The 143420-nt window shown below is 48.1% G+C and overlaps 1 protein-coding gene and 1 non-coding gene across 3 annotated transcripts; both read right to left on the bottom strand.

Annotated features, from left to right (window-relative positions):
- Positions 1 to 31817: 31817 nt before the first annotated feature.
- LOC127206752 (small nucleolar RNA U13) lies at positions 31818 to 31920 on the bottom strand. The gene has a single exon (XR_007832849.1). It is a non-coding gene; the product is annotated as a small nucleolar RNA U13 (small nucleolar RNA).
- Positions 31921 to 57346: 25426 nt separating this feature from the next.
- On the bottom strand, positions 57347 to 117379 carry Syt6 (synaptotagmin 6). 2 transcript variants are annotated; one of them, XR_007832800.1, is made up of 8 exons: positions 117116 to 117379; positions 106467 to 106815; positions 104451 to 105009; positions 70094 to 70214; positions 64758 to 64929; positions 63570 to 63720; positions 59928 to 59995; positions 57347 to 57664 (listed from the first exon to the last, which is right to left on the bottom strand). XR_007832800.1 is itself a non-coding variant. In XM_051165870.1 (7 exons), the coding sequence occupies exons 1-7, from the start codon at positions 117276 to 117278 to the stop codon at positions 57593 to 57595; spliced, it is 1587 nt and encodes a 528-aa protein (XP_051021827.1). In that variant the 5' UTR covers positions 117279 to 117379; the 3' UTR covers positions 57347 to 57592. The 2 variants fall into 2 exon arrangements, 1 of the variants encoding a protein (XP_051021827.1); XM_051165870.1 differs by lacking the exon at positions 59928 to 59995.
- Between the last annotated feature and the right edge of the window lie 26041 nt (positions 117380 to 143420).

The following is a 143420-nucleotide window of genomic DNA, read 5'->3' as shown; positions in this document are numbered from 1 at the left end:
TTGGGGATCACGTAGAACTGAAATCCCTTGAGTTTCCTTGCTCAGCAGCTCTGATTTCAAGTCAGACTCTGTGATATCCATATAACCATCGCTAGGAGTCTCATATCTGTCTTCTTCTTTTGAGGATGCTAAGGGCACTAAGACTTTTGGGGTTGTGAAGAACTGAACCTGGTAACATGTGGCCTACAGACAGGGCTCTGTAGATGGTATCTTGTTTCTGCATTAGTGTTCCATTTCTGTTACAAAGTATCTATCGGTGCTAGTTCTTAAGACAACAAATGTCAGTTGCCTTTCCACAGCCTCCCATGCAACTTTCCTGAGGGTCATGGTCAGTTACTGTCCCAGGCAAGCTGACCCCAGCCTATCAGTTTACACTGAGCACGCCTCCACAGTGTCTCTTCTCTCTATCAGCACCTTCAGAATGTCATTAGACAGACTATAGTGTATGTCTTCCTAACTCCAAAAGTCTCTCCACCTTGAAAAGAATATTCAGATAGCTTTCTTTAAATGTGTAAGCCTTCCTTTTTCTTTTATGTGTATTCATGTTTTGACTGCATGCGTGTCTGTGTACCATGTTCTTGCAGTGCACAGAGGCCAGAAGAAGGTGTCAGGTCTCCTGGGACTGGAGTTACAAATGGTCGTGAGCCACCGTGTGGGTGCTGGGAATGGAACCAGGGTCCACTGTAAGAGCAGTCACAGCTTTTAACCATCTCTGAGCCATCTCACCAGCTCCAACATTCCTATATTCATACAAGAGCTGCTGTTCAAAATGCTCACTCGTCCTCACTTCCGGGGGACGTCTGTGTGAGTCATCTGTATTCTAGCCTGGTATCCGAGGAGATGATGCTCCTTCTGGCTCTTTTAAAGTTTGGGCACACAATCAATTCCGTTCACACAACAAACCAAGAACCCTGGACAACAACAACAACAAAAAAGTGCAGAAGTTTAATGGTGAAATTAATCTTAAAGTAAAGTTAATCAACACATGATCATCTTTGTGCTACATGGTGATTAGCTGCAAATGAAAGCTATTTGCGTAAATGAAAATAACCGGTAATATTTTGTATAATCAAGCTAAGCACTTGCAGAGACTTCTAGGGGTGACAGCAATTCTGAGAGTGGGAGGGTAGCCCAATTATCACTGCCAGTGTCCCCAGATTGCTTGCGGAAAGGGTTGGCCAGAGTCCCCCAGATGCTTGCTACAGAACACCTTGTGGTTGTGAGTGCGGTAGCCCATTTTCTCCCTCTTTCACGTCCATTTCTTTTTCTGGACTTTCCTTCTGCCAGCTGTTATTATTATTGTCACCACTATATCTTAGGCTCAATTCGGCCTGCCTCAGGACCGCTCTCTCAGTGTTCGGTGTCTGAGAGTAAGTATTAGGACCTAGGGGTTTGGAGACCCCTAGCTCGGGCATTCAGAACAACAACAGCGACAAGTCTAATCTGGAAAACTGGCTTAAGAATCCATCAGACATACCTTGTAAGTGATGTTTCCTAGGGTTGGAGAGTTGGCTAAGGCAGGAAGAGTACTTACTGCTCTTGCTAAGAACCCAGGTTTGGTTCCCCGAGGTTTACAACTGCCTGTAATTTCAGTTCCAGAGTATCCAATGTCTCTGGCCTCCAGAGACACCCCCACACAGGTGGTGCACATAAACTCACACAGACACACACCAAATAGACATAAAAAGAAAAAAACCCTTTAAATATACTTTTCAGATAAAATTAATAAATAAAGAGCCACCCACCTTCCAGGCACTTTTAACATTTAACAAGGTTAGAGATAGGGGAACAGATGAGCAATTATGCAGAATGAAAAAAAATGGCTGAAAGCAGGGCTGGAGAGACCGAGTGCTGAGAGGTTAAGAGTGCTCGCTGCTCTTGAGGAGGACCAGAGTTCAGTGCTTATCACCCATGCCATGTGTTTCATAGCTGTTTGCAAGCCCAGCTCCAAGGGATCTGACACCGTCTTGTGGGCTCTGTGGGCACCTGCACGTATGTGGGCACTTGCGCATGCATACACACAGTCAAATAAATAAAAAAATAATTTCTTTTAAGTGGTTGTATAGCCAGCATGGTGGTGATACTTTGGGGGGAGTGCTGCCTAGTCCTCAGTAAGCCTTGCATGAGGACCCTCTCTGTCTGGTCTATGTAGGCACTGTGGAGGCGGCTTCACGTTTGTTTACCCAGCAGTGGGGTGGATTGTGAGTCGATCTGTGCTCAGCGTCTTCTTCCTCCACGCAGAACTGTGATTCATGGAGAGCGAGAGCCTGTGGGGTCTTAGGAATGAGGGCATTTGAAACTTGGATCGCTGAAACTGCCGAGAGAGGTGGAGATGGGAGTCTGCGCTACATTTCTCATCACTCTCACCAAACACTGTTGGGGTCCAGGTGAGCTGCTGAAGAAAGACCCCAGACTCAGTATGCAAAGCAAAGAGCATTTATTCTGCAAAGATTTCCAGCATGCAGGGATCACCACCTTCACAAAATGGTAATCCTGAAGTGAGCTTGCAGGCTTAATTTAGAGGCAGCTAGGGAATTTCCAAGGTGTTTAGGAAATCTTTACAGAGATTGGTTGGCAATAGTCTAGGGGATACAGAGGCACTCAGGATTGGCCCAGCGCTTAGGGACTTTCCGGGGTAGTTACTAAGTCATTGTTTTTGGCTCAGGACAGGTGTCAGGGTAGGAGCTGATCGGCTTCCTGAGATTTATGGTTTTGCCAAGAATTGAAGTTTCATTTTCAAAGAAACTGAAACTCAGGCCCAGTCAGCCTGATACTGAATCTGAAGTCTTTGATGGAGTCAGGCTGGCTTATAAAAAATATATCCTCCTCAACACCTGAGACGCAACGCCAGGCATTGAGGAGTTGTTTTGTCTCACAGTTTGAGGATACAGCTCAGTATGACTGGACAGGCGTTGCAGCAGGGGTGTGTTTTCTTTGCCTCCTTGGACCAGAAAACAGAGACCAGACAGGAAGCTGGACCTGGCTACAAACTATGAAGGCCTGCCTCCAGTTGTCTGCCCGTCCACTCCCTGGTGATTCTCCACCTCCTAAAGGTTCCATAGCCATCCATCCATCACCATCTTCTGGGGACCAAACATCCAAACATGAGAATGAGGGGAACATGTAACATCTGAACCCGTAAAAGAGCTGAGGTGGACTCTAGAGTGTCAGGCAGGGAAGGGATGGGTTGGCTGGGCTCCTGGTGGACTCCAGCTCAGGTCTGGAACTTCCCTGAGAGCACATTTCCCCCCTAATCCTCTGAATGATGAGATAGTCTTGATCTATACAGTTCATTTCTCTACATTGTATAAGCCAAATGGGAGAGGGGAGAGAGAGAGAGAGAGAGAGAGAGAGAGAGAGAGAGAGAGAGAGAGAGAGAGAGAGAGAGGACCCTGACCAAAAATGCACAGAAAGGTAGATTGTTTTCCCAATACCTTTTGTAAAACAAAGAAGAATTTGAGTAGTTTTTCTGAGAGATACTTTTGCCCCAAATTAATACTGTTGCTTCTAAGAGGTGAATATCAAGTTTCGTTAACCTTCTGTAGACCATTTCCCCTCCTTTAGTATTTGGAATAATTAGGCCCAAATGAGAGTGGGTGTGAAGAATAGGGCAGAGGTTTAAACCCCATGTAATATTGGTTTTAGAATAGCAGCACCCATGTCCAGGACCCACCTAAGGCTTGGCTTCTCTCAGCTCACTCTTTCCTGTGGACTCTTGAAAGGCCTCAGGAAACCTGCTTCCATGGACCCTGTTGGCTGGGCCTGTACTGCTTGCCCAGTGGCTTTTGAGTTACAGACAGAGCTTTCAAAGTCAGTGGTCCTGGGCAGGCAAGTGGCTTAGAAGATAAAGGCACTCAATGACAAGCCTAATGATCTGAGTTCGATTCCTGGGTCTCGCGTGGTGAAGGGAGAGGACTATTCCTGCAAGTTGTCTTCCGACCTTCACTCAAGTGTCTCCTCCAATCAATCAATCAACCAATCATCAATCAATGTAATACGAATGTTTAAAGTCAATGGTCGAGCAAAACAGAGTGCTGGTCCAATGAAGAAATCAATTGAAAAACAAAAAACAAAACAACAAACCAACTTCCATTTATTACAAAGGATATTATGCATCTGCAAATAACAACAGAGACTTAGTTTAAAAAAAAATGGTCCTTGGTTTTTTTTCTTTGTCTCCTGTGGCAGAAAAGCTCATTTTCCTCTGCAGTTTGCGGTGGTAAGAGATGGCAAATGGCTGGCAAGGGGCTTCAAATGTGTTCTCTGTGTTGGAAGTAATTAAAAATCCAGAAAGCATTTACGTCTCTGAGCTTAGTTGGCCAGGCAGGTCCCAAATTCGAGGCAGGTCAAGGCTTCATGTACGCGGAGGATGACCATGCTTGCTGAGTGGAGACGACCTCTGTGGAAAGGAAACTGGGGTATGTGTATATTTCTGAGTCTTTTCTATGTATCTGTTTCTGAATGTAAACTCCTTGAATTGAATCACCAGATAATTTTATATCCAAGAAGAGCAGAAACAGTAGAAGAAAGATCTCTCTGTGCAGCTGTGGTGGGTTGAATAATTGTGGCCCCCATAGTCTCATGTGTTTGACTGCTTGGCTGGCCCATAGGGAGTGAGTGACACTATTAGGAGGAGTGGCCTTGTTAGAGTAGAGGTGGCCTTGCTGGAGGAAGTGTGTCACCGCGGAGGCAGGCTTTGAGATCACCTATGCTCAAGCTGTGCCCAGTGTGCCACAAAGACTCCTGCTGCCTGCTGACCCAGGTGTAGAACTCTCAGGCCCTGCTGCAGCGCCGTGTCTTCTTGCCTGCACACCGCCATGCTTCCCGCCATGATGACAGTGAACTCAACCTCGGAAACTGTGAGCCAGCCTCAACGAAATGTTTCCTTTATAAGTTGCTGTGGTCGTGGTGTCTCTTCACAGCAATGAAACCCTAACTCAGACAGCAGCAGCCGATAAGCATTTGATGAATACCCACTCGGGCCTCAGTGACCAACAAGGAGCAGCAGCAGATGGAAGAAAATCATCAAAGGTGCAGGATCCTGCTGGGAACCTCAAGGTTTCCTTCTTGCCAGGCAACCTTTATAATGCACCTGTGGAATCAAAGTGCAATCTGGGCATTAGAGTAGTGATGAGCCAGGATGGAAAAGACTCCTGTCGTTGTGGAAGGACAGGAAAGATAAGCCAAAAAGGAAGTTTGTAGAAACATGCTAATTCTTCAGAGAATGAGGGAGATAAAACCAGGTAATGGGGGCTGGAGAGGTGGCTCAGAGGTTAAGAGCACTAATTGCTCTTCCAGAGGTCTTGAGTTCAATTCCCAGCAACCACATGGTGGCTTGCAACCATCTATAATGTGATCTGATGCCCTCTTCTGGCCTGCAGGTGTACATGTAGCAGAGCACTGTATTAATAATAAATAAAATCTTAAAAAAAAAAAAAAAAAACACCCAGATAACAGAATAGACTGGAGCTAGAAAATAGAGTTTAAATATGGGGAAGCATGAGAGGAGGCAGCTATAGGAGGCTCTGGATAGGACAAATTTTTCATATCAAGGGCCCAAGGGATGTTGGAGGACTACAGAAGTGGCTGACTGTGAGGGTAGGCCAGGGAGACTCATGGACCATGGAAAAAGTTGTTTCTTTCTCTTGTTCTTTCTCTCTTCTTCCTTTCCTCCCTCCCTTCTTCCTCCTTCCCTCCCTCTCTTTCTTTCTTTCTTTCTTTCTTTCTTTCTTTCTTTCTTCTTTTTTTCTTTCTTCTTCTTTTCTTCTTTCTTTCTTTCGTTCTTTTCTTTCTTTCTTTCTCTTTCTTTCTTTTTCTTTTTTTTTTCTTCTTTCTTTCTTTTTTCTTTTCTTTTCTTCTTTTCTTTCTTTCTTTCTTTCTTTCTTTCTTTTTCTTTCTGTCTTTCTTTTTCTTTTTCTTCTTTCTTCTCTTTCTTCTTTCTTTCTTTCTTTCTTTCTTTCGAGACAGGATCTTATGTGGCCCAAGCCAGTCTCAAACTCCATATGTAACTGAGCTTGGCCTTGAACCTGTAAACCTTCTGCCTTCCAAGTATTGGGATTATAGGTGTGTATCTCCATGTCCAGTTTTATGCTGTGCTGGAGACTGAATCCACAGCCTGTACGTGTAAGCAAGCCTTTTACCAGCTGAGCAACGTCATGCCCTAACGGTTGGTTTTACTCAAAGTGTGATGATGAGCCTTTGGGAGGTTCAGGCAGGAAGAGTTCATAGACCCCTGAGCTCAGAGTAGGGGACACTGGAGGCTGGGGCCAGGGTAGTGGCAATGGAGACTGTGAGGCATCCTTGGATTTAATATACAGCCCAGGGTTCAGGATTTGACAGAGGAAAGGAGTCAAAGCAAGGATGACTTGAGTCAATACAGAGAGCCACCGACTACGGCTGGAGAGACGGGGGAAGAAAATGTTCTAGTGATCAACTGAAGAAGACAGCTAGAAGGGAAAAATGAAGATTATGGTTTTGGACATACTGTATCTGAGGCACCTTACAGTTTTGACAAACATGTCACAATCACGCCAAATGAAACAGCAAGTCTAGGAAGTGTGGAGCCCACAGAGGCTCCAAATAGCCAATTCCCTTCACACTGAGAGATCCTTATAACAGAATTCTAACTTTTAAAGTTTAAGTCCACCCTTGACTTGGTTGTTGTGGGCATATTCGTATATCCTCACTTGTTCAATGTGGCTAAAATATTGGTGACATCCCAAGATTTCGACAAAGATGGAGTGAGCGGTGCTCAGGTACATAACATAGCCCCTGGTCCTTAGTAAGCATTTGAGTATGTACTCGCTATTGGTGGCTGTATTCATTTCCTGAGTCTGCTGTAACAACCTGCTGCCAACTGGGTGGTCCCTTGGTGCCTCATACTTCCTGCTGGGAAACCAGACATCACAGCGGGGCTGTGTTCCTCCTGCAGCAGGACTCCCTCTGCCTCTTCCAGCCTTTGGAGCTTGGTAGCAACTCTGAAATTCCTGGGCTCCGAGCTGCATCCCTCAGGTCATGCGCCTGTAGACACATAGCTCTGTGCCTTTGGCCTCACGCAGTATTCCATCTCTGTCCACCTTTCCCCTTTTTATCAAGACTCTGATACTTAGTTTAATTATTTTCTGTTATTTATCTCACGGTGACAGGATGCATTAATTAATTTTCTCACTGATGGTAATAAAATACCTGACAAAAGCAAGGGGAGGGAGAAAGGCTCTAATTTGGAATAGAGTCTGACAGCGCGGTCCACCACTGTGAGGAAATCAGGGAGTGGGAACAGGACGTGGCTGGCCACGCTGAATCCACAGTCATAAAGGGAAGATTGCTGGTGCTCATGACTTTTCCTGATCTTTTTACTAGCTCTGGGTCTTAGCTCATGAGGTGACGCCACCCATTTCCCCGTTCTCAGTGACTCCTCCCTCCTCAGCAAGCCTCTCTAGAAGTGCCCTCACTGACAGGTGCCTGGAATTCTAAGTCCAGTCAAAGTGACAATAAATAGCCATAAAATAAGGTTTCACTTAGTGTCCCGGCTTGGCCTTGAACTCATTATGTAGCACAGGCTGGCCTCAAACCTACAGAAATATGCCTGCTTCTGCCTCCCAGGTGCTGGGATTACAACTGTGTTACCAGACCCAGCCAAGACACCAGTTATTTTAGATTAAAGACTGATGCTACTCCAATATGGCCATATAACCTTGTCTTAACCAGTCAGATTGTATTCCCAAATGGGATCACAGTCAGAAATAGTGGAATTAGGAAAAAGAGGCACTGTCTCCTGTATCTTGGTAGAACAAAATTATCTACTGTTGGTCTTTTAGATTTGAGTGGCAGTTTTTTCCCCCTCTGATAATGGACGTGTGTTTGGCAGTTAAATTTTTTTTTAAGGGTTGATATGATTTGTTTATATTTAGAATCATGAGATTTTAAAAAAGTGAATCTAAAGTGACCAGGAATAATTTAGTTCAATTCTCATATTTCATGGTTGAGGAGACTGAAGCCTAGAATTGTAATGCGATTTGGCAGTGGGCACATATCTGGATAGTGGCCAGTCCAAGTCTAGAAACATTGTTTTGTTTGTTTGTTTTTGGTGTGTGTGTGTGTGTGTGTGTGTGTGTGTGTGTGTCTGTCTGTCTGTCTGTCTGTCTGTCTGTCTGTTTGTCCTTCTATCCCTTCACTGATGAGGATGTAAACTCCAGGCCTTTGGAGCTCTACCTAAGTTCTCTACCATGGATCTATTGTCCCTGAAGCCTTAGGAAAATCTGTCTTTTCAGATAACGATTCCCAATTAGACTGGCTTGATCCTGCAGTTGAATAGAAACTACATGTCATTCCCTTCACCGATACTGGCTTATGTCTCCTCTCCTAAGTATGTCCCCAGCCCATGGCCAACTGCGTCTTCAAGAGAATAACATCAGCTGTGAAGATGCAGGAGTCAGCAGAGAAAAAGGATGCATGGATACTTCCCCCTTCTCATCTGGTTCCAGAGCACCTGTCTTTACTTCCTATTTGATTCTGGAAAGGTTCTGTAGCCATGAGTGAGGCCAACCCCTACAAAACCTGGAAACGGATGTGATGGGCCACCCCAGTGCCATCTGTGGTTCCTGTAACCCCGGGGGCGGCATTGGACTCATTCCTTAAAGAGGAATTCTAGTTCAGCAACCTAGGCCAAGGTCAGGAATTCTAGAGTAAGCTGACAGCATAACTGCTGAATAGAAGTGCCTAAGGCAGGAAGGCATGAGCTAGCTCATAGTGTGAGACCATCAGAGGCAGGCAGCTCAGGGCTTGCCCTGCTTGGATGTGCAACCAGTAGTTTCTCCAGAACTGGCTTCGCCTATGGTCATAAAATGGTTGCATTTGTGTTTACTTTGTTTTTTTGTTTTGGACAAATGCCTTGTCTTCTGGGGGCCTTGCTGTCTCTCAAAAACCTTCCCTTCCAGTGCCACTCAGTTATTAAACACAGTAAATTGCTCGGCCAGGTCTCTGTGTGTAAATCAACCGATGCAGAGCCTGTGCTCCAAAATACATTTTCTTTTAAAATCAGGCTCTCATACTCCAGGCCACTCTTGACCAGCTCTAATGAGCTCACAGTTAGTCAGGAGGCAGCTAAGGGCAGTCTCTAGGCTCCAGGATTCACTGGTTACGCATCTGTTTCATGCCGCAGAAAGGCTTTTGGGGGGACTTCCCTCTGCTCCTGTCTCATCCTCAATGCCCATGGGGTGTTCCTGTGTGGCTCTGGATAGTGTGGCCTATTGCTTTTTCTAGAAAACTGTGAGAACAAACTATTTTTTTTCCAATGATAACTATAGTTGAATAATAATAATAAAGCCAATGTTTTTAAAACAATGCAAACCCATGAATGGACACATAGCAAGCTAAGTCTGAATTCGGAGGACACTGGGCTGATGGTACCTGAGATAGCGGGTAAACAACTACATTTCTGTCCTAAGCCCAAAAGACTACAAGTTAGAGAAAAGAGGAAAAACTGAATAAAAGTAATCAAGGAAGGCTTTCTGGGGTGCCTGGGCTCCAAGCTGAGAGTCCTACTTGGACCCCGTGTGTGGCTCAAATGAGTTGGACCGTGAGAGGGATGAAAAACAGGTGTGCTTGGTGTGAAGAGAGTGGTTGACTTGGCCAGAGAAATTTATTTGGTTCTTGTAATCATTTGCCTTGGGAATGGAAGCAGACAGACATCTCATCAAATGAACCAACCTGGCTGTGTGGAGCAGTCGGATCCCTCCCCTCTTAGAAGTCTTGGTTGCAGAAACGAGACGCTGTGACAAGAACACTGGATCATAAGATCTATTTCTGCCTCCTGCTAGTGACTCACTGGATGACTCAAGGTGAATCTACCAATCTCCGAGTCCCGCCCCCATCCATGGGGAACAGAGCACATCAGCGTTTCCCAGCAGGCAAGGTCAGCTGTCTGCAGGAGCTGGGCAAAGACCACTAGCCTGTCTTCTCTGTAGCTCATCTCCTCCCGGGCCTTCCTGGCTCATCCTCTCTTCCCATTCCCCAGCTTCCTCCACCTCTCGCTTTTTCCTTTCCCAAATAGCATTGCTTCTAAGTAACCCAGACACGTGTCCTGGGATGGCTCGGCAAACTCTACAGGCTCTCCCTGATCTTGGCGCATGCGCGCGGGATTGGGGGGTGGGGTGGGGGGAGTAGGAAGCCCATGGTTGCTTGCTATTAACAACTCGGTTTGCAGGATAAATAATGTGAACCTGAGTGCTGGCCCCTGTGGGCTAGGGCAAATTTCCATTTTGTAGCGGGTCAGCTTCCAAGGCATTGGGGCTTTGAATGTTAATAGGCGCTTCTCTCCAGGCACCCTTCTCCTGTTCTTTACAACAGGGGCATTAGGCCTGGTGGGACTCCGCATTAGAGTCCTACGGAGAAACGATTGCTTTCCTCATTGTTTTCCTTACAAATTAGTTTTCTGGATTTAACGGCTCTGGTTGCTGAGCAGACTGAGGAAATTGGGGCGGATGGTGGGGTGGGGTGAGCTGAAGAGCCCATTACGGGCACTTGGTTATTAGTTGCTCTTGGAACTATGGGGTTTGAGATTTAGGCAGAATTATTTCTCGCCAGAGTTCGGAGAGACGGTGAAGTGATGTGGGGGTTGAGCTTTCTCTTTCCCTGGAAGGAATTTTGTTTGTTGTGACTGCATGTTCAAAAAAAATTTTTTTTCTTTAAGAGAACTTGTCGTGTCACAATATAATAGACTGCAAAGTTTCTCAACGGGATGTGGGTGTGTGTTGTATTGCTCAGTTGTGGGAAGATCTTATTATAGTCAGGCCTGGGGACTGAGCATTGCCTTGAAGATGGCTTCATTAATGCCACACAGCATAAAAGAGAAAACAAAACAACAAGAAGGGGAAAACCCAAACCTAGGATGCCCTGGTAGAGAAATGTTGCCTCGGGGACATTCTAGGTGGGTAGAGAGGAGGAAAAGATGCAACTACAGTTCCAGGAGACCAAGGCTGGGCTAAGGCTGGGCACTGGAGGAGGCCACCGGGTCTGTGAGGTAGATGGCAGGAGCTGGTAACTTGGCTGATTCATCTTTGGGTTTAGGGGGTGTTAGTCATCATCTATCTCTGCAGTGAGCTGAGACAAAACAGCCTTTCAGGCTGGTAAACAGGGCTGAGTGGGAGTTGCCACAAGGGGCCGAGCTTCGAACTAGGAAGATGGAAGTGGATGGTGGAATGTGCAGCAAGAAAAACAGCTATTAGTAAAGGAGAAATTGAAGAGCAGGGAATTTATGCCAAGGGAGCGGTGTCATTAGGCTCCTGATTCGGGTGAAAGCCTTTTTGGGCTAAGGGGGTGATATTTTGCAGTAAAAACTGAGCTAATAAGGATGTGATTGTCCCTGTAGCAGAAGACTGGGATAATTTCCCAAAGAGTACGATCAAGGCTGTGTTAATAGGAATACTATGTATCCCTTCTCTATCCCGTACCACAGTCTCTGGAAGGAAATTGGTCGTTGTTGTAGCCAGAGGTGTTTGCTTTCAGATCATCCAAGGAAAAGCAGACTGTAGGGAAACAATTCCCTATGCCCTTCCCTCAATAAATAGGAGTTGTCCTCAGCTGAGAGAACCCAGTGCTAAGAACACCTCACACACGTTCACCAAGGAGAGAAAATGGGTAAGTCTCACTCCATGGCTAATCTTCATTATCAACTTGTTTGGATTTAGGATTACCATGGACACAGGCCTCTGAGTGTGTCCATGACAGCGTTTCCAGAAAGGTTAAACTGAAGAGAGAAGACCTTCCTTGAATATGAGAATAGTCATCCTGTTGGCTGGGGGCTCAGAGTGAGCAAAAAGGAGAAAGTGAACAGAGTACCATCATTCATTTTTCTCTGCGTCCTGACGATGTAATACGACCAAGTGCCTCACACACCTACTGACACGCTATTCCCACCATGAAGACTGTATCTCCTTATACCATAAGGCAAAATAAACTCTTCCCAAAGTTGCTTTGGTCATGGTATTTTTGTTCCTTTTTAGTTTTTTGAGACAGGGTTTCTCTGTGTAAAAGCTCTGGATGTCCTGAAACTCGATCTATAGTCTAGGCTGGCCTTGAACTCATGGAGATCCATCTGCCTCTGCCTCCCAAGTGCTGGGATTAAAGGCGTGCACCACCACCACTTGGCCTTGGTCATGGTATTTTATCATAACAGTAGGAAAGTACCTACTACACCAACAGCGGAAAGGCTTCAAGGAAGACGTAGAGGGGATGAAGTGAGACAAAGAGAAAAGTTGGAGAATGAGGGATGCTCACTTGGTCCTTAAGTTGGTGTCTGGTGTTTTGGTCACAGTGACGCAAAAAGTAACTACTAACACCATGGGAGGTGAATAGCAGCCCAACTGTGGGATTTTGAATGAGAATGGTCCTCATAGACTCATACGGTTTGTGGAACCATTTGGAAGGGATGAAGAGGCATGGTCTTGTTAGAGGAGGCGTCCCACTGGGGACAGGCTTCGAGGTTTCAAAAGCTCATGCTGTTCCCAGCTAGCTTTCTCTACCTGGTCTTTGTGGATCAAGATGTGAGCTCTGAGCTCTTCCTGCTGCCATGTTTTTGCTCTGCTACTACGGACTCTAACCCTCTAAAACAGTAAGGTCAATTAAATGCTTTCTTTTATAAGTTGCTTTGGTCATAGTGTTTTATCATGGCAATAGGAAAGTACCTAATACCTAATATACCAGCAGAGGAAAGGCTTTGATGGAAGATGATGTGGACGGGATGGCCTGAGACAAAGAGAATGAGTGATGCTGACTTGTTCCTTATCTTCCTTTACGTGCAAATACAATAGCTGTCATTTATTTAAGGACCTACTCTATTCTAAGTTCCTTTACACTGATGTTCTCATTTAACCCTCACAATAATATTGAGAAAACACTAGAGGATTAAAAAGTTCTCTGAGTTCTGAGACATGGTAGCAAATACTTATAATCCTAACACTTGGGAGGCTGAGACATGTTTAAGGCCAACCTGGGATACCAAGTGAGTTTTCTATCTAAAAAAAAAAAAAAAAGTTGCTATGACTTGCCCAAGGTCATTCCACTGGTCACTGGTGGACCCCAGCCTTACCTCAGGTAGTGACTCTAGAATGCAGGCCTCCACCCGTACACACATGGTTCTAGCAAACAGAGTGGTAGCATGAGTTGAAGTTCTCTGAAGACTACAGTGAGAGTTGTGGTTGCTTTTAAAAACACAGAAATGTGTCGTGTGAATATGTTTTTGTTTCAGTCTTAGGTGTGGGCTATGAGGTTGCTTCAGAAAGGCCACAGCAGTTGACTGTGATTTGCCTTGTTCTCTGGCAGGGGCATGATGATTTTGCCCCCTGGGGACTCTTCAGAGGGTATACAATGCCAGAGCCCTGAGAGGCTGGGTGGGTGCTGCTCCTGCTGTTCCTGCTGTTGCTGTTTGTTGCTTGCTTTTTGCTGGTTGGAGCTATCCTGATGATAAAGATCAAACTTTCCCCAAGGAGCTCAGTGTACCTCATCAGCAGGAAGTAGTCTAATGAGATTGACGACCCCTTCCCCTCTATCCTTCTTTGTCTCCTACTTAGTGTTGGGGGGTTGGAAGGGATAGGGGTGGTGTAGGGAGGTCAGAAAAAGAACCAAGTAAAGTAGTCAAAGGACTGATTACAGAAGACAATGTATCTCTATTAAAGATCTGGTGGACTGCTTAACTTTGGACTTGACCTTGGAGACCACTGTGGCTGTGGAGAGATGAAATGCTATAGGTTCAAGCCAAAATTATCTTAGACTATCTTAGGGCCTCTTATAGCCAGTTACTTTAACTTTTGCATCTGACCTATCATTTTCGTGACTGATATATACCTTTCTTAGAATGTATTATGAAGCTTAACCTCCACGACGCCCGAAGCCAACGGTGCTGCGTGATAACATCTGAAGCCCAGACCGGAATGCTACGGTTTTGTAACTAGATTTTTATGGAAAAAGCCTAAGCTCCAGCATCCTCAAAATGCTGACTGGGCCACTCATCCTCACATAAGCTTATTAAAGAGGTGACTAATGGTACAAAGTGGGGAGAAGAGATTTAGTCAATGTGGGTGCACTGGGATGTGGAACAGACCGAGGGGGGTCTAGCGACACAAACTCTGGGCTTAAGTAGAGAGAAAAAAATTAGGGTAAAGATCAAAAGATCTGCATCACTAAAGAGTCCTGGTTGAGGTGTCATCTACCTGACCATTGCCTCTGTTGTGGATGTGTGAGGTGGTCCTGAGGTTGTCATCACCATCGTTGTTTGATGGGAGCAACCTGTTCTCATGAACATCCTACTTCTGCTCCAGGCTGCTGCCTCCTCGGCATGGAGAATTGTCCCCGTGTGGGTGTAGTAGCTGTTCTGGGAATCCAAGGTGTCACTCAAGACAAAAAGTTCAGGACAATGACTTATCTCTGTGTTTTCTGCCAAAGTAAAGGAGGCAGACAGACACAAAACCAAGACGTTGGTGTAAGATGTTTGTCCTGCTTTAGTTAGTGTTGTCAGCCAGGGCCACACTGTTTTGTACAACTCTTCCATTTCTGTTGATCTGTGACAATCCCAGAAATGAAAGTAATTTGATTCTTAGAACCGAGCAACTTGTTTCTGCCCTCCCCACCCTATTAGCCCCTTGTAATTGCTGGCCAGGAAATGTGTTAGTCTACCACCTGACATTCTTAAACTCACCATTTCCTGGTTACCCCTAGCAATGACCAACATGCCCCAAAAGGGAAACTTTTCAATCTCCTTTCTGCCCTCCTCTCTAAAGCCTGTTAACTGGGGCCTCTACTCTGTCACAGGGGCCTGGTCTCTCCTAAGCGGTCCCACCATGCTGTGTCTGCCTGTCTGTCAGTGCAGTTAACAAGTCTTCTAATTAATCTTTTACCCAAAGAGACAGCCTGCCCCAGTGCCCCCTTTGAGTCCCAAACCCAGAACCTTTCAAACTTGTCAGCCTGAGTGAGGAGGCAATGCTTTAGAGCAAAAGCAGTTTCTTTTCTTTGTTTTGTTTTGTTTTCGAGACAGGGTTTCTCTGTGTAGCCTTGGCTGTCCTAGACTTGCTTTGTAGACCAGGCTGGCCTTGAACTCACAGCGATCCGCCTGCCTCTGCCTCCCCTCCGAGTGCTGGGATTAAAGGCATGCGCCACCATGCCCGGCTCAAAAGCAGTTTCTAAATGCTATCAGTTTTGGATATGAAGTATCCCTCCCCATCCCCCTACCCCAAAGACTCCTGAGTTGGGGGCTTAGCTGCCAGCTGTTGGGTTTGCGGGGAAGAAATTGGATCTTGAGGGCTCTGACCTAGTCAACGGCTGGTTTCTGTGTAAATATTCTGTTGGTATTATTAGAAGGTAGGAGAAAGATGCGGCGGGGGGGGGGGGCATGGGCTGATCCCAGGAAGGAGATCACTGGGGGGATGCCATGGAAAGATATGTCTCTTTGCTTTCTGCATGCTGGGTAGAGAACAGCTCTTCTTGCCTAAGCCCTGCTGCTACCATGGTGTTTCTCCTCCTCCTCATGCCTGAAGCCTGCCAGCTAGCCACTGCCTGAAATGTCTGTATCTGATATTGCCCCCACTAAGTTGCTTAGGCCGGGTATTTTATAACAATGACAAGATGGTAACGCGGAGAGATACCTCCGATTTGCTGCCACCAGCTTACCTGATGCCCCTGCTCCACAAGTGGGAAGCGTAGCTACCGATTTGTCACTTTCTCTCGTCCCGTGTTAAAGTTCACATAACTTCTTCTATGTGACTTCCATGTGTGCTCCTGGACCATCATCATCCCTCATTATTTGGCTTAGAATAAACTGTTTCCTTATTTGTTCTGAAGTAGGATCTTTATCAGAGCACTGGAAATTGAACACGCTTTGCGTATGCTGGGCAAACACTGTACCAACGTGCTATACCCCTAGTCCCTGAGTTTTTATTTGGGGTCAACAGTAGTCACAACCTTCAGGCCTCTGGGTCTTTCTAGCTTTGGATTTCTCTGGTGAAGGACTGTTTCACCTGCTATTAGAGGTGGGACCATATAGAGAGCAGTTGTAAAGAGCAGTCAAACTGTTAGGAAAGGGGCGTGGCCAAACTCAGTGGTCATCTTGCACATCTGGAGGACGGGTCATGTAGAGAAGGATGAAGAAAACAGCCGTTGGTCTCCTGTTCTTTGAGGATCTGAAGGAAAGAGGGTGCTGGCACATGCGTTGCTGGGGTTACTGATGATTGTGGTGCTGAGGTGCCCCGTTTCTAGACCTAACAAGATTCAGCTCTGACGGTGGTCCAGGACAGCAAAGGTCACAGACGAATTGAGCCCTTTAGCACTCTTCTGTCCGCTAAGTTGGAATTCTCTAAGCAATGGTATGCTTCAGGAGACTAGGGCCAAGGTAGGCCTCCCGGAGAACTACCATGGACACAAAGGACCTCCGTTCCTTCGTTCAGTCACTCACCAACCAGATAATGTTCACTCTGCCAGTACTGTGAGCCAAACACAATATGAATACAGAGCCTAGGTTAGATCTTCAATGTTTTAACAGTATGGATAGACCAGAGACATCCAGCTCTGTGGGCTGGCTAACCTGGGCCAGAACTCCTGGAAAAGGTACTATCCAAGCTGACCTCTGCAAGTCAGTAGATATGAAGCCTGGCGAGGTGTGAGCAGACAGAGAAGGTTTCCAGGTAGAGGAAGCAGCATGGGTGAAGACCCACAAGGGAGCGACAACATGGTAGGCCTGGCTCTCCCTGCTGACTGAAAGCCGGTGTCAGGCTGTGTCACAGGAAGCCTTGTGAGCTTTGTGTAGATGTGTGGACTTTGGGAAAAGGTGGAGTCATTGAAGGGTCTCAAGAACAGGAACAACACGACCGGACTACAGACTTCAGCCACTCTGGCTGGCATGTGGAAGGCTGGTAGAGGGCTACTGAAGTTTCTAAGAAAGAAAGAACATTTCTTGGGCCCATTCTTGGGCTCCCTGTTTGGAGCCAGGACTTGGACTTCCTGCCACTATCCCTGGGTCTGGGTACAACCTAGAAGTGCCAGTGTGGCCAGGAGTGTAAAGGAGACTAGCTCAGCAGACTGGGGTACCACACACCTGTAATCCCAGCACATGGGAGGCTGACACAGGAAGGTTGGGCATTCAAGGTCAGTCTGGGCTGTATGGGGAGATCGGGCCTCAAAAATCAGAACAGTAACAACAAAAACCAGACAGTTTATAAGTCAAGGCGGTTCTAGAAGAGGCTAGAAATTCTACCAGATGTCAGAGATTCAAGCAGATGTCTCTGGGTAAGGCCTCAGGACCTCAGGCACATCCAGCTGTCGGCAGGCATCTGAAGTGAGGTCAGAGACGTAGAACCAGGTCATGGTGTTTTCACGAATCCCCATTTCTGCTGTTTTGCCACTTCTTGCCATTTTAAAAATTCCTTTAGATTTGTCATTTTAACCCTCCTTTGCATCTGTTTTCTGTGGGGATTAGCAATATGACCTTTTAAAAATGCAAAGGGCGGTTATTCTTTTTTGATGAGATTGATATGGGGAAAGATGCAGGGATGGTGTCTATGTCATATTTGGTAGAAGGACGTTTGTGGAGGAGGGGTTGTACAGACGTGGTTTATCTGGAGAAAGTAAAATAAATCAATATGCTTACTATTTGTTTGTTTCTTTTTTTTTTTTTTTTTAACGCAGGTCTTACTGTGTGGTCACAGCTGGACTGGAACTCACTATATAGACCAGGCTGGCTTAGAACTCACAGAAATCCACCTGCCTTCCAAGTGCCAGGAGTAAAGGTATGTAAGTCCACATCTGGCTTACAACTTCTTTTAGACTATTCCTTTCAAAAGATGCCATGTAATTTTTGTCCCCTCATATATAGGCTAGGTTGAACAGCACATTGCTCATGACCTTCTAGAATATGATGAAACTGGCAGTGTGTGAGCACTGAGGAGAGGGTATGAACTACATTTCTCACTCACTTTCCTCAGGTGATTTGCTCAAGGGAAGCCAGCTGCCATTTGTTAGGCTGCTCAACTAGTTTGAGAGACACAAGCAGACAGTAACCCACTTGCCACATGCACAGGAGGAGGCAGTGCCTCCCTGTCCAGCCTTCAGGGCCAGTCAGGACCTGGCCTTCAGGTTTTCTAGCTGAGAAGCCCAGAGATTTGTCTAAAATTATGACCCAGGGAAATTGTCTTAAGTTTGTTGGTCATAGGGTGGTTTGTTCCACAATAAAAGAGAACTAATTCAGAGATGGAGTTGTACGAAAGTTGACTGAAAGTTGAATTGAAGTGGGGACCTTTAATTTCCTAATAGAGGACCTTCCCATTTAAGAACGTCAGCTGTTTATTCATCCATCCACCCATCTACCTATCCATCCATCCATCCATTCATCCACCCACCCACCCACCCACCCACCCATCCACCCATCCACCCACCCATCTACCTATCCATCCATCCATCCATCCATCCATTCATCCACCCATCCACCCACCCATCCACTCATCTACCCACCCACCCATCCACCCATCTACCTATCCATCCATCCATCCATCCACCCATCCACCCACCCATCCACCCATCCACCCACCCACCCACCCATTCATCCACCTACCCACCCATCCACCCACCCATCTACCTATCCATCCATCCACCCACCCACCCACCCATATACTCACTTACCCATCCCCTATCCATTCATCCATCTATCTACCCATTCATCCACACACTCTCCATCCATCCATCCATCCATCCATCCATCCATCCATCAAGTCCTATATAAGTTCTGTGAGAACAAGGATTCTACTGCCCACTCCTTTTTCCCCTCTTCTGTTTTCTTCTCAATGTTTTGAGAAAGGGCTCTCCCCCACCCCCACGCTGGGTCCTGCCTCTGCTTGTTTAGCTCTGGAATCACAGGCACATCTCTCACACTTGATTTTCCTTATTTGTGTTTATGTCTCCAACACCAAGCACATAATGAGCACTCAATATATAATTGTTAAATAGACAATAATTGATTGTCTCTTAGAATCAGGGCATTAGATGAGAATGCCGGCAGTTTGAAGTCTGCTATAGTAGACGTGGGTACCATAGAGGTCAAGGCTATTTAGGATGCTGCAGTCAAAAAAGGTCTGTTGGGCCGGGTGTGGTGGTGCACGCCTTTAATCCCAGCACTCGGGAGGCAGAGGCAGGCAGATTGCTGTGAGTTCGAGGCCAGCCTTGTCTACAAAATGAGTCTAGGACAGCCAGGGCTACACAGGGAAACCCTGTCTCGAAAAATCAAAACAAACAAACAAACAAACAAACAAAAACAAAAAACAAAAAAAAAAAACAAAAAAAAACAAAAACAGAAAAGGTCTGTTGTGTGAGCTGGGGGTGTTCTTAAATTTGAGGCAGACTCTCACTGTGTAGTCCAGGCTGACTTCAGACTCATAGAAACCCTTTTATCTCAGCCTCCCAAGAGCTAGGAATATAGGTATGTGGCCCCACACCCAGCTTTGAGCAAGGTTTTCCAATTGCCTAGGTTGCTGAGGGGAGCTTTCATGAGAACAGGTGGCCTATGTGGAGTCTGACAGAGCTCTGGGTGCCTGGAACCCTAACTTAGACTCTTTTATCTGGTGGGGGGTAGGGCTGCTGAGAGGGACACATGTAAGACAGCCTCATGCCCCGGCCTCAGGAGCAGCTGGCACAGCCTTGTCAGGGTGGTTCCGGCTCTGATTTAAGGGAATGCAGTCTGTCTTTAGCTGCCCCCATTCCACCTGCCAGTAGTGGCTCACTCTCATCCTCACTCATTTTTCTCCAGCTTGCCTTTTTCATTTTTGTTATTCATTGTCTTTGTCTGGTTAACACAGGTCCACCCCTTAATACTCAGTGGACGAATCATTTCTTTTATGATGCATGCCTCTGATCAGGCTGCCCGCTGGCCCACTTTACCCTGGCCCACCTTTCCTTTTCATCCTGCCAGGTTTGATGCTTGCTACCAATAAACTCATTCTCCTGGGCTTTCATGGTTCACATTTCCCAGAGAAAGAACGTGATCTCTAATAAGCTCTTGGTCAGCATCTGTTGGGGGTCATGGAAGTCCTTGTGCAAACAGATGAGCACCGAGGGAGCTGGAATGTTAAACACACAGACTTGTTCCAGTATGATTAATAGCCCAGTGACATTTTTACTCTCTGTATGGCCAAGACCACACTGGACCCTTCCCTAAACCCTTATCTTGAGTTTGCCAACCTATAGAACCTACCTTTATGGAAGATGTCACATGTATTTTTATAAAGAGTTTCGATGTAGTCATAAGCTTTATTACGTACCGGAGATTGAGTTAATTATCTCCAGCAAAGTTTTCACTAAGCTGTGCTGTGCTTAACTACGCCTCAAATGAACTACTCAAGGTCAGACTCTCACAGTTTGAACCGATACTAGCTACTGAGTCATGTTGAACCGAGCTACCTTCTTGCTTTCCTCGGATAGTTGCTCTGCTGGCTGTTGGTGGTTGCAGAGATCCCCACAAGCAACCAAAAAGTCTGATTGCCCTTGGGCCAACCTTGATCCAAGCAGTAGTGGCACTGGGAGGTGGGCATGGACGTAAAGACAGAAAGAGCCTCTGCAGCACAGCTGAATGGCAGGGCCAGCTCCCTACGGATCTAGGGCAAGACGTTTTCGTTCTCTCTGTGCTGCTTTCCAGAGTAACATAGCCAAGGTGATTTAGAAACAGAGGAGTCTATTTGGATCCTGCTTTTGGAGACTTCAAAGTCCCAGACTGAGGGGCTGCATTTGATGAAGAATTTTAGGTTGTGTTATAGCAGAAAGAAACAAGTGAGCAGTGTGTGTGTGTGTGTGTGTGTGTGTGTGTGTGTATGTGTGTGTGTGTGTGTGTGAGAGAGAGAGAGAGAGAGAGAGAGAGAGAGAGAGAACTGAGCTCACTGAGTTATTGAATTCACTCTTAGGATAACTAAGTCCTGTGACAGTGGCATTAATCCATTCCTGTGCCATCAAGAGCTGATCACCTTTTTTTTTTTTTTTTTTTTTTTTTTGGTTTTTCGAGACAGGGTTTCTCTGTGTAGCCTTGGCTGTCCTGGACTCACTCTGTAGACCAGGCTGGCCTCGAACTCACAGCGATCCACCTGCTTCTGCCTCCCGAGTGCTGGGATTAAAGGCGTGCGCCACCACGCCCGGCTCTGATCACCTCTTATAACAATACAATACTGTTTTATATTAGAGAGTAACTTTCCAGCTAACAGCTTTGGCAGGGAGCGGGGAAATGTTCCAACCATAGCAGACAAGAAACAACAGCCTGAAGGTTTGGGGGTTTGTAGCGGAGAAGCTTTTGGTGACCAAACCACATCTCTTCTACCTCTGCTGCCAGCTGCTGCCATGCTGGAATGTTCTGACGATGCTCAAGCTCAGCACCCAAGAGCTTCTGCACCAAGTACATCCTTCCCGCTGCCTCAACAAAGCTGCAGGAAATGCTCATTTGGGGGTCGGGAGGTTGATCGATGTACTCTGGGGGGCAGCTCTGTGCAGGGGAGAAGCTGCAGCTGGTAGGTAAATGCCTTTTCGGTGAGAAGTTTGAGAAATGACCCACAAGCTTCTCCTGGCATCGATGCCTCTAATGTCTGCACTGGCGGTGTCCCCATTACACCGCCACCTCTCCTCGTCTCTTCCTGTCCCCTCCCTCCTCCGTTCTGGATAACCTGGTGGACAGTGTTGCATTAGAGGCCTAATCTGAGACTGTTCTTAGGGGAACCCATCTGAGATTTATCCTGAAGGCAATAAGGAACACTTGCAGCACTTTTCCCTCTTCTGATAATATGCCTCGATAAACTCTATGCAGTCTTCTGGGCAGAGAGGACATAAGCACAGTAGGTCACAGTGCTCCGACTTAAGGAGCTTATAGCCTCCCCCTCTCTGGTAAGCGGTTCTGGTGTTTGTATTTTCGTTATCTCCTTTGGCCCTCTCAGCAACCTTTGCAGAGAACCAGTGCAAACATCATTATCCCCATCTTACAGGAAAAGCAAGAGGAGACAGAGGCAGCCAACATGGTCTACAAGGTCACACAGCCAGTGGCCTCTTAAGCAATTAAAATCTTTAGCCGAGTATATGAATTATCTTCGTTACTCAGAAAAAGAAATGTTAAAAGCAACACATTCGCAATAACTTAATTATGCGCTTGCCTTGGTGCTTCTTTTTCTATGCGTTCTCTGTTTCTCCTTAACTTTCCAAATATTGTACTGGCTTTTAATCAGTGCTATATAATTTCTTCCGAGAAACTAGGTCAATGTACAATGTGTTAACACAGCTTTCCTTTCCCAGTTTAAACAAAATTTTAGTAAAATTTCATTTCATAAGAAGGTAAAAAAAACAAAACAAAAAAAAAAAAAAAAAAAAAAAAAAAACACCCTTTGAGCGCTATTGCATAATTTGAAGCAGTGTGCCACATTTACACGTACATTTTAGATGACCAGGAAAGTGCAGGGAGCCTGGAAGGGCAGAAGTCTACCTTCTCCCTGTAGGTGGTTCTAACCTCTTCTGTGGCTTTAAATAACACCCTATGCTTGGTGACTCACACATTTCCATCGGTGGCCTCAACTTCTCTTCTGAACTTCTGACTGGCATATCCAGCCTGTCACTGACATCTCTACAACATTCAGCCGTCTCACAGGCACTTCTATAGGATGACTCTCAAACACATGTTCAGAGTGGAACTCTGCCTTCCCACCATCACTACCAACCCCCCAAATATTTTTCCCCCAGCGTTTCTTCTACTTGGTGAGTGGCACCAGCACACCGAGGTGTTCAAGCTATGTAGACTTGGGAACTGTCCTCGCTGCCTTCTCTCTCATCATCACTTTCCATTCCATTACCAAGGCTGAGAGCTTGCATTTTGAATCTGCTACCTACCCCCAATACTGGCCACCTCTCCAGTGAAGCCATTATCAGCTCTTGACTGGGCTGTGTCCTCCCAACAGATCTCTTTTCCTCCTTTCACCCTTGCTTTCTGTGGAGTGGAGGGAAACGTCTCTTCCACTGTCTCTGTTGTCCCTATTAGAGGCACCACTGAGTGGACAGCCCTGGTTGCTCTCGGTGAGATTTGAGGGAGTGTTGCGCATAGCTTATCTACTTGCCTTTTATCTCAGCCGGCTGCTAAATCATTTAGAAAGAGCCGACCACCCTTCTGCAGTGTTTTAAGAGAAAGAAAACCTGTCCTCATCACCAGGTGGCCTCTGTTCCTGGGATAAAGCATTGGCCCAAAGCAGTTGGGGGAGAAAGGCTTTATTTGGATTACAGATCATAGTACGTCCTGGAGACACTGAAGCAAATTGTTCTTTGGAGTAAGAGACTTACTAGAAGAGCTTTTGGCTCCATAGACAGACAGACAGACAGAGAGATAGCAACATGATGGAGTCTGTGAGGAGAGTTAGGTCCCTGTAGCCGCGTGAAGCTCCCTTTGAGGGGAAGGGAAGAGATTCTGTACTGCATGGTTAGCTGTGTTACTTTAGCTCTGAAAATCAAATTGCGGCAGTTTCAGAAATTCTTACAGTTCAACCAAAAATGGAGGAACCTCACAAAATGATTTTGGCCTGGCTAACACTGAGTACAGCTGGCCACTCTTTTATAGTCTCTGCAGACAGCAAAACGCCTCACACTCCTCTCTATCCACTCACCCCACTTGCTCCCTACTATCTTTGCAGGGTCCTCCCACCCCTTGCTCTGTCTTCACTCCCATATCATATGTAGGTGACATAGTAAGTACATGAACCACTGACACTCGCCTGTTATCATTATCAGGTGCGCTGGACTGTGCATAACTGTCTGTACTATACTTGTATGTGACTGAAGCACAGCGGTGAGTTTACACCACAGATGCACGAGTGGTGGGTTGAACTATGGCATCGCAAAGTCACTGTGTGTGTAAAAGGTCTTAGAGTCAGGCTGGAGAGTGACCTTTAGATGGGTTGTTGGGGTAAGGGGTTTAGTAGAAGAGTTACTAACACCATAGACTTACAGACAGACAGACAGACAGACAGACAGACAGACAGACAGACAGAAAGCAGCATGGCAGGGGTTCTGAGGTGAGTTTTGGCTCTTGCACCAGAGAAGGATAATGTTCTGGGGACTCTTGAGAGAGGAACCGGGAATGTGGAGCAGGGAGCCCAGAAATAGGGTGTCTTCTCACAGCTTGGTGGGGGCCGGGGCCGGGGGAGGGCTTCTCAGCAGGACCTGCAGCCAGGCTTTCTGATTCCTGAGACAGGAGGCAAGGATGGGTGGGGAGCAGAATATGTGGCCACCAAGAGTCCTTTTGATGCACACTCATTTTTCCAGGTAAGAGATTCAGAAACCTGGAAAGAGATCCACAGAGAGTGCCCTCGAGAGGTGTCTGCCCATGCCTGTGGGAGGAAAGATCGCTGCCGGTGTTGTGGCCTGGGCACGAGTCTGGCCTGGGTTCTAACGCTCGGCGGTCAGAAGGAACGAACTGGTGGAATGAACGCATTTTAAAAGAGGATGTATCGATGTTGACTGGATGCATGTGAACAGAGAAGCTATCGATCGGCTTACATGATGGGGTCTGAATAGAATAATCCAATACTGGCTGTCCTCACACCAGGTAGGCTGAGAACCAGGATCAATAAGGCTGTCAGTAGTCCCAATCTGGTTTGAAGGCCCCGAGGGTTCCTGGAGAGTCACTGGTCTTCAGTTCATGTTGGAATCCCAACGTGGGTGCTGCTGTGAGCAAAGGAATGTAGCAGCAGCAGCAGCAGCAGCAGCAGCAGAGTAAATAAATGAACTGGCAGCGAGATGCAAAGGCAAGCAGGGAAGCTGGCTTTTCCCTGGGCCTCCGGCTACTCACTCTGCAGCAGTCACAAATCGTCTCTTTACTTGAAACAACCGGATCAAGAGATCTCTGTGCCCCGCAGCCTGTCTTTCAGTTGCTCCCGGATCTAAACAGATTGACAACTGAGATCAACAACTGCTCTGCACAATAAGACGTTTTCAGCCCCATTGTAACCTAATGGGCCCATCATCACGTGTATGTTCCTCATTAACTACGGCATTGTCATTAGCTGACTAATGAGGTGCCTGCAAAAGGGAAAGTCAGCGCAGATCTTCATGTTCAGGTATTTCCAGGGCCTCCTTCTAGAATAGAGGCCTTGGATTTTTCATTGTGACTCACTGAAGAATAGCAAAAACCTTGAAACCTTTCAATCACCCCAAATTTCAGAGGTGAAAAAAAATTCCATGTTACACGAATTATCACCATATTAATGCAACCATAAAGAGGGATATATATTCTTATCTGTATTAGTGGAGCAGGCTGATCCTTCTCTGAAACATAATGGTTTCAAAGTCTAATTATTAACAAATTGTAGACCCCAAAGATCACTATACAAGACACTCATAGCAAATTAAACTGAAAATTATAAAGGTAAATAAACATAAAACCAAACTTACAGTGATTTATAGTGAATGTAAACTTTAATTGAAGGGCAATGCCATTAACCTAGCAAAGGCCACCGTTGATTCAAAACAACACTGTTTGAAGCACTGACAATCATCTGCCATTACCCAAAACTGTAGGGGTTCCAGCTACCTGTGAGCCTGCACCCAGGGAGAGTGCCACCTCATCACCAGCTGTGGCACTTAGCAGAATACCAAATTAGAGTTCTTAGGGGACTCTTACAATAATCATTTTCCGTTGAATATTCTAACTTTTAGTAACCCTAGTGATGATTTATCCAGTTAAATGAAAACAGCTCTTCTGGCATATAAAGTGCATGGCACAGACATAAAGACCATTTGCATATAGAATGTTCACATACACACTTGCATTTAGGGAGGGGCAGATCCTCTCCCCCACGGTGCAAATCTCTGCTCCGGAAAAGGTTCACAAACGTGTGTTAGAATGGGATAGCTCAATCTTTCTTGGCTCAAAATTTCAGATGTTCTGATGGCTTCAGCTTGAGCCACATGTCCACTTTGGGACAGCCGTCTGTCGGGGCTGAAGGGGGCCTCTGCCTGCCGGATGGCTCTGTGGGTGAGGCAGGCAACTCCTGGAAATGGGGGGATTCCACAGAGGATTGCTCCCACTAAAACAACAGCACATGCTGTATCAAGGTCACGCAACTCATACCTTGGAAATCCACAGAGAATTGTGATGTCTAGTTTTCTCTAGCCTCAGGGTAGCTGGCGGCAAAACCTAGATTCAGTTCACAACAAGACAACAATCTAAGCAACATCTGCGGGATACAGCTAGGCTTCCTGTGTAGAAGCACTTGCTTCCCCCTCCCTGCCTTCTGAGCTTGCCCTCCACTCACGCCCACTCATTTATTCTCTCTGAATCACGAGTCTGAGCTCTGGGTTTCTGGAGTCTCTGGGCGCCATCTTGGGTCACTAGTCCTAGTCATTACATGCATTTCTGAAGCTGGCAGCTAGAGAGGCTTATGGTCTGCTCTCTTCCAGGGTGGTCAGTTCCCTACATCACCCCCTGGCCGACTTCAGGGTGTTTCTGGCTGGGTGGTGGTGGTGGTCCTCTGATGTTTTCAGCTGGTTCCTGTGTCCTGGCTCTACTGTGTTTTTCTCCTTTGCTGTAGCTCCAGGAAGGGGCTGCAACTGAGAGGGCTAAGAAAGCTGACTAGACCCAAATGAATCTCAATGACCTTAGCACTACAGTATGTAGGATGGGACATGGTGTGTGTGTGTGTGTGTGTGTGTGTGTGTGTGTGTGTGTGTGTTATGTAGTTTGGTGTCTGGTACCTGCCTGTGTATATGCGGTATGTGTCGCATATGGTCTGTGTGTGGTATATATGCCATGCTGGGATATGTACATAGCATGTACATGTATAGTTTATGAAATGTTTGTTTGGTATGGTATGTGCATGTGTGGTGTATGGTATGTATGTGGTGTGTGTGATGTGTGTGTGATGTGTGGTATATGCCGTATATGGGCTTTATTTAACATACGACATATACATATGGTGTGTGTGGTGATTGTGTGTATATGGCATAGCATATGGTGTGTGCTTTATGTGTGTGATGTGTGATGGGTGTTTTCCTGCCCCTCTGTCTTTCTCACTTCATTTCCTTCCCTCACATCCTCTTTCGTATTAGTTACATTTCCTGTTGCCGTGATAAAATACCCTGACAAAAGCAACTTAAGGGAGAAAGGGCTTCTTTTGATTCACATTTGGAGGTCCAGTCGTTCATCGTGGTGAGGAAATCCTGGCAGCTGCTCATTAGACGGCACTGGGGGATGATGGATATTCCTGCTCCGCCCACTTTTTCCTACCTCAGGGAATGGTGCCACGCTCACAGCTGATGATTCTTCCCACGTTAACTGACCTGGTCAAGAGTCTGGAGCTCACCAAGTTGGTAGTTCAAGTGTCACAGCGTCTACTGTGGATGTCGCTTTCTTACTGTCCCGGTGCCCAAAGAGCTGCTGCTGGATACGTAAAGGGCAAGGGAAGGGGATTGTGGAGAGGGGGGTCTGTGCTTATGGAATATTTGCTATGTTCTCAACACTCTTTTCCTAAACGTCACAGCACTGGCCTCTAGAAGAATGTAAACAAGTGTTTGTTGGTTGCACTTTATGTGGCTTAGCTGTTTTCTAATAACTAGGTAACCCTACTTCTCCTATTTCACTGGTGAGAAGACTGAGTCTTAGAAACTCGGTGGCTGGCCTGAGGTCACACACTGGCAAGCGGCAGGCCATAGATACTGTGCCCCTCAGTCTGTCCTTTTAGCCAATCTCAGTTCTCCCCCTCTCAGGATAATAGCTTGGATTCAAAGATTAGTGTCTTTCGGAGAAATCTCATTTTAAATGTCAATAGCAGAATATTAACTTCTTTTTTCTTTTGCATCACTCTGTAACAATTTAATCTTTCCCCAGACAGATGGATACCTGGGACCAAGCATGGAAAAAGGTCAGATTCACTGCAAGGCAAGAGAGAAAAACACATTAATCATTTTTTTTCCAAATATTGCTCTTGTTATAATAATAACAAACATCAATAAAAACAAAAGAATTATACGGAAACATATACATTGGACTGTGATGGGGGAAACATATATAATGCTCAACTAATACTGATTTCTCCCCTGTTTTACAGTTTCTGAACTTAGGGCTTTGTACATACTAGATAACCACTCTAAGGCCGAGCCACAACCCAGCTACCCGTTTGGAAAAAGGAACCAAGCCACTTGATGTCCCCCCAGCTAGGCTGCTTCTGATGCGGGGCAGTTGAAGGTGTTGAGAAGCCTCTGGAACTGCTGGGGGAGGGGTCTCTTCTCATTAGGCTAATGTGAGCTATCTCCAAGGGTGATACCAAGTAAAACCCCCAAGGGATCTCTAAGTAAAAAGCAGCTTTTACTTGGTTCTGACCGGTTAAATGCTGAATTGAATTCCCAGAATCCCTGGGCACTCCCAGAATCAGCCTGCTGCTCCCTGAATCTGGCTTCCCCAGTGAGAAGAGGCTTTGGTGTGAGGCTCTGGCTGATGACTGGAAACTACAGAGCACGAGCCAGAGCCAGAGGGGAAAACATGGGGAGAAAACGATTCAAAGGCACATAGTAGGGAGAACGTTGCTTCCTGGCTACTTGGTTGTGTGTGATGTGAGAAGCAGTTGGATCCTGGAACAGTATCCAGAAGAAACAGAAAAGGCACTTATTAATTCCCACTCTTCCTTGGTCAGAGCTTTGTCCCTCCATAGTTACCTTTCCGGTATTTCCAGGTTTCCCCTGGTAAGGGTGGCAATGCTGAGGTGATCAAGGGTGTGTGTGTGTGTGTGTGTGTGTGTGTGTGTAGACTGTCTCAGCCAAGATAGGAGTGTCTACTGCTGAGGGCAGTATAAGGCCAAGAGAGTCTGAAGATACAGAAGAGGTGAGTACAAGCATTGGCTAGTTTTATGTCAACGTGACACAAGCTAGAGTCATCAGAGAGGAGGGCGGCCCAATTGAAAAAAAATGCCTCCATAGTATCTGGCTGTAAGTCGTTTTCTCAATTAGTAACCAATGGGGAGGGCTCAGTCTATTCTGGGCAGTGCCATCCCTTGGCTGGTGGTCCTGGGCTCTTTAAGAAAGCAGGCTGAACAAGCCACAGGAGAGCAAGCCAGTAAGCAACACAGCCTTCACAGCATCTGCCTCCGAGTTCCTGCCCTGGTTGAGTTCCTGTCACTGACTTACATTGACAATGAACAGTGATATGAGAGTTTAAGCCAAATAAACCCTTTCCTCCCCAACTTGCTTTGCCCATGGTGTTTCATTACAGTAATAATAACCCTAACTAAGACAGTATATAACAGTCACTTTGGTCATACTACAGGACAACCAACAATGTGAGTCGGTGGCTCATTTCAACCCTCAGGCCACTGGCTTCCTCTTTGAAAACAGAGGTCTGCAGAGATGGGGCAGTAAACTTGGTCCTTGGTCTCTAGGCCCGTCTTGGTTTTAATATTTTGTGTAGAAAAAAAGGACACAAAGAAGAAAAACCGAGTGTGGTGGCTGACTGGCAGGCAGGAGTTTCCCAGGGAAATTATGCCGTAGGAATCAGTGAAGAAGGTAAGGATGATATCAAAGGTATGGGAAGCATCTCAGGACACCAGGACAAGGAGAACCAAGTTTGAGTGGAACAGTAGGTGGCTGGGGATTGAGTGTCGGGGTTAGTGTGAAAATTTTTGAATATGTGTGATGCAAATGGGGACAAGAGAGTGGACTCTGCCCTCCCCCAGCTCTGCACCTAGCAAGCTGGGTGACCTTGGACACATCATCAGCCATCTCTGGAACGTAATTCTTTCTTTAAAAAGTGATGGAGGAACCAGGCCTCTTAAAGGCTAGGGTGTTTACTCCTCCTAGGATAGGTAAAAGCAAAGGCTCTCACCAGGTGGAATCATTGCCTGGCCATTGGGCCAGCCACGCCAGTGGATATAATCTTTTTTTCTTACAGAGCATGCACGGATGTGCTTACTGATGCAGCAGGTGGGTATTTGGCCCTAAGACCTGTGGTGAGATACCAGGAGTTTTAATAGACAGTAGAACTTTCTGTGGGAGCTATGCTAAGTAACAGCTGGCAGCAGAGAGATGAGTCTGTGCTTAGCTGAGGTCCATGGTCTGTGTTCTGTTCTGCTTGGAGGGGAACTTATTTTTAATTTGTTTTTTAAATGTTTTATTTCTAAGTTATGTGTATATGTTTACATCTGAGTTATCAGTCTGTGCACATGAGTACAGTGCTTGCAGAGGCCGGAAGAGGATGTTGGAGCAGCTGGGACTGGACTCACAGGTAGTTATGAGCTACCTGATGTGAGTGCTAGGACTTGAACTCAGGGTCCTCTGTAAGAGCACTTAACCACTGGGCCACCTCTCCAGGCCTTCCAGGTGGCCACGGTGGCAGGATGCTAATTGCCCATCGGGGACCCAAGCTCGGCTTCCACCGTTAGAAGTACGGTAAGAACTGAAATGTCTAGCCAGACACTGAAATATTTCAAATTTTCTCTACTTGGCTCCAAAAGACTAGATCTGGCTAAGACAATGGAATCAGGAATGGGGGCTGTGTCCTTTCAGCTGTGCATTCCTCTCCAGCAGCCTTGGAAAACACACGACACTGATGACGGCACTTGTGGTAAGACAGAAGGAACCTGGACGCTTGAGCCACTACTGGAGGAGGACAGCTTGGGAATGGTACTTTTGGGTTTTTCATGAATAAGAAATACAGTCTTGCGTTCACCTAATCTAATTGCAGGGTTGTTGTCATGACAACTTATCTAAGACAGCTATCCTAGGAACTTGCAATGCGTCTCAAAGCAGAAGGGCTGCTGTTGGAGGATCATGACTGGGAATCTAAGGACCAGTCCATTGATCAATCTTTATGGGATGCTAGACCTTCATTTTAGCTTTGGCGATACAGTGTTGAGGTGACAGAATCCATTCTTGTGAGGCTCGTGCGCCTGTAGACAGACAGCGAAGTACTGCTGTATAAAATCAAGACAGAACGTGCTTCTGGTTTCTACAGCCGGCTGGATGTCTGCTCAGGACGGTGATCTCTTCCATGGTAGTCCTGCCCATTTGTGGATGATGGCTGATTCTTTGACCACTTTAAATTGGCTGGAGAGATGGCTCAGTGGTTAAGAACACTTACCGCTCTTGCAGAGGACCCAAAGCTTGGATTCCACCACTCTCCAGTGACTCACAACTGACTATAATACCTGCTCCAGGGGATCTGATGCCCTTTTCCTGGGCACATGTATACACACACACACACACACCACACACACACACACACACACACACACACACACACACAAACACACACACCAAGAACCAGGTAAAGATTCGTGACCGTTTCCTTTGTAGATTTTTATACATGGTTTCCCAGCCTTGATATTTCACATTTATTTTTTCAGTATTTAGCTAAAGAGCTTCTAACATCCCATTACACCAGGAAGCAAACACATTAAGGAGAATGTAATTTCAGACTGTAATAAACTCCATGAAGAAATGGGAACAGGTGATGTGATGGGGGCTGGGCAGCCTGGGGGAGGAGGAGCTAATTTATAACATGTTGTCAGGGATGTTGTCTGTCTCCCATCAGGCACTTGGGAATGGAGCTGTGTCCATAAGATGTGGACAGGATAAAGCATTCTGGGCAGTTGGAAGGGGAAGTACAGACTCCTGGGTAAAACAGGTATGGATGGTCTGTGCTGAGTCAGCACAGTGATCAGCGAGGGTTGAGAGCCTTCGGAGGTCAGCAGGCAGGGATTAGGTGGGGGCTGGCAAGGGGAGTCTGTTGTGGGGTTGAAGCTCAGACTGTCCGGATATGATTTATATTTTTATTTCTTTCCTTTTTTATATGTCAGACAAGTACTGGCTGGTGTTTAACACAGTTTGAGAGAAGCCTATCTCTCACAGTGACGTGAAAACTCAATCACTGCTTCTATGAATCACAAAAAGGATTTGTTTATATTTCCAAGGGAACAATGACAGGAAAGCACAGGAGGAGGGCTGTTGCAGAATAAAAGAGCCTGAGGCACAGAACCAAGCACTGTATCCCATCTCATTTACATCCTTACAAAAATCGCTTTGGAACAAACCCTGGAAATCTGAATAGAGGTCAGTATTCAATAATATCATTATTTATTTTGTTAGGTGCAACGATATCATGAATTTTAGGCTAATGCCTGTAGAAGCTGGAGATACAATATGCAGAATTATTTATGAGTGATGAGTTATGATGTCTGAGGTTCTCTTTGACATATTCCACACACAAAAACCCAGTAATTAGGGTTTCAGATTCTCCCTAATACATATTTGAGGGCAGTTTTCTTTTTTGTATTTTCTTTTCTTTTTAATTGTGTGTGAGTGTGCGTGTATGCACTTGTGTGTTTGTGCATGTGTGTATGTTATGTGTGTGCACATGTGTATGTGCTATGTGTGCGTGTTGTGCTATGTGTGTGTTATGTGTATGTGATGTGCATGTGTGTTATATGTGTGCATGTGTGTGCACATATGTGCGTGTGTGATGCGTGTATGTGTGATGTGATGTGTGTGTGTGTGTGTGTGTGTGTGTGTGTGTGTGTGTGTGTGTGTTGGGTATGCATGCTCATGAATGCAGTGCCCATGGAATCCAGAATAAAGTGTCAGATTCACTGGATCTGGGTTTGCAGGCAGTTGTGAGTTGCCAGATGTTGGTGTTGGGAACTGAACTTGTGGCCTCTGTAAGAGCTGTACATGCTCCTAACTGTTGAACCATCTCTCCTGGCCAGAAGCAATCACTCTGAGAGCAGATGCTATGGAGAGGTCCTCTAAGTTCAGTTCCAATGCTTTTTGCCTGGTGATAGCAGCAGATCCCACAGCCTATGGGCTCAGGCCCCAACACTGCGCCCAGTGGAGGTGCCAGCTGCAAGCCTGGGCCTTTGGAACTTCTGATCAACTGGCTACAAATTGAGGTTTTTTGTTTTTTGTTTTTTTAAAGATTTATTTATTATTTATACTGTATTCTGCCCACATGTGTGCCTGCCTGCACAAGAAAGATCCAGATCTCATTACAGATGGTCACAAGCTTGGGACCTTTGGAAGAGCAGACAGTGCTCTTAACCTTGGAGCCATCTCTCCAGCCCCCAAACTGAGGTTCTTAGGACCCCCCCCTTTTTTTTAGGTTTGGCAAATTTTGTAGAGAGGCCCAAAGAACTCAGGGGAAGGCAGTTACCGTTTTATTGTAAAAAATATTTTAAAGGATCCAAATAAGTAACCAGTTGAAGAGACGCATGGGATGGAAGTCAAGAAGCACCTTGAGCACAGGAACTGACCCTGGAGTTGGGAAGGGCCGCGATCTCATCACCTAAATGAATTCCTGTTCATCTTCCTGCAAGCCTCCGTGTGTTCAGCCCAGGCCTGTTCTCCCAGGCCTGTCCTTTGGGGCTTACCAGAGATTTCACTGGATGTAGAACTGAAATAAGGCTGCCCATGTGGGAAGGCGACTGGAGCCAGAGAGACTGGAACTAATGCTAACAAACACAGTTGGGAACCTGGCAGGGACGTGTATTTCCAGAATCCTCTGAGCTTTTCTATGCAGCATTCCTCCCTCGGGGCTTAGGGTAGGGCCCCTTCTGAGATGAGCATCTCATGAAGCCCTGTTAGAGGATGCCTGTGCCTAACATCGGAGGTTAGAGGGGGAAAGGATGCTCTCTAGGTCACTTCTGGGTCCCAAACAACTTTCTAGACTGGAAAGGAAGAACTTTTTTTTTTTTTCATCTTTATTGCTCTGAACCCAGTTCAGACACTCAGGATGAGACACAAATTATTAGGCTCCAAGAGAAGCATACACTCTTTGCTCTAGTCATCCAGGAAAATAATAAGGGTTATGATGGGAGCTGCGAGCCAGGATCTGTGGTAGGAAATCCAAATGTGTGCATCATACTTATCACAAGGGCACAAGAGAGTAGGCACCAGCTGACTGACCGCTCTTGGCAGTAACCTAAAAGGGAAAGGGGTGAGCTGGAGACGGCCACCGTGACCGGCAGAGCTGGCAGAGCTTGCAGATCCAATATGAGGAACGTGACAGCAGTCCTGGCGAGACCAATGTGCAAGTGGCTTTGGGCACAAGGCTGAGGAACACAGGTCTTAAATTGACTCGCGGCTAGATCAATTATGCAAACACATGCTTGACTGTAGAACCACGATGTCAGCATTTGGGAAGCATTAATTCAGTCCTAAGGGTTGGACCCAGCAAAGGAACTTCAGCCTGCTTGAGATCTACCTACAGGCAAGGCTGTCTACTGGCGAGTCATTTGGTTTTTTTGGTGTTGCTATCTGGGCAACTGATAGTACAAATGGAGGTGTGTATCTGTCACCATGCACCTGCCAGTGGCTTGGGTTTCCTGGATATAACCTAATTTAATTAATCTTTTGGGTTTTTTTTTCTTCCATGAGGCTATCCACCCCACCATGTATGTAAAGCAGTTTTGTTATTAACATGCTCTGATTTCCTAGCACTAAAATAATAATAAAAACAACAACAGCAGTAGTGGTCTTATTGATTAAGAGGCTCGAAGTGGTGCCAGGAATCAGACAGCTGTGAGACGGACAGATCTCTCTCCTCACAGGCCGCCACTGTTTAATCCATTCTGAGTTTATTCTGTCATCCACCCTGACCCTCGGTTTCCTCTCTCTGCTTGGCCTACCTTGTCATGCTGTTCTCTAGAAAATCAGGTCACCCTGTACCTAACTTTTCCCTGGCCAATGATTTTTTAGCTGCTTACTGAGCCCGCTGTGTTGTGTCTAATCCTCAGGCCCAGCTATGCTTTCTGCCATTAGGAGCATTATAAATCACCACTTAAGGACCATAATACTTACGTTAATGGTTAGAACAAAAAAGTCACTCCCTCCCTTGTGTTCGAGTGGCAGTTACCAGCTCCTGGAACAGGCTCTCCACTGGCTTCTTAACAACTTTAGCATGTTCTGAGGCGGGGACTCAGATTTCACCACTCTCAGCACACCTTTCTGTAGAGCAGGCTTCTGTTTGTCCTTTCTCTACTGCCGGAGAAGGGACCTGCTTACCAACCATGGACTTTCCCAACAGGAACCAAACACAGTCACTTGCCAACAGATAAGACACTTAATATATTTAAAGCACATTTCCTTATAAGTGAATAAGAGTGCTGTTCCTTCTTTATTGTTTTTTTCCTTAACATTGTGCCAGGGTTGGATGACTTTGGGGGATGATCAAAAAATATACTATATTTTTTATCTTTCATAGAACTAAAGAAGGCTCTACACAGACACTAGCAGTCACTGTAATGACAAAGAAATATCTACATGGCACAGGTTATACATATATGTGTGCATGCATATATGCTTTCTTTTATAATACTGAATAGCATATGTATCAAGTATAATGATAAAAAGATACCTTTGTATGTCTCTCTCTCTCTCTGAGCCCAGGTTTGATGTAGCCCAAGGTGGTCTTGAACTTGGCATGTAGCTGATGATGACACTGAATTCCTAATCCTTCTTGCCTCTGTCTCCTTTGTGCTGGGGTGATAGACATGAGCCACCACATCCCACATCCCCCTAAGAAGTTGCTGAGACACACACAGGCAAATGAAAAGGCAATTGCAGTACAGAATGATGGGTACTATAATAGTAATAAGTCCTTTATGAGAACATGCAGAGCACATACTAATGAGATTGAGGATGGGCCAGGCATGATGGACAGGTGTGGGGCATGACGCATCTAAAGATGTGGAAAATGGGGATTCTGGGAGCTAAAAATCTATTTGGAAAGGGTCTCTCTAAGAGTGAAGTCAAACAGGAAGGCTGGAAAAACAGTCAGAAGGCACATTAAAGAGGGCTTGGAACATTGGAATGCTATCGAAAGGTTTTAAGCAGCAGAGGTGTGTGTGTGTCTGTGTGTGTGTGTGTGTGTGTGTGTGTGTGTGTGTGTGTGTGTGTGTGTGTGTTATAGGCAAGATTTGTCTGGATGCTGGCTGTATGGAAAATATCTGGAAGGAGAAAGATGAACTAAGAGAGATCAGTCAGAAGGCTGCCAAGGTAAACTAATCAAGAGTATAATTGCCTGATCCAAGATAGTGCTGGAGGGTTGCACAGAAGGAGATGGACGCAAGAGATATTTGGGAGGCAGAATCAATAAGACTTGATGCTTATTTAGATACAAGGGATGGAGTAGAAGAAACAGTGAAGGCCAAAGCACTCATCATGTTTGGAGAACCACAGTGTTGATGGTACCACCTACTGAGATCACAGTCATGGACAAAGAAGGCGGGCCAGGGAGTAGAGAGATGATCATTTCAGTTTCGGAGGTAACATGGTCTGGCGGACCTTAGATTCCGTGAGATGAAATAAATGCACACACGCGCACAGACAGATACTGAGCCGTCCTGCTACTTATATTTTATGATGAATTCTTGGATGCTCCTAATTCTGAAAAAAGGACAGAATTACAGACTTCATGGTGCTGACTAGACATGGGACAACTGCCAGAAGCAACAGCAACCAACGTGCTGGCTAACCAGTAATTTGTGTGGTCAGGTTCAAATAAATGAATGTCAACCAGTCTGCCTCTGGAGAGCTTCAACCAAGCTAGCTACCCAGGACTTCCAGCCGCATGTAGACTGTCTTTCAGGCTTGGGCTGTGGTAGCTCTCAGATGACGTGTAAATTGCTGAGAAGGCAGCAAGCTGCCACCCCCTATTGTTTCCCTAAAAGACTTGAAAAGAGCAGAAGACTGGAAGCCAAATCATCCCCTTTGAGTCTCTGAGAGAGAAAGACACATAGACAGACAGAGACTGGGAAAAAGGAGACACCTGGCTTTGTTCCGACTTTCAGTATCTGATTCCTTAAACCTGACTAAGTGTGCTTACACACATCTTCTTACGTATATTACTTGTTGAACCCTGTGACGGCTGTTCTTGGTCACCAACTTGGCTATGTCTGGAATTAACTAAAACCCACGAGGCTGGATACGCCTGTGGGGGAATTTTCCTTAATGAAGTCATCTGAAATGGGAAGACCCTCCTTTAATCCAGATCTGGGGCACACATTCTATTGGCAGCCTGTATAAAGGACTTGGAAGAAGGAAGCTCTTGCTCTTTGCCTGCTTGCTCTCACCCTTGCTAGCAAGTTCGTTCCTTCCCTGGCATTAGATTCTACTTCTTCAGGATTTTGGCACATACTGAAAACCAGCTGTGACATCCAGCCTCATGGACTGAACTGGATTCTTGGGACTTCTATTAGTAGACAGACATTTCTTTCTGGACTAGCTGAACCACAGCCTGGAGCCATTCTAATAAATCCCATAAATCATTATACCATGTATCAGTTATGTTTCTTAAAGAACCCAGACTAATAATTTTATATTTAATAATTAAGGCAGTAATATATAAGGTAATAAGGTACCAGATGCCAGGTATTATGTTATATGAGGTTTATTAAATGAGCATAGGAGAAGGAAAGGTGGGAGAGGCACCCCAGGGAGAGACAGGAAGAATGAGAAGAAGAGAGAGGAAGAGTAAGAGGGGTAAGAGAGAGAGCCACGTGATGGTTTGCTCCTTTATATGGCCCTGGGAAGGGCTACGCCCCTTGGGAGGTAAGCGATGACATCACAAATAGGCAGACTGAAGCAGAATCCTAAGAAATACAAATACTTAAATTTTTTTCGCTTTAGCTCTTTTGAGTATATGACCAGAATTCTCATTAGAACAGAAATTGTTGGGGGCTGAGAGATGGCTCAGCAGTTAAGAGCACTGGCTGCTCTCCCAGAGGACCTGAATTCAATTCTCAGCACCTATGTGGCTGCTCAAAACCATCTATAGTGCGATCTGATGCTGTCTTCTGTTGTGCAGACATATATGCAGACACACCCATATATAAAACATAAAAAATAAATAAAATTAAAAAAAAAAAAAAGAAGAACAGAAATTTGTATCAGAAGTGGGGCTTCAAGTGATAAAACCTTAAACTAAAACTAACCTATGGTGTCACTGGAATAACATATTACAGAACAGGAAGTTTATAGCCTGTGATTTTTTGGTGAAGAAATAAATAATAGACACATATGAGCCCTGGAAACCCAGGTCACATGCACAAGTAAACCCATGGGAAGCTGGATGACTGAACTGACAGAGAACACAGAAGACTGTTGCTTATGATGTTAGCTAAAGGCTAGCAGAAAAGAGATGGGTTCTCTCTGGAAGGCCTGTCGATCAGACAATAAGAAGGGCAGGGTGATTATATAATTTTGCTGCGAAGAGCCCATTTTGCCTGTAGCTTGCGCTCGCTGATTACTGGGATCCAAGTTCAGAAACTAATGGTCCTTGTTAACTGTGGCCTAGTCCTAATTTTCTGTCTCATTGAGTTTCTAGTGCCAACGCTAAATCCCTGATTGACAAAGATAGATATTCAGGCCATTGGGAAAGGGCTGTTGGGGAGAAGAAGTTGCTTGGACACAGCACCCCGAAAAGCTCCTCTGAGATATTTCTTATTCTGCATTCTTCCCCACAAAACAAGAAGACCCCTTTTCACTAGACGATGGATGAGAGGCCAAAGTCGAAGGGACATACTCCGTGCCTGTCAGCTACCTCTCATAAGGCGTCACCGTGTCAGACAAGGGAAGTCAGGTTGAAGGAGCTAATCCTACATTCTAAACAGCAGGAAATTTATGGGCATGATACTCGAAATTTATTTCGACTATTAAGAAGAACCAGTATCCCAAGGATGCTGTGCTTGTGGAGCTGGCCAAGGCTCTTACAGCGGTAGTATTTACTGTACACTTGAATCAAAACACTATGCTGTTGTTGTTTATTCCCGAAGAGCTTTTCCTCTCTCCTCCTCTGTTTCTCTCCTATGCAGACAACTGTTTTAAAATCTGCCTCCATGCTTTTGCAACTGTGCTGGATGCTAGGGGGGTATGGCCAAGGTTAAATTTATCATTTGCTTTACTAATTGAAGGCAAGAAATTGCAGAATCTCACAGAATAAAAGGGGAATGAGCCTGATTTGAATATTGTGATGGCTTCTTGATATTTACTGCCTCTCCAAGGAGAGCAGACTATACTTTCAAGTTGTCTTCTGTTGGGGAGAGGAGGTGTGGCTTGAAGTTATAAATGTGAGCAAGGAAGACAAAAAAAAAAAAAAAAAAAAGGCTGGGACAGAGGAGAGGAAAGGCTCTTATGCGTCAGGCAGGTGAGTGGCAGGTGAGTGAAGCTGACAGACGCATATTTTTTTTTGTCCCGTGGAGTGGTATTGGAAGGGATAAGGCTGTATCAGACAAACGCCTCCCTCTGTAGTGCCACAGCTACGGAATGTGAGATGGAGACCTTGTGCTGGGGGAGCCTACGTGCCTACAAATGAGCAGGCTCCTCCGAACATGCTCAAAATCAGAGCACGGAGGTCCAGGAGTCCAACCAGGGCTCTGGAGTTGGGTTCTAAAGCCTGGGAAGTTGGTGTGTAAGCTGAGGAGGGCGGTGGGGTACGGGATGAGAACAAGTCCTTGGAGCTGATGACTCCTGAGAGGAAGAGACACAGGCTTCTGCCTCGTGCCTAGTTTACTTGTCTGGTTCCCAGGTCTTCTGAGGTCCTTGAAGTTCACGGCCTTTCTTCTTCTTCTTAATATATATATATATATATATATATATATATATATATATATTTTTTTTTTTTAATTTTGCCTTTCTTCTTTCTTATACTTAAGCACAAGTAAAATAATAAACATAAACTGCAAGTTGAAGAAGGAGATGTAGACGTACATACATTTTTCAGAGCCATCCACATTTCCATGTACCTAAGACCCTGAGAGTGCAGGGAATCACATGAGAAACACGTCTTATTCTGGTCCTTATAAATGTCCCGTATTACGAAGTACATACAAGAAAGTAAACCCTTGCCTTTATTATCCTGTGGAGCCTTCTCAGCAGCTCTGGGAGGCGGCTGCTGCTCTAATTTTACAGATGAGCAAAGTGATGGAAAAGGGCGAAGTTACATTGCCTGGATCACATAGCCCACAGGAGCAACTGTAAAAAGCCTGGGGATGAGTCCCTCTTTCAGTTCCTTAGCAACAGAAAGGACTCAAAATTCACAGGACAGAGCTATATGCCCTGGACCAGAGTGTGGGAGAGCAGTTCTCTTAAAGCGAGTACCACTTGGTTGTCCCCAGCATTGGCATTACTTGACATTTGCAGAAATTTGGAAGAGAGCAAGTGAATGAAGGGATGTTTATAGCCAGCGTTTCTGACTTTCCCCCCTTCCCCAGCTCCATCCATTGTCACTAGCCTCACAGATCTCTGGCCTCTCGGGAGGAGACCCACTAATTGGAAGTGGGCAGTGGGTAAGGACATTAGGAAATAGCATTTTGTGGGGGAAATTTTCACATAGTCAAATCTTTTGAGAAACACTGAATTAAAGAAAAGGAGATATCTGTTCTTAATGCATTAATACAGGTCTCCTAGACCAGGGCAAGGATGCCCCAAGTGTACTTGACAACAGAACAGCTTTCAACTGTGGCAGTATCTTAAGCAGCAATGGAGAAGGAGAGAAAGACATTGTGGAGGTGGGAGGTGGGAGGTGGAAGGCACATTGGAACATCTCAAAGCTATCTCAAGGGCTTGCAACCACCCACTCTCCGTTCATGTGCAACTGACCTTGGCTGGAAATCTCAACAGGTAGGTGGGGATTTGTTTGCGTAGGTTGAATGTGTGGTACAAGCAATTGTGTTTGTGCAGCCATGCACCCACACACATAAGCACAATTGCTCGCAATCAGTTCAAAGGCATGGACCTGGTTGGTTTTTATTACTTGGTGGTTGAGGTTTTCCCGTCATCTAATATTTGCTCAGGTCTCTTTTGGGGGCTCGTGGCGGCTGTAGCTTGTTGCCATAGGTGGCGGGAGGGCCGTATTGTTCTTAAGCCTAAGGTCAGTTGAGAGGATATGTGTTCTGACTACGTATTCTCCCCCACATCTTCTACCCTACCTACAGAGGGTATGTCGGAAGAGCCTTGAACTTCTTTCAACTTGACACCCTCTGTTTATTTTTTGCACCCCTAATTACCCTTTCAACTTGCCCCGGTTTATTTTTAGAGGTTTCCCATCCACCTCATTAACATCTTGCAAAAGCTCCTGTCTCATATTTCTACCATTTATACCCTTCATTAAACACAGTGGCCTTTGTTATCTCGGAGCAGGGGCCTCGTTAGGATTTAAATGGGACGACGACGGGAAGCTGCTGCCTAGCCGATTTTCAGGCTTGTCTTTCCTTTCCTCCAATCCTTTTGTTTGCCTTGGAGTCTAGAGCCCTGTCTCCCAAGGGTTCTCTCTGTTCTCTGTTTGGTTGTTCTTTTTCGTAATCAAAGGCTGAACAGAAGGAAGAGGCTCTGGCTTCTGGCTGTTCTGCTTTTGTCTTGTTGATTTGGGGGTGGGGCTGGCCAGGCAGTCCTCTTTCCTCCTTTCCCACCAGGGGTTATAAGGAGAGAGGTTGGCTGGGATCCCTCCCCTGCCTCTCCCCACCCCACCCCACCCCCAGCCTTGGCAGTCAATGTGTGAACCGAGTGGTGATACTTAATTAAATGCACACCAGGACCCAGGTCCCTGAGCCGTACACCTGCTGGTCCTCCCACCTCATCAGGAAAACTCTGCCTAATTACCTTTTTCCGCTGGCCCAGTTTGTATTCAAGCCTTCTTAGTAGGACTGGCCAGAATACTGAAAGCATCCTTCATGAGAGGGACCATATCCCAGGGACCACCCAGCAGAGTGAGGGAGACAGGCCCTATGGGCCAGAAGCTGCACTTTCAGTATAGTGACACAGTGGCCAGAGCCAGGTTTTCTGAGAAAGGTTAGTCTGTGATGGAACCTGTAGTTTGACCAGAGCAGAGAAAGCCTGGTTAGCAATCTGTCCTTTCTGCAGGGGCCCAGTCTCTTTCGTGAGACTTGTGATGTCCCTGGCAAGAGATGAGCCTGCCATCTGTGCTGCTGGCTCAGGACTGATGGGCATGGATTGTAGGAGCTCAGGTCTGTGGTGGCAGGAGGAAGCAGTTAAGATCCGACTTCTCTGTGTTGGAACCTTAGCTTCTTTCACAGCCTGGAAAGTTCCCTACTTCTCTTCCTCCCATGTGTGGTAGGACGATACTGAAGGAGGTAGCTCATGGGGTGATGGCAGAGCGATTGTAGTAATGTACGAAAATGGCTGGGCAAGGTGCCTGGTACCTCATCATCACTCAATAGATGGCAGCTGGTGTGATTAGTGTTATTGGTAGAGAGTGGCCATCCTGGCTCTAAGTGGCTTCTGGAGACCATAAGAGCAATGCCAATACTTGGAGAATTGAATATGTCCCTGTGCTCTGTGCAAGGGGCAGGACAGTTTGGGCTTAGTATGATGCTGCTAATTTGGTCTGTGGGAGACGTCATCTAGGCACTCTTCCTTAGTTTAGCGAATAGACATTTGTTAGCACCTTCTCGTGTCAGACACTTCAGCATGGCAGTATGGAGACTTCAATTCCTAAGAAGCTCTCTGATAGGAGAGACCCTATCTAGATTTTACTCTAGAGAGAAGATGCAAGCATGAAACTCGGAGAGGGACAAAAGTGAGCTCTTAGTTTTGATCTCAAAAGTATAGCTCTCTGGGCAGACACAGGAAGGATATTTGAGCAAGAACATGCTCTTAATTCTTTTTCCTGTTCCTGTACCAAATATTCAAAACTTAGTACTTTATTATGAAAACTAATTTCTTCAGCTCCTGGTTCTGGGGGCTGGATGTCTCAAGATCAGGCAGCTGCGGCTGAGGAGGACCTTCTTTTGTGTTATAATCTGGCAGAAAAGCAGGGCAAAACGGGTGACGCCATTTTATCAAAACCCGCCCTTACTTAGTAAATGAGCCCACCGACGTGAGAGTGAGCTCACTCCTGTGAGAAAGACACTCCCTCCTTGTGACAGCATCTCTCAAAGGACCCACTTAACCACACGACCACAGTGGTCACCAAACCTCACGAAACATGAATATCAGAAAGGACAGTCCATTTTCAGCCATAGCAAATGTGAAAGATTGAGTCCTGATGGTCAAAGGCAGGATGGAAGAGTGTTCTAGAATGAGGCAACAGTTTTTAGTGAGCTCCTGGAGAAGTGGAAATGCATGGGCGTTTGGAAAAGGTAGCCTGAGTGAAGAGAGGAAGGAAGCACACAGGGCTTAAGGGTGCTGTGTGTACATGCCACAGGGGAGGCCTAAGAAAGACAATACTAGATGTTTCTTCCAGAGAGATCACCAACTAGGACTCTGTGGATATAGATGGACCATGAGTCCCAACACTCTACTACTGGGAAAATCCTGTCAACTTGCCCCTATAGATCTGACAGCTTAATTTCAATCGTTTAACACGGTGGTTCTCACCCCATGGGTTGCAACCCCTTTGGGGGTGGGGTCACAGGGGTCCCCTAAGACCATCAGAAAACACAGACATTTACATGGTGATTCATAACAGTAGCACAATTAAAATTATTGTAGTAGCAACGAAAATAATTTTGTGGTTTGGGGGTTCACCACAACATGAGGAACTGTATTAAAGGGCAGCAGCATCAGGAAGGTTGGGAACCATTGCTCTAACACACTGTACTTGTTATTAATCATAATTCTATCCATCATCATTGACTCCTATGTATGGAAAGCGCTAAGCAGGGGAGAAAGGAAGTAGTCAGTAGACTAGCAGAGATCAGCAGACCCCTTAATAAACCCTTGCCATGCCCAGGGCCAAAAGAAGAGGCCCTGAACCAAGGCATGGTGAGGTGTCCAGATGATGGAGACAAGTTTAGAACATTCTTTGGATACGATGCTTAGGCTATGGTGAGATGCTGGGCCGAGGAGGGGGTGAAGTGGAGCCAGAGGTGCTGGGCCTGGGGTTGAGAATATTGATGGTGCTACAAGCAATAGAAAGGAGACATGAAGTGATTGGTAGTCCATTACATAGGGCACTCTGGGTAAACTTCCTGCAGAATTGTGTGGAGTTCTCCAACAGAAAGCCGGAAGCTCAAGAAAGAGGTTGCTGCTTTGAGGCGACTCAAAATAGCTTCTCATGGGCCAAGAGGTGGTGGCTTAGCCAAACTCCCACCCTTAGACTCAGTGGCTAAAACTAGTGTCTGTCCAGGCCCTCTCTTTTGCTTTTACCTTCTGCACCTATCAGCCCCTCATTGTCTGACATCTGCTTCGTAAAATCCTCCTGGATTTGTCCTTTGGAGCCTGTGCAATGCTTGTTGGCTATGAGAAGGTGAGGGCTGATTGAAGGAGATGGGCAACTTGGAGAGCAGCCAAAGCCAAAAGGAGCTGCCAGGCTAGGGTAGCACTCCCCAACTTCCTCTTGTTCCTGTTTGTTCTCAGCCTGGGTTATAGACAGATGCTCTCAGTCATGACCAACTAACTGTCTGCCTCTGTTTTCAATCTGGAGACAGAAGTAGGGATGTGGTCGTGGAAAGCAGATGGCTCGCCCTGCTGTCACGGAGGCTGAGGTGGATAGCACTGATGAGACTAGGTAGTGACCTTCAGGGCCCAGGACAGAGCTGTACTCTAAGACTTAGGCCCCCCCCCCCCCCCGCCACTCCCGTGACTACCTTGCTGGGAAGAATTCACAGCATAGCACCATGGGAGCTGGGACTGGGTAACAGTCTTTTGGGGAATGAGCACTCACACTCAAGTCCAGCCTCTAATTCCGAGAGAAAATGTTTCTGGATGCATGTGCCTGGACTTCACCCTGCATTCAAATCAGTAGTCAGGAACTGAGATGCGGATTGTTAGACTCCAACACAGAACTGCTGCCTTGCAGTCTCTGGGCAGTGAGTTCCGTTTCTACCAAGCTTCCTGGTGGTTTAGTGCACATAAAAGTTTAAGCACTGCTGACAGACCAGCCCCTGGTTTCTGTAAAGCTAGGTACTTGACTTTTTGTCCCTTTGGTGGTAGCTGTCTCTCTCTAGCAGACTCTTCCATGACCTAGCTGTGCAGGGAGGCAGCAGGAAGGAGCCAGGTGAAGAGAGGGCTCTGATGGGATCCCTGGTAGAGGTCAAGTTTGGTGAGAAAGAAAATAGAATAGGTGTGATGATTTGGTGCAGCCTTCATCTGTGGAGGGGGGAGCAGTCCCTTCTGGGCTTCCCAGAGAGGCTGGAGTTAGGCCCCAAACTCTGAGTGGGCTTGGGTTTCTTGGGCAGGGAAAGACAAGTTCAATTATAGAGGGGTCACGGGCCTGAGAAACAAGCACAGAGACCCGCGGCATGCTTTGAATGGAAGATGAATACATGTCAGTTTCACAGAAGGCAAAGTCCTTGCTAATTTTTAAACCTGTCTGCAAACATTAACTATTCCGTTCTCTTCCTATGGGCAAAAGGAGAGTTGGTAAAGGTTCTTGGTTAGCAGAGAGGTATATGCCAAAGTCTTATGGTAGCTGAGCCACATCTATGCCACCCACCCAGCCCTCGAAGGGACTAGATTTCCCAGCTCCTGCATTGGCACCGAGAAAGGTGAGAGTGAGAGGTTAAAAGCCCAAGTAGGGGAGATTGCAGGAGTGATCCAGGAGGGCTAGGATAGCAAGGGAAGAATGGAACAGGACACAAAAGATTAAATAAACATGGCGCATGGAGACTGAGGGAGGCGAGTCAAGAGTTAAACCAAGGGACCATGCTGCAGGAGGGCACAGAGGGGAGGCCTGTCTGGGTACATTGGGATCAGGCTGCACCAGGACATCTTAGGGCCTTGCTTAAGGGGACTTGGGTACTCAGCCAGGATGTGGGTCAGTTCCCAATCAGGGTGTTCAGTGATGTAAAAGGGTCCAGGGAGAGGCTGAGGACTGGACCATGAGTGTGTGTGAGCTCCATGGGTTCTCGTGTGTGTGTGTGTGTGTGTGTGTGTGTGTGTGTGTGTGTGTGTGTGTGTGTGTGTGAGAGAGAGGGGGGGGGGGGAGGGGGAGAGAGAGAGAGCGCTGGGGTGATTGCAAAGATGGATCCCACACAGTCCCTCAGAACTCAAGGGGAGCAGTGCTTGGGGTTGCTTCCTGCAATGATTCTACAGGCTGGAAAGAAGGTGGTGCAGGGCATGTGTGTGTGTGTGTGTGTGTGTGTGTGTGTGTGTGTGTGTGTCTTTGTGTGTGTACTCATGTGGCTTGGGCCAACTCCCCAGTGAGTGCCTTTAGGAAGTGGAGCATCAGCGTATTTGGCTTTAGTTGCAGAGCTGGCGTAGACTCCCTGAACACCTGGATAGAAGCCCATGCGTGGAAGGGCGTGGCTGCTTCTCTGCATGTCACCGTGGACTCCCTGAGAAGCTGTGCTTGGCCAAGACTGAGCTGCTAAGTGGCCCGCAACGCCACAGCCCTTTGCTTCTCTGGCCAGAGAAGCTGCACGGAGTACCTGAGCTGGGGATGCTAGAGCTCCTCTGTCTGTCCAGGCCACTCCAACATACAGGCCGGCCAAACACCAGCCAGCTTTCTGTTTGGCCTAGCTGTTCCTCCCCACTACCTCAAGCAGCCCGCGAGGTCAGAGAGACTGGCTCTCGGCTGGGGTCCAACGTGAGAAGCTCACTTTTAGGGATAGGGATCGGGTGTCTGTGATGAAAACATTTTGGTATCAAACGTGTCTTTGCATTTTCCCCTAAAGTGAAAATCCAGCGGTTCCCTGCTTGGTCTCTGAAGCAGAATCTGGTATTTATAGGGACCAAACCAAGGGCCAGTCGGTTTCAGATGGGAATTCCTGAGCCCTGAGTTCTCTGGAGCAACCATTGCAAGGCTTTCTACCATCGGAGTTCAGCTAAGGTTTTCTCTTTCTTTGGAAAATGCAAAGCTTTGGTGGTGGTGGGGAGACAGAGACATAGAGAGACAGAGACACAGAGAGACAGACAAAGACAGATAGACAGACACAGACACAGACACACACACACACACACACACACACACAGAGAGAGAGAGAGAGAGAGAGAGAGAGACAGAGAGAAAGAGAGAGAGACAGAGACAGAGAAAGACAAAGATAGAGAGAGACAGAGAGAGCCCGCACCAAATGTGCCCATGCTTATGCACACAGAGGCCAGGAAAAGGCGCCATCTATCTTCCTCTGTGACTTATTGCCATTACTTTGAGGCAGAATCTCTCCCTAAAACTGGAACTTGAGTTCTTCAGCTAAGCCCCAGCAACCCTCCTGTCTCTACCTCCTATTCACACTGGGAGTTCAGGCTCAAGTGAGACCATGCTTGGCTTATTACCTGGACGCTGGCATCTGAACTCAGGTCCTCATGGTTGCACAGCGAATGCTCTTGGGCACAAAAAGCCCCATCTTGTCCTTCTCGGTGACCGTGTAAAAACACTGTGTACATTGTTATAGTTGAGGCCAAAAAGGTGGGTGAAGGGCTCGGAGAATGAATCCGTCAGGGACAATGCACAACTGCTCACTGGGCTCACGGGGTGACCGGGACATTGGATCTTTCCCTGCAGCTGGCAGGGCCCCCTGCTTCTGAAATTGTGTCTAAGCTAACACACCATGCAGAAGCCCAGCCTGGTGGTGGCTGTTCACACACAGCTGCAAGGAAAAAGGCATTGTGCGATAGCTGACATTTTAAAAGACACCTGGAATGAGTGAGATATCGACTGACAATTCATTAAATGTCACCACTTTTGTTTCTCCTTAATGCTCGGCACTTAAGTTATTCTAAATTAATTACACAGCCACTTGATTTATTCCTCGCATGCATGCATCCATCCTCCTGCCCCTCCCACCCCTCCTCAGCCTCAGAGCAGCACGGTGGGTGCCCTTTTCCCTTTGTTTTCAAGTTACCCAGTTGTGAAAGGTGAGTAGAGAGAGGCCTTCAAACACCTAGGAGGCTGGTGCTGGTGCTGAGGGGCAGTGTGTCCTCAGTAGGTCTGTTCCCCGTTGGTCACCCCCACCCCACAGAAACTCAGCTGAGCAGTGCACAGCTGCTGTCAAAACCTTCTCTTTACAAGGGATACAAGGGGAGCCACCAGAGAGGACTGTCATCTTAGTCCGTTTTCTGATGCTATAACAGAATGTCACAGACTGGAGAACTTATAAAAAAAAAGAGGTTTGGCTCACGGTCCTGGAAGCCAGGGAGCCTAAGAATTATGATGACGGTATCTGCTGGGCCATGTTGTGATGGAAGGGCACGTGACCACTTAGGGTGGAACAGAAAATCTAGCAGACCCACTTTTTAAATTTTATTTTTAATTTATATAAAAATTACACTTTACATCCCAATAGTAGCCCACTCCCTCCTCTCCTCCCAGTTCTTCCCTCCCATTCTCATGCCCTGCTCGGGGGGCGGGGGGCGGTGTCTCCTTGTCCTCAGAAAAGGGAAGCCCCCATCAACCCACCCCAGCATTAGGACTGAGTTCCTCTTTGTCCACCTAGTCCAGGCAAGGCAGCTCCGTTAGGGCGAAGTGATTAAAAGCAGTCGACAGAGTCCATGTCATAGACAGCACCCGTTCAACTTACTAGGGAACCCACAGGAAGATCAACTTTCCATCAGTTACATATGTGTAGGGGGCCTAGGTCCAGTCCATGCATGCCCTCTGGTTGGTGTTTCCATCTCTGTAAGCCCCCATTGAGTCTAGGTTAGTTGACTCTGTTGGTCTTCTTGGACCATTCTTGTCCCTTCTGGGTCCTTCTATCTTTCCCTCCCACTCTTCCACAGGACTCCCGGAGCTGTGTCTAATGCTTGGCTATAAGTCTCAGCATCTGATTCAATTAGCTGCTGGGTGGGGCCTTTCAGAGACCAGTTAAGTTAGGCTCCTGTCATGTGTGTAGCAGACCCATTTTTATCAGGAATCCATTTTCAAGATGACCAACCCATGGCCACAATAATAGCACTGATCTGAGGACACAGCACTCATGGATCTAATAATATCTGGCAGGCTTCAGCTCTTAATACCATTAAGAGGGCAGATAAATTTCACCAGGAGTGTCTGGGAATGTAGCTCAGTTGTATAAGGCTTGTGTAGCATGCATAAGGCTGGAACTCCAATCCTCCTCCATCTCCCCACACAAATACCACACATTTTGGAGGGGATATTCAAACCACAGCAAGACCAAAGAAATCCAAGAAGTCAGGAATTTACCCAGATCTTCTGACCTTTCGCTCATGAGTTTACCAAACAAATTGGTATCAAAGAGATGAATCTATCCCTACCAGGAGGATCTGGCAGGAAGCAACATTGCGCAGTAAGTGGCCAATGGGATTCAATAATCTGGAGAATTCAATTGTGCCCTAGCTTTCATTGGTAGGCGAGTGAGTGAGTGAGCACAGGGCACAAGGGCAGCTGTGCGCATGTGGGCTTCTCTGCAAAGTGAGTTGGGCATATTTGGATCATGCGAGAGAGAAAGTTATTGATAATTTAAGGAAGGCAGCATCTGCAGCTTGTACGGTTCTTTGATTTCACAATCTATTTTACCTGCTGTGTGTCATTGTCAGTAATTTCTCCAGGGAGATGAAAGGCCAGGGTACAAAATGGCTCTGTCCCTTTCAACGATGATTTAGCAAGTCCCCTGTCATCTCAGGGGCTCACATTTCCAAAAAAACTCTTAAGGATTTCTAGCCACAAGTTTTCCTTTGTCACTGCTCCAGTCTGAAGAGGTCGTCACAAACTTGGCTATGACACAGATTGCAGGAAGAAGAGTCACAGAGAGAAGAAATGCTATGTGTCTCAGGAAAGCCTGAGGCGCCTGCCTACATGCCTGCTCTTTGTCTGGATAGTCCCTGATGTGTCACCAAACTCCCCCAATCTGCTGGAGTAAAAAAAGAACCACTTCAGGGAACAGAGCGTGTACGCTCTCAGTGCCTCTCCACAGCACTTATTTCCTGAGCTGGCTGTCTTCGGCTGAGAGCCCTAGAGCAGGAGAGTCACATTCTGATACTGTGGGGAAGGATATAGGTGATGGTTGGGGACTGAGTTAGCCTGGGGAAGTGCCTCAGCTTCAACGATTCCCCCAGGTCCCCAAAACTCTCTTTCCTAACTAACCGTTTGGCTGTCTATTTTTCAAGTCTTGTTTCGAGTGATTGCGCCTGCCTTTGTTGGGCTTGATGCTACTTTCCAGGGTAAACTAAGGCTTTGCTTTCCCAGAATCATCCATCAGAGAGCACGTATATGAGGTAATCATCTAGAGTGGCACATGATGAGCAGATCTCATGACATTTTAGTAATTCTTGAGGGGAAAAAACTGATATTGGGGACCAAAGGGTCATTGCAGGTCTCTGTCATGGAAAAGTTTTAGTTTTTGATCTCTAAAGGACAGAGGCATAGATGTCTGGATTAGGCAATTCTTTTCTGGGAGGCCTCCCATGTCTGGTCTATCCCTAGCATTATCCTTACCATATGGCAGAGAAATTACCTTCTACTTATGTGGATGTCTCTTCCTATGGACTGTGAGCTCCTTAAGAGCTGCATTCTCCAGGAAGGCAGCTTAACATCATGGTTAGGTCTGTGACTCTTGAGTTTTAAATATTTGGATTCAGTTATGTGACGTTGGGAAGCTCTTTAATCTTACGGGATTGAAGGAAGAATTGAATGAGACAATGCCTGTGGAGGACTTTAACCATGGCCTGGCATACAGTCAGTGTGTATGCAGAAGAAGTTGACCTACCATTATAGCTAAAGTGGTTGAACATTTGGGCTTGAAGTAGGGCAGGAAAGAGACATTGGGTTGCAGAGCTGCATCTTGTTGGCAGTTGTGGGAGATAATTTCCACAGGAAAAACAGTCGTTGGGTTGGTGTACAAGGTCTGGAGAGCTGAACTTGATGCTTACAACTGTGCTTGGTCCTGATCTAAGGGTCACAACCTGTAGGATCCCCAGTGAGGTGAAGTGACTTTGTGGACAGAATGTGGCCATGTGGTGCCCTGTGGAAGTCATTATAGGGTTCTCAAGAGTTGCATCCCTGTCAGCATTACTCAAAGCAATCCACAGATACACTGCAATACCTAGCTGATATATCCTATCAGAATATAAGTGATGTTTTCTTAAAGAAATGGAAAAACTCACCCAATATATGTGCGTATGCGTGTATTTGTGGCACCGAGGTTCAAACCCAGAGCTGTACAAGTGCTCTGCCATGCAGCGATAGCCCCAGCCCTCAAAATAGTTTTTTTAAATATGAAACTGGAGGACTAACACTTTCGGATTTCAAAACTTAATAGAAAGCTACAATAATAAAAATAGCATGGTACTGGCATAAGGACTGACATGCGGGAAGATGAAATAGACTGGAGGGCTCTGAAATAAACTGCTGCATATGTGGTCAAATGATTTTCAACCAAGACACTTCAGTGTAAGAAGGTCAGTCTTGTCAACAAAAGCTGTTGGGGAAAGTAGGTATTCACATGGAGTGCTGGATTCCTACTTCATAGTATACACAAAACATAACTCAAAATGGGTCAAGACCTATATGTAAAAAAAAATACTTAGAGGGAAAACACCACGAACATTGGACCTGGCAACGATTTCTTAGATATCAAAGGCACAAGCAACAGAAGTGCCAAACAGTCAAACTAGACTTAGACTTCATCAAAGTTAAAGCTTTTTGGGTATTAAAGGACATGGTCAGTAGCAGTAACTAGCAGGGCCTTGAGAGATGATGGTTCAGGGGCTAACAGCACCAACCTGACAAGTCTGGTGTCCCCCTGAAATGCCTGTGGCTCAGCTCTGAGGAATCTGGTGCCCTCTTCTGGCCTCTGGGTGCCAGCAGGTGCGAGTACCACCCACCATACACACAAAAGCAACACCCAGAATGGGAGATAATTTTGCAAAACATGGACCCGACAGAGCATCAGCATCCAGAATATGTAGAGAACCCACACAGCTCAACAACAAACAAGCCAATTCAAAATGGGCAGAGAATTTGAATAGATGTTTTTCCAAAGATGCTAAACGGCCAATTAGCACACTGATGCTCAGTGTACTAAGTACTAGAAAATGCAAATCAAAATCATTATAAGGCTGTGGTTCAGTTGGTAGAGTGCTAGCCTAGCGCACACAAAGCCCCCAGTTTGATTGCCAGGACCGTAGAAAACCAGGCATTGTGGTGAATACCTGTAAATTTAGCGCCCACAGTGGAGGCAAGAGAAATATGAGGCCATTTTTGACCCCATAGCAAGTTCTAGACTAGCTTGGATTCCATGAGACACTGTCTCAATTAATTAATTAAGTAAGTAAGTAATTACCATACTAAGATACTACATTACCTAACAGCATGGCCACCATAAACACAACAACAACAACAACAACAACAACAACAACAACAACAACAACAACACCCTGGCCAGGTTGAGGGAAAATCAGACATCTTAAGTACCCTGGATGAGGCTGTTAAATGGAGCTGTTGCTATGGAAATAAGGATAGTGGTTCAAAAAGAAAGAAAGAAAAAACAGAGATAAATTTTTTATAATACTGCAATTAATTCTACTTTTATGTATACATCTGTAAGAACTGAAAGTAGGAGACGAAATATTTTTGTCACTAGTGTTGAGAGAAGTGCTATTCACACGGCCTGGAGGCAGAAGAAACCATGTCCCTATGGACAGATGACGGATGTATAAGCAAAGTGTCACGCCTACACACATAGTGAAGTATTAGCCTCACGAAGGAAGCGAGTTCTAACACACACACAGCAACATAACGACGCGCTAAGTGAAACAAGCCAGCCACAAGATGGCAAACTCTACGAGTACACTCACGTGAGGAGCCCGTCAAACCTAGACAGATGGAAAGTTAGAGCAGTGGTTGCTCGGCGCTGGGGGTGGTAAGTGCGAGGTACTAAGCTTTGGTTTTGCAGGATGAAACAAATTCTGTGGATAGAAAGGTGGTGGTGACAGTGGCTGCAGACCAGTGTGCGCGGTGGAACTAAACTCTGTACCAACTACTATCCAAATGGCATGGGTTTTGTTATGTGTACTTTACCACAGCTTTTAAAAGGCAAGGGCAGAACAAAGGGGAGAAGAGGGGGGGAAAAAGACTTGCAAACGTGAGTGAAATGGACTTTTGTGAACAGGGCTATGTATAAGCAACTTGGCCAAGCTTGTGGAGAGCCACCTTCTAGAATCCTTGATTGGTCCGTTTTTGTTCGTCAGCATTGCCCCTGACTGGTGCATCCTAGGCATCTCTCCCTGTTGTGTCGCTTTTCTTTCCCCTTGCTCTCTGAGTGCTGATGGTCCCTGAAGATCTCTCTCTGAGGCCCTCCCTGCCCACTGGCACCCACTTAGCAGTGTCAGCCTTCTGTCTTCACTTCTCATTCTGGGTGCGCAAGCTTTCGGTAATTACCGTCTCATGCCCGACCTCTCTGCCAGGCTGCATCTGGAACTGCAGCTGTCTGCCAGAATCCACCCCAGCATCTCCAACTGTTTAGCCAGAACTGAACTGCTTTCCCTTGCTCTGCTATTCCCGGAGACACAGATCAGTTAGATCTCAGGTATATAAGACATACGTTAGGAATCCTTTTCACTCTGCCTGGCTTCCAGCTCAGCTCAGCTGTCAGCCCTGTGGCTCATCTGCTCTGTGACCACATCTTACACAGGCAGCCTGGTTTCCCCACCTGCTGTTCGTACCTGGCTCCTTTATTTTCTGGGAATTAACCATACAGCGGATACCACCTTCCATGGGCCAGTTATGTTCGCTGTGGTCTTCCCTAGGGCTACTCAGTAAATATTTCCTGCCTTCTACCTCTGAACTCTTAGAACCTCGTGCGTTCTGTGAGGTCATGTGGGTAATTCTAGCAGTGGGGCGCGAAGGAAAGTGACACATGTCATTTTGCTAGAACGCACAGGCCAATATGATGCTAGTGTCCTTTTCCCGTGGGCATATGTTGGTTGCTTTGTCATCTTGTGCCTCTGGTGAAATACATGGAGCAAGGGTCTCCTTGCTGATGTGATGATGGGCACAGAGCAAGAATGAGAGTTACGCCTTTACCGCTTTCAGCCTCTAAGAGCTGAAGGTTGTTAGTGCAGCGCAACCCAACCTGTACTGATGAATACTGATCCTGCTAGTTTGTGAAGCTCTAGTTAGATCCAATATCTCTGTGGCTTCTGCTTGCTTGACCTGATGGGAAGATGCTAGAAGGCACAGTGGCCTGCTTAGGCATCAGAGCACTTCTCTCAGCAGTTTGGCTCCCTGTAGAGTGCCAGTAATTTAGATGCAGTTGTGCAGAAATGGATGTACCTTCTGCTTGCCTCTCTACAGGCCACCTTCTAAATTAATTAGAAGCTGGAGGTGAGCAGAGAGGACGTTCTGTTGAGATCGAATACCTTTTTAAAAGATCTTGAGTCTGTGATACTATTTTCTTCAGGCTTTACCAAGTTGTGCTTCTATGAGAGTCAGCAGTATTTCTCTCCTGGTGGGTGAAAACATTGTGCTTTCCGGCTAGGAGTGAGGCCCATTTCCTCACAGAGGCCTCAGCATCTGGAGAGGCTGCCTGTGATGCTGAGTGGATGAAGGGACAGCCAGGCCCCATGTCCCAGATGCTCTGTGGGCTGTAGCCTGACAGAAGGCGGGCAGGACCAGCCTGCCGTGGAGCCCATGTGTCCCCTGAGCAGAGCGAAAACCCAACAGCCCCTCTGCCTGTCTCTAACTAGGGAAATGGCTATCTGTGGGAAGCAAAGAGGAAAAACACAAGCTATATTGTTGTGACGTGTGTGTGTGTGTGTGTGTGTGTGTGTGTGTGCTGCCCGCTGAATCCCAGCAACACAAAATGACAAGAGAAATGGGCAAGAGACAGAGATTTAATTGAATAAAAACTCCAGGCTGTGACAGGGGTGGGAAGACACAAAGCAGTAATTAACAACGTAATTTTTTTAAATGATGATACAATTAATTAACATCCTGGGTAAGTGCAAAGGGGGAGGGGGAGCATCCCTCAGCCAAGAAACACTGCTAAATAGAGGAGAGGAGAACTTGGTGTCTTTAGCAGACCTCCGTGTGCAAATGGCCCTGGTTACCACAGCTCACCACCCGCAGGGGGTTTCTTCTACCAGGGGGAGCCAACAAGGAAGTCGACTTTGAATTTCAGTTTATTCTGAGTTTCTGCTACTTCTCACATGTGAGGGGAAGAATCCTGGCTAACAAAAGGAGAAGCCTGTTCGTATCATTTGTGCTTCAAGATGGGGTGGACTGGTCTGGCCACCCTTGGTGGGGACTTGGGTGAAGGAACCCAGGAGCTTAAAGCTTTTCTGGAGCGGGCTTCCATGCCTAATGTATATACCAAGACTGATGGAGCTCCAGTGGTTGACTCAGGTGGTGAGAGGGCTGACCATAAGCAGCGCGTGGTTTCCTGAAGCACTTGGGATGTTCACTTATGGAAAAAAGCAACCGGGACATAGAAAGGTCTCTCAGACAGGCAGTTGCTATCCTGTGATTCGTGCAGACCACACCCTCCCCTCTAAAATCTTAGAATGGATCATCCCACCTGCCCAAAGGTTTAGGGATGGCAACTGGGCATGCATTTGGAATCCACTTCTGAGAGGACAGGATACTCACACTAACTTATATGCTCCTTATGACCCAGAAAACTCAACTTCCTAGTGGCATTGCTGTGTGGCTGTGAGAGTCACCTAAGTGGGGTCCATCTAAGGTCAAGAAACACGGTGAAGTTACTTGCTCACTGAGACTCTTATCATGACCTTGTGGGTTTTTTTTTTTTTTTTTCCTTCTCCTTCGCAAGAGTACTTCTAAGGGCCAGGCGTGGTGGCGCAGGCCTTTAATCCCAGCACTTGGGAGGCAAAGGCAGGCTGTGAGTTTGAGGCCAGCCTGGTCTACAAAGGGAGTCCAGGACAGCCAAGGCTACACAGAGAAAACTTGTCTTGAAAAACCAAAGAGAGAGAAGAGAGGGGGGTGGGAGAGGGGGGGAGAGAGAGAGAACTTCCAAGCCAGAGACTGCCTGGATAGAAAGACTTACCAATTTTAAGATGTTTGGGGAGAAAACACATCTTTACATAACAGCTCTCCTAGCCCAAGGCTCATTACTCAGGGGGTCTAGATTGGTCTGCATTTCTCTTGCCACAGTGTCCCGTTGGCTCATGTCCAGTTTGGTCATTCTTCTGCCCAGCAACACTACCTAAAGTTAGGTCAGCAGAGCAACTTTGGTGGCCTGACTTAAAATTGGGTGTTACTTTATTAAGTAGCTACATCTGCAGAGTGGGGCCTAGGTAAAGAGTAAGACACGAGGTATGAGTATAGTTTTGTGTCCTTGACCTTCTGCTGTTGAGAGAAGGGATTTTTCCAAGCTGACTTGCTTCATGCAAGTCCTACACTGATGAAAACTCAGTACCTTGTGTCCACAACTTGCAGAAGAAACTCCCTTTCATGTGCTTAGAGAGCTGCCCAGATGTTACACTGAGCAGACCAACCTACTTACAGGGCCTGGCAGGAAGGCCACCGGTCACTTTATAGAAATGTGCTATTATAAATACAGCCATTCATATTTGTTTTCTAAACTGAATTTGGCCTAAGGTAGAGATCTAATGGAAAAAAAAATAATCAGACAAGCAAAGATTCTTTCACTACGACTGAAACAAACAACACAGAATACTTATTCATTTATAAAACTAAAGTTTAAAGTGAGTTCTTGTCCCAGAGTCTGTGGGGGGCTGGACTAGTCTCAGGATGACTGGGTTTCAACTAAGAGAAGACTCTTCATGGACAAGCAGGCTCAAAAATGTGGTCTGGGTTTCAAAATGCCCCATTCAGAAAAGGACAACGTGTTGTCTAGATTTTTCTTTGCTCTATTTAGGCATTTTAAACAGCTGCTTGGTACTTTGTGGCATTATAAAGCTATGTATAACACAGAAATAATTCTGGAACATATGTGCCTCCTTTCTTTACAATGAAGGTTATTTTTGAGAACAAAATCCTGTTTTCAAACAAATGTGATCATTAACTGTAGTGTGTCGGAAAGCATATGGCGTGGTTAGTTTCGGTGAGATCGTTCCTAAGGAAAGTGACTAAGTTCCCACGAGGAATCACAATGTCTCCAGTTGAGGAAAGCCAACAAAGAAGGGAGCGTGGATCCCCCCCATACCCCCGACAGAGTCACAAACACGGCAGGTGTCTCGTGGTTTCAACATGGGACAAGCAGACCACATCTTGGCTTGTGTCCCAGCAGTGGAGAGCGTTCACGAGGAATCACTTGCCTCAGAGAGGCTCCGAGATTGATAGGTTCCATTCTTGCAGGATGCTGAAAACACAGCCATGGCTCCATCCTACCGCTGCCCTCTCCAAGGGGTGAGCATTGGGTGGAGGCACAAAATTTCAGAGCTCCAGTCTGTCTTTCCCCTAAAAGACTGCTATTTTACACCGTAGTTCCCAGAACCAACTTCTGGGCCATCCACTCTTTGATTTGCATCTCTAATCATCGCGTTTTCTTTCTCTCTCGGCAGCAGACCCAAACAAAGCAGAAAAAACCACAAAAACATCACCTTGGGAGACAGAGAAGACTACGACAGATCTGATCACACATGACAAGGGTCTCGGCCTTGCCCTGCACAGGAGCAGTTAAGACCATGGGCTGGCAGGCAGTGGCTGCTGCGGCTACCATCACCGTGACTGCACAAACACCGACTGAAACAAGTGCGAAAATAACGTTGCAGAGTCCCATTGGCTGGGCCGTGTGGCTCATGGTGTCGGAGGTGGTTTCGGAGAAGGGCATGAGCTCTCACTGTCGAAGCTGGCAGCTCGGCCCTGCCACTGTGGGGAGGAGAAAAGCCTGGTCATTTATTGCCAGCGGAATTGACATCTCAGATTAACTGGCCCATGCGTTGTGCCCACCTCTCCCAGCCTCAGTAAGCTTTCTCGACTTTTGCCATCAGCCATGCAAAAACATAAGACTACAAGCTCAGAGCATCTTGTTTGGGAGACTTGGGTTTCAGAAAAGATCTGCAGACCTAATCTTACCTTCCTTTACAATATGTATACAAAAGTGTGTGTGTGTGTGTGTGTGTGTGTGTGTGTGTGTGTGTGTGTGTGTGTGTATGTGTGAGTGCTTGAGCTTTAGTGAGTTATGACTGGACCATTTCTGAGTGCTTTGGCCATTTTTCACACACTGAAAATCAGATTATGTTAGCAGCAAAGAGAGGCAGTGTGTCTGCCCTTACTGCCAAGAACCTACGATCATGAATTATTAGTAATTTGTCTGGGAGCTGTTAGCACAGGAGAAGAAAAAAAAAAACAGCCTTGATGCTGCTTGGTTGGGGCTCTCTTCTTCAGTCTTAAGGCATCCTATGAGCATTTTCACCAGCTCGTGAACCGGGGGCGGGGGTGGGTGGGTGGGTGGGTGGGGGACTCGAGGAGGCCATTCCCTCTACACCCCTCCAATACCTTTCTCCTTCCCCGCCTCCTCCCAGTGCCCCTCCAAGCCCTGCTGACGTGGATGATGTAATGAGGCGTGATGAAGTCAAGGAGCTGGCAGAGGATGGATGGACCTGTGCCTGCATCCATTCGATGCTTCTTCAGATGAAAAGGCCAGGCATAACTAGGATGCTTTCTGGGCAGAGATCTGACCCTGGGACTATTCCTGACCTCTCTGGGAGTGCTCTAACGTCAAAGTGAGGCAGTGTCCACTGCTCACTCACTCTTTGGCATGGTGGGGGGCGGCTGGGGAGAGCCAGTACTCTTTCATGGCCTGCAGGCAGGTCAGGAGACAGAGGGGGGGATGCAAGAGCCCCTAAGTGGTCAAGATGGAATTCTGAACCACAAACGCAGCCCCTTTCTGCTTTTCATGAGCTATAGGGATCTCTATTGTGGAGAGAGACAGAGCTGTGGGCGCAGGCATTCCGACGGCTGTGGCGGAGAGTCCAAGAGGGCAAACATCCCCTTTCTCAGTAATTTCCAGACACATCTGAGCTACATGAGAAGTAGACCATTTGACCTACGCAGTAAGTGGGAAGACTTCAGGGTCAATGGGGGGTCCACAGGGGCTCTTTTCTCTTTAGTACTCATTGTGCAGGCACACTGAAGGTTTCTACAACTAACTTGTGGGTGACAGCCATGGCACGCGCCTGGCCTGAACTGTCTCAGTGTGTCAGAACCAGAGGTGAAATTGGGACATCACCCAGTCTAAACCTCTTCTTCTTCTTACAAGTAAGAAACAGAGACACAGAGAAGTCAAGGCACAGGCAGTTCGGGGCAGAACCAGGACTCAGTCGGGTCTCCTCACTCCCAGCTCCTTTTTAATCCACCCTGCCACTGTGTGCCACTGTGCTGGCGTGGCACCACCCTGCCACTGTGTGCCACTGTGCTGGCGTGGCACCACCCTGCCACTGTGTGCCGCTGTGCTGGCGTGGGACCACCCTGCCACTGTGTGGCTCTGTGCTAGGTGTGGGACCACCCTGCCACTGTGTGCCACTGTGCTGGCGTGGGACCACCCTGCCACTGTGTGCCGCTGTGCTAGGTGTGGGACCACCCTGCCACTGTGTGCCTCTGTGCTGGCGTGGGACCACCCTGCCACTGTGTGCCTCTGTGCTGGCGTGGGACCACCCTGCCACTGTGTGCCTCTGTGCTGGCGCGGGACCACCCTGCCACTGTGTGCCTCTGTGCTGGTATGGGACCACCCTGCCACTGTGTGCCTCTGTGCTGGTGTGGGACCACGCTGCCACTGTGCTAGGTGTGGGACCACGCTGGCACTGTGTGCCTCTGTGCTAGCATGGCACCACCCTGCCACTGTGTGCCACTGTGCTGACGTGGGACTACCCTGTCACTGTGTGCCACTGTGCTGACGTGGGTCTACCCTGTCACTGTGTGCCACTGTGCTAGGTGTGGGACCACGCTGCCACTGTGTGCCACTGTGCTAGGTGTGGGACCACGCTGCCACTGTGTGCCACTGTGCTGGCGTGGGACCGTCCTGCCACTATGTGCTGCTGTGCTGGTGTGGGACCACCCACTAGAGGAAGAAAGAGACACAAAGAAGTATAATAAGAACCCTAACCTTCTCAGGCCCACAGCAGGTACTTACTCCTAACTCCTGCGGCTGTCTCTCCGCTTGCAGCATCCACGTGACTGAAATCACACCCGAGGGGTTCCCTGGTGAAATATTTTAGATACATAAATGCCTGGTTCTTGAGCCCCCTGTGACTTCTGACGCCAGTGTCTCTTAGCCAGAAGGTGACAAATAAGATGACTCCTGGTGCTTTCACTCAGCAAAACTTCCAATTTCTCCCTCACTACCTTTAGTTACAGTAATTACAGGCTTCTCTCCTGGGGAAGCACACTACTTACAACAATCTGACCCATAGGCCAGGTCAGAACATGAAACATGAAATGACTAGGTGAAGCATCTATTTATTTATTTATTTATTTATTTATTTATTTTTCTTTCTATCACAGCCCGGAGAGTGGTCACACAGAACATAACTGTTTATCCGGGACAAATGAAGAGGGAACACTGGCTCCCATCCTAAGCCTGGCTATTTCCTACGAAGATCAACAAAGGGAAGAGATGAAGTTCATGGACAATGTAAATGATTCCAGCCGGCTTATCAAGGTGGCTCTGGAATGGCAGAAAATCTGTCCCCAGCACATAGGGAGCTTATTGTCCTGAGGCAGCTGTGTCCCCACTCAGGTTTTTTTGCTAAACTGAAATGGATAATGTTCCAACGGAGATCTCAAAATCTGTGTCAAGTGATCTGAACACAGCCCTTTGTTTAGGAGGCACCTTGAATAAGGTCACTGGCCAAGTCGACTCTGTGTGTGGGGGCCACAGTGACACGGCAGCACTGGGAGGGAAGGGCACTTGCTATGGCTTAATGGATTTTTATTCATGAGAGCTCCCAGCAGGGAAAAATACCTTTCCAGTTAATTTGTTTCCCTCAACCTTCATTTTAAACCCCAAACAGTGGAGCGCGCATGGTGCTCTCTGTTCTCATTAATAAAAGAGAAATGATCACAGCGCTTGAAACTCTGCTAAGAGAGGTGTGAGACAAACATGGACGGCTTTGTAGAGATTAGGCCATTGATCATCCCAAAAGCTGGGACGGACGACTTCTTTATGGGTTGCACAAATATAAAATCTGAGTTTCAAGCTAGACAGAACCCAAAGAAGGCAAGGTAGGAGGTCACAGGGGAAAAGAACCCCAGGGACACAATGACCAGTTTGTACTGGCCAGGCGAGGCCGTAGACACATTTTTATAGAGATACTTAAACTGTGGGTGTTAAGAGGGGCAGTGAAAACCATACTGGTGCATACTGCCGAAACTGCTAAGTTGCTGAGACAAATGCTACCTTTAGCCTTTCCTCACAGAGAGGAGCAATCCGCTGAGCAAAGAATGAGAAGAGAGGGAGTGGGGGTGGGGTGGGGTTCAGCACTCTCTGAGCTGCCAGGTCAAGGGAGGAAAAAAAGTAAACCCAAAGGATATGAATCAATTTAATCTCTTTTTCGTTTTCCATATACAGTTACTTTCCCTTTACTGTCTCATCAAATATTCATTTTCTAGGGCTTCACTCCACTTTATCTTTCTTGCCTTTGTCATCTGGACCAGCCAGTTGGAGTTTCCAAAAAAAGAAGGCCCTCGGAATCAATTGTTTGGCTTAGTTAGACAGTATTCACCATACTTCCCGGGCCAAGGCCTGCCACTTCCGGGGTGCATCACTCCAGCCACTGCCACCGTGGTTTCTTTCTCTGCCAGAGAGGCAGGCAGAGCAGCCTGGCAACGGTGACCCTAACCCTATTCACTACTGCAGAGGTAGGATTACAGAAGCAGCCGTGGCTCCACACAGAGGCTCCTGGGCTCTTTTGTCACCGAGGGTCAGCATTTATCAGAAAAGCTGAGGTGGGAGCGTTATCCTCTCACTTATCAGCAGAGGAGGGCAGCGAATGCCTGAACTGTCGCAGCCTGCCGAAGGCCTCTCAGCTCACAGCCCACACCAGGCCCATCTGAAACTGGTTAATATATTTACTATTTTCTTAAGTGTCTCCACAGTGTTATGACAGGAGCGGGGTTAAGACATTACATTCTGTCCCTAGGCTGAATTCGAGTGAGGTGTCAGAGTGGCTTCACCGTTGGCTGGCACTGCCCAGGAGTGCCTACTTGTGACTAGATTAGGGACCTCACCCACACCATGAAAAGCGCCTTCCGGCTGAGAGGACAGGGCTCCACAAGGGTTGAAGGAACTCTGAGAGACTGATCTCACTCCCTGAAGTGCCATAGCGCTGTGGTAAAATCACTGCAGCCACGGTCACAAGAATGGATGGAAAGACCTGACTTGACAGGATCTGTGGCCTTTCCCTAGATCTTTGATACTGCCTCAGGGCCTGGGGAGGTAAGCTGCCCGACTAGTCTGGCCCCCTGGAAGCCACTGTCTCCACCAGATTTCAATATGCTTAAATTAAGCTCCTTAGCTTTTATTCCTTCTTTGGGATGATACCTCAAGCCATGGTCGAATTGCTGTACCCGCCCTGAGAAGGGAAGGGATGTCTGCAGGTTCTCAGGTGTGCCATGCCTTTTCTGATCAGAGCGGAGACAGGGGGACGGTGCTCTTAAAGGCCATGTGGCAGAAGAGAGAAATCTTTAGTTTCTGTCTCGAGTTTTCTTTTTTGTACCGTTTGTACACTTAGTGCCTACTAAGATGAAGGCATCCTCTCCCGGATTTCCAGGGTGGAGTGGGTATGAGGTACTGAAAATGAAGCTGAAAGCCTGACTGACCACCCTAACATCCCAACACGCTTAAGGAAAGGCAGGCCGGGGGACTACCAAGTTGACAGATCATCGGATCTTCCTTTGTAGGGTTTGGTGTGAATGGGACAGACGATGAATATTCCTCAAAGCTGCCATTGAGAGAGGAGATTGGGAGCCTGGAGCCCCAGCTTTGTTAGCGCTCAGGTCTCCAGCTAAATTCACTCAGAAGGTGTGACACTTTGACACCATACCCTCTCTCTCCCAGGGATGGTAAGACATCGTATGCAGCAGAGCAGGGAGGACTGCGTTCTTTGGCTATCTCACCTAAGAAGTGAATCCTGCCAAGTGGTGGCTGTCTGGAGCCTCAGAGAACTTACTGTTCTGCCTGGGGTGGAATTTCGTGCCAACTCTGATCTCACCCCCTCGGGGCTTACTCCTATAGGACTAAATTGGCCCAGGGGCTTTGTTGTGAAAGCTTTTCAGGCTCAGCCCAATGGACTGCTGGGAAGACTTCCTCAGAATTCTCACTTCCATTAAGAACTCCCTGCTGCTTTTGGACTTGGATATTTTTTGAGACAAGGTCCTGTTTAACCCACATTGGCCTCCGACCTGCTATGAAGCCAAGGATGACTTTCAGCTTTGAATCCTTCTGCCAAGCACTAGGGGTTCAGGTGTGTGCCCCCACATCTAACTTTAGGCAGTGCCGGGGGATTGAACTCAGGGCTTCGCTGCATGCTAGGCGAGGAGGCTGCCAGCTGCACAACATTCCTTGCCATATCACTGCTACTTTTGAAATGCTCACAATCAAGAGACCTTTCTGCCAGGCAGCCTCCATCTCCTCCCTCATCTGCCTGCTAATACACTAGATGCTCCCATGCCCCCTTCCCATAAAAAGGCCGAGGATTCACAAGCAGCCACCTGCCATTCTCCAGCCCACGCCACCATGCAGCACGCATGCCAATGGCCAGGCGACCTCACCCACCTCTTTGAAGGATTTCTTTACCTCCACCAAGGAGTGCCAGTGTGCGATGGGCTTCCGTGGGTATGCCAGCATCTCATTCCAGTGGTCCCTGCCGAGGCCTTCGGCATTGATGCCCACTCTACAGACGCCTATGATCTCATTGTGGCCAACTCTGAGAGAGAAGCAAAGGTCATAGCATTGCTCATTCAAAAATGCTCCCAGAAAGGGAGCGGGACTCTGTCTAGTGTATCTAACTCAGAACCCTGAGCTCTGAAAACCAGTGTTTATTGGGGGTGTTAGCCTGCCAGTGGCCCCGAGGCTTTGTCCAACATCCTAATTTAAAGTCAGCAAAGTGAGCAAAGGCTACAGACGTATTTAAAATTTCAGGAAACAGTGTCAGGAAGCCTGGCTGGGCATTAGGAGTCTGTCTCTTCCTTATTTGACTTGGGAGGCATGCTACAAACTCTCCGGAGAGCCCAGCACTTGGAAATAAACCAACCTGCTCTGAGCATCATTTCTCCATACTGCTATTGTCAAGGCTATGATTTATTCACTCAGCAAAGGACATAAATCATCTCTCAAGTATGTTAGTCAAGCACCTACTATGCCAGAGGAGTTGAGCTAAACACCTAGGCTTTATTGTGTGATTTCTGTCCTTCAGCTAAAATGGTCCTGGGAGAAGAGTCATGGGAGATGGATTAGTGGGACGCGTTTCTGAGCCACCATTAGGAAGAAAGAATGAAAAAAAAAAAAAAGAGGCGGGGAAAGACAGGATTTAGTGGGGTGGTCATTTGGGATCCAGATTATGGGAAGTCTGTGTAATGGGAGCCAGGGGTGTTCTTCAGACCGGGAGAAAAGCATCCAGGCAGAATGTGTCCTGAGTCTGGAGGCTGACTTAGGGCAGAGAGTGATGGGGGCTTGGGAGCTGTCCTGCGGGAGAGGAGATGCTAGTGAGGCATTGGAAAGGGCAGAAGGTGGGACTTGGTGGCAAGCAGAAGAGGAGGAGCAGTTGGGAATGAATTCAGCGGGGAGCTGACAGGTAGAGTTCCCCCTGATGGGACCAGGCTGGAAAGAGAAGCTGTAGTGTTCAGTATGGGGACATCTGTACTCTTTCCAATTCCTGCGTCTTTCTTAAGTGGAAGCTAATGGGCCCTGGAGTGGCAGGTCAAGGGCACCTACACTGTACTGAAGGAGAGGGCGGGCCCCTACCGATCGTAGTCCATGACGGAGATGAGCAGGCTCACTTGATCCATGTTCTCTGGGGGGATGTCAAAGATGATGGCCTCGTTGTAGACGGGGTTGAGGGTGTTCTTTTTTATGGTCGTTTTCTTCTTCTTCAGTCTCCGCCCATCACACAGCAGGGATACTTTGACATAGGGATCTGTGTCAATGAGAGGGCAGGGCAAGAAGATAGTATGTTAAACTGATTGTTGTTTGGTTGGTTCGGTTTTCTTTGACACAGGTGCTACTCTGTGACTCAGGCCAGCCTCAAGCTCAGAGCCATCCACCTGTCTGAGCCATTCCAAGTGCTGAGATGCCAGGTGTGAGCCATCATTAGACAGATGTCCTTAAGCAGCATCTGCCACAGAGGGACTGGATCCCTGGGCTTGTTGCTGCTCATCGGACGGGATCAGTGGGTTAAGGCACCTTGCATTTATGTAGCACACCTGTCTCTGAGGACGCTCCACACTTAATGAACTCAGTCTTTAGCTACCTTTGTATTCGTGGGAGAGTGCCTAATGGTGTGTCACTAATAGGAAAACTAGCCTCGATTTAGACCAGACGCTTGTCAATTGGTTATGTAGTTCCCAGCCCTAAATCTCGGCTGCACTCTCTTTGGCTAGAGAGCTCAAAAGAGCACTGAAGCTAACGAAAAGCTCTGTTTCTTTCACCTATATAGAACCATTCCCTCTGGAGTTTTGCCAGCTTTTTAACCAAAGGATAAAGGGGGTTAAAAATAGGATGTGGTGATGCCCAGGGAACAGTCACGTGTTAGGAAGAAGCAACGACGTCAGTCCCAATGCTGCTCCTGTCTTCCCCACTCAAAGACATGATTTTGGGTCCCACTGTCCCCGGAAACTCATTTCCATTTGGATTCAAGAAGCATGGGAGTGGCTTGGCTTTGCTACTTCCCCGGGAAGCCATTTCCTGGCCACTTCTGAGCAATGCAGCAAGTAGGGACTGTGGCCAGGAGAGTGAGGGAGGCAGCCTCCTCTTCCTCCTCCTCCTCCTCCTCCTCCTCCTCGAGACTCAGGGCAGCTTGTTGACATTTTATTTCTCAGTGGGATCTTGGAGTCTCTCCATGCTGCAAAGAGATGTCTTCTTCTTCTTCTTCTTCTTCTTTTTTTTTTTTTCTTCAAACTTCCATGTACCTCCTAATCTTCTCTTCCCTTTAGCTTTGTGAATGGGTATTTCGTGGTCATCTTTCTACCCTGAAATTTTCTACTCATCCAGATGAAGGGACACTTATTATATCTCATAGCCCAGGTGTCTCGGTCACCACTATAATTAGTATTTATGCTGCACGGCTCAAGGAAGAGGACAACTCACAGGCAATAATAGCTTTGAGGCCTTGATGTGCTCAGACATCTTCCTGTCCAAAAGCCAGGGCTCATGTGAACTTGCCAGGAAGCATGAGCCTGAATAACCCCTCTCCTGGCTCTGGAGTTCTGAGGTATGTGGCCATGCCCCCTGGATCCCTGAGCACCTGCTAGGCCTCCTACCATTTGGCATCATGTTGGGGAAAAGGGCAGATGAAGGCTACACATGGAGTTAAAAACTAGAGAAACGACACGCCTGAGAGATGAGCCCAGCCGGGCTCCAAGCTTTGAAAGCATTTGCACAGACATCCAAGTGAGTTGCTGACTAACCAGTGTGATGGTGGCAGCTGCACCTTAGCCACGGGGACACTTGGGTTTATGGAGGAACCGGGGGAGACCATGAGGAATTTAATCAACCCCCCATCTCTTTCAGGGCTTCCCACTCAGGGGAGCATTTGGTAAAAAGGAAGGAGTGTTGAGAGTTTGTATGCCACAGCTGTCTGCTTTTCACGGGCTCCTTTCCCTATGGCTATGCCCTAGTGCATTGTTCAGGTCACCGGAAGCAAAAAAGAGTTGCCCCAAGACCCATCTTTAATAGTCCAGTCTTTCCAGCTACACAATGCTTTAGAAAGTGTCTCTAGGTTTGTACCACCTTGCTCCTCGTCTGTTCCTGGTTCCGGACACCCCATTCAGGACACATTTCCAAGTAAAGAAAATACAAGCATAGCCACTTGTCCCATGAGCCACTGGGCCAGGGCCTTCTTCCCCCAACCCAGTCCATTCCTATAAGGAATATCTGGCTAATAACATTTGGTAGGCTGAGTTCTTTTTTTGCAGGAATCAAACTTTCGCCAGCATCCAAGAGGCTAATCAAAAATCAGAGCCAGCTGCTCCCCAGGGTGCCTCGGGAAAGTGTTGTGGCGGGTTAGTGGAACGGCGGCCCCAGATGATCTTTGAGGTCTGGTCCTCTCTATGATGCCCTGAGCTCCAGGGGCCTAAAACCCCGGACTGCCTTCCTACCTCACTGTGTGGGAGTGATCAGAATCCAGCATTCGGAACACGCTCTGTGCTAAGACGTCATCAGGCTTACTTTACGTCTGTACCATCAAACACTTAGCACCGACATCTCCATCTCATAGGCAGAAAAGAGAGATTAATGGCTTGCCTAAGAGTTGATCTCAGGCCTGACTTCACAGCCACTTTTGACCACTAGATACAAAGCAGTATAAACCAGAGGCAGTGGAGACAAAAGGGTGAACCCACCCATTGGTAGCATATTGGTCTTTACTACTGTTTTGTGCTATTTTTGTCATCGTGGATTCTGGGAAGTAGGCTTAGATAGTTGATCCTGGGCTTGTTTAGCTCCAAGAGGATAGGAAGATCCTTGGTTTTAGAGGTCAGTGCTGTTGCAAGTCTGGAAGAGAAATTACGGAGCTCCGTTTTCTTTCCGTACTGGTTGAATGGCAGACGTCTTTGGGTTAAAGGCAATGGAATCTCAGCCTCCCAAACAGACGGAGGCGGCACAAGGCGCCCCGGGCATGCTGGTACCTGCTTCATCACCTTGGGCCAGACTCATAAGCTCTATGCAAATTCATTCATTCGCCGTTCGCTCACTCACTCATTAATCCATACTTAATGAATGCGTACGGTGGTTCATGCCTTGCTCCAGAGACTCTGCTGCAAAGAGCGCCCCTGCACGCACAGAACCCGGCCCAGATTTACCGTGAGATCCCAGACCCAGGGAGGGAAGAGGTGAAACTGTGAAGGGAGAGGTTAGAACTGAACATTGAAAACAATCCTTTCGCCCAAACCCTCTGATTTACAGCAGCTCTTGTCATTACCTACGGCTACGCTCTGAGCTCACTCTCCAGCACATCAACTTGATTACAACAGAGAAGACCATGCTGGGGACTAGGGGCAGCAAAATCCTATTTCCCTCAGCCGCCTTGAGAGCCCTTAGTGGATTTCTGTCCTCGCGTGCACTTATTTTGGTATTAAAATGAAATCTACGTTTGGCTGTATTTGGGGGGAAGCTGGCTTGCTGCTGCCGGAGAGCTTTTTCCCACGTCAGCAGAGGTTCGTGAGCTTCTCTGCTGCATCTTGATGCACGTCAGCTGCTTCTGGGGGAGGAAGGCCTGGGGGTGGTCCTCAGTGAGGGCTACTGGGCTGAAGTGGGCACTGCAGCGACCGTTGGAGGCTGGAGCAGGGTAGTGAGAAGTTTTGTTTTGTTTGTTTGTTTTGTTTTTCGGTTTTTCGAGACAGGGTTTTCCTGTGTAGCCTTGGCCGTCCTGGACTCACTTTGTAGACCAGGCTGGCCTCGAACTCACAGCGATACACCTGCCTCTGCCTCCCGAGTGCTGGGATTAAAAGCACTGCGCCACCACGCCCGGCTAGGAGGATTTTGTTTTTAAAACCTCAGTTTTTAAGCCTCAAACCCCTTTCTCCATGTTCATAAGGTGCCACTAGGTCCAGAGGTTTTCTACCAGACCTCTCTCTCTCTCTTCTTTCGTTCTTTCCTATGGTGGGTACTGAATTCAGGGTTTTATTCAAGCTAATCCAGTACTTTCTCTTGTATTTTTGTTACAGGGTCTCACTATGTAGCTCAGGCTGGCCTTGAAGTTGCTATTTGCCTGGCCTGGCCTCAAACTTGCAATCCTCCTGCTTCAACTTCCCAGAAGCTGGGGGTGCGGGTAAGTGACACTGTTTGGTGTCACCACCACCATACTTTTTCTGACACTCGTAATCCTATTTTCAGGAAAATAAATAATGGATGGAAACACCTGGGAAAATCCTCTTCTGTATTCTCATTCAAGTTCAACTTCCTTCGTGGTTTCACACTGATAATCAGAATCTTTCGGCGGGCCTCTTGGGTGGAGGTTTTAGAAAACAAGCCGAGCCTTTTCCCACACTCAGCATCACAGTGCAGCCCCTCATTGCCAGAGAAGTACTCTGGAAGGCTTCACTTCTGCACATCCCAGGGCACTTTGAACTGACAGTGGGGGAGGAGCCTTCCAGGCCTCAAGCCACTGCTTAAAACGCAGGTAAGTCCCCCTATGGCAGCCTGCAACGTGGCAGGAAGGGTCAAACCTCCTGTGGCACGTCAAGCCTGTCAGTTTCTGCAGCTGCCTTCACACAAGCATCTCCCCATGGCTGGAACTGCACTAGATTTTTATTCTGTGCTATGCTGCTAAGGGTAACACGGGGGCTTTGCAGGAAAACCACAAATATTTGTATACAGTGGCACTTTGCTTTCCAGCACATTCACTCCTTTGGCTTAGTATACAGACTGTTGCCCTAGGCCTGGGTGAACCTGCTAACACTGACATTCCAACCCATATATCTTCAGTAGGAACTGGAAAGACTGCTCACCCTTCCCAGAATGACATAATAAAAATAGGACCCACCCAATGCCTACGAGTGCATGGATCACCACAGGAATTCTGAATTGACCAGTGCACAGTATCAACACGCCCACCTCTCATATTAAAAAATAACTGCTACGGTTTAGATCTTAAATGCTCCTCAAGGACATTGAAGCATTGGTCCCCAGATTGTGACACTAGTCACACAAGAAACTCTAGGCTCCTGGGGACATGCCCTTGAAAGGGATATTAGCACCTTGGCCTCATTCCTTCTCTTCTTGTTTCTAGCTGACGTGAGAGAATAGGCTCCCCTAACAGGTTTCATGATGTACTGTGCGACCACAGGCCCAAAGCAAGAGGGTCAAATTACTATGGGCTGAAACCTTTGAACCTGTAAGCCAAACGATCTTTTCCTCCTTCAATTCAGTTATCACAGATCTATACCCGCACAGTGGCAGAGCATCAGTATAGAAGTCACATCTTACATAGGAAGGAGGCGGCAGAGGTGGAAATAGATGCAGGCAGCTTGCCTCCTAAGAACAGTGCCAACTCTTGTCCTTTCTTCCAGAATACTCTTCTAAATCCTGCTGTTTGGACTTGAGGGAGGCCACACGATAAGCCCTGGGGTGAGAGAAGTGGGTACCTGAGTAGCCTGTGATGTCCATGGCCTTGAGATTGCGACACTTGATCACTGTGAGGGTGAGCCTGCCTGCTGTGGGCAGGTAGCACAGGGAGAACATGATCTCTCCCAAGTCCACACTTTCCTGCAAAAGAAGAAGATGAGAAAGCAGGTGAAGGTGCTTGCTTTCTACGCAAGGGGTGGGGGGATTCTGGAGCCCAAAGCATTTGGAACTGCAGTAGTGAACGGACTTAAGACCCAAGGGACGGGCCTCATTTGAGGGACCTGTGAACAAAAGGCAACAATTATGTCCCTTCAAGTGATCGCCTCTCTTCTTCTTCTTCCTCCTCCTTCTCCTCTCCCGTCTCCTCCTCCTCTCCCGTCTCCTCCTCCTCCTTCTTCATCTTCATTGTCGTTATCTTTGTCATCATCGTCATCTCCCCCAACTGGTCCTTGCTGCTAAGGATGATCTTGAACCTCTAACTCTTCCTGCTTCTACCCTCTAAGTGCTGGCCTGGCCTGCATCACCATACCTAGTTTATGAATTGCTAGGCAAGCACTCTGCCAACTGAGCTGCACTCCAGCTCGTCCTTCTTGCTTTTGATCAGACTCTGGCCATGCTTTGGATACTAGCCCTCTGTGTGCCACTGGCTGAAGACCCGTGCTGGTTTGCATGCCCTTGCCCTGTTGCTGACCCTCTAACTTCCCGTCCATCCAGTCACGTGGTCAGAACACACGCTCCAGCTCTCGGATCGCCCTGCTTCCAGGACATCTGCAATTCTTTTCTGCTCTGTTTCTCAGCTTATTTGTCTTTCGCCACCAGGCCGTCTTGGCCCCAGGCACTATCTTCCTGTCTAGAAGTAGACGTGCAAGGAATTCATAGCCTGCTAAGGCCATGATGCCAACCAGGCAAATGTACTCTGGCCATCCTGTGCTTTATGACCCGCCTCACATCCGGTTTGTTTGTTTTCTTCCCTAAAATGCAATGAGCCTTTAGAAACACACACATGCTCTGTTGCCTCTCCTACACCAGAATCATCCCGCCTAGGGATCCCTGGAAGCTTCTGAGAGAGCAGAGAATGTCCCTTCCTAGAAAGTCATAGCATCTTTCTAGAGAGATGGCAAGCTCGTCCATCTGTTGTATGAGATAGCACCTCGCCAGATTGCTTTCTCCGCCTGCTTATTGAAGGGGGTGGGGGGGACAGAGAGCTTAGAATTCAAAGATGCTGAGCCGTCTCCCAGAGGCAAGTTAGTGGGAGGAGGAGGTGGAGGAAGAAGAGAAGGTCAGAGTTTGAGGTGGTTCTGATTCCAGATGGAGCCTTCTACTTGTTCATTCACCCTCTCATTTATTCAGTCAAAAATATTTATTGAACATCTGCTATGTGCTAGGTGTTGATTTATGGAGAGCAAAGAGACAAACACCTCTATTTTCACAGAGCTTACATTTTTAGGGATATATATATATATATATATATATATATATATATATATATATATATATATATATACATATATATATATATCAAACAAATTACTCTAAAGTATTAAGAGGGAAATAAGTCAGGGAATCAGGCAGAGAATGTGATTAATAAATGGCTGAGTATGTCGTGGGGGAGTTGATACTAGTGGAATTTTTAGCCAGGTAAGGACTCTCTGACTACACCCATTTGTTCATTGGTTGATTCAGTTGTCTTTTCTCCTCCTCCTCCTCCTTCTCCTCCTTCTTCTTCTTCCTTCTCCTCCTCCTCTTCTTCTTTTCATATTCATTTAATTTTATGTGTGTGTGTCTAGTGCCTGTGACAGTCAGAAGAGGATGTCAGATCTCCTGGAACTGGAGTTACAGATGGTTTTGAGTTGCCATGTGGGTGCTGGGAATCACTCAGGTCCTCTGCAAAAACAAGTGCTTGTAACCACTGAGCTATCTCTCTAGCCTGGGTTGTCCCACTCTTATTTGATGAGTGATTGCTGGAGGCATGTCTCAGGGTCGAAAGGACACAGTCCCCACACCCATAACATGTACATAGTTAAAGATGGTGCTAGGATTACCATCTTTCTCAGATGTCCTCTTGTCTTCCTAGACCCTTCATCAAGGGAGGAAGACAGAGAAACTGCCCTATACCTTGGCACTGTGGGAATGTCACCATCCCCTTCCATGTCTGGGGTGCATCTGTGTGGCCAGGGGGCACATCTGGATAATACTCTGACTGAAGCAATGAGAAGTAAGCAGAACTCTATCTCTCCTTACTTCCCTAAACAGAACTCTAAGTCTGATCCTGCCCAAAGTTCCAGAAACTATTTTAGGCTCACTAAGTACAGCAACAAGAGCCAACACTGTGCTGTTTGCTTGCCTGCTAAGTCCTTTGCTGATTTCCCTCAGTGAGCCTTAGCGTAGCCCTGCAAGGTAGATGCTCCCGTTATGCCTGCCTCTCACTGGAGGAAATGAATGTTCCTTAAGTTAAGGACTTGCCCGAGGTTGCATGACTAGCAGCACTCATACGTCAATGTCCCTGCTTAGACACCTTCAACTCTTCCCTAGCTCAGCTCCTAAATCAAGACACTACGCGCAAGTTTGTTTGGGGGCTTTCAGCACCTGAGTTCTTTCTTATTTCCTCATAAGTTCATCTTCTGTGCGCAAACCTCTGCTCCACATAACTTTAGTGACTTATGCCAAAATCCTGCTTGTTCTTCTTCTTGCTTAGATAATTCCACAACTGATGAAAAGCTCATGGGAGTCACCAAGTCAACCCTCTTCCTCAGTTGTGCCCTCGCCTACCATGTAGTAACTAACCAAAGGGCCATTTGGTGTGGGGTCCTTGCCTTACAAAACATGTGTGCTTTGGAGACAGCAAGCAGCACACACAAGGGGCTGCAGATGCGTGCAGGGAAGGATGGTTGCATTTCAGGCAAAAGAACGCTGGCAGCAAGGATTCTCTGTACCTATGCTACAAGCAAGGTAGGGCCTCGGGAAGACTTCTGGAAGGCCCTACAGCTCCTCTAACAGGTAACAAACCAAGGCTGCTGACACCATGTACCCATCAGTGGCATGCTACTACAGCAAGGTGGCTCTTTCATAAGCTACTTCTTTTAGGGACACAGAGCTGGCTTGTTTATGAGCTTGGGAGATTGGCTTTGGCTACGTGGTATCCATCAGGGTAAATGGAGGCTCTGTGAACAACTCTTAGGATGGCTTTCTCCAGGGGAGCACCGGCCCAAAGCCCCCCCCTCTGTTTGCAGGGCTGTCCTTTCTCAGGAGACTGTGAAGTCCTGTGGGTACTGGGTTGTGGTGCAGTGTGGAATCCCAGGCCCTGTATCCAAGAGTGATGTTTGCTCTTTATTGATGGCCCAGACAGAAACGGGAACTGGCCCAGAATCTCATCATGGTTTAAAGAGGAAGAGTCTGGGGCTGAAGCCCAGTGCCAGGGGCTCCTGTCGTGGCCTGCTGGCAAGCTGGCAGCTACGATCCAGTGGGTTAAGCAGTATTGTTCCACAGGCAGACAACATGGGTTTGGGTTATTTGCTAACGCAAAGTAGGTTAATATTTAGTAAACTGAGAGGTGGGAGGTAAACAGCCAGGCAGGAAGCACCCTACCTGGTGGGAAGCGAGGCTGGGCCACAGCCCTCTCTCTGCTCTGACCTCTGACACAGGTCTCAACTCAATTCTCGCCAGCCTTTTATCTTCATTAGCAGTGTTTGAGGCTCTGGCCTTTAATAAAAGCCAGGGGTGACGGGGGCTGGAGACCAGCTGGTGCCTTATTGCTTTCATCTCTACCTGATGTCTGAGGCCATCTCGGGGCAGACTGGTAATGAGCTCCCCGTGAGGGAGAGGTCACTGATGTCCACAAAGTGGCAGAAAGCAGCTCTGCCCTCTTCACCTAACCTAGGGCCCAATGGGGCTGGTCTGAGCTCACTAGCTTGAAGTCTTGGCCGAGGCTGGGAGGGCATGAGCCCGCTGCCAGGGAAGGGAGACTGGCTTCCGGGAAAACCTGTCAGAAGTGCAGCCTGTCTTCCACCCACCAATGTTTCTGCCTGTAATAGCAGCATGCTTCAGGCTTCAGGGTCCAGGGTGCCCAGACAACAAGATTCTGAGGGTACGTCCATGGCAATGCTGCTTTCATTTGCTCCACAGCGGCAACCTGCCACAGATCGGGAAAGCATTTCTTTCTCCTTACTTAATATAACCCTAGACATAGTAAGTAATGGTGGTGGCGGTGGTGGTGGGGGTGGTGATGATGATGATGATGACAGTGATGATGATGAATCTTATAGTGTGCTGACCAGGAAAGAACAGTGAACCACAAACCAAGAGACCCAGCTTTTTAGACCCGCTTGCTGTTTATGAGCCGTGAGACCTTGAACAAGTCATTTTACATTTCTGAACTCTCACCTGTGAAATGAAAGGGTGGTACTCGATGATCTATCCTGAAAGCCACAAGACCTAAAGACTTCACACTAGATAATCTATTCTACCAACCATCATCTGCCGAGATGGCCCAAGATACTGAACTAGTGTCCACTGCGCACCTCAAGGAACCTAGCTAACAATCCTGTTTTGTAGTCCAAACTCTCTCAGCCCTTCAGCCTTCGTAGCCCCCAAATGCTCTGCTGTTCTCCAAGGCTAATCGTGCTGCTTTCTAAACAGGCAAGAAGTGGCGTCAATGCCCCGAGTTCACCTGGGGAATCCAGGCCGAGCAAAGATGCCCATCTCTTAGAGAACACTTCTAGTCTCTTAGTCATTAAGTCGCTTGTCTGAATCTCTCATCATCATCATCAGCGAAACTTCCGCTACACTTTCAGGAGAGCCAGGGGAGACCTAAAAGGCTCTTGGAGACACTGGCCAGGAAGTGCTGTTAAGTCACTTTGGGGCAAGGGGGCCTGGAAGGGAGGATGGAAGCCAAATTTGCTCTTATGGGTAAAGAATCATGCAGTGAGTAAGCCCTTTGCTCAGGCCTGAGGTACATGCACGAATCAGACATTGGAGCCAGGCTGAGTCCCCTGGTATCCATGCCTTTCTCTTCACACACAGAACTTGAACACTAATTTGGGGGTGCCACGATAGAGTCTTGTGTTTCTCACCACTGTATGCCCTTTGAGAACAGGAACAGGCTCTGGCTTTGCTTAGCATCTTGCCTTTCATGTCTAGCCCAGGGCCTGATGGATAGAAGATAAGAATATGGATTTTGGATCAGGCAGCTCCGGGACCAAGTTCTAGCTCTGATTCATGAGTAACACAACTTATGCAACCATTCGTAAACTTGGGGCTAATTCCTGGCCCACCTCCAGGGCTTATTGAAAAGATTAAATAAGGTGAGTCACGCAGAGTGCTTGGCTTAGTGCTCAGTATGGATTCGCTGTTATAATTATTATTGTTATAGAAACTTCATAGTCTCCAGACAGAGACAGAGGAGAGGAAGGCAGTCAGTGCCACTTTGTGTAATAATACAGGCACTGTAACAGAGCTGTGGACCAGGTGTGGGAGAGTGGAGGGAGCAATAAACTCAGGCGGAAGTTTCAGGACAGGCTTCCACAGAGGGGCTGACATTTGCCATGCTCTAGAGAGGTGAATAGAAGGCGCCTGTTAGCAGATGGAAGCAAGCAAGATCCTCCCAGGCATCTGAGTCTGCAGTGCATGGAATACACAGTGGGACGTGAGAAGTTCCACAGGGCCAGAGGGTGCAGTGGGGGGTGGGGTGGGGGGAGGAAGGGCTGGAGGTAAGACAGGAAGTAGCCTAGCTGAGGTGGGAACAGGAGCAGAGCCCGGTCCCGAGTGCCTCCTGGCCCTCACATGAGCCTTTGCCCTTGATTCTTCAGGTGGTGAGAGACTTTCCGCAGCCATTCCTTCTGTTCCCAATTCACTCTTTACTGTTGCCTTTTCCGCTGGCCCCGCACCAACGACCAACCGTTCCTAGGTGGGTCTCTATTCAACTCACAACTACTCAATGTGCGAGCGAGACTGGGTGACGGTAAGCCAAAGCTGAATCTATCTGGGCGGTGGTGTTGTGGGGGATGGAGGCAAAGCTAGATGAAGCCTGAAGCATCCAAGGGCATGAGGGAGCCACTGACGGGCGACAGAGGACAGCGAGTCGGGTGAAGGCTGGAACAACCAGAGTAGCTTTGGAAGCTAAAGAAGAAAGCTGTAGCTAAGAGTGGAAAGAGGATAAAAAGGAAGAAAGAAAAAGGTCCAGGTCAGGAGCTTATGGGCCTGGTGCCTGCGGGGGTGGGGGGGGGTGCGGCTTTGCCCTGGGTGTACTGAGGAAGGAGGGAGAGGCTGTGGGAGACTACAGGACACCTTGACAATGTTTAGGTGTCATCCCTGTGGAAAGCAGAGTTCCTGGGGGTGGGGGGGGGAGTGGCAGGGAGGCAGGAGGACAGAAGCCGATGGCAGCAGCTCTCAGCAGGCATGTCAAGAATGGACAGCCCAAAAGGAAGGGAGAGAGTGACCCTAGATTCTCACAGGGTCACACAGAAGCTGTGTTGACTTTCTCCTCTAGGTGTCCCCAGACCCTGAAATGTTCGCTCTCTGGATGGCACACAGTCCTGACCCACACTGTCTCTGGGTTACCTTCCCAAGCCCTCTGCTCACCCATCAGATCTGTCTTTTCTGGAAGCAGGAATGTTCCTCTCTTGTTCAAAACTCCTCAATGGCTCTCCATTTCACACGCGGCCTGTGTAGTTGGGCAACCTCTTCGAATGAAATGTTATTCAGAGGCCCCCAATACATACACCAGGATGAACAGCGGCTCTGACACAGGGTCCAGAGCTTCCACCTTCAGCCTCCAGCGACCTCCTCGGAACTTCTAGGGGTCAGTGTGATGACCACCTGTCCACAGGCTCAAATGGCATTAGGCCTCTTCCTGAGCAGGCCCTCACTCACCTTCCACCATTTTCCCCCAGTTGCCCTACACTCAGCCACAAAACCAGAACATTTATAGAGAATTAACTACATACCATCCTGTCCTGAGTGCTTACGTCCATTTAGCTCCACAGTCACACAAAAGCCTCATGGGGGGGGTCTGTTGGTACCCCCTCATACTTAGTTACTTAGTTCTGGTACCATAATGAAGGACCCTGACAAGAGCAACTTAAGGGAGAAAGGGCAATCTTGGCTCGCAGTTCAGGGGAGTCACGGCCTGAGGACCCTGAGGCAGCTGGTCACATTGCATCCACAGTAAAGAAGCAGAGGCATGTGTGCACGCCAGGGCACAGCTCACCTTCTTCCCTTTATGCAACCTAGGACCCAAGTCCAGGACTTGGTCCTATCCCCAGTTAAGATGTGTGTCCTCCCATACAGTCCCTCCCAGGCATCCCCAGAGGCTAAGTAACCCTTCACAGGTGCACCCCGTGCCTTGTCACCTAGTGATTCCAGACCCTGTCAAATTTGTAATTAGCACACCCAGCTTCCTATATAGGCACTGAAGTCAAGAAGAAAGGGTGATACAAGTGGCCCCAGGACACACAGCTCTCAATGACAGAGCTAGGATGTGAACTCAGGCTAAGCAGCCCACACTTTGAGTGCTGTACTAAAGGACCTCAATAGTCCCCACTCCTCAGACTTTCCCCAAATCTTCTGCACCTCAACCTCATCTCCTCCTTCTTCCCATTGCCTGTAAGGAAGCCTCACTGCTTCTGTTTTGAGAGTGTGTTCCCATGACCCCTAGGTGACACATGCCATAACAAGGAGGCAGGATATCTCTAAGATAAAAGCAATAGGACCTGGTGGCCCACTGGATGACAGGCAGAGCTGGTATAGAGGGAAGTGAAAGACACTGAGAACGCCCCACACCCGTGTGGCTGGCTTGGCTTCCTGCTGAGAGAGGAGAGAGCCAAGGAGGTGGGGACTCTTTCCCTGGGTGGCAACTGGGACGCCTGCTGTGAACACCAGGGGTGGGGGATGGGTTGACTCCCCGTGTCCCTCAAGCCTGGGTTTCCAAGGCTCCAACAAGAAAGCAGAAGGTGGCAGAGGCGGAGAGACGGGCTCTATCTGTTGTGTTGCTGACTCCAGTTGCTTGGGGTTGCTTCCTGCTGGATGGTGGGGCAGGTTCTGTTCGTTCAGAATTCCCTGCCTTGCTTTTCTCACAAGTGCTTTTCTGCCCCTAAGCCCTTGCAGTGTTATGAATAAATGATCAATTAGAACAGAGGTGCCTCAAAAGCAACTCAATACTCTCTCGCTTCTGCTTCAGTGTGGATGCCAAGAGCTTGGGATGGCAGCGGAGGAGCCAGTGACTCATGGGGAGCAGAGATGCAAGGAGCAAGAGTGAGGTCACCCAAGCCGTGCTGAGATCTTAGGGGACCCACTGAGAAACTAAAACACATCAGTGGATGGCCAATATTTGAGTATCTGGGCATCTCGAGGGACACCTAGGAAGCTTTCTTAGCCTTCCCTTTGAACTTGCCGTTGGCAAGAGGTTCAGAGTTCTACACACGCTGTTATTTTTAGACAACAACCGTGTTGATCCGGATCATAACTAGGGAGGCAGCTCTCTTCCTAATGACTTTAAGAAGGTGGGCAGAGATGGGAGAGGGGATATGGATGGAGCATGGAAGGAAGGGGGCTTGAGGAGAGCACAGTTTGGGGAAGTTCTGGGAGGGATGGAGGCAATGCCTGCTAAAGCCATGGTTTGTAGCACAAGATGCATTGTCCAAGAGAGGCCGGGGCACTGGGTATTCCCTCAGATCTGCTCCTGCTACTGGTTTTTCATTAATGACATACGGGGGTGGCAGGAAGGAGTAAATGGCAAATTAATGATGCTAATGATGAGACTCTGTCTTCATTTCTTGCCTGCAAGCTCTCCTGCCAGGAGGCTGTCAGATAGCTGTCAGTTTTCCCAAGGAGGACGGTGGCATCTCAGCAATGAATGATCTCAGCTCTCTGTCCCTCACTGGGCTGTGGTGACAGGGTCTGTTTGCAGGAGAATAAACACTCTGGTCCAAGTAGATAGTCCCCTAGGGTGGCTGAGCAATGTTTCTGCAAACAAAGTTGCCCTGGAGGTAGCTAGAAGACAAAGCTCTGGTCTAAGACAAAAGTCCATGCTTGACAGCTTCTCTGATTCCAAAGTCTCTTTGGAGATTTGGGGCGGGCACCCTGAAGGTTTAGATCTTTACAAACTTTCTGTTTCTCACAGTCCAGGACCTCCTAGTCTTGCTGAACTTGCTCTGTCTCCTTCCTATTTTATGAGCTACTTCTGCCCAGCTCCTCTGTGGCTCCTCCTTGAGACCCTGCCCCTGCCCACAGGGTTCTCACTGTCACCCAGGCCTGAGATGTCTTCTCCCCTCAGGCACCCATAATGCGAATGCCTGCCACCATAGTCATGACTCCTGGGTCTGTGTGTGTGTGTAGGGGGGGGTCCTCCAGACATCACTCCCAGGCTCTAGACCAGAAGTTCTCAACCTGCAGATCAAGACCCCTTTGGGGGTCAAATGATCCTTTCACAGGGGTCAGCTAGGGTCATCTGCATATCAGGTATTTACACTATGATTTCTAACAGTAGCAAAATTACAGTTATGAAGTAGCAACAACAACAAAAAAATAGTTTTATAGTCGGGGATCACTACAACATGAAGAACTGTATTAAAGGGTTGCACACAGCGTTAAGAAGGTTGAGAAGCACCGCTCTGGACAGACCTATCTAGCGTGCCCGGTGCCTCACAGGAACCTCGGAATTCCCAGTGCTCAAAGTTGAGTTTTCTATCGTTCGTCTACATTTTCCTGTGTTTTCTCCCCATTGGTAAGCGGCTCTTCCATCTGCCCCAGTGCTCAAGCCAGAAATGAGAAACCATGCCGAGCCTCACTTCGCCTCTTTTTTACATTGAGTTCTTTATCAAACCGAACATGTTCTGTCTCCAAATCTCATCTCAAGCTCCTCTCTCCTATGCCTGCCTGACTGCCTCGCTTCCCTCTATTCCCAGCTGGGGGGCCAGCGTGTACTCTTCAAAATGTGGAGAGGATTCCCCCTGTGCCTGTTAACCCTCCAATGCTCCTCCCCCTCCCCCCGCCCGCCCCCATTGTGGTTTATGTAATGTGACCCCCATAGACTGGTGTATTTGAATACTTGAACCTCAGGTGATGGCATTCTTTAGGGAGTCTGTGGAACACTTAGGAGGAGGGCCCTGAAGGACGTGCATTGTTAGGGTGCAAGCAGCCCAGGCTCTCTGCTCCTTGGTGGGGGCCAGGTTAGAAGCAGCTGCTGTATGCTACCCCCACCACAGGAGCAGCCGGCTGCCTTGCTTTCCAGGCTGTGAGGAATGGTATCCCCTCAAACTATAACCCCAAGTAAACTCTTCCTCTCTTGTTTCTGTCAGATCTTTTGTCACAGGAATAAGAAAAAATAACTAACAAGAGGAGAAAAGTTGCAAACTCTTATCGAGACCAGCAGGGCCTGCATGAATGGCGCTAACACTTCAGGGCTAGACTATTGCCTTGCTCTTCCCATGCCCCAGGGCTTCTTGCCTCAGGACTCTGCCTCACTCTATTCCTTTCTGGAGCATGAGCCCAAGGGACATGGACTTAGCAGGCTAAGAGAGAGGCAACAGAGGTGTTTGCGCACAAAAGCCATCCTAGACACTCGCTCTTGGTTTTAAGTCAGCCCCAGAGAATGGCTGCCCTTTAGGTATCTTCCTTGCAGGCATCTCATTCACCTCACCCTAGTGCTGACCCTATGATTTATTTACTACTGTATCCCTAGCACTGAGCACCTGTCTGGTGTATAACACATGCTGCCGCCAAGGATTTGTTTACCTAATGAGCAACTCCACATTGCAGGGCTCTTGCCTGGCTAAGAAAGGGACAGAGAGACCAGCTGATAAGCGGGCTGGGCATGCAGCTCAGTGCTAGAACACTCGCCTGGCAAATAGAAAACTCTGCATTCAATCTTCAAGCAAACGTAAATAGAGTTGTTGAAATGTAATAGTCACTTGTTTCAGCTTGGCCCTTGGCTTCCCAGGAGTGCTGGCTAAGAGAAAGCCCCAGGGGAGAGGCTTGTAGGCGTGTCTCACCAATGGCGAGATTTCTGCATGAAGGTCACTTCAAGAGCCGGCAAAATGGCTCAGTGTTCATAAGCCTGGTGACCCAAGTTTGATCCCTGGTACCTAAGGAAGGGTGGAAGGCAAGAGAAACAATTCTACAAAGTTGTCCCCTGGCCTCCACACACATGCTATGACATGGACATGCCCATAGACATCATAACACACACCCCAAATGATTTTTTTTAAAGAGATGGTGGATTGATTTCCAAGTGGGATCTAAGATCTATTCTCTCTGAAGGTAGGTCCTTGGTGCACAAATTGTTGACGAACATATATATATATCTCCTCAGTTTGTAGAGGAAGGGAGAGACAAGCTTCTGAAGCTGCCCCATTCCCATTCTGTTGGGATCACTGTTGCACAGAGCCCAAGCCATTAGACACCAAGGCAGAGCAGAAGTGATGCGTATGAGTGAGTCTCTCCTTTGTTGCGCTTAAGCAAGAGTTCTGATGATTGACGACTCAGCTGGTCCTGGCCCATGTACAGAGCTTCTTCTGTATCACCCTGGGCACCGTGAGGCACACCGGGGAGTTCATTTGCGGTTCACCCAAGCTTAGAGGGTTTAAAGGTGATGATGCTTAACTACTATGATTTAATTATTACGATGACTCCCAGGTGCACTTCTTTGATGGGCAGCATGGGCAGCACTTGGCCTTTACCAGAATTACCTCTCACGAGTGGGCGGGGCCGGAAGTCTGTGTTCCAGCAACCCTAGGCAATTCTGGGAACTAACAACCCCTAGTCAGAGCAATGGTCCTCAACCTTCCTAGCACTGCACCCCTCTAATACAGTTCCTCCTGTTGTGGTGACCCCCAACCATAAAATTATTTTTGTTGTTGCTTCATAACTGTAATTTTGCTACTGTTACAAATATTAATGTAAATTTTTTTTTTACGGTCTTAGGCAGCCTCTGTGAAAGGGTTATTCAATGACAGTACTCGTCTTCCACCCCTTGAGTGGTTGTAACCCAGAGACTGAAAACCACTGAGTTAGAGGAACCAACTGAGTAAGGACATTCCAGGCAGCATTTTGATGTTTCTTCTACTTTTTGTTTGTTTGTTTGGTTTGGTTTTTTGAGACAAGGTTTCTCTGCATAGCCTTGCCTGTCCTGGACTCACTTTGTAGACCAGGTTGGTCTTGAACTCACAGAGATCCACCTGCCTCTGCTTCCCTGAGATTTACTGGGGATTTACAGGCATGCCACTGCGCCAGGCTTTCGTCTACTTCTTTTTAACCTCCTCCCCCTTTTAATGATAAAAAATCAAAGTCAAGAAAGAGAGAATTTACAGTCATGGAGCATCAACTAGGGACCATGCTGAGAAATTAATATGTATTCAGTTCATTTCACTTAGAGGAGCCTGTTCTCATGGGCACCTTGTCTTGGGACTTGGGGAAGTTAAATACTTTGCTAAGGCCTGAGCAGTGCATTTGGATTTGGTCTCAGGTGTTAACTCTGAAGGCCTGGTTCTTTACCATCCTTGCCAGTCTCCGCTAGCATTGCTCAGATTTCAGCCTCCCCCACCCCGCCCTCTGCCCCCGGTCGATAACGATCCTGAGGTGCTAAGGACCCAGGTAGATGACATTTTTTTGATGCTCTGGAAGCAAGAAGCCCTAGGCTTTTCAGGACATTAGTTCTCCTTCCGCCTGCCTTTGCCTGTCTCTTCTCTACAAGTGACTAGTGCAGTGTCACCCTGTGTTACAGACTCCAAGGGGACTCGTCTCCTGGTCACTTGAACAGCTAGTGTGGCACTCTGGCTTCAGCTGTCATTTCCCATGAAAAGCATATGAGATGGCATCATTTTCTCTGGTGCTAAGTTGTCCCCGCGGTCACTGACTCATTTTCAAGGAGGAAGGGGGGGGGGATGAGGGGTTGGGGGTGGCGAAGCTTCTAGCAGCCGGCAGAACCCGAGTCAGAGCTGGAATCACCATGTAGTAGCTGCGTGGAAGGAACTGGAGCACTCTGCACAGATCTTCCCACCTGAGCTGTTGGGGTGCAGCTATGGGCACTGTGGTGAGGAAACCCACCCGAGGAAGGAGTTCTGAGCAAGCGTTACCTCGTCATCTCCCACCCAGCTGGACTTGGCTTTCTTCAGTCTTGAGAAGGGACAAGGACACAGGGTCTGCCATCCCTACAGGCTTCTTGGGAGAGCCGAAGGTGTCAAACCCTCAAAGCTCATTTCCTCAGAGTGTGATTTCTATAGTCTGCAACATAGACAACACTAGCCACATGACTCAGGCAGCAAGGGACAGGCAATCAGCTCTTCCGGCCTCAGCTGAGAGACTCGTTTGCACCTTTTCCTGCAGTTTGGCACCCTGAAGTTCAGGAAGCCACCACCTCAGCATCCTAGCCAATGTTTCCAGGGGTCTCATATAGCTCAAGATGCCTTGAATTCACTATGTAGTAGAGGCAGACCTTAAATTTCTGATCCTCCAGCCTCCACTTCCCAGGAGCTGGGATTGTAGGCACACATCACCATGCTTGGGTCCTGTTTACTCCATCTACTTTTCTCTAAAAGAAATTGTTTCCTTGATCTTTACACTTCCCAGCATTTGAATGACTTTGATCTACACTCGCCATTAGCTATAAACAGTAAGCATGTGACTTGGGGTTTTTTGAGGAGCTGGGGTCTCGGCCTTTCATTTATTCCAAGGGATGGAGAGTCCACTATCAGGGAGTTAGTACAAACAACCTGGTAAGGTGCGCAAGTGGTTTGGCCTTCTGCTTACCAGCTGTGTAACTTGAAAGTCACTGCTCTGGAGCTATCTGACTGTGGGCCATGGGCTGGGTTGTCATGCCTGAGGTAGCTCTCTATTGGGCAGGCGTCCGCGGCCCTGATTCCAAAGCATATGAGAGAGCCACAAGGAGGGCCTGGCCAGCTGCTCACAGGCAAAACCACCTCTCCTATGTAGCAAGGGTGTGGTTTTAAACTTCCTGCTGTCCCTGCCATATTAGTTGAGGCAGTGGCTCCGTACTCCTGGGTAGCAGCTGTCCCATCTGCCTGCCCTGTGGGCAGAAGGGTCAGGTGTGTCCTATGCAAGTCTGAGTCAGCTCATGGGATAGGAAGGCGCAGCTGCTTTGTGGTGTGGGGGGGTGGGGCGGAAGGTGTCCCTAGGTGGATGATGGGAAGGAGACCATCATCTGACCTAGGCTTCGAAAGCTTTAGAGCGCCAGGAATGCAGTGCTCTCTTACAGGCTCCACCCATTAGACCCCATGAGACTTGCTGGTCAGGCTTTAAAGTCTAGCTCAAGGTGCCCCAACAATGGATGGACTTAGGGGAAACACGCTCTCAGCTCAGTGCTAACTATGCATTATGTGCAAATGTAACATTAGTAAACCGATGCATGGCGAGTTACCAGTCCTCTCTAAGCTGTCGTTCTCAGGAGTAAAACAACGGCACAGGGCCAGCTGACCCCAACCCCGCCTTCCCATGAAATGGGGTGAACTGTGCAGCTAGGTGAACGGGTGCTCTTGCATCCCTCTACATGGTATGTTGTATGTGACTCTTCGGACACTCTCGGGCTTTAGGCCCCATCTGCTTTGACCTGCTGTGGAGCTGCTGGCTAGGGGTGGCTCCTGAGACCTCTGTTTTCTGACAATTCGTCACCAGTAGGCGGGGGCAAGTGGTGTAGCAGAGGAGAAAAGGAGAGCTGAGCAAGATCCTGAAGACATGGAGGAAGGACAGGGTTCTTCACTGAGCTCTTGCTTTGAAGCAGGCCCCAGGTCTCCCTCCCCCCCCCCCCCAGCCCCCCACCGCCACCACCGTGAGCCTGCCCAGGAGGACATGATGAAATGGCAGATCAGCTCCATTATTGTACTGCCTCCAAAAATTATAGGCTGCATGTTCTGCCAGAGCCAGTTAATGGCACCCACTGGTGAGCAGGTGATGCGGATGGTTATTTCCTTCTTTCCAGGCACTGAGTGCAGTGAGGGACTGAGGCTCAGGCTAGGAGGAAAATGGGGACGGGGAAGAGAGCAGCTGTGAGAGTTTTCCAGGCTCAGCTTTCCTGGTGCCAGAGTTCCAGGTGGAGATGGGGCCTCAGAGCTATGGCTGTGGGTGCCTGAGTCCCACAGAAGGTTCCAGAGCTTTCCTTCTGGCTCTCAGAGGAAGTTCCTCTGCCCTGAAGGGGCACGGAAAACCTAGCTACTGGCTCAGGAACAGCCCCGTCTGGCATAAAGGCAAGCTGTTCTGCAGCCCGCGAGCTAGCTATTCCTAGGGTTCACATTGTTTGAGGGGGGCAGGCTAGGCTGGCTTTCCCTACAGCTCCTCTCCTAAGTCAGGCCCAGCATTTCCTGGTCTCCCCACACAGCCACCAGCATTTCCTCTTCTGCCTCTCTTACCTCCCCCTCTCACATCTGCCTCTCCTCTCACCCCACCAGCTGTCTCCTGTCAGTTGAGTTGACTCTTCCTGTAGGACCCAAACAGGGGTGAAACTAATTGGCTCTAAGCAGACCCAAGTCAGTTCCTTCAAGGCCCTGCAACGAGGGAATCACGTGGTCCTGGAACTGGGGTGGTTCCTATAAATCTGTGACCCTAGCCCACATTTTGCTCTATTCCAGGCCACTTAAAAAAAAAAGAAGATTTATTTATTCATTTATGTATAGGAGTGCTCTATCTGCTTGTACAACTGCATGACAGAAGAGGGCATCAGATCCCAGTATAGAAGGTTGTGAGCCACCATGTGAAAGCTGGGAGCTGGACTCAGAACCTCTGTTAGAGCAAACAGTACTCTCAACAGCTGAGCCATCTCTTCAGTCCCTCTAGGCCACTTTTGTTCCTGAGGGGGGACAACTGGATCTGTCTCACTGACCCTCTCCTAAGGACTGTGTATCTGTGGTAGCTGGTGTTGGAGAGGCAGCCAGGTTCCTGGTGATGACAGAGATACCTTCTCAGCGCGTGCGCGTGCACACGCGCACACACACACACACACACACACACACACACACACACACACACACACACACACACACACACACAAACGGGAAGAAGGCTTTGAAGGGCGGGACAGCTGCTGTGATGCTGGATAGAGACCTCATGCTGGAACCTCTTGGCTTATTTCCTAGTCCCATTTCATGTTTGTCAATGCAAGGCCGGAGTTCAGGGCTTCAGAGGACATTTAAATAAGGGACAAAGGGAGATGGCCCGTAAGTAGTGACGACGCTGCTTATTGGCAGTGTTTACCTGACACTTGCTCTGTGTAGGCTGTAAGGAACCTGGTGTGGGTTTTCTCCTGCAATGCCCAACACAACTTTACAGAGACTCTTCTTACCAGAGCAAACAAACAAACAAACAAACAAACAGAGTTAACCAGCCAGGTTAAGTCATCTTAGGGAGGTGTGGCTCCAAGGCCCTTTCTTTAACCCTTATGTCAAACCAGCCTGGCTCTCCATAAGGATCACTGAGGATCACATTCAGCCTCACGTTATCCAAAGCCATTGTTTCTGCAATCTCAGCCAACTCCATCAATTCACTTAATTTTTTTTCTCTTTGCAATAATCATTTGCAGGATGCATGGTATCTAGGGACCCTGTAATCCCAGCACTGAGGAGGCTGAGGATGGGAAATCAAGATCAAGGCCAGCTTTTTTGTTGTTGTTTTGTTTTGTTTTGTTTTTTGGTGTTTTGAAACAGAATCTCTCTGTGTAGCCTTGGCTGTTCTGGACTCACTTTGTAGACCAGGCTGGCCTCAAACTCACAGAGATTCACCTGCCTCTGCCTCCCGAGTGCTGGGATTCAAGGGGTGTGCCACCACCGCCTGACTACACCAGGTTTTAAAACCCAGCTCATCTGAGCTGACAGGAAGGCTCAGTGGATAAAGGCCTTGCTCCACATGCCAGACACGAAACACATAAAGCAGGAAACTAGGACCAACCCCACACATGTCCCTGTAACCCCACACGGGTCCCTATAACCCCACACGTACCCCTATAACCCCACACGTGCCCCTGTAACCCCACACGGGTCCCTATAACCCCACACGTGCCCCTGTAACCCCACACGTGTCCCTGTAACCCCACACATGTCCCTGTAACCCCACACGTGTCCCTATAACCCCACACGTGCCCCTGTAACCCCACACGTGCCCCTGTAACCCCACATGTGTCCCTGTAACCCCACATGTGCCCCTGTAACCCCACACGTGCCCCTGTAACCCCACACGGGTCCCTGTAACCCCACACGTGTCCCTATAACCCCACACGTGCCCCTGTAACCCCACATGTGTCCCTGAAACCCCACATGTGTATGACATATCTACATCCACACATAATGATGACAATGATACTAAATTCAAACTTTTTTTTTTTTCAAACCCAGCTCATGAATTTGTTGTGACAAATAAATGACTTTTTTTTTTTTTCCTGTCTGCTTTCTTTTTGAGCTGGGACTTCCTGTGCAGTCCTAGACAGTATGAACTGCTATGTAGACTAGGCTAGCCTTGACCTAGCTTGGCCTTGCCAGGATCCTTTTGCCTTAGCTGCTCCATCACTTGGCTTATAGATGTGTGCTACCATATGCCAAATAAAATACGTTCTTTTGTTCAGCTCATTGCGTGAGATTTCACCGTGTGACACTCTAGCAGGCCTGAAACTTTGCTAATTTGAGGCTATGATTTGGGGCTATGATTATTCCCACTTTTCAGATAAAGAACGTGAGTCTGAGAACAAGATGAATAAAGTTTCAGAATTCAAAAACTGAGCTCTGGGATGGACGGCTCCCCTTCCCCACCTCGTGCTGATTTGTTGCTTTTACTACTGTCTTCCATTCTAAGACTAATTTTTTTTTTTCCTAGCGCCTGGTTTATTTTACTTAATGCATGCTGAATTCTGTGCCTCTGTTTCCCCCTCTGCATCAGCTGCCAGCTGGGAGGCTTGCAGCTCCACAGTGTTTGGAGGTGGTGGGGAGCGCCTGTTGTCTGGAGACCCCTCGGGACTCCAGCTGCTGTTCTTTCACTTATCTTTTTGCTACTGTTGCACGAGGTTTTAAGCACATTTTTAATCTTGCTATCGTCGTCATGGGTGCTAGCTACAAGCTGACAACAAAATAAATGAAAGTTCTTATTGCCCGGCGTGCTCAAACAACTCAGTCCCTCTCTCTCTCTGCTTAATTGTCTCTATCTACAGGACTGGGATAATGCCGTGTACAAAAACTTGCTAAGGATCAAATGAAACAATACAGGTAAAAAAAAAAAGGTGTTGTAAATTCAGCAGTGTGCTAGAAACAGAAGGTTGTTCTAATAGCTTGTTGTTACCGATGATAGCAAGATGTGGTCCCCGTTCTTGGAATATGTACATCACACACACAAACAAAAAAATCTAACCCAGGCTTGGGAAAGAGAGACAGTGTTGGTCGCTGGGGTCCCAGAGCTGTGTCTCTGAGAAGGTGCATGGTGCAAAGAAGCTCAAAGGCGGATTCAAGCTACCCTGTTTCCCAGGCACCGTTCAGCTGCAGTTCTGCCCACTAAAAAGCTGTCTGGCTGGGAGATGGTTCCTTGTGAATTTGTAGCAGGCCCTCCAGAAAGAATTCGGGAGGCCTTTGGCCCTGTCAATGGCCTAGCATATCCAACTTCCAACTATAGGGGAACTGTAACTATGGCCTACGGTGGCCACCGGGCTGGCCTGTAGTCATGGCCTACGGTGGCCACCAGGCTAGCCTGTAATCATGGCTTATGGCGGCCACCAGGCTGGCCTGTAGCTCTGGTCTATGGCGGCCACCAGGCTGGCCTGTAGCTCTGGTCTATGGTGGCCACCGGGCTGGCCTGTAGCTTTGGTCTATGGTGGCCACCGGGCTGGCCTGGAGCCATGGTCTACGGTGGCCACTGGGCTGTCCTGTAGCTATGGTCTACAGTGGCCACTGGGCTGTCCTGTAGCTATGGTCTATGGTGGCCACTGGGCTGGCCTCACTGTCCTATTTCTGAGCCCACACACCTGCCCACCTCCTTTCTCCTGCTCTTCACAGTACATCGCTCCCTTCCCTCAGGTATTCCTAAGTGTACGTGTATATGTGCCACGTGTGTGCAAGGGCCTGCAGAGCCCAGGAGAGGGTGTTAGATTGCCTGGAGCTGGAGTCACAGGTAGTTTTGTAAGCTGCCTGGCATGGGTGCTGGGAATGGAACTCCAGTTCTCCGAAGAACAGCAAATGTCGTTAACTGCAAAGACATCTTTCTAGTCCCTCCTTTCCATTATTTTTTTGAGAATTACTTAATTCTAGAAACTTCTAGACTAGAAACTCCTAGGCCTCACCTACCTGATGCATCAACTTCACATGTCTGGACCTTTTTCTAGAACATTCTAGATAGAGCATTTCCTTGACTCTTCTGCATGCATGTGACATTGCAGCGACAGGGGATTTTGTGAAAGTATTGCCCACCTTCTCCTTTCTCCCGTCCTGCTTCCCTTTTTCTTTCCTTCTTTCCTTTTGTTATTCTTTCCAAAATATCTAAACTAAATATGTGACCATTTACCTTGAGCCAAAAGAAGACAAAAATATATTAGAGTTTTTATAGCACTTAAACTATTCAGCCAAATATGGTGGCTCATATCTACAATCATAGCACTTAAGGGGCTGAGGCAGGAGGATCGTCGCAGGTTTCATGCCAACCTGAGTGATACAGTGAGATCCAGGCCAGTGAGGGCTATTGAGTAAGACTTTATGAATGAATAAATAAATAGATGAGAAACTGTTCTCAATTTTGCTTCTCTGCTCCACTGCTTTAAAGCTATGTGGCCCCTGGGAATTTCCCAGCCCTTCTCATCTATAAAATGGATTTCTTACTGTATGGAGAAGGTGAAATGAGATAAAGTTCTTGATAAACATATTAGGCATTGTTGTTGTTAGATTCAGGAGCAATGAACGGTGGCCATAACCTGGGTCGCCCTTCTCCCTCACCGAGGTTTTCTTTTGCTCTCTGACTTCAGGCTCGTGGCAGTGGTTGTTTGCCACATCTGGGTACTGAGGGAACAGAGGATGCTGTTTGTTGGAGGCCACACAAATACGGGCAGCTTCGAGCCCTGCACTGCAGGCTCTGAGTCACCTTCGCCAGAGATCCTTCGGGGCTGACACTGAGCCTACCCCACACCAAAATCCTTCCCAGACCTTCCCAATCCTGACTATGGCCTGGCTGACTTTGGCCTCCCTCCCGGCATGCTATGGCTAAGATGGGGGAGGGGTAGTCGTTATCTTCCTTTGAGAGCACTTGTGAGACACAACCACACTCCTGACTATTAATAAGATGCCCATTTCTCAGGACACAAGGTCCCCTAGAAATTCCCTTCTACCAAAAGTGTTTCATTACAAGAAAAAAAGCACCCCTCTCTGGGGTGGCTGGAGTCCTCTGTGGGGGGAGAGAGTGAAATGGGCTACACTCAATGTGAGGCTCTCTCATTGATTCCCCAGTGAAGGGTGTGTGTGTGTGTGTGTGTGTGTGTGTGTGTGTGTTGCATTTGTGTGTCTGTCCATCCGTCCATATTCACTCTCCTTTCCTATTTCATGCAAATGGAAACAGAGCTTCACTGATTTAAAATGAAAACAGAAACAAAATAAAAAACCCTTCCAAATCAGGCTAGAATATTTTTCCTTAGGGTACACTCATTTCCTGAAGAGAGCTGGATGTCTGCCCAGCCTTGGGGGGAGGAGGAAGAGAAAGAGGAAAAAGAAGAGGAAGAAGAAGAAGAAGAAGAAGGAGAGAGAGAGAGAGAGAGAGAGAGAGAGAGAGAGAGAAATAGCCTTGTCAGCAAGACTGAATTATGAAGGCATCCACAGCCTGCCTTTCCTAAGCTAGCTCAAACCTTCCTCAAAGCACCAGAAACAGGAAGAGAGTTTGGTCTTCATAGCTTCCCTTTAGAAGCCACCCAGAGCCCTAACCTCCACCTGCAGGATGCCAAGGCAGCTTGTCCCACCTCAGCTCACTAGCTGCAGAGTGGTCCACATCCACGGTGGCCTCTGGGCACGATGCTGGCTGCTCTGTGTCCTTCCCTACACTTTTCTGCTTGCCAGCCACCTCTCAGCAGCTGAGTGAATGTGGTGATCCAGGGCGGGCTGGGCAGGTTGCTTTCCAATGTCGCTCTCCTCACAGGGCCCTTGGGAGTGACTCAGCTGCAGACCGCTGCTGATGGTGTGGGGGCGGCATTTCCAAGTGGGTGGGTGCCTGGAGTCACAAAGGCAGCCCTGTCCCCAACTTTTTCAGAGGAGAAATGTGACTTGCATTGTCATGACACACCACAGAGCTGTTTTCCTCTTCTAAAGTTGGCAGAGCCCAAGTGTGTCCCTAAGATGAGTCAACCAAAGGCTCCGGGAGAGAGGATGGGGTCCCTGGCCAGTCTGTTCCAGGTGGGGTGAAGACAGTTCCTCTCCACATAGGTAGCCTCCATTATCCCAATAAGGCAGAGTCTCCCAGTGGCACAGGGAGGGAGGGCTCAAGGAGGGCCTTCCAGGGTGCTAGCGTGGCTGGAGCAGCCATCCTTGCCCACCCCCAGGGTCTCCTGCATTGTCCCCTTTAGGTTTCTCTCTGATCCTGGCTACCAATATTCTTTGCCAACTTCCCAGGTGTGGACACCAACCCTTCTCTGGGTTTTCCCAGTGTCCTCGGAGTGATCTGGTGGTCTAGAAAGGAGCTCTATGTGCTCGGGTGAGCAAAAGAAAGTCAGCAGAGGCCATGAACTGACATGGCCTGGAAGTGCCAGCCCAAAGGTGAGACTCCCCCTTCACAGGCCCCTCCCTCGGCTCTCCGTGGTAACTCTCTACCTGTTTCTGGGGATTGGTACCCTCTCTTTTCTCCATATTTATTCTCCGTAGCCCTGCTGCTTCCCAGGAAAGACCTCATTAGGTCTTTTATTACCCCCCCTACTGCCCCCACTCAGGCCTCAGTCAGGGGTAAGAAGGGCAATCTGACTCCCAGCCAGCCACCAATAGTATTGGATAGGCTGAGATGGGGGATGGGTACCCCTTCCTTCAGATCTCTGGCACAGTTGAACTCATCGTCCCAACAGGAGCCTGTCCCTCCATGTTCAGGCCAATGGCCCTGCAAGTTCCAAGAGTGCTTAGGTAACTAGAGAAAAGAAATGTCATTTGAAAGCACAGAGGTATCCTGGGGAGAATGCAGGGAGCAGAGGTAAGCAATAGGTAACAACCTCATTTCATGGCCCTGGGTGTTTGGGTTGGATACGGGAAGGTAAGGCTGAAATTGAGCCTAGGCAGAGCCAGAGAAAGCTCGGTTACCATGGGGTAGTTTAAAGAGGGGTCCCGTGTGTTTATGTATTTGATCTTGAAGCCTGGAACTGGGGAAGTGGGGGGTAGGACAGGATGGTGGGAGTGGTCACACTGAGAGGATCTTGGACTGGAGGCAAAGCAGGCAGTCGATGCACCACTGAGCCTTGATAAAGTAAATACTGTCCCCACCACTGCACGCCTCCCGATGACACTGTCATTCGCCTTGTGTGGCATGGGTGTGTGGAGCTGGGCTGGTACACACTGACAGGGTCCCTGAAAAGGAGTCTTCAGAGACAGAGAAAATGACAATATTTTGGAAACAGAAGGGACTGTGAACATACAGGCTGCCATCCCAGACAGAGGCAGGTATACTGGGAGCTCACTCTTCTAGCCAGCTCCAGAGAGGCAGATCAAAGGAAGCTCAGCTCACCCAGGAAGACTCCTCCCACTCACCCTGTAACCCTGAGTGGGCTGCCTAAGTCACCACCATACAAGGAAAGTGAGGATGAGACTGGGGCCTATTCTGCGGGCCGTGAGGATTCCACCTCATCTCTGGCACTTGGCACGGCACCCCTAGAAGGCTGTGAGCCGCAGTGGTCATCACTAAACCAGCCATCATGACTCCACACAGACTGCTCATCTTAGTTTGTCCTCTTGCTCTTCCCAAGCTCATCTCACAGCCACCACCCAGATGTTTTGAGTTGACGCCACACAACAGTTCTTAGAAACCACTCTCAAAGTCACTGACTGGTAGTGTACAAACTGTCAGGTTCAGAACATCAGTGGGACAGGGTGACAGACATGGAAGCCCTCTGAGGTAAGTTAGTACCTCTCAGGCTGTGAAAACTAAGGGAAAGGCTAGTCTTTTTTGACTAGAGAGGGCTAAAGGCCTTAGCATTATGTCTGGCTCCTCCAGTCCCGGAAACTGGCCTTCATCCCAAGGCCAAGTGGATTTCATGGAACTCTCTCCATCGGAGTGTTGATATAGCCATGGAAAGACCCTCATGACCTTAGGGACTTTGTCTGGAAAGGAAGAAATGAAATAATCATGAAGAATAAGCAGATGCCAACCCAGCCATGAGAGGAAAATGTAGTTATAGGGGCAGCTGATGGGGTTGAGTGAGTCAGATGCTCACGGGTCTGAGGGACTTAGGGGTTGATCAGTGGGGGGGGGGGTTGGCGGGGGGAGGAGGAGTGGCTGGCTGCTGGAGATAGCACATTTTTCTATATTGTTGTTGGCACTTGAACACCATAAAAAAACATGCCAGCAACTGGACCAGCCTGACCTAGGCTCTGCAGCCCACACATTACCTTCTCCCTCAAGGTATGTCTCCATCACTGCACCCTTCCAGGTGACACTTGTGTGGCCCAAGGGGACATTTTGAGTTGGAGGGTGGACGGTTAGCTTGCTCAGCATGAAGGCACATTGATGAATGGCTTCTCTTTCCTGCCTGTTTTACCTGCCGATGTCGCCTTCTTCTGTGCCCTTTGACAGCTCATTGGATAGGCCATGGGAGGATGGGACCCTTGGGACAAAAAGTGGGGTGTTGGAGAATTCCCTCTGAGAAGCTAGAGTTAGGGCAGGTGGCAGGAAGGCCACAGACAGGGACATATGAGATCTGGGTCTCCTGAACGCTGGCGAGTTGTGTGATCCCCGCGGCCTTAACTTGTTTGCCTGTGGCAGGTGCAAGTTGAGCTAGATCATCTTTGAGAACTGTTCCAGTTTTGACCTTTCCCGAGACCAAGAAAGAGAACATGGAGTCAGAACACTGTGGCCCAAAAGAAAAATAAGTCTGCCTCAAAACGGTCCCAGTGCTTCCGATCTGTCACTCTTCTGCCCCAAGGCCCTCGTCTCTCTGAATTGCTGCTGATCTAGGGGACACAAGGCAGTCCCTTCCCCACAAATACATCCCGGGTTGCAAGTTGTGACAGTGTCCAGAGGGCCAAACAATATCCCTCCAGGGGAAAATGTCACTATGTGTTATCAGGCGATGGAAGAAGTAGACAAGCTCATGTGCTCTTTTCGGTAAGGTAGAGGGGTAATGGAGAAAGGGCTCCTGCATTGGAGGAGCAGAGTTCGGGCTTGTTGCTTAATGATTTCCCATTCATTCTTGTGTAAGGCAAAGATTAGCTATTTATACCATTGAGAGGCACAGCATACTAATGAGGGGCACACGGGGCTGGATACAGGGCAGCCTGCACTTACCCAGTCAGCTCTGTGCTGCCGCAAGATGCGAGAGCAGGGGGAGGTAAACCTGAGCTGTGCTGTGGTCGCCCAGTGGGAGCTGTGCTCTGCAGCAGGCAAGCTCCAGTGGGCAGCAGGGCTTGTGGATGCTAAGAGACTTGTCATAGGAAGAGTGGACCTGTCTATTGTTCCGAGCCTCGGGCAGTCATAAGGCTATTTCCTCTGAAGCTACAAGGGAGGGCCTATTGCAAAAGGCCAGGCTTAAAAATAAGAACACCCACGGCCAATAGAGCGGTTATTGAGCAATTATGCTTAAGGCCAGGTCACAGCCCTGTCTGGACCAATTAGCTTTCTTTTACAGCACCACATAGAAAACCTCTAACTCCAGGTACCCAAGAAAGGCTGCTGGTCCCAAGTGGCCCAGATGAAGGGTATGAACTAGCTGGTCACACCCATTACCTTTGCAGAAGGAAGACCCCGTAGCCATAGGTCATGTGGCTCATCCCCTGCACCCACTCTCAGGATCCTAGTAAAGACTGAGTACCGGATGGAGCCCTAGCCAACATCTCTGTCTTATCTTTCCCGGGCTCTTGGTAGATTGTCATTAGTCCTCTGCTTGAGGAATCTTAGTCCCTCAAGAAGTCTGAGAAAAGTCAAGACCTGGCTGGCTTTAGAACCCAGGGCTAGACACTGTGTGATATATATAGCTACAATATTGCAAACCCAGGGCGGAAGGGCTCCAACAAGGGTGGGCACGTCCTCCATTGGCCCCAGGGAGAGGGTGCCCTGAGAGGGAACCAGGAGGGAACAATGTGGCCAGAGCCTAATGAGGATAATGGGGCTAAGCCTGAGGGACCAGCGGGTAAATGTTCAGTGAAGGCAATCAGAGAGCCTGGAGCTCCCGCTGAGCTGCAAGTAGACAAGGGGGCTTGCAGCCCCACTGGTGGCCCTGTGGCTTCTGACACAGGTGACTGCCAGGAAGGGACTGCTCAAAATACAGGCCAAGGCAGGGCTGAGCAGCCCTATGTCCTGAGTGCGGGACTTGCCCTGGGAAGCTGTCTTTGTGGTTCATGCAGGGCCACTCTGTCCCCTCTGGAGCTCTGGTGTACCCATGACTTGCCCTGAAGGACTGCCCTGACAACCATGCCCTCTCTGTCTCAGTCTGGCAAACAAGATTTCAGACACCTGGGGGTTTAAGGCAGAACCCTAAGGCCAGCAAGGCCTTGTGGCAGAGTTCTGAAGAATGGAATTCCTTGACCTGAGAGGTATTAAAAGACTCAGAGATGCTCACCTCTCTAGACTTACCTATACCCCTGTTTTTTTCATATGTGGGATAGCCTTATGGGCAAACTACAAAACCAACCGTCCTGGGCCTTTTTTTTTTTTTTAAATCTCATATCAAAAGCCATGCCCTCTAGGAAGTTCTCATATCCTGCCCTGTTTCCCCACAAATGACCTTCCCCAGTCAGGTGCTTGAGGTGACCTCCTTGATGCTGGGCATCATGGTCAATTCTCAGTCTACCTGGTCCCCTCCGTTAGTTACAGCAGCTGACACAGTGGCGACTTCCTCCTCTTCGGGAAGGACTTCTTGCTTCCCAAGTCACTGTACCTTTCCAGCCTTCCTCCCACGGCACTGCTGCTAGCTCCCATCCCTTTGGCTGCTATCTCTTTGTGGTTCCTACAGGGCTCAGTCTTTGGTCTTCTCTTCCTAAATCTATCCCTACTGGGATCTCAAACCGCCTCAAGACTTCAGTTCTGTGTATCTGCCATCTCTTGTATTTATTTTTTTCAGCCATGGCCTCCCTCCACAACTCTAGGGTCTATATCCAACTTCCAACTTAACATCTTCACACAGATGTCCAAAAAGTGTCTCAACTACAGAGTGTCTAAGCCTGGGTTCTCTGACCCCCTTCCTATCTCCCATAGCTCTCTGCTCGGTGAAGGGTGAGTCTGCCCTGGATTGCGCAGGCTGGAAAACTTAATTCTTCTCGTTCTTCTGCACTTTAGGCACTACCATCCAATCTGCCATCAGATATTATTGCTTCTGCTTTCAAAACATGTCCAGATGCCAGACGCAATGGCACATGCCTGTGATCCTGGCACTCTGGAAGCAGAGGTAGGAGGAACACGCAGAAATTCAAGGCCAGTCTACATTGCACAGTGATTTCAAGAGGCCGCCAGGGCTGCAGGGCTACATAATATGAATCTATCTCAGAGAGCAAAACCAACCAAATAAATAGCAACAAAATTGCCCAGAAATTAGCCACGCCTTCCATCCCTACCCTGACCCTGTTCCCGTGGTGCTCATCAAAGCTCTGTTCCTGTTCCTAGCTTCTCTCATCACCCGACTCATCCTTCTCACTTCAGTGACTGCCTCTCTCCCCTTTTCCTTTTAATTTAAGTCGCTGTGCTCCTTTGGTCACAGTTTTGCTTTTCCTGCAGCAACTTCTGTTTGAGTGCAAACTCTGAGAGCAAGGGCTGTGCTTGTCCCTATTTCAATGCTCAGTTGTCTCTGGAGAGAAAAAAAATGGAGAGAGGATGCTGGGCACAGACTCCTGAGGCTTCTGTCTCACTACTCCGTTCAGGTCGAACCCGGGAACCTGAGGCCTACAGCATGTGTTCTGAAGGCGGGAGCTAGCTGCGGGCCAGCCGGCCCTTGGGAGGCTTCGTCTCGGGGTGATTTAATGAGTCACAGCAGATCGATGATTAGATTCTTGTTTTACACTTGAGAAACCTATTGTGGACGTTCTTGGGTCCCTTGAAGGGGGTGCACTGGGGATGCTTTTATTCCTGGAGGCTCGCCTTCATGTGCTGGGCCAGCGAGGACCTGTGTGTCCCCAGGAGGACAGAAGGGCCTTCTTGCCTCTTCCTGTGGATTGTGAGGTATTGTGAGGAAAGGACTGGAGCTGAAGGCATCTTACTCCCAGCCTCTCTCTGCCTGTCCCTAGTGCAGACATAGGCTGCAAGTGGTTGTTATGCAACGCAAAGGAACCAAAATGTGGGTACAGAGGAGCTCTCTAAATCTCTCTTCCAATCTGAAGAAGCCGGAGTAACATGCTCCCCTACTTTCAATCACCTCACTTATCTCTTCCTGGCCTTCACTGTCATCAGGGCCCGGCTCCAAACTTCCTTTTCTAGAAAGTTTTCCTAGTCTCAGGTGACTGTTCCCTCTCTCCCTACTGTCTGCAGTAGGACACAGCTTGCATAGCTGTGTTGTCAAGCTCTCTGGATCAGTCTCTGGCCAAGTGTGCACTCTATGTATGGGTGTGTGCACTCTACACACCAGGCATGATCTACTGGCTCTCTGTCCTCACCTTTGAGGTGAGGCTCTTTCTTTGCAACCCTTCCCACAGCATCCAACAAGCACTCCACGAAGCAACTGACTATTGCATAGTTAGCTCTCAGTAAATGTGTATCATTAAGTGAGAGAAGAATGATTATCAAAGCCAGTGTTCTGGGAAGGATGCTGAAGAAAAGGATGCTGGTAAAAGAATGCTGATGTCAGCACAAAAAGCGGTCCCTCCAGTGATCTGACTTTAAGACAGATGAAGCAATCTAACCAGACCACAGGGAAAGAGCAAAATAAATCCTCCAACTCCCTCGATGAGCCCCACAGTTTCAACGTCCAGTGTCTGCACAGAGGAGTGATCTAAACACACAGATTCCTTCCACGGAGGACCTATGTTCAAGTCTTTGTTTTGTAATTTTGTCTGTGGGTGACACTGGCTGAGCCACTTAACCTTGAAGCTTTCATCTCTGTATCCACATGTAGGGGACGGGACAGTCATTGGGTTCTGGTGAGGGTGAGCAAAAAGGTAGGGACTGAGCATAAGCCCGTGCCTCTTAGGGAAAAGGAGAAAGAGAGCTTGCTACTGTGGCAACAACTTTTGGTTCTGAGGGAAGAGGTGACATTTAAGGGAGAAGGAGAAATGTCTGGAAATTGAACCCAGTGGCTGATCATTGCAGGTTCTAGGTTCTGGAGATCACCCAGATGTACACAGCTGTATTCCATCTCCTCCATGACAGCCAGAGAGCCAGGAATCTTCCCATGGGAGAGACCGAGAAGCTGAAAAAAAATCTCATAGCTTCCACAGACTTTCTGGAACTACAGCCTAGAGGGCAACTCACTTTTTTTCCCCCTAAGGTCACACAAAAACAAATGGCTACTACATAGAGAAACCCTGTCTTGAAAAAGCAAAGAAAAAAAAAATAGGCTAAGCCAAGAAATACATAAGTACAGTACTCCTTGCTTATCTGTGGTTTCCCTTTCTGTGGCTTCAGCTTACTCACAGTCAACTCGACCACAAACCCAAAATATTAAATGGGAAATTCCGGAAGTAACCAATCCGTGTTTTAAGTCGAACGCCTTTCTAAGGCGCATGACAAGACACTGAGCACTCATCTCGCTCCCACACTGTCCATTTGTCTAGTGTATCCACACTGTGTACACCCCCCACCCGGTAGCCACTTAGTTATCATCTTGGTTATGGGATAGACCACGGTAGTATGATGGGGCTTGAGTCTAGCCAACCCTAATTTTACTTGATAATGGCCTGATACACAAAAACAGTGACACTATTTTATTATGGTATATTGTCATTATTGACCTGTCTTAGAATCGTTGCTATCAATCCGTTACTGTGCATAGTTTATAAATTTAACTTCATCACAATGTGTAGGCTTTGATAGTAGAGGCATCCATACGAGGAGCCTTAGAATGTTTGCTTGGGTGAGCGTGTGTAGGAGTGTGTGCTCTAACGACGTCTAAATGCCAGCCTCGACAGGTGGCCTGCACTCAGGTGGACAGTAAGGCCTGAGAACAGGAGGAAAGTGGCCCACAGGCTTAGCCAGTAGGAAAGGCCCAGAACAAGAGGGTTCAAGCAGGATGCTCTGCTCTGCTCTACCATTATAGGCCAGAGAAGACAAATTGTCCCCAGTCTGTTGTTGGTGAAACCGAGTCACAGCCCAGATACTCCCAAGGTCTCAGAGCATGCAATGCGGAAGCTAGCATGTGACCCAAGTTTGCTTGGCACCGGGAGGGAGGGAGCTCCTGCTGTACAGCCTCATTCCTTACTGCGCCACCTGAGGCATCCTTTCCTCACTGCACATCAAGTGCGGGCTCCCCAGAAGTATCATCACCTCCTCAAATCTCCCCCCCAACACACACTCACACACAGACACTTGTACACACACACACACACACACACACACACACACACACACACAGACATTCCCACACACACAGACACACAGACAGATACACAGATACACACTCACATACACATAGACACACACACAGACATACAGACAGACAGACAGACAGACACACACACACACACACACACACACACAACCCCTGGTAGAGACCTCAGAAAGCAGATGGCCAAGTCAGTCAGCACCACCAAACAACATATTTATGGCTCCAATTATAGCAGGGACAGTGACTGACAGAGGTAGGTTGTATGCACTGGGCTCCAAGGCCTCTGTGACAATAACTACAAGACTGGAAATGTTAGCAAACCAGTGACAATGGCTCTATTATAATGATAAATCTACAGCTTTATCTAGAAATAATGAGACCAGGGGTAGGAGGAGGAAGGAGAGAAGAGTCGGGTGAGGTTTGTCAGTTGGAGTTCTGGTTGGAGAGACAGTGGCAAACCCCCTAGGACTGCCCGGGAGACTGGCAGGGGCCTTCTTCATGCCAGTAGGAGTGAGCGCTGCAGAACCAAGAGAGCCATGCCGCTGGATGAAATGGATGTCATGAACTTCCCTTGCTTTCTTTCCCAAGGGCTGGAAATCAATGGAAGACTTGAGGGCTCCAACTGCCTGCTTCTCACTCTCCCACAGGCCAGGGTCCCCTGGGGCTTCAGTTTGCAGTCAACATAGCTGGAATACCTGGATGTTAACCTCTCACTCACTAGCCTCAAGCTCAGTGGTCAGTGGCTGGGGGAAAGACAGACAATTATCAGGCTTTGCTATTTCAAACCAACCTGAGCACAGGGGCAACGGACCAGCCTGGCTCCGCGTGCGAGGGCTGGATGTGGTTCCCGGTGCACTCTGGGAGTTTCTGAGGTAGCATCCGAGGCAGAGCAGGATCACAGAGCATCCTCCTGACCCTCCATGCTCATGGTGCCCCTCTTCCCACTCAACTTGTGAGTCCCTGCCCTCTGTTCCAGTCTGGGCTGCCTGACCGGTTAGTCTCTTCACCTCCCCAGAACGATCTGTACTTGAACCCTGAGTGACTGCACAAGATGTCCCTTCCCAAGCTTGGCTGGACCCACTGTGAAGAGATGACTGGGATGTCTCCTCCAGGGAGCCCACCTCATCTCCAGTGGAAAGTCAACTGTGGACACGGCTGTTCCCGAACCCTCCACTGGGAGATGTTCCAGTAGAGAATATGATGGGAGATGTACCTTGGGGACATGGAAACACATGGGAGGGGTGGCTGCTGTGACACCGGAAGATCACATGGAAGAGAGCTCCAGGGAGGTTTTAAAAGGTAGATTGGACTAGCATCGGGTAGTGGTGGGCCTGCCTGCATAACAGAGCCTGTGGCTGCTCTTGTCAATCTGACACAAATTAAAGGCACGCAAGAAGAGGAAACCTCAATTAAGGAATTGTCTCCATCAGATCGGCCTATAGGTGCATCTGTGGGAGCATTTTCTTGATTAATGGTGGATGTGGGCAGGCCCAGATCACTGTGGGTCGTGCTACCATGGGGCAATTGGTCCTGAGTTGTATAAACTGAACAAACTATTGTAAAGCAAGCCAGTAAACAGCATTCTTCCACGGCCTCTACTTCAGTTCTCTTTCTCTGGGCTCCTGCCTTGACCAGGACTGTGAGCTGGAAGCTGAAATAAACCCTTTTCTCTCCCCGAGTTGCTTTTGGTCAGTATTTTATCACCGCATTAGAAATCAAAGTAAGACAGAGCCCTCGCAAACCACGGCAGGACTGCTGGGCACGGTGAGGAAGCAGCCAGGCTGGAGCAGGAAAGCTGTCATTCCAAGCTTAGGTCTGAGCACAGCTCTGAGGACAAAATCAGGCACAGGGGAGAAGCAGGACCTCACGGCTGCTTGCACTCGTCTGTCCCCACCCTCCCCCCCGCCCCGCCACTGCACAGGCTCCTGGATTTCATACACTCACTGCTCAGTCATTCCCTGTGACTGTGACTTGGGTCCTCCCTGGTCCCCAAATAATTAAGTTTTCACAGCCAGCATCACAGCACAGGTAAAAACACCAGTCTGTTTACAGTAGCAGCCCTCCTGGCCTTGCCTGAGTTCTTGTCTGTCGGGGGGTGGGGGCGGGAGGCAGGTTTGAGCCAGTTCTCCAGGCTCATGCTGCCTGGTGAGGCTTTGGGCTATAGGGCCTTCCATGGCATTCACTGGAAGAGGAAGAAATCCGGCTCTGACAGTCTGCACGCAAATCCAGGTATGGGCATGGTGCCCCTCTGCAGACCCGGAAATGCCTGTGCTGGCCTTCCTCTGCTCCTGACCTAGAACACATGCCACTGCTCTTGGCCTGGTGGGTTATTTGTATCCATCCCTCCCATCCAGTTTAAGTCCTCTTGCTGGGAGCTCTTTCCCACTGCCGTTCACTCTCATGGCTTTGGAGACTGAGGCCAGTGCAGTATCCTCTGGCTCTACTGTGCAGCTACAAAGTATCAATCACCTGTCTCTTTGGCTGGATTCTAAGTTCCCATGGGTTAAAGATTTATTTATTTATTATTATGTATACAGTGCTCTGCTTGCATGTACTCCTGCAAGCCAGAAGAGGGCGCCATATCACATTACAGATGATTATGAGCCACCATGTGGTTCCCATGGGTTAAACCGGTTGCCTTCTACCCTAGCCCTACACTAACCCTGACCTCTCATAGTCCTCTTAGGGTAACGAGATGGAGGAAGGCTCTACTCACACTGACTGAAGAGGACCTGTCTCCTCTTGAGGCTGGGCAGGAGAAGTAGCTATGGGACCAGGGTGGGGACAGCTGCATTCCAGGATGTGGATAGTTACACACAGGTGAGGGATGTGCTTGAACACAGATTGCCCACTCCAGCACAAGGCTTGCCCTTCCACACAGGATAGAAAGGTGGGGGGCTTTGGTCAGGGTCAGAGAAGGCTCCTAGGAGGACAAAATAGACTACAGCCTCTGGCCAGGAGAGCTCCCCACCCTGGGCCACAGCTTCACTGTGAGAATTTAGCTGCCCTCCCCATGTCCAGCCACCACAATGTAGCCCCCACTGTGGGAGACCACAGTGAAGAGCTATGCCACATGTAAACTTTAGAGTGATTTATGCTCCAGAGCTCCTGGGATCACTCTGGTGTGTTGCTGTTGTTTTGTGGCCCTTTCTCCTCACCCCAGTTTGTCTGTAGGATAGGCTGGCTGCTTATGCTTTCCCTGGGGGTGGCACTTCAAGAAAGTAAAGCTGAAGAAGGCCTGGGGACATTGTTTCTTCCAACTCTGAGCCTGGGCTGCCCCAGAGAACCTTTCTGAGGCAAAAGTGGGGTTTGTTACTGTTCCCTATGAACGTGTCACATTCCTTACCAACCGGTGTGCGGCTGTTTTCCCCCTGAACCCCTTCTCACATAAGCAACGTAATAATATTAAGTAAGGACTTCCCAAATGTAGGGTTTGTGTTCATATATGGTCACCTCTGCTAAAGTAAGAGTCAAGACAGACCCAAGGAGACTCTCAAGCAGTTAGCACTACAAGCCAATTGGAGTTTGGCTAAATGCCTCTGCAGACTTTCATCCATGATGCAGGAGGTTGTAGGGAGGTATGACCTAACTACATCCGCAGGATGCTTGAAACAGAGTGACTGTCTCATACCGTCCGTGTTAACAGAGGCTCTGGGTGGGCCTCACTTGGTCCTTCTACCAAGCTTATCCTCCACGTCTCTTAAAGGCCCAATCTGAAGCAGGCAGGAGAGGTGTCTCAGTGGTTAAGAGTGAGGTCAGTTTCTAGCAGCCATGTTGGGCAGCTCACAACTGCTTTTACCTCCAAGAGACCTGACCCCCCTTTTCAAGTCTCTGCAGGCATTGCACAAACATGCACAAATGCCCTTTCCAACAGAGAAATTAGATTTCTAAGTAAAAAAAAAAAAAAATTAAAAATCAAACCTTGACTCTTTGAAACCTTCCCTGACCAATTTCAGGTGACTGTGGGCAGACCAGGATCAGCCTTTGTGTGTGAACCAGGCCATTCTTTTAGGCTAGAGTAATGAGAGGACCATGCCGCAGATGAGGGACTGTGTTATATGCTGTCCGTAAGTAGCTGCAGCCCTCCTGCTGGACGCAGTAGGATTGCTTTGCTCCTGCCTCACTGACATTGAGAACTGCCATGTGTCTTGCTTCGGCTAATGGCATATGAGTGGAAGTGACACATGTCACTTTTGCCTGGAAGCACGAAAGAATACTGCATGCTTTGCCGTAGCCTCTTCACCCTGATGTCTAACTGTGGGAGCACATATTGACAGAGGGCCTCTGTTGGCTTGGGTCCCTTGGTAACGAGTCCAGTAGAACCCACAGGCAAGCTGGGAAGCCTGTGTGACACAAACAAGGAATAGACTTAAGTTATCTTAAGCCACAGGTCCCCAGGATTGTTTGTTACGTCAGCATGACCTCGTTAATACTCACCAATTCCAAGTTTCTAAAATACAGCAATGACTACTAGTCCCTACTGACTAGTTCAGCATGAACTACTGTCAACCAAAAAGAATACATAACACGATTATATAGATAACAAACTTAAAGCTTAGCAAGTAGAGAGAAACCCTAATACCATACAATCAAAATCAAGACACAAATTCCTTCTTAATGACATCTAGGCAGAGTTCAAGGACTTCCCCAGAGTGACCTGGGCCACTAAGAAGTCTCTATAGTTTGCTATGTATGTCTAGAGGAACAGAGGTCTGGGGACATGTCCAAACCAACTTAGAACCGCCAATGCTCAGGCATCCAAGGGCTGTACTTACACTAGTGGCGTACTGGATGTCCTTCCAGATGGACGTCTCCCGGGACAGGTCAGAGGCCTCAAAGAGATTGTCCAGGATGACCTCTCCGATCATGTCATGGCGGGAAAAGCGGTCAAAGTCAAAGACACTGAGATGCAGCTTGCGATCAGCCAGCTCCTCATAGGGCACGGGGAAGTGGAAGTTCTCATCAAAGGTGGGGTTCAGGGTCTTGCGGTGCACCCGGGTCTGCAGCTTGCACTTGCGGTCAGGCAGGAGGTAGATCTTGACGTAAGGGTCAGAGCTTCCACAAAAGTCCTTGGCAGGGAGGTCAAAGGCCTTCAGGATGCGCACGATCAGGGTCTCACTCTCGTAGTCATAGCGGAGGCTGAAGTTGATCTTCCCGCAGCTCTTGGCGGCCTCGGACTTGGCATCGTCCCCATCCACCGACTTCTGCTTGTAGAGCTCGGGCTTGATGCGGCCGATGCTGGTGGGCTGCTCGGCAGCTGGGGGCAGCTCATTGCCATAGTCTACGCTGGAGACGTGCATCTGCCGTGGCAGGTGGCGCTTGAAGGATGTGTGCCTGGTAGAGGACAGGAGGCACAAAAAAACCCATGTCAGGGCTTGGGGTGGGGGTGAGGATAAAGTCAGACCCAACCCTGGTGGCTCATCCTCCCTCTTGTTGGGGGCCCCCTTGCTTCCCTCTCATTGACCCCACTTTTCCTCTTTATACACCTGGTGCATAGAGCAGTTGGAAGATTGTGTTTCTTAATATATGAAAGTAGTTGGGATGGTGCCTGCTGTATAGCAAGCTCAGTAAATGTTAGCCATTGCTTTAATCATTGTTCCTATTTCTCTGGCATCTGCTCTCCAGGTTTCTTTCCCGGTGGACATCACTACTTTCTCCACCATCGCCACCTCCACCACCACCATTTTATTTAAGATTTAGCATCTAGCAGACAGACATCAAGTACTTAAAGGCACATGCTTAGGAGATCGCCTCCGTAGGTTAATTTTGGTCCTGATAACTTAGAGCAAGTTATTAAAATCTCTGCACTACAAAAAGAAAGACAGTGAAAGTAACAACCGCGCAGAAGTGTGAGAGGGTAAAACAGATACAGCGCGCTTAGAACAGGGTCAGACGTGCAGTAAGCAACACGCGTTAGCGCTCGGCATTATCATGCGGATTCTTTACTGGTTCTTCACAACCTTAGCAGAGTCATTTGCCCTATTTTATATTTTAGAAAAGTGAGGCTTAAAGTGAGCTATATGGCCAAGGCCATACGGCAAATGGGCCCGTGGGACCTTGGCATCTTCACTCTTGGCTTCTGCTCTGAAGACCACGTCTCTTTCCCTTTGCTCGGTACCTGTGAGCCTGGAGGGACACACTACAGGGATCCAAGAATCTACAAGAGCCTTAAATTAGGAGTCAACGCAGTATCTACCCACATCTTTTAATGATGTTCCTGGGTGTAGTTAGAGTAGACAGGCAGCCATCCTGTTTGTTGCTGGTATGCTTGTGAATTAGACAGTGCCATGTTATGCAACTACTGCCATGTAGGGGCCTCAGAGGGCTTTCAAAGAAATCCTTGTTCTCAAAAAAAAAAAAAAAAAAAAAAAAAAAAGACTCTCTTGCTTTACCTCCAATGCATGACACATGTAGCTAGGAGACTTCTCTGACCTAACCCTTAGTAGGTCGTGAACTTTCATGCCTCTGGGTCTTCGCATATACTCTCCCAACCCTCCCCCGCCCGTCTTGAAGTCTTTCCTCAAAACTCTCAACCCAGCTTCCAGTCTATTCTTCTGTGTTCTTGTGGTCCCTCCCATGTGCTAACCACGCCACACAGAGCATCTCGCCTTGAAGGTTCCCTTTCCACTACACCTGTCCTGATGCTACCTCTGCATCCTGATCGCCACCAGGGATCACGCCATCTGAGCTGGTCCTCAAAGGACACATGCTATGAGTTCTGGACCCTGATCCTCACCGTAGCAGAAAGTTTGGGTTCAAGGGGGTTAGGAAGTAAGGAGTGCACCCTTCACCTGGTGGATGACGCTGGTTCTGTGGTCTGTCGCTGCAGCCTCGTGTGACGCATGATGTGCTCTTTGACGGACATCTGCACCTCGGCTGGGATGTCTGGGGAAGTGTGGCTGATCTTCACAGCTGCCTCCAGGAAGCCCAGGGCACTGGGGTCCTTCAGCTTATCTGCCATGTTGCCTCTGGAGCTGGGGCTCTGGAGGGTCTCTGAAGCTGGGTTAGCAGAAGAAGGGCTGGAGGCCTCCTTGTTCCTCCAGGGCGTCCAGCACAGCTTCCAAAAGAGAAAGAGAAAAACTGCCACCAGGGCCACGCCACACACAATAACTACCACGGCGAGGAGGCTGACAGAGGTGCCTGCCCTCAGCATGAGGCAGGCGGGGAAGGACAGAGAGACACACAGAGGTGGGGAGAAGCAGGCGAGGCATTGGAAGGAGGCGCACACGGAAGGGACAAAGACGAAAGAAGAGAGAAGAACAGTTATGAGCAACGCTGCCAAGTCATGGGAGGAAGAGATGGTCTGGGGGTGGACTGTTGATGGTCCGTTTTGTCAGCTATCTGCAGCCCGGTGTTCAGCACAGTCTGATTGCTTCAGTGACACCCTGCCCCCACCTTTTACCAGCATGGAGGCCTGGCTGCTTGCCCTACTGCTCCTGGCTTGTGCCCAGGGAGGGGACAGAGATTTAAATGGGAGTCTAAACAAATGTGCAAATTCCTGAAGCGTTCATATTTGTATGCTGTGTGAATTTCTATTAGAGCGGTTACTGCGGCCAGACTTCTAACAGGGTGTTGTTTTTCTTTTCTTTTCTTTTCTTTTCTTTTCTTTTCTTTTCTTCTTTTTTCTTTTTTTTTTTACCTCATTTTATTTTGGTACTGGGGCTGAAACCCAGAGCCTTGCCCATGTTAGGCAAGTACTCTCTCACTGAACTTTATCTCCAGCGCTCGACAGTGGTTTGGGCACATAACCCACACACAGTCTACGAGGTAGGGGGCAGATACTGGCTAACTCACGCTCCCTTCTTCATCCAGGCTCTATGCTTGTTCCCTCCTGAAACAAAGCAGGGGTTCAGCTAACACTCCACTCTCTCCTGGAGAGAGGAGTCCAGCCTCACTTCCCTACAAGCAAGTGTGTTAGCTTCTGTCTTCTAGAATTCTCTGCATGCTGTAGGCTCAGGGCTACTTGTATTGAGTTGAATCTGATCACCGGGGTCTATACAGGTCAAAGCTAAGTACAAAATACAAATGACTCCCATCAGTCTTCCATTTTGTGGCTTTGCTATGAGAGCTTTGTTGTAAATCTAGCATTTGTGAGCAGTGTGGCCCGGTTGGAAGCAGGCACTTAAAGCTTTAACCTACCCCCCTGTCCAGACCCTAGGGTGTCCATCATCTCAAGAGATCTGTACAGATCGCCCCCTCCTGTGCGGACTCCTACCCCACATTTCCTCCCCCCAAACTTGAAGATGAATCTTCGAGCCGGAGGCAGAAGTCAGAAGGCTGTGAGCCAGAGGTATGCCTGGCAGGCCTGTCACATGATCGCTTGCAGATGAGCCAGCAGAGGAGCTTGGTTTGGCTAACATCATGAGTGAGAGGCTATGAAATTCCATAATCGTCGCTACCCCAGATGTCTGACTTTTTTTCTGGGAGAGGCCAGTGACTTGCTAACTGGCCCTGCACAGACGGGCAGCTCCCTCTGCAGGGATGTGTCCTATCAGCTTGGCCCTCTTTTTTTTTTTTTTTAATCTGGCTAGTCCCTGCAGACCTGGAAGTTGGAGCCTCTGGACTGGCTGCTAGTTGCCTTACAAACCTTAGCACTTAAGGTGTGCAATTACCCAAGTACCAAGGCAAGGCTGTCCTTTTACAGATAGTAGCAGTGGCCCAGAGGAGGGTCTTGCAAGATGCCACAGGTTAATCAGATATAGAACTTGGGCCAGGACCCAGGCGTGCATTGTCCAGTTCTTTCTGTTGCTGTGACTTGTTTCTCCCAGATTAAACTCTAGACTTCCGTAGGTTCCAGTGACCTTATGTTTTCATTCTTGAACCAGCATATAAGCAGGCATCCGTGAATGAGTTGCAATTCTTTCTCAATTAAGTTCAACTATGCCAGGTTACCAGGCTCTGAGCTAGGCTTGGCAAAATGCCTGGGTCTTACAAGGTACTTTTACTGTATCCAGACCTCAGGGAAAGCTAGCCTACTTCCTGAAGAGGTAAGACCCCTCAGCCATCCTCTCAAGGATGCCTTCTGCCCTCTGGCTCCCTGTCCAGTCCTTGGTGCCTCCAAGAAAGGGATGAAGAGGACATTGTCTTCAAGTCTTTTCCCACCATCTCTGCTCTCTCTCAGTCCATCCCAGAGACTTCAAAGCATTTCTCTGGCTGACAGCTACCTGCACTAACTCCACCCCTAGAGCAGCCATTCTCAACCTGGGGGTCGCGATCCCTTTGGAGGCTAAAGGACCCTTTCACAGGGGTTGCATATCAGATATTTACATTACAAGTCATAACAGTAGCAAAATTACAGTTAGTGAAGTGGCAATGAAAATAATTTTATGCTTGGAGTCACCACAACATGAGGAACTGTATTGAAGGGTGGCAGCGTTAGGAAGGCTGACAGTCACTGTCCTAGAGACTATCAAGTCTCCAGTGAAGCATGTATGTGCATGAAAAGAAAAAAAATCCAAGACATTATAATATTTATCGCGTTACATAAGTAGTCAAAAGTCCATATATAGCTTGATAATAAGCATTTTTATTATTGGACTTAGTCAATTTAGTCAATATAATTATGTGCAATACTAAAATGGTTTTTGTATGCCCAATCATGTAATCCTCTCTGATGAGACAGGTATAATTATTGTCCTCCCTTTGCATCTATTAATGTTCAGAGAATTAATAGATTGCGCAGGCCAGTCAGTAAGGTGGGCCAAGCTCCAGGCTTAGCAATACCACGATGGTAGAACATGTATTTAACTCAGAAATAGGCAAACACACGTTAGAAGTACTCACTCAATCCTTTTCTGTTGTATATTTATGATCTGAGTGGCTCGGAGGCTATTTCTCCAAGCCCTTGTCCTTCCGGGTGCATCAGAAAAGCTACTGTGGATAAATGTGTTCTTATTCCAAGTGTCTGTCCATCTCTGGACCCTTCATATCTGTTCTTTGTTACAGCTGCTTGGGGCCTATTATCTGCAGTGAGTCACTTTTAAACAAAAGGTATTTCTGGGACCATGCTTTCCTTTGATCATACATTTTACTTGCTCTGGTAATAATTAGAATTTTAATGAGAAGGGAGGAGGTGAGGGGGAAATCCGGAGAGCATAGAGTGCATTTAAATGTTCAGCTTGACAAAGAAAAAAAAAAAAAACTACATTCACAAATGAAAGAAAGGTAGAGGAGGAGACCAGGGGATTTGGTTTTTTTCTTCATATAAGTTGCTATTTCAATTGCATGTCTATGTAGCCTCCAGCTGCTGTTCCCTTGGTGCTATGCTCAGAGAAGGCAGAGGGTATGAATTATGGGGAATCAGTTCCTAGCACTCAATACTGGTTATGAAAGAACAAGAGGGCTACCCCATGCCTGGAGAACCTCCTCCCAGGAATAGTTGAGCCTGGGTTTGGGCATCTCACAGGCAGACAATGCAAGGAGAATTAGATTCTAGACACTAGGAGTTCATCCATACGGGAGGCTTAAGGTGGTGAGTAAGAAAGCAAGAGCAGAATCAGAAATAAGGAGGAGGTAATTATGAAGGAATATTAAAAAATAATTTAAAATAACCCTAGGTGGTCTTGAACTCAGCCAGCCTTCATTCCCTAGTGTGTTAGTCATCTCTCTGCCATTATGACAAGTGCCTGAGATAATTGACTTACAAAGAGAAGAAAGTTCATTTGGCTCACGGTTTTAGAGGCTCAGTCTGGGATCTGTCAAGTCCCACTGCGTGGCTCACGGTGGCACATCATAGTGGATGCAGGTGGGGAAAACATCATGACCAGGAGGCAAGAGAGAGGAAGAGGAGAGAGGGTCCTGATATCCCTGTAAGGACAAGCTGCAAGACTTGCCAGTGAGTCTTATTTCTGGAAAGTTCCACCTCCTCCCAACAGGCCCACTTAAGAAAACAAGCTTGCAACACATGGGCCTTTGGGCAGACACTACGGATCCAAACTATAGCGCCTGCTCACGGGCATCTGATTTGGGAAGCAATAGCTGCCGACCATCCATCCAGCAACCTCTGGGAGAGGAAAAACGTGGTAGCTCTAGTTCTGCTTCGGAGACATAATAAGCCTATGGACATGGTCTGGAACAAAGGCACGGCACAAGGCTTTAATCCTTCCTGGGCCCCTGGATTTCACAGGATGGCTCTCGGGTGGCCACCAGTGCAGATGACTGCAGAGCGCATGCCGCTTACCTTGCTTTCTCACCAGATCATCATGAAAATCAAATAAGCTAAGACTAAACACAGTCCTGATATGCAGAGAATGCCCCCCCAAACACAAGCTGCTATTATTCTCCAGGACTTGGTTTTCTTCTTTTTTCCTTTCTTTTCTTTTCTTTTTTTTTTTTTAAATTCAGTATAATAGTTTGCTGCATACAACTAGGCCTCTGGGGCAGAGAAGGGAGACCCTAGATCAGAGAGCAAAGTGGCGGAGTGGCCTCCCCACCTCCCCTCGTGGTCATCAGGGTAGAGCCTGCTTGGCCACCTTAAAGAAGACTGTCTGGTAGAGCGGTGGCTCATGGCCCTCCTTCCTTCCTCAACCAGAAATGCAGTTATTAATTAGCATCCCCAGGCCTGCTTATCTTCCCCGCGACACTTCATTCTCTAAAGACAGGCTGGGCACCCCCTCCTCTTCCCTCCTCCCATGGTGTTAGGATCCATCAGCAACTCTTATCACTTGCTATTGTTCCGTTTTTCTAATGGGTTCCTATGTCGGGAAAATCCATTCTGTAACCATCACAGGCTTTCTCGCTAACAGATTGTAATTGAAAAGGCAAACTTGAGAGAGGAATAGCAAAGAAAGGACCGGTTCCCAGCTCACCCCAGTACCCGAGAAGCCTGGCCCAGGGCCTGGAGTTGCTGCTGGCCTCACACAGAAGCAGGTGCCCAGCCGTGTGCTTTCCTTCACATCTTTATGGAGACATAGGTAAACTGCAGCTCAGAAACCAGACAATAAGGGATGCAGAGGCCCAATAACATGGAAGGAACAGCATTTAGCCCAGAGAGGGAAGAGACTGCAGGCAGAGCCATTCATATTAATATTAATGGTAATATTTGCTGTTCATTTCTATGCGGCGAGCACTGTGCCTTTTATATTATCTCATTTAATCTTTACAGCCTCCTGAAGAAATCCATATTCACTTCTCACAGATAAACAAAGTAGAGAGATGATAACTAAGTCACACTGCGCAAGGGTTCAGTGTGTTAAAGCAGAAGAGCTAGGAGTTGAAGGTGGGGCGTGCTGGTATCAGAACTCAGGCTCTTGAAGCAGGCATCTCTGGGGACCAGCACAGCAGAGTCAGGAAGGCATTTCTAACCTGGAACCTGGCGGGGAGGGGGGCTCAGGGGGGGTGGTGCGTGAGTGTATTCTCTACTGTTTGGTCTCAGCTGCACAGCAGAGTCAGGAAGGCATTTCTAACCTGGAACCTGGCAGGGAGGGGGCTGGCGGGGTGCATGAGTGTATTCTCTACTGTTTGGTCTCAGCTGCACAGCAGAGTCAGGAAGGCATTTCTAACCTGGAACCTGGCAGGGAGGGGGGCTCGGGGGGGGGGGTGCGTGAGTGTATTCTCTACTGTTTGGTCTGATCTTTTAAACCTGGGCAGATCCCTGCAGTCTTGGGTGGTAACTGTGCATGTCCTCAAGTGACCCATGAACTACCAGACAAACAGCCGATGGCTCCTGAAAATCCCAGCCAGTGATATTCCTAGGAAACAGCAGAGAGAGAGAGAGAGAGAGAGAGAGAGAGAGAGAGAGAGAGAGAGAGAGAGAGAGAAGAGAGAGAGAGAGAGACAGACAGAGAGAGAGAGACAGAGACAGAGAGACAGACAGAGAGAGACAGAGAGACAGAAGAGGAGAAAGAAAGAGAGAATGTGTGTGTGTGTGTGTGTGTGTGTGTGTGTGTGTGTGCGCATGCTTGTGTGAATGTATGTGTGCATGTGTTTGTGTTGAGAGAACAGTAGCTGGTCCTTACTGAGGCTAACAGACATGGTCCATTAATAATAAGCCCTGTCGTGGCTTGTAAATTTATTAGGAGAAGTGGGTGTAATTAAATTCAGAGTTAGGGGGTGGGGGAGCAGAGGGCCATCGCTTCCTTTTCTTCTTTAGAGAACCAGGCTGAGCTACCGATGGGGATAATTAGCAGAGTCCAAACAGAGAAGGAATTAATGCTCCTGAAAAAACTGTGATGAGGAGAGACAATGCTGGGCTAATTACGGCCGCACCAAGCTTTATGACTGGGCTTCTGCTCTCATCATCATTAGAGGATTCAGAGATAAATAGGAGGCTAACGTGGAATGTTATGGTGAGTGGAGCTTTGGCACTAATTCAGCTATCACCACCATCATCATCACCATCATCACCACCATCATCATCATCATCACCATCATCATCACCATCATCACCATCATCATCACCATCACCATCACCACCATCATCATCACCATCATCATCATCATCATCATCATCGTATCATCGCAGATGGTCACTGTACCTTTCTACTTAGCCGTGTGGGAAGTCATGGGATGAAAGAGTTCAGTGACCTAAAGAGAGAATTGAGGGAGATGGTGTCATTTAAACCTGCAGGGTCTGGACTGAGTGCCCAGCTGGCTCAGCTCTGACTGTACTTCCTAAAAGGCTCGGGATTAGAGGTCTGGCCAGCAGGGGTGACGATGAGCTCAATGGGGTTTTCTCACCATGTTCAACCCAACTAAAGACAACCCCAAAGAAGCCTGGTCTGAGCCTGGGCCCCAAAGTCAGTCCTAATCATAGCTCACTTCCAGCTTGGTAGACCAAGAAGACAAAGCAGACAGGCAGTTAAAGAACAGAAAACACAGCTTTTGCACAGAGCTTGAAGGAACGAAGCATACTAGGCCCTGTCACAGTCGGCAGAAAAGAACTTCCAGAGACATCTAGAATGTTCTACAACTGTGGAATGTTGGACTTTAAGACACCTGAAGTGCATTCTAGGTGCAGAGGTGCCTATCTGTACTCCTAGAACTCAGGAGACCAATACAGGAAAATTATCATGAGTTTGAGGCCAGCCTGGGCTATATAGCTGGATCTTGTCTCAGAAAAAAATCGAGAGAGAGAGAGAGAGAGAGAGAGAGAGAGAGAGAGAGAGAGAGAGAGAGAGAGAGAGAGCGTTAAAGCATGAAACACACTGGGATTGGAAAGCATCAAACCAGTTGTTTCTTCCACAAACGTAAAACAGAATATTTCTTCCTTCCATATCAGAGCCAGGGAGCGTCTGATTCCTCAGATTTTAGAGAAATGCTGTGCATTTCATTTGCCATCACACACAGGAGAGAAAAAGAAATCCTCTGGGCTGCAAAAAGCCGACTTCAAAGCCAGGTGGTTGACTCATCAAACATCTCCAAAGTCGTTAGTAAAGCTTACAAAGCCACATGGGTCTAGAGCCATAGGTAGGCTGGGAGCAGCCACTCCTGGCTGCCAGGCTACAGCACCAGGAGCAGGGCAACCTGGGGCAGCTTTCAGGTTCCTGCATATTCCAGAATGCTTTTAGATTTCTGCTGCACACTTTGTTCTCTGCAACTTGGACTACTTGTAAAGTTCATTTACCTCCACAAGGAAAATGACGGAACGAAAGGCCGGATGGTAACTATTTGAGTGTACGGGGCACATAAAGAGTACATTAAGGAAAAAAAACAGACCTTTTATCTCCAGGGTTTATAAGAGGAATGAGCAGGAGGGGGGATTGCTTTTAGTTGAGAAGTTTCGGCACAGATGTGTCCAAGTCAGAGTCTGATTCCTGGAGATTTCTGATGCAATTCCTTGCCCAGGCCCTGGCCTATGGGAAGGTCTGTGAAAATGGTAGTGGAATCTGAGTCTCCACGGTCGAAGCTCGGGCTGGGCGGGGGGGATTACTGGGAATCCTAGGAGCTAGAGACTTTGGAGCTGGCAGAAGGCAAGGAAAAGGGATGCGCAGTGGGAAAGGGAGCTGAGCATTCTCTACCCACTGGCATTTCTTTCTTTCTCATAAACTGCAGATGAAAAGACCCAGCATTGCTTTGGCTGGAGGATGGGACCCTGGATGGAGCATCTGAGGTGCAGGAGCAGGCTGGGAGGTGGAAGGTCTGCCACCCTGCTCTGAACACCACAGCTCCCCTAGACCCGGTGCTCACCAAAATCCCCCAAGTTCTAGAACCAGCTGAGCCACCTTCTTGTAGTGCAATCCAGCTCCCTGTCTGCCTGCATCTCTTGTCTTACCTAGGCCCCGGGATGTCCTGGGGCTTGTGAGGACCACGAAGTAACCATGTTAAGGGTCTGGGGGGGGGGGCAGAGTGCACGTACAACTCAAGCTCACCCTCAGGGCAGGGTGGTGAAGCATCTGGTACCCTACCTCACTCACCTCAGCCTGGCCATTCAAATTAAAGGAACCTTCCAGGAATCAGATTACCAGTATCTCTCTCAGCAACACCCCCGCCCCCACCCCCACCCACCCATTTTTGCCTGGACAGGTACCAGGCAGGGCAGTACTCTAAGAATTTGTCAGACCTGGGGGTGGGGGTGGGGCAAGGGGAGGGGGGATTCCACTGCAGTTGGAGCATTTGAGGAAAAGATGGAAGGGAGTTAAGGAATGAGGGAAGGTAGGAAGTGGCTGTTTGACTTGAGGAAATTGCTGTCTTGGGGTTATTATGGAGCTGGGGGTGTCAAAAGGAGATGACACCAGAGAACCAGGGTCTAATATCGGTCTAATAATACTGAAAAGGGAGAGCCAACTTTTATCACTGCCCCATTCTCAAAACTTCTTTATGCCTAATCTTGGTCTCTTCTACTGCAGTCATCAGCTCATTGATTAAAGACAGAGGGGGAGAGAGAGAGAGAGAGAGAGAGAGAGAGAGAGAGAGAGAGAGAGAGAGAGAGAGAGAGAGAGAGAGAGAGAGAGAGAGAGAGAGAGAGAGAGAGAGAGAACCCTAATGACTCATACAGAAGTGAGGTAGGTGGGCTCCAGGCACACAAGGCTGGATACGGCTTCCTGGAGGATACACACAACCTCCCCTGGCCACACTACCTCTTATCTCCCTCAAAGGCTTTCTCTATTCCTAACCCAGAATCTACCTCTGTCTTTGGCCTTTAACCTCAATTGGAAACAAGGCTCTGGAATCTAGGGTCACTGGAGAGCTCACCTGACCTGCACCTGCTCCCGAGAACCTCTCCTCTGGTCCCTGGCCACTAGTCCCTGGAGAGGTGCGTGGGACCATATTCCTGCCTTTAGCGGCCCCCTCCTCTCTTTCCCGCGCCAGCCATATGGAACCACGAAGCGACTCCCACTTAAGCCTAGGAGGCCCAGAGCAACTAGGGTCGAAGACAAGGTGCCAGTGAGTCTGCGGAGCCCCAAGGAACTCCAGCGCCTCTGTCTCTGCAAGATCTCCCCACCCCCACTCCGCATTCGCTCTGGGCCTCGCGCTGCCCCCGGGCCCTTCCCTCCGAGGGGACACGACCCATACTTGCTATGTCCCATACCCTCCTAATTGCTGGACAAAGGATCCCGCTGCAGCCGGGAGAGCTTGGCGGCAAAGACTGGTGCAGCAGGTACATACCCGGGCCGGTCGGCTGCCACGCCGCGGACACTCCCGCGGCTCCCGCCGCCAGGGCGCGACACGCCACCCCTGTTGTTGCGACTCCCGCGAGACGTCGCGGCTAAACGCAGGACCCGGTCCCCTCGGGGCTCGGGCTCAGGACTCACCGACTCTGGTGAGCTCGACTCGGCTCGGGTTGCCGCCTAGACACGGCAGCCGCCGGGGCTGCGTCCGGCGCTGGGTCCGCTTGGCCCAGGCAGGAGGTTCCCGCCTGGCAAAGTCGGTGAGAGGCACCGGCTTAGTTGAGCACCAGCCCGGAGTCCGAGTGAGTCAGAGGGAGACCGAGGGAGCGAGTTATAGGGGTGCCGGCGGGGGAGGGGGTACGCCACAACACCCTCCCCCACCCCGCCCCCCGGCGAGACGCAGACAGCCACTGGCTGCTGAGAGACCTGGACACAAAGACCGCGTGCCAGCTGCAGACGCAAGTTTTTCCCAAGCCCAGGAGCTCGGCCCGCTTTCATTCAGTCAACGATGGGCTCTGGACCCTAGACCACCACCACCCCACCCCCTCACCCTCAGAGGACACAGGCTTTTCCCCATAGCAGGAATGCCTCCACTCTCCCCGGCCCTGACTAATCGGCCCTGGGGTGAGCCTTTAGACACAAGGGAAACTGAGGCCCCAAGGATGCCGCAGGTCCGGGCTCTCATAATTAGTGACCCGAGGGGAGAAGGGATTCTCCTCCCGGGTCCCCTTCAGATCTTTCCCTGCAGGTGGTGAACCAGGGGACTGGACCAGGATAAGACACCAAGCTAGACTTCTGAGGTTCTGGACTCTTGGGCTGGTTCCCTGGGTTGGTGGGGGGGAGCCACCAGGGTGAGGATGCAGGAACGAAGGGGGTCCTGGGTCTCCCGGTACCTGAGTCAGCCGCGCTCGGACTCTGTTCTGGGGGTTGCAGCTCGAAGCTCCGACAAGTCTCCACGTCCAGTCCGAGAGGGGGCGGCCGGGCCCGGCACAGAGAGGCCAGGACCGCGAACGCCGCCTGGCACCGAGGCCCTCCGGTCCCCCAAACCCCGCTCATGCCCCGGACAGTAAGACCTGCAGAGAAGTGGCTCCGACTCCCGCCGCGGCCGAACTGGGGCGGGGCAAGGATGCCCCAAGAAGACCCTCCCCGCAGCTGCCCCCTGCGGCTCCGTTCGGCTTTTAATCACTTCCCCGCAGGGTCCCCGCCCCTCACGTGGCATCCCCCGGCAGCTGGCAAGTCTGGCGCCTCGCGGCCGCCCCCTCCACACTTAGGGACCTGCCTGAGTCCGGGCAGGTTCCAACCCCGCTGTCCCACATCTTGCAGCATTCAAGGCCAGCTGGGCAATCACAGCATGTGTGACCTTGGGCTTTTCTGGGACTCAGTTTTCCCTTTCGTAAAAGTAATGATTACTGATGCTCCAAGAGCTCTCTGGGAATATATATAGGTAGTGCTTGTGAAAACACTGGGGAAATTGACACCTGCCACACATGTGGGCATCGCAGCAACACAACGAAAAAGGGGATGGCCCAACTGTACGGCGGAAGGATCCTGCAAAGATTGTTGACAGGAGAAGTTAACCAGACTTGCAGAGGGTCCCAGCTTTGGAGATAGAAGACCCCAAGACTGCGGAGCGAGGGGAACTATAAAGAGGACTTTCAGAGACCCGCAATCTTGCGGGTCCGAGCACCCGCATGTTGCTATGGCGACTGGAGGCAGCGCCGTCTCTCTCCATGGTAACGGGGAGGAGAAAGTTTCTGGTGAATAGGAATGGGGAGCATTTCAGGAAGGGGTTCGGGTCCCGCCAGATCCACCTCCACGCACCAGCCCAAACCCACTAGAAATAATATATATTTTCTATAAAACACATAACAAGAGCCAGAAAAGCCAGAAAGACAGAAAATTAAATAGAAGGCTAGACTCCTCTCAGGAACCGTGAAGTGAGACTCAGAAGCAGGGTGTGTGTGTGTGTGTGTGTGTGTGTGTGTGTGTGTGTGTGTGTGTTGGTGGTGGTGGTGGTTTTCAGAATGCTTTACTCAGTCCTGGAAATCTTGGAGCCATTGCTAACTGCCAGAGGACCAAAATATGTAAGGCCCTTTCACAGTAGACTCCGGCTCTCCATCAATCATTCATGTGTCGCCTCCCCGCCTGCCTGAGGTGGGATCTGGGAAAGAAACTTTAGCTGGAGCCTCTGGACCTGCGTGCAACTGCAGGGCTGGAGTGAGCAAGGGAGAGTGGTCGGGGAGGAGGGTCTTTCCTCTGAATTAACGCGCTAATTGGAAGTGGCTTGGGCTGTGACTCAGGCTTCCGAGGGAGGAGATTCGGAGCGCCAGCTCCAGGCGATCCACGTCGTGCACCATCTGTACCAGCTTCATCAGCTGTCCCCTATAGTTGCAAATCCCAGACAGCAAGTGCTCGGCATAGTAAGGCAAAGGCTGCGGCCTGAAGGGACTCTAGCCTCAGCCTGGAGGCTTTTCCGCTCCGGACTGGCGTCCTGTGTCCCTGTCCGCGGTGCTGAAAGGTTCTGTTGCTCCATGCAGTTTGTGCATTCCGTGTTAGGGGATAGTGGAGAGGGGCAATTATAGCGGGTTCGCAGCTTCCACCGAGTTCCTGGAGCCGGCCATAGAGAAGTGTAGCATCTCGGGGCGTTAGGGACCAAAGAGACTTGATGCATGGTCCCTGTGAATCCGGACCATCTTCCAGCCGGCGGTGCTGGGTTGCTGTTCCAACAACAGGTAAGCCTCCGCCTCTCTACTTGCCTTCCGCCCACCTGAGGAACTCAGACGCCCCGACATCGTCGCCCCACCCCCAGGAGAAATCGGAGTTCCGAGGCCCCAGGCAACACGCTCATTAGCAGCTTCCCAAGCCGGGGTTTTGTGTTTATGTAAAACACAAATGGAGAACTGCTCTCTGCCGGTGTTTACGGCAACTCTCACTCCGCGGCGATTTCTCCCTCCCCCGTCTCGAGTTCCTGGGGACATCGCAGAACAAAGCGCCTTGTTTTTTGCCTTTGGAGAGAATGAAAGAACAAGGACCACCTTTCCAAGGGCCCAGGTCTGTGATGCAGGGGCATCAATATTTTGCTTACACTGAGTGGGGGAATTTGCCTCTACACTGAAGGCAAAGGAGCCTATTTGGAGCAGAGCAGGTGGCGGGAGCTGAGAATTAACAGATAATTTCTCATTGTTCCCGGATCCAGCCTCCACACTCGGCAGGCAGTTCTGCCGTCTCTGGCATTTCTCAACCTAACAGAGCAAAAGAGGTTCTGCCCTGACAGGGCTGCAGGAAGAAGCTGGAGCCCCAGGCTTCTCGTGCTTTTGGAGTGCCAGAGTAACTGCAGGAAAGAGACAGAGACTCTGACAAGAGATAGAGGAGACAGACACAGAGGCTGTGGTTGTAGGAGATATGGAGAAATCAAGTCAGATACCTATAAAGGCACATTTTCGGAAAATGACACTAAAAATATGTTTTCTTACACCAAGACAAGTTTCATCCTAGCTGTTCTTTTCCTGCCTCGACATCAGCTGCGGCTAACACTATGATGAAGTATCCAGTATTGAAACAGAAGAAAACTTTCTCAAGGGTTTCTAAACCTCCTTGCCCCACAAGCCCAACTCTCAAACACATCTAAAAGCATTCCCCATATGAAGAAACCAGATTCAGTCTCTCAGAGTGTCACTCACATGCCAGAGGAAAGAAGATAGAAATGGAATTCTGGAACATTCAACCCTCTAGAGAAAGACCGTACTGCAGGTTCAGGCTTGGGGAAGAGAGGAAAGGTGAACACAAAAAAAATATGGCCGAATGGCCAAACAGCGACATGGGTACTAGGAGGCTTGGGGCAGTCACAGACTCTGTCTGGACTTCAGTGTCCATGTACAACAGGAGCTCAAGGCCAAGACCATAGGCTGGTTTCCCAAATGCCCAACTCACTATTAGCTTCCAACTCTCACACTGGCTCTCTTATACTGTTGGCCGGAACATTCTAGAACTGGGGTCCCCAGCCCAGGCTGCTCAGAAGTACAGACTGAGACTGGAAAGGGGGCCCGAGGGAGAAAGAGATCTGCAGCAGAAACCGAAGACCTCCCATTCCTATGCCCGCCTTTGTCATCCTCTCCCTAGATAGGCAAACTGCACACTCCTCGCTTCCTCCCGACTCTATGTCCTTGGGGCAGGCGCCCACCCTATTCAGAGCAGCAGTGTCTAGTTGAATTATGTGGCAGATAAAATAAAGGAGGACCACTTAATTTTTTTTTTTTTTTAATTTGAACCTTGGTAGGAAATTGCTAATGCTGTAGGCGGGAAGAGTGAGCTCCTTTGACATGAACCGATGTGTCATATCATCTTTCCATCTCAGTGCAATTTCTAAATAGGGAGCCCTCTCCCCACCCCACCCCCCACCCCCAGCCCTTCCAGAGATGTAAAGGCAGCCTCTGATGCTGATAGCTAGGTAGTTTGACATGCGGGGGAACTAGACACAAGGGAACTCAGTGTTTTGTCAAGTACCTCAGAGCCACAGGGGCTCTGACCCAGCTCTGAGGACCACCTCTGTTCTCTCTACCTCCCTTACGCTTTGCTTTCAGACGTATTTTTTCCAGATCAGAGAGGGCCATCCAGGATGTATGGGGTTCAGAGGCCAACCTGTACTTGTTGGCTAGATTAGTCCATGAAAACAGCCAACCAGCATTGTCTCCATTCGATCCTTACAGTAGGGAGAGTCAGTGGGCCCTAATAGTCCACCTGGAAGATGAGGTGGGTGATTGATAGGTCAGTCCCTGTTGGTGCAAGCTGGGAGGTGGCAGGGAACTTGAACCCTGACCCTCTAAGCACACACCAGTGCCCCTTCCCTCTTCCTGCCGAGAGAAATTCGGTATGGTTGCGAGACTTTTATATGTTCCTTTAAAAGGTTATGATATTTTAAAATAGACTTTCTTACATGTAAAAGGTATTTAGAAATTAATTATATAGAGGAATGGAAGATTTAGTCCTGCATGTCTTTGCCAAGATCTCAGCTCTCAGAACTTAGCCATTCTGGTTGCCTCTAGGACCCAGTAGCTGGCTTAGAGGAAAGCCAATGTCATCTATAAAACACAGAACCTGAGCTGGTCAGCGACTCCTCAAACCATAATTGACTGTTTGACTTTTGGCAAAGCCCGAACTGTCCAGAGTCTCTGCTACATCTGGGTTGTGTCCTGTGCTCAGAGCCTGGCTTCCAGGAAAGAACCTAGGCCAGATTTTTCTAAGAAGATCACAATCTCAGTGTTGAGAATTTTCCCCAAGGGGCCTGGAGAGAGTTTGTAATCTCAAGACTCTGGCTGTTCTACTAATGAAAGAAAACCAAATAAAATGTCAAAAGTAATTAAAGTGACATGTTCGAGAAGGCCTGCCAAAGGATGTCTTAATCCTTGATTTTGATAGAGTTCAGACAGCAAGCCAAAGGCTTGAAGTCTCCCATAAAATGAAGGGGCCAGAGCCCCTGGAAAGAATAAAGCTGTTTACCAAATTTTAGTTTCCCTCTATTGTTGGAAGGACCCTGCTGTTTGAGATTACAGTCCTCCTGCTCCGGAAAGCCATTCTGAGCTCCTTAGGTGCAGGACCCCCTCTCCCCAGCAGGGCATCCTACTCTCTGCCTGACTCCATCTGGAGACTGTCTTTAGACATAGATGCCCCAACCACATTTGATCTATGGCCCTTGACACAGCTCCCTGCCTGCTCTCCCTTCCGTGTACCTATAGGGCAATTAGGTACTATGTTTCTGCTCATATGATAGGAGTGTGCTGCCAAATGCAAAACAAGCATCCTTAAAGTGCCTGGTTTCAACCAATTATGTGCACCTATCCTGGAAACCTCCACCCACTCCCCATAGCCTTTGCCCCCCCCCCCCACCCCGAGTAAAGTTGAACTAGCTCCCTGACGTGTTTCCCAGAATGTTCAATCTCCATCACGCTCGTGGCCTTCCAAGCTCTGTGCCTCACCTCTGTTCCCCGTGCCTTGGTGGGCTGGTAGCCAACAGCGCCCCCAGGGAAGAGGAGAACCTCACTCTATACTGTGGGATAATATTCTTTTTCTATCCTAGACCCCAGGCTGCATCTATGTTTCTGCTGTTTGCTAGAGTATAGTGACTGGCTGAGGAGTCATCTCTTCTCTTTACTGATATTTCATTTGTAAAGTGAGAGGTGTTTGATATCATGCTGTCAAGTGTTAACTCCTTTTGTACCAATAGCAGCCCTAAGAGTAAGGTATATTACCTGATCTCATGCCACTGGACAGCAGAGAGAGAGAGAGACTGAGAGAGAGGCGAGAGAGAGAGAGAGAGAGATGAGCGAGAGAGAGAGGGATGGAGAGAGAGCGGAGAGAGAGGATGAGAGAGGGGAGAGAGAGAGAGAGAGAGAGAGAGAGAGAGAGAGGAGGCGAGAGAGAGAGAGAGAGAGAGAGAGAGAACAGGCCTTGGATTCACAGTTAAGTAGTGGCGGGTACAGGGAGACACAGTCCTGGGCTGTTTCCTACATGTGGCAACCTTCAAACACACCACACAGATATCTGAGTTCTGCCCAGGCTGCTGTCCTAAGGGAGTGTACCAGCTTGCTGTGTGGGGAGAGGCTACAAATGAAATTGATTTAAAATGAGTTCTCTGACCTCTGTGATGCCCACGTCTCCCTTGCCAGGGAAACTTCTGTGTCATGATTCTGAATTCCTCTCCTCAGCTCTCCACTCTCAACACTTCCATTTTCTCCAGAGTTCAGCTCTGTTCCCTGTGTCTCTGCACTTTCTCCAAGCGGGACGCTCTCCTACAGAACTTCAAATGTTAAATCCTGTTTTTGCTTGTTTAGCCTAGGCTGGCCTTCAACTGGACAGGTAGCTGAGAATGATCTTGAATTCTCGATCGTCCTGTCTCCACTTCCCAAGGGCTGAACTTGTAGGCATAGCCCCATGCCCAGCAGCACTGTGAGCCGTGAGACAGCTCAGGGGGTAAAGACTCTTACTGAGAAACCTGGCAACCTGAGTTTTATCCCCAGAACCTGTGTGGTGAAAGGAGTGAATTGACTCCTGCACTTTGTCCTCTGACTTCCACAAGACCACTGTGACACACTTGTGCCATACACATACACACAACACATGAAATAAGTAAGATGTAATGTCAAGTTTATTTTACACATTAGAGTAATGTTGCATATATATATATATATATATGCACCAAACATTCACTGAGCTCTTAATTGAGTCTAGGCTCCGTGTTGCTTGCCTAATCCTCATAACATCCTATGAGCCAAAGATTATAGGTGCCAAGCAACAAGACTGGAACTCAGGCCACCTCACTCCACAGCCCACACCAATGGCCTCTCACTCTGTCTCTAACTGCCTCTCCTTGCTTCTGCATGTGCATTTTAAACTCCTCACTCTGAACAACTTGACCCGAGGCCTCTCCCATCCAACACATCCAAGCCGGTAATTATGTTTTAGTTTGTGAGCCTGCTCTTCCTCCTTAAAGATGGTCGACGTCTGAACTGGAGTCTTTACTGAGAGCATTGGAGTCCTCCTGATGGTTCCTTCTCCGTTGTCCCCGTGCACTCAGCCGGTCACTGGGCCTTAGCCTTGCCCTGTTCTGACTCTGCTGAGCATCCTTATGACCCTAGCCTGGGCACTCAGCATCCTCCCTCCAGATCATGGCAGATGCCACAGGATATTATAAGATCATGCCACCGTCTCTCAAAATTCATCAAACTTCCTTGGCCCTTTGGGATAAGTTTGGCTCCTTCCAGCAGGGCGTACAAAGCCCCTGTTGACATGTCCTTCTTGTCCCTTGTCCCTCCGTGCAGCTGCTTCTCTATATACCCTGGTGTCCTCCACAGGCTTCCTGAGCTATGTTCTAATCCTCGTGTCTCCTCCTCCCTGTCCTGTCCACCCACCCCACCTCGCATGCTTCCACGCTTCTCTGGAACTTTGCAAGCAACAAATGGTGCAACATTGGTGCGACCATGGGCAAGACACTAAACCTCCGTGCGCCACCGTTTCCTCATGAATGGAATGGAGATGACAGAGGCTGCTCCCCTTTGGTCAGCACTGAGTGGTAGTAGCCACGAGCTGGTGTACGGGCCGCAGACTTCAGGAGCAGACTCAAGTGCCCACTTTTGTCCTTCTACTGCACGCAGTGCCCTCCATGGGCATGGCATTTAACAAGTTGTACTGTTGGCACTTCCTAACCCGCACACTCCTTAAACCACGATTTAGCTATCTCACGGCCTTTATCCCCTTAGTGGCTCATATCTGGTCCACGCCGTACATTGTGGAGTGAAGGCATGAGTGCAGGACTCTCAAAGTAGTCCCACAGGCCAAATGAGGGCAGGCTTCTTGGAAGGGATTTATTCTGAGCACTCTGAGTTGTTTTATCTTGTCTTGTTTTGCCAGGTGACTTGAGCTGAAAGGAAGCGGGGAACATTCCAGGCTTAAAGGTTTTGAGCCAAAACAAATACTTTCTGAGAAAGAAGGAGGTAACAGGCTTCCTTGCCAGGACCAAATGAGAGAGGGGACCCCTGGACCTCAGATATTTCATGCCCCAGTTCCATCAGCTGGGAGGGAGGCCTCAACCCAGCCTTTCACCTTAGAGTGATCTCTCCATTGCAAGCTGGAGGCCTCTGTCTGGAACCTCTCAGCGCATGCAGCGGAATGCAGGGCCCAAAAAGCTTCTTTTTTGAGACAAAATTGCTCATTCCCTCAAGTGTCAAGCCATCCCTGTGAGGCAAGCACGTGTCTGCTGGGCCAGCTGACTGTTTGCCAGGATAAATTTCTGATAATAACACAAAGTCATTACTGTGCAATTAGCGCTGCTAATGAGGAATGCAAGATTCCCTTCCCACCCTCACCCACCCCCATTTCTGCCTCTCTCATTTTTTCCCTCTACACACACACACACACACACACACACACACACACACACACACACACTTCTTCTCAACATTTTCCGTTCCAGGTGGGGAGAGAGGCAGGGGGAGGGGCACACATGGGAGGGAGCTGTCATCAACTCCACTTTGACTCTCCGTCCTCCCTGATTAACAAAGCACCAGTGGAACTGAGGGAGACGTGCAGAACGGAGGCATAGAGGAAGTAGGCATGTAGCCTTGGACATGACCAATGGCAGCATTTGAGGGGGCCTCAGCAGTGATCCACAAGCCAAGAGATCCTGTCTAGGGTCCAGGTAGCAGTCAAGGCCAGGCAGCTGTGCTGTGGGAGGCTGGTGCTCTGTGTTCCTAAGAACACTGGCTAAGCCTAATGGGAATATATTTTGTTTATTTCTGAGTAATTATTTCCCCTAATACACACACACACACACACACACACACACACACACACACACACACACACACACACGATTTTTCAGTCACACCCCTGAACAGTGTCTGACAAATACTCCAAAGCTCTCCTTAGGGGTGGCTACTCAGCTTTTGGGAAACTTTGGCGTCCCCAAGAGTGGAATGTCGATTTGGTGGTCTAAAACTCTGAGATAACCACAGAGGCCTCTCTCTCTCTCTCTCTCTCTCTCTCTCTCTCTCTCTCAGGGTGCTGGCCAGCAGGAAGCCAGATGGTGGCCGGAGCCCACATTAGCCCCTAGGAATAGAGTTCAGGAAGAGGATAAAAAGGGAGGGAATGGCTCTAGGAGAAGACCTCAGGGGAGAAGGTTAGGAACTACGACCTACAATCCAAGAACCCCTGCAGAGAGAGCAGCAGGCGTCAGGGTGGCTGCAGGCCACAGCTCCAGAGCCCAGGGGGCCTGGAGAGTCCGAGGGCCTGCTTCCACAGCAGGGGGTAGATTGGATAGCCTGTGTGCCTCTATCCAATTCTATATCATTCTTGTGCATGAAAATTGACGGAAAAAAAAAACCCAAACAATTGTTTTCCTCACAGCTGTGCTCACCTGGGGTGGAAAGGGAGAGTAGCAGGGGCCTTTCATTATTCATCCCACTAAAATGCTGGAGCCAAACAGGCCACAAAGGGAAAGTGTCTGTTTTCCCCAGAAGCTGTTCTAATTGTAACTGAATTGGGGAAGAGATGCTGGCCTGGGAGGCTGTGGGCCCCCCAGCACACCAGCGCCCTGCTTCTGCCTCATGCATGGTGCTTGGGCAATGCTTTTTGTGGGCTCCCTCAAACCTTGTTAGAGCCGTTTCCACAGACCCTTCTTCATTCCAGTACTTTCTTCTTCCCACACAGGGCCAGGCTCAGAGGCAGTGCATGGAGGCTTCCTCCTTCCACACCTTCTTCCTCGTTTGATGTAGCCTCCCCTACAGTATGTTATTTTAATTGTAACTGTCCTAGGCAAGATGTTAGCATACTGCCCCCTAGTTCGCCTAGCAGCCTATGACGTCATTTCCTGCCCTCAACTAGGTGGGCCAGCAGCTCAGGATGTAAAAAGGACAAACTCATTTCTCTTCCTTTTACTTCTCTTACCTTTTTACCTATTTTACCTCTCTTCCTTTTACTTCTCTGTCTCTCTTCTTCCTCTTCCCCCCCCCCTCTCTCTCGTGCCTCTCTCCCTCTCCTGCTCTCCCATGTTCTTACAATAAACTTCTCCGTATCATATCTATGATACCTGGCATCCCATTTTAATCCATTACACAAGGAATCCCTCATAATAGTGACTGGATACCGCTGTCTGTTACCTAGTAGGTACTCAACCAGCCCAAGATAGCAGTTTCAAAGTGTGGGGGTGGTGGCTTAGTGGGTAGTTAGTTCCTCCTTGTTAGTTCCTCCTTGCAAGGAAGGGAAGCAGAGGCCGCCAAGTATCCAAAGTTGAGCACAGGCCTGTTGAGCAGCAGTGCAGGGATAGGGGTCAGGGCGGATGTCCCCCTCTTCTGTCTGGGATCCCTAAAGCCGAGAACAGCTGCTTTGAAGGCCCTAGGCATGTATCTTGGAGGCCTTCCTATAGAATTAAGTTACTAGCCTGGTAGACACCCTTCCCCCCTCCACCCGCCGCCATTTCTACCTCTTTTCTGTGGCTCCCTGACACTGAGGTCTCTAGAACACCTCTGGGCTGTTGCTGTCCAGTGGGCTCCATGCCTAGGAAGCATCTTCCCTGAATTAATGGCCTCAATTGCTTCTACCTGAGCCACTTTGGGACCCTGCTGCCTCCTCTGTGTTCCTTCCTACGGCGCCTGCTCTATCTCTTAGTTCCCCACACAGGTGAAGACCAACATCCTCTTCCTTGATTTTTCTCAGCATGCCACAGCCAGTTGGCTTTAGGCAAAAGAAAAAAAGAAAAAAGAAAAAAAAAAAGAAAAAGAAAAAGAAAAAAATTCCTCGAAAGAAAGCACTACCATAGCCATAATCTCTGGATAAGTGCCATAGCCGTAATCTCTGGATATGTTCCTGGCCAGAAAGACCAGGTTCCGTGCCCACAGGCCTTTCCTGGATCCACTGGAGCTGAGTCCTCAGAGTGACAATCGGACCACAGGAAGAGAGGTCCTGGAGTTTGCCACAAGCTCTCCAGCAACAGCCAAGTGCTGTCCTATGCTATACAAGGAAAAAAAATGCTACATACTCCTGGGGGAGCAGAGGCAGGAGCCTGTGCTTCAGGGGAAGCCCCAGACATGAGGAACAGGTAGGTACCAGGAGACAATTGCCACCAACACCTGTGAAGACGCAGCACTTGCTTTCAGGGGCCACTGGTGCGGTTCTGTGTTGTGTGTTCCCAGTTTGAGTGACAGCAGGATTCCAGACAAGGCAAAAGTCCTCACTTCCTTCCATCTTCTGCCAGTTTTCAGAAGAGTTAAGCAAGCCACTCTGACATCTCCAACAAGGTAATTCTAGTCGGCAAAACACAGAGAGGTTAAGCATGGGGGCCTTGGAGCGGTTGGGAGGCAGGTCGAAATCCTGTCCATTGATTTATTCAGTGCCACAACCCATCTGCGCCTCCATCTCATGAACTGTAAAGCAAAGATTATATGACCACTTACTAGAACTGGGATCCTTCCTGAAAAGAATCTGGTACACCTTAAGCGCTCAATAAACAGTAGCAGTGTGATTATCACTTGGGTTTAATTATGGTCTACTGAATGACCTCAAATTTAAGAGTGTGGCCTTGATAACATCCTCTATTGTGGGGGACACCTTACCCGAACTTGAATAGCAAAGACTGAGAGCAGAAGCTGTCCTTATCCATTCCAAGGGAAGGATGCAGCCTTCAGGTGGTCCTTTTCCTTCCACGCTGAGGTGGACACTAGTGGGGAAGTAGAGAGGCAGCTGATGATTAAATTGAGCCCTTTAGACATGAATTATGGATCCATGACCTTTCCTGGCTTAATTACTTCCACTGCTGTGTGGCCTGGGCGCTGGTGTGAGGCCCTGGAGGGGGGCGAATTCCACTCACAGCCGGCAAAACCCGAAGCCCCAGCTCCTGCTTTTATCCATCCCGGTTCACACAGCTATTTCTGTGACATGGAAATTCTCTCACTGTGATGAAGGTCGTGCCCTAGTCCAGGGGCAGACTCCCTCTTGACTCTCTAATCCCTTTGACCTTTACAGAATCATCTTTTCAAGCTCGCTGACAACGGCATCAGATCTCTTTTTTTTAAAGTTTGAATCTGAGGGTTCTTAATGAAGCTGTCGCCCTAATAGATCTACGGGTTCCTACTGAGCTGGTACATAGAGCACAGGGCACTGGACGGAGGGTGACCCACACAGTCTCATGAGGGGAGAGAACAAGTAATTGAGCTTTGCTTGATAAATGTTTTCCGACATGCAGAAACAAAAGGAAAGAATAATAAACGGAAACCCCACACACTTATCACCTATCTTCAAATGTACTGATACTCTAGCCTTGTTCATCTCACGCCCTAATCTTTTAAAAGTCTTAAGGCATATTCCAGCTTACCTGTCAATTCATCTGCATATACTTCTGATATATACATGTGTGTGTGTGTGTATATATATATACATATATATGCAAAACATATATATGCAAACATTATCCCCAACAGAACTAAAAAAATAATTATCTAATATGCAATGTGTAATCAAGTTATTCAGTTGTTTAAAATGTGTCTTGACATATTGACATATTTTGATCCATATAGTACAAGGTGTGTGAGTGTGGGAACATGCACACATGTAAGAAAGTAGGGGTGTGTGTTTGAGCATGTGCATGTAATGGCCAGAGCAGGAAACCAGGGTCTTCCCCTATTGTTCTCTGCCCTATTGACAGAGGGCCCCTCAGGGAAATGGCTAGGCTATTTTTGGCTAGCCTGGCTGGCCAGTGAACACTTGGGAATCCTCCTGTGTCTGCCCTGCACTGCTGAGGGTACAGACACCCACAGCCATGCTCAGCGATTTACATGAGTGCTGGGGATTTGAACTCTAGCTTTCATACATTGCAGAACAAGTGTCTTTACCCACCAAGCTATCACCTCCACCTCAGTACAAGGGTACTTTCTCCATCCGGAGCTGATGGCCCCCAGTAGAATTGCCTAGACAGCTGACTATTGCCAGTCAGCTCACTAGTGGAGGGGTAAAGGTGAGGACATGAAGACCTCTAGGCTAGGTCTCTGATGATCGTTACAGAACTTAGCTTAGGACTCTGCCCAAGTGTGTATGTTTCCTCGTCTCACAAACTGTAGCCGTCTGTTCCATCCATGGGCTTCTCGAGTGCCTCTTCTGAGCTGAGAGTTAAGGGGGGAAACAAGGAAGAGGCTGGGAGTTCTAGAAACTTGCCGTCTGATACTGTGGTAGTCCGGTGTCCTGAGCTCATTGTCAAGCATGTACAAAGATTACTAGGCTAGGAAAGGGAGCTAGAATCTGCAGGGGTCGGGGAGGCTTTAGGAAGGGTCGCATTCTGGAGCTGGAAAGGTGGTGGCTTATGCTCTCAAGTGTAAGGACCTGAGTCTGAGTTCAGAGCACCCTCATAAAAAGCCAGTCTTGGGGTGTTCCTGTAACCCCAGCACTGGGGGAGTGGTGAATGTGTGCTCGTAGCCTTGTGGAGATCTAGAGTTCATTGGCCAACCGGACTCAATTGATGAGCTTCCAGTTTGCTGAGAGGCCTTGTCTAAAAATAACAAGGTAAAGGGGGCTGGAGAGATGGCTCAGAGGTTAAGAGCACTGACTGCTTATCCAAAGGTCGTGAGTTCAATTCTCAGCAACCACATGGTGGCTCACAACCATCTATAATGAAATCTGGTACTCTCTTCTAGCCTGCAGGCAGAATGCTGTATACATAATAAATAAATAAATCCTTTTTTAAAAAAGCAACAAAATAAAAATAACAAGGTTAAGAACAACAGAGGAAGATGACACTGGACATCTTGTTCTGGCCTCGGGAAGCATACCCATGGCCCTGCACACACACACACACACACACACACACACACACACACACACACACACACACACACACAGAGAGAGAGAGAGAGAGAGAGGGAGAGAGAGAGAATATTTTCTTGAAAAAGTGGCATTCTGAACTGGTGCTCCATGTGTCAAGGTGCCTGAGAGAGTCACATCTCCAGATTCTAAGGCAGGACAGACTCAGAAACCAAAAAGAGATAAAATATCTGCTTTATTACAGGGGAAGCCAAAAAAGAGAACACAGCTTAGAGCCGAGGCCCAAAGGGACTCCCTGCTCCTCATCATGAAAGATTTTAATTAATTGAGACAAGGCACAAAGCGGATGTGGACAAGAGAGAGAGAGACATTAGGCAAATACCACCCAGTTAGGAGAGCATCGTTGTCAACAGGCCAGCCTACTCGAATGGGCCCTGGAGAGGGCGGGCTGCTGAGAAGTTTGTCTTAGACCAGATGGCCTGATGTCAGCAGCTATGGCTCAGCTTCAGGAAACCTTCTATCTGATGGGAGAGGATGCTTCCTGTCTGCCTGTGGCGTCCATGCCCTCCCACAAGGTCAAATCACTCCCCACACAGGTTGTTCTTCCAGAAGTCTTCTTTTCCTTCACTTCCTGTTCTCCGTATTGGCCTCTGCAGAATGCACGCACACACTGATTCTCACGGCACCCAGCTCACCCCCGCCCTGCTCAAACACCTGCACCTTAGGCCTTTGTGCGGCTCCTTCAGATCACACACATGCCCGACATTAAGTCAACTTGTGCCTCTTTTCAATACAACAAGTTTAGGTGCTTACTATTGGCAAAGGCCCCTTTCTCTAATGAACACGTTCAGCAAATGACTGGATCCCCGACTCAGCATAGGATAGACAATAGCGAACGAGCCCACACCTCCAGCCCCCAGAAACTTATAAGCTACTGGATGACAGGGAGGATGGACCAGTGTCAGGCAATCACAAGGGTCAGCACGAACAGTTGGGCTTGGGAACAAAGGTGGAGAAGCCACAGGTGATGCTTTCGTGAGTAGTGTTCAGAAAGCATGTGTGAAGAGATGACATTTGACCAGAACAAAGTTAGGGAGCGAGAGACATTCCAGACCGGGAGAGACATAAGTACAAGGGGCGTGGTGTGCTTAAATGTTCAAGGAGCTCCAGAAAGTCAGTGCGCCTGGAGTTGAGTGAAAGAAAGGAAAAAGAGGCCAGTGAGATGGCTCAGTGGGTAACGGTGCTTGATGCCAAGCCTGAAGACTCGTTAGGTCCCTGAAGCCCACATACTGGAGAGAGAAGCAACTCCCCAAAATTGTCTTCTGATCTCCATCTCCATGCTTGTGCTGTTGTGGTACATGCATGCTCACGTGCACATGTACACACACACACACACACACACACACACACACACACACACACACATATGAAACACACAGAGAGAGAGAGAGAGAGAGAGAGAGAGAGAGAGAGAGAGAGAGAGAAGGAAATAGGAAAAGGATAGGAGGCAAAGTCGGAAGGAATAGGAATATATCCTATGGAATAGTTGTCAAGTGAAAGGGTGTGCTCTCAGTGACTGTTACAGCAAAAGTTTGTGAATGCGTGTATGCATGAAGGAATGAACAGGAGGCAAAATCAGGGAACTATACTGTACTGCCGATGTAAATAGACACATGCTGCTATTTAAATGGAAACTAGTTAGAATGAAATGATACTTCAACTTCTTCCTCTCCCTCTCCTCTTCCTCTCTCTCTCCTCTTCTTCCTCCCCCTCTTCCTCCTCCTTGAATCAAGAGGCTAGTGAGATAGCTCAGCAGTTAAGAGCATTTGCTGTTCTTGTAGAGGACCTGGGTTCGGTTCCCACAATGTGTGGCTGACAACAACCTGCAACCCCAGTTTCAGGAGATTTGATGCCTTCTTCTGGTGCTCTTGGGTACCTGAACACATGTGGTGAACATACATATAATTAGGTACACACACACACACACACACACACACACACACAATTTTTTTTAAGTCTTTTAAAAAGAGTGTGGGGAGATGACTCGGTGGATAAAGATGTCCTGCCAGGCTGTGGAACCTGAGTTGAATCCTCAGCACCTCAGTTGTGGGAGGAGAGAGAGATCTAACTCTGGAAAGTAGTCATCCAACCTTCATGTACCATGGCAAGTACATGTGTTCACACACACACGATAAGTAAATGTAAAAAAATCTATTTTAATTCAAACTCACTGTCTTAGTCGCTGTAGTGCAGAGGGAGACACCTCCATCACTGCAGAAAGCAGAAAGCTCTCTCAGACTGAGCTGACATGGAGTTTTGCAGACTTCAGTGAGAACCTAAGGATTTATGCTGGTAACAGACATCTTTAATCCCAGCACTTGAGGATTGGAGCTGGAAAGATCAGGAGTTCAAAGCCAACCTCAGCTACAGAGTAAATCGAGACCAACCTCAGCTATGTGCAACCATGTCTCCTCTCTGTCTTGTCCTGAAATATCATTCTGCTTGTGTGGTGCATACAGGACAGGACAGGAGTGGCAGCGGTGATATCACCCGGAAGGGTGTAGTGCCAGAGAGGTGTGGTGGTACCTTGACCCTGGACAAGAGTGGTAGAGGTGGAAGTTGTAATCAAGCATTGTTTATACACATCGGGATGATCTCGGGTTAAAACCTTTACCTCGTTAATCAGTGTATTGATCTATTGATGAATTTGTAATTTGATGGCATCATTAGAAGGTGACAGAAACTTTTGGAGGTTGTATTTGAGGAAGTAGGTCACTAGAGGACATACCTTGGAGGGTATATCTTATAGTCTCTCTCCTCTCTCTCTCTCTCTCTCTCTCTCTCTCTCTCTCTCTCTCTCTCTCTCTCTCTCTCCTCTCTCTCTCCTCTCTCGTGTGTGTGTGTGTGTGTGTGTGTGTGTGTGTGTGTGTACCTGATTATATGTATGTTCATCCCATAGCCCCCTTTCTGAAGCTGAGGTGTAAGCATTTGTTTAAGATTCTAATCTGCTGCCTTAGGGTCTACAGCTTGCTGAATAAAGTGCAATTATAGATTTAGTACCTGGCACTGTTCATTGGCCATTGTGGCAGCAGGCAGCCACAGGGACAACTCCACAGGGACAGCATCAAGACCACAAGTCACTGTGTGCCTGGACTGGAGGAGCCCAGAGTTCCTGGCTGGAAAACTTAAGTAGCCAACATGCGGCTCAGATGCTTCTTCTATACCAGGTCCCTGGTGCATAGATTATATTGCCTTCATTTCACGAATTGGACCACTGTGCTTTCTGGTTCAGTGTCTGGGCTATTTTCATTGTACTGTTTTCACTCCCAGATTATGGCCCATGAGGGCACCTGTTCTGCTCTGTTTTGTTCTGTTGTCCACCTGGTTTTGAAGTTCTAACTTTTTTTCAGAAAAGAATTTTATATATGACTTCAGGCTCTACACAAATGATAAGAATCCATCATTTTAAGAGTTGGAATTCCTCTGTTGGTGAATAATCTGAGAGCAAAGGGCTACTCCTTTTTTAACTGTGTTTTAAATTTTTCTCTTACTTTACATCCCTACGACGGCCCCATCCCTCCTCTCCTCCCGGCCCTACCTTCTCACCCTCTTTCCCCTTCTCCTCAGAAAAGGGGTGACACCCCTCACTCCCACACATCTAATTCCATCAGGACTAAGCACATCCTCTTCCCCTGAGTCTTGACAAGGCAGCCCAGCTAAGGGAAAGTGATCCAAATGCAGGCAGCAGAGTCCATGTCAGAGACAGCCTTCCTCTCTAATTGCTGGGGGGCCCTCATCAAGACCATGTTGCCCATCAGCTGCATTTGTGTAGGGGACCTACATCCAGCCCATGCATGCTCTTTAGTTGATGGTTCAGTCTCTGTGAGCTCCCATGGGCCCAGGTTAGTTGATTCTGTTGGTCTTCTTGTAGAGCTCTTGTCCCCTCTGGGTCCTTCTATCCTTCCCTCAATTCTTCCACAAGATTCCTTCAGCTCTGCCTAATATTTGTCTGTGGGTCTCTGCATCTGTTTTGATCCATTACTGGGTGAAGGCTCTCAGAAGACAGTTATGTTAGTTTCCTGTCTGCAAGCATAGCAGTGTATTGTTAATAGTGTCAGAAGTTGGCTCTCTCCCATGGGAGGGTCTCAAGTTGGGACATTCCCTCAATCTTTGCTCCATCTTTGTGCCTGCACACCTTGTTGGCAGGGTAAATTTGGAGTCAAAGATTTTGTAGATGAAAAAAAAAAAAAGATTTTGTGGGTGGTCTGGTGTCCCCTTCCTCCACTGGAAGTCGTGCCTGGCTATAGGAAGTGGCCACTTCAGTCTATATAATCTCCCCACCTCGCTGCTAGGAGCCTCAGCTAGAGTCACCTCCATATCCTCCCAGGAGCTTACCCAGTCTTGGAATTCCAGCTTGTCCCAGAGACGCACTCTCATTGGTTTCCCTTCTCTCTCTCAGCCCTCTCGCCTCTTACCCCTGCTTTCTCCCAGCCTGATTCCCACCCTTGATCCCCTTCCCCTCCCCTCTCCCACCTAGCTCTCCTTTCATCCACTCTGAAGTCCAGTTTATTTCCCCTTCTGAGTGAGATTCAAATATCCTCCCTGGGGCTTTTCTTGTTACTTAACTTCTTTGGGTCTGTGGATTATAGAGTGGGTATCCTGTACTCTATGGCTAATGTTCACTTATAAGTGTGTACATATCACATGTGTCTTTCTGGGTCTGGGTTACCTCACTCAGGATGATCTTTTCAAGTTCCATCCATTTGCCTGCAATTTTCATGGGTTCCTTGTTTTTAATATCTGAGTAGTATTCCATTGTGTAAATGTACCACGTTTTCTTTATCCATTCTTTGGTTGAGGGACATCAGTTTCTGGCTATTATGAATAAAGTTGTTATGAACATACTTGAGCAGGTATCCTTGTGGTATGGTGGAAGTCTTTTGGGTACATGCCCAGGAGTGGTATAGCTTTGTCTTGAGGTAGAACTATTGCCAATTTTCTGAAAAAGAGCCAGATTCATTTCCAAAGTAGCTGTACAAGTTTTCACTCCCACCAGCAACGGAAGAGTGTTCCCTTTGCTCCAAATCCTTGCCAGCATGTGCCGTCACTTGAGTTTTTTTATCTTAGCCATTCTGATGGGTGTAAGATGGAATCTTAGAGCTGTTTTGATTTGCAGTTCCCTGATGGACGTTGAGCATGTCTTTAAATGATCTTGGTCATTAGAGATTTCTCTTTTGGAATCAGTTTAGCTCTGTACCCTATTTTTAATTGGGGGTACAGAGCTCAACTTCATAAGAAAAATAAAAAACTCTGAATAGTTAAGACAATTCTGTACAATAAAAGAACTTCTGGAGGTATCACCATCCCTAATTTCAAGCTGTACTACAAAGCAATAGTAATTAAAACCACATGGAATCAGCATGAAAATAGAAAGATTGATCAGTGGAATCCAATAGAAGACCCAGAAATAAACCCACACACCTATGGACAGTTGATTTTTGACAAAGAAGTCAAAACCACACAGTGGAAAAAAAGAACACATCTTCAACAAATGGTGCTGGTCTAACTGGATGTCTGCACGTAGAAGAATGCAAATAGATCCATATTTATCACCCTGCACAAAACTTAAGTCCAAGTGGATCAAAGACCTCAACATAAAACCGGATACACTAAATCTAATAGAAAAAAAAGTGGGAAACGGCCTTGGACTCACTGGTGCAGGAGACAGCTTCCTGAACAGAATAGCTCAGGCTCAAAGATAAAAATAAATAAATAAATAAATGGGACCTTATAAACTGAAAAGCTTTGGTAAGGCAAAGGATACTGTCAATAGAACAAAACACCTTGGGAAAAGATATTTACCAATCCTACATCCAACCGAGGGCTAATATCCAAAATATATAAAGAACTCAAGAAATTAAACACCAACAAACTAAACAATGCAATTAAAAACACAGTTGTAACTTTTAGAATGAGTAACATTGCCACACTCTGGCAACAGCCTCTTGGGCATGCTCTGATAAATTAATCTGACTACCCTTATGCCTCTAGTTTTTAAAAGTAGCCATTTGCATATACCACCACCACGTCATCAGAGGAGCAAATGGTTTCTGTATCCCAAACCATAATTACAGAGTTAACATAGGAAGGTGTTCTGTGTATTTTCTCTCCCTTTTCTTACACGGGGTAGCTTTCCATCCAGCCCATCATCTTGGCTAGCTCTTGCTGGAGCATAATATTCTTCCTATTTCAGGCTTTTGTGAGACAAGAACAAGAAAAAAAATATAAAGGAGTCTAAAAAAAATTGCAAGTGGTAATAAAGTCTGCTTAGGGTTTGCAACAAATAAGAAAAGTATAGTTTCACAATGTGTGGACAGATTATGCTAATTTGATATATTATCTCAAAGTTGTAATTTGGATTCAGCTCTCTTTCAACAAAAGCTGGTGAATTTTTCTGTTATGTTGCTCTCGTGATATTATGGAAAGAAATACAGTACAGAGAAAACAGTAAGTAGGAATAAAAAGTGTACAGAGAATGCTCTGAGTGTGAGGATTTAATTTTTGGTAAGGGAAGCTAAATAGAAAGGAGAGTTTTCTAATAAGGATAGATTTTATATGGTAAAATAATGTTTTCTTGGGGCTGGAGAGATGGCTCAGAGGGTAAGAGCACTGACTGCTCTTCCAAAGGTCATGAGTTCAATTCCCAGCAACCACATGTTGGCTCACAACCATCTATAATGAAATCTGTATTCATAATAAATAAATCTTTAAAAAAATAATATTTTCTCTTTAGATAAAATGATTATAATTTTTCAAGATGGAAAAGAAAATATGTGGACAAACCTAAAAGGTTAAGCATTTGCAAAACACCTGAACAAATCACATTAGGCTTGTGAAGGATGAAACTTAAAGATGGTACGTGTACGATGCTAAAGGTTATTAAAATTCCTAAAGTCAAAATTCAATACATGGATATATGATATAGTCAAAATCAAGGCAAAATCATGCTGGGTGCTTGCAAGGCTCAAGCAGGGAGGTCATAAGTTCAAGACCAGCCTAGGCTTTGTAAGGAGACCATGTCTGAAAGCCAATAGCAGAAATGAAGTCAATTTGTTTCAGTCCTCATGAAAGTAGCAAATCATTATAGCAAAGTGATTCCCATGGCTACCTCACTTCACCGAGTGTTTTCTAACCTTGGCGCCACTTATATTCGGTTTACAACATTTGGTTCTGGTACATGTGTGTCTGAAATAGAGCAGTTCACACCAACTTACAACTGTTTGTTGTTGAATGTGGACTTTGTCCTGGAGAGTTTCATTACTGGTAAAAAATGCCAAGCTGATAAGCATATCTTTCATAAACTGTGGATCTTATAGATATGAGTCACTAGTGGAGTAGGGGTTGAAAGGGGAGACAGAGACAGAGAAGGCCAATTTTATATTCATCATTATTGTGGTAGCTTAAATGAGAGTGCGCTTCATAGGTCATATGTTTGAATACTTGGTGGAACTGTTTGGGAAGGATTTGGAAATGTGGCCTTTTTGAATCAAGTGTAGCACTTGGGGGTGGGCTTCAAGGTTTCCAAAGCCCATGTCATTTCCAGTTAGCTCTTTCTGCCTCATGCTTGTGAATCAAGGTGTGAGCTCTCAGCTTCTGCTCTGGGCATGCCTTTCTACTGCCACACCCTCTGTCATGATGGTCATGGACCATCTGACACTGTAAGCCCCTGTGGTGGCTTGAATGAAAACGGTCCCCATAGGTTCATACAGATTAGTAGCTATTAGGAGGTGTGGCCTTGTTGGAGGTGTGGTCTTGTTGGAATGGGCATGGCTTTGTTGGAAGAGGAAGTTAGGCAATCTTCCTCTATGGCTAAGGAAAGCTGCTGAGGCCAGCCCTGTGTTAGGGGTGTCCCAGCATGGAGGCCTAGAGAGGCCATTATGTGAAGCGGTGGAGGTGAAGTCTGGATTACCTTGGAGACCCCAAGATGTTGGAGAGGCCAGAGCCGTGAGATACCTGCTGAGGAGAGCTGCTAACAGGGAACAGAGCCAGCCCAAGAGAGAGAAGTATGTCGCAGTCAACAAAGCTGACAGAAGTTGGAGATCTGAAGAGCATTTGGACATGAGACAGAGATGCAGTGTTTGGACTTTGCCCAGCTGGTTTTCAGTCTTATTTGGGGCCAGTACATCCTCACTGTGCCTCCCATCCTCCCGTTTGGACTGGTAATATATATCCTGTGCCGTTGTATGTTGGATATTTGTGATCCGCCTCTTCGTTTTGATTTTATAGGGGTTACAGTTAAGAGATTGCATGAGTCTCAGGAGAGACATTGAACTTTTAAACAGTGCTGACACTGTGATTAAACTATGAGGGCTTTTGAAGTTGGACTAATTGCATTTTGCATTAGGATATATGGCTAAAAGCCTCTTGGGGGTGGGGGGACCAGGAAGTGGAATGTAGTGATTTGAATGAAAATGACCCTCACAGGCTCATCGGAGTGGCGCTGTTAGGAGGTGTGGCTCTGTTGGAGTAGGGGTAGCTTCGTTGGAGCAAGTGTGTCACTGAGGGTCTCAGATGCTCCGTGTCTCACTTTCTTCCTGCTGCCTGCAGAGCTGGGTGTAGCGCCCTCTGCTGCCTCTCCAGCACCATGTCTGCCTGCATGCCTCCACGCCCATAATGGACGAAACTTCTGAACTGTAAGCCAGACTCAACTAAATGTTTTCCTTTTTTAAGAGATGCTGTGGCCATGGTTTCCCTTCACAGCAATAGAACTGTTTCTTCCAATAAACTGTTTCTTCCAGAAGTTGTTTTGGTCAAAATGTTTTATCATTTCAGTCTTATTTGGGGCCAGTACATCCTCACTGTGCCAAGACAATTATAAAGGCACATTTGTGCTCCACGTTGTAAAAAGAAATCTGCAGGTACATGTTATTTCTAGCTTATCACGTACACTCCGCTAATGGCTTGTTAGTACAAGGTCCTTACCAGCAGAAACTAACCAGATGAAGTGTTTTGAGAAGTATCTGAGCCCAAACATCCTCAGAACGAGATCAGATTATAAGGGATGATAATGAGAGAAGCATAGGCATCTCAAATCTCAGAATCATGGCTGACTTCCTGTCCTGGAGAGGGACAAAGGGAAGCCCTGAAATGACAGACAGCCTTTATCCCTGGACGCCTTCTCTCTCTATAAATAATCAAGGCTTTCTACAAGGGTCTTAATCTACAGCTCCTCAGGGCACCAGCCCCCTGGATAGAGCACAGGTTAAAGAGTGCATCCTAGGAAGGCTTACCAGCCTTGGTGGTGACAGCCACAGTGCTCTCACTGTTGCACGAGAAGCTCATAGTGATGGAGTCAAAGGCCATGAAACGACACCTCTGAAACATGAGCCAAAACATCTCGCTCCTGTAAGCCACGTCTCAGGAATTCTGTCATAGCAAAAAGAGATAGACTACCACACAGACGCATACTCAAGGGATGACTTATGGTGAGGCTATGATCTAAAATTTCATAATAAATTGAAAATATGAGTTCAAAATAATTTCAATACACCTAATCTACTGCCCAGAGTTGACCAACATGGTGTGCACTAGAATACGGACAGTTTCCTCTTCATGATGACATGATAGCAGTCCAGTATTGTTTATTTATTTTGGGTTTTTTTTTTTGAGACAGAGTTTGTCTGTGTAACAGAGCCCTGGCTGAACTGTAACTCACTTTATATATCAAGCTGGCCTTGACCTCACAGAGATCTGCTTGCCTCTGCCTCCCAGAGCTCGGAGTTTAAAGGCATGGCCCACCATGTTCAGCAAGTATTATTTTCTGAGAAATGATCAAAATTCAAAAGTTAAAGGAAAGTGTTTACTAAAGGTGCGTGATGCTTTTTTTGCCATTGAGGATTTATCAATGGAGCCATCTTGAATTGTGACTGTAACTTTTCAAAGTTATTTCTTTAATTTTTGAGACTATAATTATACCATTTCCCCCTTTCCTTTCCTCCCTCCAAACTCTCCCATTTACCCCACCTGCTGTCTTTCAAATTCATGGCCTCCTTTTTCATTAAGTTGTTACATGCACATATGTATATATACATGTTCCAAAATATAGCCCACTCAATCTGTGTCATGTTACTTATATGTGTGTTTTCAGGGATGGCTACTTGGTATTGGATAACCAATTGGTATGCTCTTCCTTGGGGAAGATTATTTCTCCTGCTTTCACCATCCTTTGGCTGTCTGTAGTTTTTTTTTAAGGGTTGAGGCCTCATGGCCTTTCCCCCCTTGACTTTGGCATGTCTATCCCGTACAGTCTCACCACCATGACTGCCTAAAAGTGGGATGAACAAGGACCATTTGTACTTTCAAAGTGGAATTGGGAAGGCTGCTGATAAACTGAATGAGGGTCGTAGGTGTGAGAGGTCAATGATGACTCACTTCGTTCTGATCTGAGAAAAGGAGGTACTGTAATACCGACGACAGAGCCAGCAGTTCCTGGGGGACAGGAGTTTTGGTGGAGGAGAGGGTGGTGTGGAAAGCATACATTGAGTTGGCAAAAAGTGACCTTTGAGATTCCTATTAGCCATGTAGAGGTATCAGGAAGGGACTGGGTATTTATATTTGGAGCACAGGACAGAGGTTGAGGGGGGAGAGTTGTTTGGTTTTTATTCTGTGACATAGGGTCTAGCTGTGTAGCTTAGGCTGGCCTTGAACTCATCGTCTTCCTGCCTCAAATTCCAGAGTGTTGGGAATGCAGGTATTTGCCACCACATCTGACCTGGGAAATGATCTTTAGAGCTGCGAGAGTGAATGCATCTGCCCAACGTGTCATAGTCTACAAGTGTTCTCTCACAATTCATATCCTGGAATCCTAGCCCCCCAAGGGATGGCTTTAGGGCTGGAATTTGGGGGAAATGATGAATTTATTAGGATTGCACTCTCGAAAATGGAACTAACACTTTTATAAAAGAGTCCCCGGAGAGTGGCCAGTCCATTCACCGTGCAAGAAACCAGACGGGAAGGAAGCACAGTCTATGAGAACTTGATTCTTACCAGAAACTAAGCATGTGGTGCCACCATCTTGGACTTCCCACGTCTCAGAACCATGAGGTGGGGCGTGTGAGTTAAGGCTGCTGTTCACAGGTACGATGGCCTGAGACTGAGCCCCAGGTCTGCAGTTATGCAGGAGGACACTCTAGAATACTTGGAACGTAGCAGCCAGTGAGGTGGCAGAGCGGAAGAGGGAGACATCTCAGGCACAGATTCGAATAATCCTTTAAAGGATGAGCGATGCCAAAGGGATGTGAAAGGCCCAGAGCAGGAGCCCTGAGATCTGGGTGCTAGTTTGGCAGAGGGGTCCTTGGCAACAGTTCTACTCATGGAAGAAGGAGAATATGACTAGAGAGTACGAGAGAGAGAGAGAGAGAGAGAGAGAGAGAGAGAGAGAGAGAGAGAGAGAAATGAGGACTGAGGACAGTGTGAAGATAGCAGTAGCAATTACACTTTCAAAGGAGCTTCATTGCAAAGGCCCAGAGAAATCGTTGATGGGGTGGATTATTGGGGGAGAACTTTATTTTTAAGATGGGAGATGATAGTATGGCATGTTTTCCATGCTGATAAGCATGATCCGGTAGAAATCGGAAAGTGATGAGGCAGAAGAAAGAGGGGTCAGTGCAGGAGCAATGACTTTGAGTAGGGGAGGGGGATGGGAGAGATGTACTCCAAGCAGTGAGCTTGACCTCTGATGGAGGCATGGACTCTTTACCTTGTGTGACAGGAGGGCAGCGCACTGTGCAGACTCCATGTGCAGGCGGAAGGATGGATGTGGTGGAAAGTTCCCTTGATCCGGTTGAAAAAAATACCCAAAGTCATCAGCTGAGAGTAGGGAGGGGATGGCAGGAAAGGGGGCAGAGGAGAGAGAGGAGAGGGTATCAAGAGTTCTGGAGAGCGAGAGCGAGCGGGAGAACTAATTATCTAGGTGAGCAAAGGAGCGCTCCCTGGCAGTGCAGAGGAGGTTCCCCTGAGGCTCATGACCATGAATTTAAATGAAACAAATCAATATGGGTGTGTATTTTTCCCCAGTCATGACTGCAGGTGAGGAGTAGTCAGTGAGCTGGATTTAATCAGGACTAGGATTTGGCCAAGCAAACATTAAGAATGAGACAGGGGCAAGGCAGTTGATTATAGTGACGCAAAGAACAATTATAGGAATGGATGTGGGAGTCTGGGTGTGGAGAGAAGGAGGTGCAAGTGTGGTAGCTGGATGACGTGGTGGTCCTGCCTGACTTAGTATGCAATGACATCACAGATAGCGAGGGGGTGGGGCTAGAGGAAGAGGAAATGCCAGAGGAGGAGGAGGAAGACGTGGAAAAGAGGATTGGAGCAGTGAGGAGGTCAACAAGTCAAAAGGGCAGTGTTTACAGAACAACAGAAATATGAAAGTACCTTAACAAGTGGGCGATGGGGTAACAGGAGCAGAGATGGATGCTGAGAACGGGAGATAATGTCACAAACTAAAAGAATTGGTTAGTGTAACCGGAGCCCTGTGCCTCAAAAGAGTCCAGGAGTTCCAACACAGTGGGGGAAAAAAAAACCTGGAAGTAGCAGAGGGTAGAGAAGGCACCGACAGAACAGCGTTGCGATTCCTGGTGCTGGGAGCAATATAGGAATGAGACAGACAAGGATCGACTTTATGGATGTTATTCCAACTGAAGATGCAACAGCATGCACGAGACACTACTGGATAATAAGTGTTAAGGAAGAACATGGGAAATGAATGTGAGGTGGGCCATCGGAAAATGAGCTGCTGTAGGCCAGGCAGTCTGACTGAGAGGGTCTTGAGGGTACAGTGTGTGTTGGAAGTGGGCAAAGGGAAAAGAAAACATAGTGGCAAGTTCAAAATCAGGG

This window comes from Acomys russatus, chromosome 23 (assembly GCF_903995435.1).
Source record: "Acomys russatus chromosome 23, mAcoRus1.1, whole genome shotgun sequence".
NCBI classification, from domain to species: domain Eukaryota; kingdom Metazoa; phylum Chordata; class Mammalia; order Rodentia; family Muridae; genus Acomys; species Acomys russatus.
This window is presented reverse-complemented; position numbering and strand designations above follow the sequence as displayed.

What these genes read in the sequence shown, in the direction of transcription:
- Syt6 (XM_051165870.1), bottom strand. Translation starts at nt 117,278, where the DNA reads ATGAGCGGGGTTTGGGGGACCGGAGGGCCTCGGTGCCAGGCGGCGTTC. An exon ending in GAACCAGCGTCATCCACCAG is followed by an intron (nt 105,010 to 106,466) that starts GTGAAGGGTGCA and finishes GTCCTCTACCAG; the next exon opens with GCACACATCCTTCAAGCGCC. An exon ending in TCCGTCATGGACTACGATCG is followed by an intron (nt 63,721 to 64,757) that starts GTAGGGGCCCGC and finishes CTTCTCTCTCAG; the next exon opens with AGTTGGCCACAATGAGATCA.